Genomic DNA, 142,771 nt, shown 5'->3' with positions numbered 1-142,771 from the left:
AGATAGATAGATAGATAGATAGATAGATAGATAGATAGATAGATAGATAGATAGATAGATAGATAGATAGATAGATAGATAGATAGATAGATAGATAGATAGATAGATAGATTCAAATATATTTTGTAATGACAGTTCTATGGTGTCTTTTACCTTGACAAGGCTAAGGCTTGTTAATGTTTCATTACTACTTTTTTTTATTACAGCTGGTAGTTTCTCTGTGCATTAAAAGGGTTCATTTGACTGGACTCATTGGATTGACCAATACTCAGAACAATGTGGAAAATCCAAAGAACAAAGTGGAAAAAGAAGGATTGTACAACTGTAGATTTAAAGTTAAAACAATTCAAAGTACAAGTTAGTTAGATGAGAGGAAAATGGTTAGGATGTTCAGGAACTATAAATGTTCAAGCCTGTCATGAACTAGAAACTACACAAACGTCAGCATCAATGTCCACAGTGAAGCCTATTTTACCTCACCATGGACTAAGACGGTGCTGACCAAGAAAGACGCCCCTGTTCCAAAATTGACACCTTCAAACTTGACTGAAATTTGCAGCTGCCCACATTTACAAGCCAAATACCTTCTGAAGAAAGGTTGTGTGCTTAGATGAGAGAAAGATTGAGCTGTTTGGCCACTGTGATAAAAGGTATGTTTGGAGGGGTAACAGTGAGGCTTTCAAACATGAGAACATGCTGTCGAGCATGGTGGTGGTAGCATCATGCTCTTGGGCTGTGTTGCTGCCAGAGGTATTGGCACATTGCACAACGTGGATAGAATGATTATGGAGGAATGAATTCTACAAAACTGATATAAACCCGTATTGTTTGCCTTCAGTGCATTTATTTAGTATGGAAGTACTGAGAAGCAATGGACTGTTTCTTGTGTAGTGCTTTCTACTCTACCTAAGGACTCAAAGGGTGACAATACCTATTTCACCTATTCCTATACTCCGTTCTATATAACGTTAACACTCACAAGTAACTTGGGGTTAGTCTCTTGCACAAGTATATTTGGATATTTCTCAAGCAACCAGGGATCGAACCACCAACCTTCCAATTAGTAAATGATCTGCTCTACCACCTAAGCTACAGCCACCCCGAAGTACCAGGGTTATTTCTATATGGGACAGATTTAACAGAGTGGCTGAAACATTCCTCAGAGATTTTGGTCCATGGCAGATTTATCAGATGCACATCCCAAAGATGCTCTATTGGATTAAGGTCTGGTGACTGTAGAGGCCAGAGTACAGTGAACTTATTGTCATGTTCAAGAAACCATATTGAGATGATTTAAGCTTTTTTACACTTTGTTTTATTCTGCAGTCATCAGAAGATGTATACACTGTGGTCATAAAAGGATGGAAATGGTCAGCAACAATACTCCACCATTAGCACCCTGAAGCATTGATCTAATGCAATCCTATAAGGATGGATTCACGTTTTCATGTTCTTTACACCAAATTCTGACCCTTTGATCTGAATGTTGCAGCTCAAAGCAAGACTCATCAGACCAGGTAACATTTGCCCAACCGTCTGTTGTCCAGATTTTGTGAGCCCGTGTGAATTGTAGACTCAGTTTCCTGTTCTTAGCTGACAAGAGTGATATCTGGTGTATATATTTTTCCCTTCATGACGGCTCAAAGCAGTCTGACCATTCTTTTCTGACTTTTGACATTAACAAGGACTTTTCACCCAGAGAACTGCTGCTTTTAGATCATCCTATGTAAACCACAGAGATGGTTGTGTGGGGAAATCCCAACAGATCAGCAGTTTCTGAAATACTCAGACAAGCCCGTCTGGCACCAACAAAAAGGAGGCATTCAAAGTCACTTAAATTGCCTTTCCTCCCAATTTTGCCTGACACGTGATTTCTGTTGAAATGATCTGTGGCTCCAAAGTTATGCACTATCGAGTATATCACTGCCGGTATAATTAGAAAGCCTGTGAAATCTAATATGTTGTGTGACATTTGTGTTTATTGGCCAGAAAGTATGCATGCGTCAAGGCGCTGTCACTTGGTGTTCGCTCGCTCTGTGGTATAGTATCGCTTCCTGTTCCTGCTCAAACACAGTGGTGTTTCTGAGTAGCTTATTTGCTTAGCAGTTTAATTAACAACTTTTAAATACATTCTTTTTTTTCACAGTATAATCTTCACGTGCTTCATCCGAAGCACACTTTCTGTGTACTCACTACCTAATTTATAGCCAAAGTATTCACTCACTGTCTCTGTACTGTTTCGCTAGCTTAGCTCGTAGCCGACCCGTTAGCACCATGGCTACTTCACCTGTCCCTTCTGCACTTTATTGCTCATTGTGTCAGATGTTTAGTTACTCCTCGGCCTCCTTTAGCAGTAATGATATCTGTAACATATGTAGCATATTTGCAGCTCTGGAGGCCAGGATTACTGATCTGGGGACTCGGCTTTGCACCCTTCTCTCACCCTTAGCTAGCCAGGCCCCTGTAGCTGGTGCAGCCGAAGATAGCGTAGGCCCCGCTAGCTGTTCCCCGGCAAATCCCAAGCAGCTGCGGAAAGAAGGCGGCTGGGTAACGGTGAGGAGGAAGCATAGTCCTAAACAGAAGCCCCAGGTACACCACCAACCCGTTCATGTGTCTAACCGTTTTTCCCCACTCGGTGACACACCCGCTGGGGGTCAAACTCTGGTAATTGGTGATTCTGTTCTCAGACATGTGAAGCTAGAGACACCGGCAACCATAGTCAATTGTCTTCCAGGGGCCAGAGCAGGCGACATTGAAGGAAATTTAAAACTGCTGCCTAAGGGTAAACGTAAATTCAGTAAAATCATAATTCACGTCGGCAGTAATGACACCCGGTTACGCCAATCGGAGGTCACTAAAATCAATATTGAATCGGTGTGTAACTTTGCCAAAACAATGTCGGACTCTGTAGTTTTCTCTGGTCCCCTCCCCAATCAGACCAGGAGTGACATGTTTAGCCGCATGTTCTCCTTAAATTGCTGGCTGTCTGAGTGGTGTCCCAGAAATGATGTGGGCTTCATAGATAATTGGCAAACCTTCTGGAGGAAACCTGGTCTTGTTAGGAGAGATGGCATCCATCCCACTTTGGATGGAGCAGCTCTCATTTCTAGAAATATCGACAAATTTATTAAACCCCTCAAAACATGACTATCCAGAGTTGGGACCAGGAAGCAGAGTTGCAGTCTTACACGCCTCTCTGCAGCTTCTCTCCTCCTGCTACCCCCCCAAAAACCCATCTCCATAGAGAGTGTGTCTGCTTCCAAAAAGACAAAAAACAAACTAAAAACCAGCAACAAACAACTTAAACATTTACAAAGAAAGAACAATACAGTATCCACATCTGAACCAAAGAGTAAAACAGTGAAATGTGGATTATTAAATATTAGGTCTCTCTCCTCCAAGTCTCTGTTAGTACATGACTTAATAATTGATCAACAAATTGATTTACTCTGCCTTACAGAAACCTGGTTGCAGCAGGATGATTATGTTAGTTTAAATGAATCAACACCCCCGAGTCATTCTAACTACCAGAAATCTCGAAGCACAGGTCGAGGGGGCGGTTTGGCAGCAATTTTTCACACCAGTCTATTAATTAATGAAAGACCAAGACAGACTTTTAATTCATTTGAAAGCCTGATGCTTAACATTGTCCACCCCAGCTGTGAAACTCAGAAACCAGTTTTACTTGTTATCATCTATCGTCCACCTGGGCCTTACACAGAGTTTCTGTCTGATTTCTCAGACTTTATATCTAATTTAGTTCTGAGCTCAGATAAAATAATTATTGTGGGTGATTTTAACATCCATGTTGATGCTAAAAATGACAGCCTCAACATGGCATTTAATCTGTTGTTAGACTCAATTGGTTTCTCTCAAAATGTAAAAGAACCCACCCACCACTTTAATCACACTCTAGATCTTGTTTTAATATATGGCATAGAAACTGAACATTTAACAGTGTTTCCTGAAAACCCTCTCCTGTCTGATCATTTCTTGATAACATTTACATTTACAATAATTGATTACGCAGCAGTGGAGAGTGGACTTTATCAAAGTAGATGTCTTTCTCAAAGCGCTGTAACTAAGTTTAAGAATATAATCCAGCCACTGTTATCATTGTCAATGCCCTGTACCAACACAGAGCAGAGCAGCTATCTGAACGCTACCCCAACAGAGGTCGATTATCTTGTTAATAATTTCACCTCCTCACTACGTACGACTCTGGATACTGTAGCTCCGGTGAAAACTAAGGTCTCTAATCAGAAGTACCTGACCCCGTGGTATAATTCTCAAACACGTACCCTAAAGCAGATGACTCGTAATCTGGAGAGGAAATGGCGTGTCACAAATTTAGAGGATCATCATTTAGCCTGGAGAAATAGTTTGTTGCTTTATAAGAAAGCCCTCCGCAAAGCCAGAACAGCTTACTACTCATCACTGATCGAAGAAAATAAGAACAACCCCAGGTTTCTCTTCAGCACTGTAGCCAGGCTGACGAAAAGTCAGAGCTCTTTTGAGCCAACCATCCCTTTAACGTTAACTAGTGATGACTTCATGAACTTCTTCACAAATAAAATTTTTATCATTAGAGAAAAAATTACCAATAATCATCCCACAGATGTAATATTATCTACAGCTACTCTTAGTTCCATTGATGTTAAGTTAGACTCTTTTTCTCCAATCGATCTTTCTGAGTTAACTTCAATAATTACTTCCTCCAAACCATCAACGTGTCTTTTAGACCCCATTCCTACAAAACTGCTCAAAGAAGTCCTGCCATTGATTAATTCTTCGATCTTATATATGATCAACCTATCTCTAATAATCGGCTATGTACCACAGGCCTTCAAGGTGGCTGCAGTTAAACCTTTACTCAAAAAGCCATCTCTAGACCCAGCAGTCTTAGCTAATTATAGGCCAATCTCCAACCTTCCTTTCATATCAAAAATCCTTGAAAGAGTAGTTGTCAAACAGCTAACAGATCATCTGCAGAGGAATGGTTTATTTGAAGAGTTTCAGTCAGGTTTCAGAGTTCATCACAGCACAGAAACAGCTTTAGTGAAGGTTACAAATGATCTTCTTATGGCCTCTGACAGTGGACTCATCTCTGTGCTTGTCCTTCTTGACCTTAGTGCAGCATTCGATACTGTTGACCATAATATCCTGTTAGAGCGATTAGAACATGCTGTAGGTATTACAGGTATTGCACTGCAGTGGTTTGTATCATATCTATCTAATAGACTCCAATTTGTGCATGTAAATGGAGAGTCCTCTTCACACACTGAGGTTAATTATGGAGTTCCACAGGGTTCAGTGCTAGGACCAATTCTGTTTACATTATACATGCTTCCCCTAGGCAGCATCATTAGAAGACATAGCATACATTTTCACTGCTATGCAGATGACACCCAGCTCTATCTGTCCATAAAGCCAGATAACACACACCAATTAGTTAAACTGCAGGAATGTCTTAAAGACATAAAGACTTGGATGGCCACTAACTTTCTGCTTCTTAACTCAGATAAAACTGAGGTCATTGTACTCGGCGCTGAAAAGCTTAGAAATATGGTATCTAACCAGATTCTTACTCTGGATGGCATTACCTTGGCCTCCAGTAACACTGTGAGGAACCTTGGAGTCATTTTTGACCAGGATATGTCCTTCAACGCACATATTAAACAAATATGTAAGACTGCGTTCTTCCATTTGCGCAACATCTCTAAAATTAGAAATATCCTGTCTCAGAGTGATGCTGAAAAACTAGTTCATGCATTTATTACTTCCAGGCTGGACTACTGCAATTCATTATTATCAGGATGTCCAAAAAACTCACTGAAAAGCCTTCAGTTAATCCAAAATGCTGCAGCAAGAGTACTGACAGGGACTAGAAAGAGAGAGCATATTTCTCCTGTTTTGGCTTCCCTTCATTGGCTTCCTGTTAAATCCAGAATTGAATTCAAAATCCTGCTCCTCACATACAAGGTCTTAAATAATCAGGCCCCATCTTATCTTAATGACCTTGTAGTACCATATTACCCTATTAGAGCACTTCGCTCCCACTCTGCAGGCCTACTTGTTGTTCCTAGAGTATTTAAAAGTAGAATGGGAGGGAGAGCCTTCAGTTTTCAGGCCCCTCTTCTGTGGAACCAGCTTCCAGTTTGGATTCGGGAGACAGACACTATCTCTACTTTTAAGATTAGGCTTAAAACTTTCCTTTTTGCTAAAGCATATAGTTAGGGCTGGACCAGGTGACCCTGAATCCTCCCTTAGTTATGCTGCAATAGATGTAGGCTGCCGGGGGATTCCCATGATGCATTGAGTTTTTCCTTTCCAGTCACCTTTCTCACTCACTATGTGTTAATAGACCTCTCTGTATTGAATCATATCTGTTATTAATCTCTGTCTCTCTTCCACAGCATGTCTTTTATCCTGTCTTCCTTCTCTCACCCCAACCGGTCGCAGCAGATGGCCGCCCCTCCCTGAGCCTGGTTCTGCCGGAGGTTTCTTCCTGTTAAAAGGGAGTTTTTCCTTCCCACTGTCGCCAAAGTGCTTGCTCATAGGGGGTCATATGATTGTTGGGCTTTTCTCTGTATCTGTGAAGCGCCTTGAGGCGACATTTGTTGTGATTTGGCGCTATATAAATAAAATTGAAATTGAAATTGAAATTATGGATGTATATATGTCTAATATGTCTTTAACTTACCCCAGCCCAGCAGATAATACTAAAAGAAAAGGTTGTTTTTCTGCAAAGAACTACCAGAGTGTGCAGGTAGATGCCCTCACAAAGCATCCAGAAGTAGTTAACTTCACTAAGGTTGTGAGCACAATAACGGGCACAGTCAAGTTAAGGATGAAGTAGCGAAAGACATTTATGTGGAGAGTTATCCCTTGGCAGCTCAGACTCCTGATGGTTATTAGAAGAGAAGACACATTCGATTTTTACTTTTGAATCACAGATTTGTCCTTAAAGTCCCACGAACTGAAACACCAATCCTATCTCCCCAGTCAAAACAGGTCAAGGCACAAAAATGTATATTTATATATACAAGTTCAAAGACTTACCTTTACACAAAAGAATAAACAAAACCTTGTAGTACCATATCACCCTATTAGAGCACTTCGCTCTCACACTGCAGGCTTACTTGTTGTTCCTAGAGTATTTAAAAGTAGAATGGGAGGCAGAGCCTTCAGTTTTCAGGCCCCTCTTCTGTGGAACCAGCTTCCAGTTTGGATTCGGGAGACAGACACTATCTCTACTTTTAAGATTAGGCTTAAAACTTTCCTTTTTGCTAAAGCATATAGTTAGGGCTGGATCAGGTGACCCTGAATCCTCCCTTAGTTATGCTGCAATAGGCAAAGGCTGCTGGAGGATTCCCGTGATGCATTTAGTATTTCTTCTTCAGTCACCTTTCTCACTCACTATGTGTTAATAGATGTCTCTGCACCGAATCATACTTGTTATTAATCTCTGTCTCTCTTCCACAGCATTTTTTTCATCCTGTCTTCCTTCTCTCACCCCAACCAGTCGCAGCAGATGGCCCCGCCCCTCCCTGAGCCTGGTTCTGTCAGAGGTTTCTTCCTGTTAAAATTGAGTTTTTCCTTCCCACTGTTGCCAAGGTGCTTGCTCATAGGGGGTCATATTGTGTCAAGCTGAGGAACCTTAACAACAAAGCACCTACACAGACATTAAGCTTGCTGTTCTACCCCAAAAGGATAGGGAGAGCTCTTTATTGAACACTTCCCTCTACTACACTGTGTTTCAGAGAGTCAATAACTACAAGCCTGAACTCACTCATGGCACTACATTCTTTACATTAACAATAATTGTCTGTGAATTTATACTGCAGCATCAACAAGAACAGTTAAGAGTCACGTAACCATAAACAATAAACATCTTAAACAGCAACACATATTCCCAAGGCATGATGGGAGATAACTAGCCGCTCCCAACTCACCACAATATGATTGTTGGGTTTTTCTCTGTATGTATTATTTTACGCTCTACCTTACAATATAAAGCACCTTGAGGCAATTGTTGTTGTGATTTGGCGCTGTATAAATAATATCAAACTGAATTGAATTGAATATGAATTCTAACTGTTGTCAAATAGGGCTGTCAGCTGTGTACCAACCTGACTGCTGCACAACACAACTGATGGTCCCAATTAAGACGGCAAGAAATTCCACAAATGAGCACTCTACAAGGTACACCTGTGAAGTGAAAGCCATTTCAGGTGACTACATCATGAAGCTCACTGAGAGAAGGCCAAGGGTTTGCAGTGCTGTCAACAAAGCAAAAGGTGGCTACTTTCAGGAATCTAAATTATAAGATAAATTCAGAATTTTTTTTTTTTTTTTCTTTGCTGGATAATTCCATATATCTTGCTTCATATATTAATGTCTTCAGTATGTATCTTCAAAGTAGAAAGTAGTAAAAATAAAGAAAACACATTAAATGAGAAGGTGTGTCCAAAGTTTTGACGAGTAGTGTATATATTTTAAATATATAACTTTCTACAGACTGAGTATCTGAGGATGATGTGAGTAACATCATCATCATCAGCAACAATACAATACAACATGTGTAACAGTAGTGATAGCCAAATGAAGCTTTCTGAAGTATTGAAGCTTGTATTGAGAAACGGTTCATTACTCGAAGCTCTTCAACACAGTCATCTTTGGTGACATCTGGTGGGCAAAAATATGAAGAGCAGCATGAATCTACAACTTAAAATGAACTGCTTTATTTTGCTTTTTTTACTGACCTCACAGCCCATTGTTCCTTCAGTGGGCTGGTTTCAGTCATTATGCAAATGTGCTGTTTATAAGATTGGCGAAACCTGCAGTCAGCTGAGACTGAAGAAGTCACTTTGGATGAGTGACGAAACGTTTCTCCCACAAAACTCTACGTCCAGATGAACAGAATCAACTTTTGGAGAACTGCTTTATTATGATTGCCCAGTCTACAGAGCTGAATTGACAGCTTCTGTTTGATATTGGGCTGATATGGTGCTTTGAACATGTATTTTTTGGGGTGAAAAAATGACGTTATGTCTATGTTTATAATAAATCATTTTGATTAATTAACCTTCCTTGTTTAAACATGTTCCATGATGAATGAAGGTTCTGTTGAATCGTGTCCAATGAAGCTTCGGACGTCATTGATCACGTGACTCTGTTCAGACGAACCAAGCCTCGTTTCGGAAGTGTGTTGAATGCGCCGGAGCTTCAGCTTCAAACGTGCTGTTACTAGTAACAGGGTCAGTTGCAAAAGTCTCTTCTCACAGTTCTCACTGTTTTCTACAGTAATTGGTAAATACTTCTTTACACTAAAACGAACCATCAAATCTTGTAGTGACTATGGTAACGCTTACCCGATGCGTCTGCCACAAATCTCACGAGAACTGGAAGAAAGTTGCGCACGCAGCCGTCGCCATCTTTAAAATTAGAAGGAGGCGTATGCAGGCATTGCTGGTGTGCAGCCAGTCAATTAAACTTGGGCAAATTTCCACAACAAAAGTATTCCAAGCATGGCTAATCGAAATATGCAACAAGTTAACATGCAAAGCAACAATTCTCCTCAACCGGCGAGACGCGGAACCGACTCACCGGCCGCGGAGCAGACACCGGCGAACAAAGACAGCCCGGCCCCGCCGAGGCAGTCCCCCGTTGCTGAACAAATGGAAGGAGCCGTGGAAGGAAGCGGCGAAGGCCCGACAGAAATGACCCTAGACATTACTAGTTTCCGAAAGCCCGGTGAAAAGACGTTCACTCAGCGCTCCCGTCTTTTTGTCGGCAGTCTCCCGCCGGATATTCCAGAGGAGGAGTTCAAAAACATGTTTTCTAAATATGGGAACGTCAACGAGGTGTTCATCAACAGAGAGCGGGGCTTCGGCTTCATTCGTTTGGTATGGAAAATAGTTCTACTTGTTGGTTTTAACGTGAAGCCTCAAATATAATAAACACACACACACACACATATAGCAAGCTTTTATGTAGCATTACTAACTAATATATATTGGAAGCTAGCGTCTTATATTTGAGAGTAAATTATTTATTTTTATTTATTTATTGGCAATTCTACATCCTATACGTTATGTCAGGCACACTTTAACAATATTGCGTGAAAGCAATGTTGAGGGAATGCGTCTTTATCTCTTCAGGAAACCCGAACTCTAGCAGAGATCGCTAAAGCCGAGCTGGATGGGACTATTTTGAATAATCGACCAATCAGAGTCCGCTTTGCCACACACGGTTCTGCGCTCACAGTGCGCAATCTGCTGCCTGTGGTGACAAATGAACTGCTGGAACAGGTAGAGTAGACAAGAGAAGAAAACTATTTAGTAAAATCTGCATGTCTCGTTCCTCTGTATTGCTACGATGATTTATGCATTTATGGTTACCTAACTTCGCTGTATCCTCAGGCGTTTTCCCAGTTTGGACCAGTGGAACGGGCTATTGTTGTGACAGATGACCGAGGTCGTCCCACTGGGAGAGGCATTGTGGAGTTTGCAAGCAAAGTAGCAGCGCGTAAAGCTCTGGAGCGGTGCACCGAGGGAGCACTGTTGCTGACCACGTAAGGAGCAGAGGGATGAGGCTATTTAATGAGCTGAAAACTAGGGCTGGGTATCGTCACTGATTTCTAGAATCGATTCAATTCCGATTCACAAGGTCCCGAATCGATTCGATCCACGATTCAATTTAATTCGATTCGATTCGATTCACTTCGATTTGAATCTGGGAAATTTTGACAGTCAGAAATATTATAATTCAGATCAGTACATTTACATATTTTTGTATCTATAAAAAGGAAGCTGACACACGCAAGACTGCCTTTGTGTCAAAGTAGCTGAGGATAAAACACAGAAAAACATGAAGGCGATTTTCCTGGCCTGGGATTTTATAAAAATATTCTGCAGTACATCAAAAACGAAAGAAAACCATTAATCAACACATGAACATTACCTCTGAAGTTACAGCGGTTTTATTAGAGACACAGCTGAGCGTTTTGCATTTTGCATAATTTTAAAAAAGTTTAAATTTGTTCAGTATTGAACAGCAGAAATTAGGTTTTCTTTTCGGAAGTATATAAAACGGGAAAAAAAACGTCGGCCGACAGCGCTGTGAACAACGGTAGTCTTGTGCGTAACAAGCAACCGAATAATGCAGAAAACAGTACAGAGAGAGAGAGAGCTGTGGTCGAAGCAAAACAGGAAAAGTCAGAGTGAATACATGACGATGTTTATGTGAAGCGTAGTTTGGATCTTCTTTTGCTGCTGGTTCGGTCAATATTGTTTGGAGAGACATCAAACTAACAGCTTCAGAATCAGCGCATAAAGGGCGTGAACACAAAGCGCTGAACCGCCGACAGATCAGAATCAGCGAGCTGTCGGCTTTCAGCCCGACCGTGAGAAAGGCGACATCTAACTGATTCTGATCCGCGGGTCGCGCTGTGTGTTTAAGTCTTTGTGCAGAATCCGTGTTCCTGCTCTCATTTACTGTCTTAGCTGTTTGGTGGTTGTTGAAATTTTGTGAGATTTCACCAGAGATTCTGGCATTTCGGGCAAAATAAATTTATATTAAAAAATCGATTCAGGATTTTAATGAATCGATTTTACGTTATCCAAGCCAGAATCGATTTTAATCGATAAATCGATTATAAAAACCCACCCCTACTGAAAACATTTGAATATGTTCATTCTGGTGTTGAGTTTGTAATTACATTCGGTGCTTTAAAGTAACTTGTTTTTATTTTAAAACTGAGGCAACACCACATTAGGTTCTTGCCATTATAGAAGTGAAAAAGATGGTTTTAGGATTAATTTTGTCACCCTTCATCAGTATCCCCAGTACTTCCTGTGGCAATGTTTCATAGGATTAATACAATAAGTCTGAGTGTACAGATACATGAGTCTGCACAAATTGAACATGCTTTCAGAACTTATTTCCATAATCACTTTGTCACAAATATGTGAGCAATATAATCAAATCATTCTCCGTCGAGAGTTGTCACACGAATGAACTCCTAACTAAATCTCCTGGGACTTCAGCTGGTGACAGTAGCAGTAGCTTAGCATCCCATGAACCAGTTTTCCTGCTGCTGAACATTCTAACAGACCCTACAGCATGGAGGAGCTCTCAAGAAGCTGCAGTCCAAGATAATGGAGCTGGAGTCCATCTGGAGAAGCAGCTGAAGGGTACTGAGAAATGCTCGAATAGCAGCATGGACAGTGAGCCAGCAGTTGTGCAAAAAATGCAGGCCAGGAAGGGCTGGGGATAGCTGGTGAGAAGTGACTGAATTTTTAAAATAAGAGGAGATTGTCCAGTGGAAAATTAACTGTCCTCATGAACAGAAGGGTAAAACAGGTTGCCAAATGCACATATGCGGGTCTCCCAAATTTTATTAACTGCTAATTATCTGCTAATGTTAGTATTAACACAGTTTCTTCACTTTTTTCAGAACACCCTGTCCTGCCATTGTGGAACCTGCAGAACACTTTGATGATGAGGATGGCCTTTCTGAAAAACTGCTGCAAAAGACTCCAAAGTACTATAAGTAAGCAATGAGTCATTTTGCAGTCACATCATAACTCAGTGGTTTCCTTCCTTTGATACTGTTGTAGACAACTGAAGGTCCGTATCAGAGGAATGCTATAATTCAGATTTATTGACAGTACTTGCATTTTCTCCGCAGGGAACGAGAACAGAAGCCACGTTTTGCTCAGCCCGGGACATTTGAGTTTGAGTTCTCATCTCGTTGGAAAGCTCTTGATGAGATGGAGAAACAGCAGAGGGACCAGGTGGACAGGAACATTAAAGAAGCTAAAGAGAAACTGGAGGCCGAGCTGGAGTCAGCCAAGCATGAACATCAGCTCATGTTAATGAGACAAGGTGTGGTCTGTGGCCTTTATTGCTCATTTTTACATCCATCCATCCATTCGCTTCCGCTTATCCTTTTCAGGGTCGCGGGGGGCGCTGGAGCCTATCCCAGCTATCATAGGGCGAGAGGCAGGGTACACCCTGGACAGGTCGCCAGTCTGTCGCAGGGCCAACACACAGGGACAGACAACCATTCGCACTCACATTCACTCACACATTCACACCTAATGGCAATTTGGATTATCCAATTAACCTATCCCCACAAGCTGCATGTCTTTGGACGGTGGGAGGAAGCCGGAGTACCCGGAGAGAACCCACGCAAACACGGGGAGAACATGCAAACTCCACACAGAAAGACCCCGGCCTGATGGTGGAATTGAACTCAGGACCTTCTTGCTGTGCGGCAACAGTGCTAACCACCGTGCCACCGGTATTAAACTCCATTTTTACATATGGAGTTTAATACCAGCCTGCTAATGTGGATAATATCTAGTAATGTTTTGGAGATGCTAATCAGCTTTTCGCATATATTTAGATGGAAGAAAAATATATGGACCTTTCCGAAATGAACTGGTTAATAATACTGTTGGGGTTTTCTCTGATTTAAAAAATTAAAGAAAGAAAAATTGTTATTTCACAGAACTTTGTGAAAATAAATATCATGCAATATAATGTAGCCTTACAATCAGTTGCCTTTCCAGTGAGTCTCTCATTTCTTGGATGAACTTTTTTACGTTTACTGTCATTGATCTAGACCTAATGAGACGTCAGGAGGAGCTGAGGAGACTTGAGGAGCTTCGCAACCAAGAGCTACAGAGACGAAAGCAGATAGAGATGAGGTGTGCTTCTTTATTTAAGCAGTTAAAGTTCATGAGAATGTGATTAGTATTTACTGTAAAGGGCCAAATGATGTTTTGCTTCTCTTGAGGCACAGATCTGTTAGGTTAAAAGTCGTGGTTCATTTTTACCCCACTTGTCCCATTTATTTTGGTTGTTTACATATTAAAAATAAATGAAAATTACTGGACTAGAATCAATCTGACGATAAGATGCTTTCTTTTAAAGCTCATTGAGGTTTGTGTTAATCGATCTGCAATTGTTCACACATTGTTTACTCTTTGCTTTGTAGGCATGAGGAAGAGAGGAGGAGGAGGGAGGAGGAGCTGATGAGGCACAGAGAGCAGGAAGACCTGAGACGCCAACCAGATGGCTTCAAACCAAACTACATGGAAAACGTGAGTACAAATGGAGCTCATACATCCACCCGCCTGGTTACTTTCTATACTGATTTGAGGGTACACAGCCACCTAAAATTAATAGCATCTGCCAGTAATGTAACCTAAAGGCTGGTGTTTTTTTTAATACTTTCTTACTTAATACCTACATATACAACCTGTATATTTATGCACGTCACATCGCACCATACAGTTTTGTTTTGTTTTTTAATTTGTTTTCAGAAGTCTAAATGTAAAAAAGCACAATGTAGGAATATAAAGAGATTGATATATTGACTTTGATGAAACTACCTAAGTAGTGTGATACACCCTGTACAGCCATCAATACAGAGCTGTACCTTTACATCTTACTTCATAACCTTCAGTTGTTGGACTTTGTTACTAGTAGTGTGTCTTATCTGTTGCAATCAGTTTCTTTTATTCCTTTCTTGAGGAAGTAGTTTTAGTATGACGATGTATCCTGTACTTCATACATCAGTTCCAAAATAACCCATAATTTTAACACGCTGGGTTGGTTGAAGTTATAATTTTTGTCTTCTAAGAGCAGAAGTAGTGTGAGTATGTCAGACCACACGCACAAATGTTGGGTTTAGTTTGTGCTTCAGGTCGCTATCCTTATAGAAACATCCCCAGAACTGACATTTCTTTTATAGTCAGACTTGTGTAGAAATCTAGTTTGACAGCAAATTTGATTAGTAGGAAAAGTGCTGCATGCTCTTTTGTCAAACTAGTGAAAGAAATATTATTTTTTGGAAACTGCGAGCTTGGCATGTGGCTGTTACCGAAGTGGTTATTTGGAACAAGAAGTTACACCACTTAAAGGTCAGGTATCACAGGCTAGCTTGCTAACTTTAATAAGTGATATTATTAGGAATGATAGCTGTTTCCCTTTCTCTGGTCACAGCACTTGGTCATACCAACACTATTGTGTGCATTGTAGATATATAAATAGCATTCAAATTCTTCTATTTGCCAAAACTGTAAATTGGAATCTTTCGTTATGTAACTGTAAAATAAGCCAACTTGTGCAAAAATAAGCAGAAAACACAAATTTTCTAACAAATGACGACACTGATGAAATTTCATGATTCAAAACATTTCTGTGACTGGAGTTCACTGGTATATTAACTTTGTACTCAGTTTATACAACTAAAAAGTTAATACAAATAGCTAACATGTAGCAGCCCTCAGTGATAGTGAGGGAACTTCAAGATTAGCTTCACTTCCCTGACCTGGTGGCTGTGTTTATATTTTATATACAGCCTGTGGTCTTTGCTGAGGAGAACATGTTTTTCCTGTTTGGATTTATTTTGCGTCACTTCAACTGACAAGAATCTGACTCACTATATTTTTTTGTAGTTTTTCTACAAGCTTTATTTGACTTCAAGCTTTATTTGACTTCATCTCCTGTTTATGAAAGCTTGTAATGCTTTATTAGTTGCAGTCAGAGCCATTGAATACTCAGAGTTGTCAGTGGGGGTTCAAAATGCATGATTATTGTGATTGATGTAGAATTCACATAGTTCCTGAAATGCTTATTAGGCATTTCAACTGTGTAAATATGTATAGAGAAAACTGTTTGTTCGTAGTTAGTACTCAATAAATGGTGACCTACAATATTTTTTAATACCATATTAATGTATATGTAGTTTATGTATATTTATTCCTAAGTAAAATAATAAAGGATTTACAGTAAGCCTTATTTGTTGTCGTAACATAGTCAGTGATACATGTTCAGCATGTTGGTGTTAATTTGTTTCTTTTTTTTCTCTTTTTCCTCATAAAGCAAAAATTAATTGGTTGTGCCACATTTATGTGTCTGCTAACAGTATGGAATAACATAGCCTAATCTGTCCAATGTAGTCACATACATCATTAAATCTCTAATCACACATTACGCTGTAAACCACTAGCATTGTTTAAGTAAACTGGGTTTAGATGTGCTGTTACAACATATAGTGTTGTTCTTTAAACGTGTTGTCTTTAACAAACCCGTCCCAAATGTATGTGCAGCTATAACTGCTCCACTATTGTGAGGATTGGCAATCGACTCTTGGCGTTTTTTGATTGTTCTTATTTATTTATTTAGTTATTTATTTAAATAAATAAAATTGTAATGAAGCAAGAAAATATGACTGCAAGACTGGTCGTAGTTAATACGCTCATAGAAACTACATCCGTCTCAGACTTTGTGTAGTTCAGATGCTGATAAGATCATGACAATGTTTCAAAACTTTAAGCTGATTTATTTTTATTTTTTAAAAGGGGGTCTTATACAAAATAAAAATTAAGTATTAGCAGTATTTTTTGCAGAAGTGTTGTTTTAGGTAATTAAGCTATTCATGTCTCAGTGCTCAACAGTCTTTTGTGACAATCCACCTTTTTGTAAGGATGTGCCTTAGTTTCGTTTCAGTTAGCAGGATGCACATGCACTAAACAAAATTTGAAGTCAAACAGTGCAGCTCTGTTGCTCTGCCAGTTTCTAAATTAAAGTTGTCATGATCTCAATACAGGTTGTGTGAATAGAGTTTTTGCTACATAGACATTTTTGCTACAATTTAAAAAAAGAAAAATATAAGTTATGTAATAAAACATGTGACATCCACCCCAACCTGTTTTATCTTATTAAAGTGTAACATGTAGGGCTTAACTTTGAAAATATCTTTACAGAGTCTATAAATATCTCGTTTTTAAACATGCTGAGGGCTCTGTATATGATCAGCTGGTAAAAAGCAACATTTAGTGTTAACAGCAGTGACTATTTGTAATGATCTGACTATGCTGTCATGTAGGTGTGTAGCTGTTCGTATGATACTGCATTTTATTGATTTCTGTTATAACTTTTCTCTTCGTGTCCTTTGCTGTGTTTAAAGGTCCTGTTGGCGTCTATTTACTTTCACATAGCAAATGGATGCTGAACAAATGTACCTAGACCTACCAATGTCTGCCATCTGTCTCTTATGAGTTTTAGTCAGAGTAGTAATCAAAAAATACAGTACAAAAAATGGAAGTGTCAATGAACATGAACATTTTTGTAGTAGAATACCCGAGAAAGAACAATTAGAAACCACTTTGTATTAACCAGACAACTAAGAGGGTTTCATGTTTTGTTTGTCAGGACATTTGCCACTTAATGTGGATATAGTAATATCTTGCAATGATGAGTAAAATATTTTTTTAAACTTGCTCATGTCCTTGTAATTTGTAGTACAATGTTGTAGGTTTTATTGTCTCCCAAGAATCTAAATCTTGCATTTGTTGCTCTCTAGAGTTTAAAGTAGCAGTAAAATAATCACTGTTTGATAGATACTTTAGGTCAGTGCAATTTTAGTCAGTTTTCTTAAAACTGCAACATAGTGACCATTTAAAAGGTAAGTACAGTAAATGGTACAGAAGTTTAGAATCACAGTATTTCCAGTAACTTGTTTCCTCTCCCACCTTCTCCAATGATATCTTTGACGTAGGCCACATTCATGATTGTTGTTGAACTGTATTATGAATGTCTGTTGTATAGATTGTGATTTAATTGTGGAAATGTGCATATCGACCTACTCATACAAGTTTTACTTTATATTAAAATAGAACATTATTTTTTTTATGTTTTCTCATACTAGATTTGGTCTGTTTCGAATCTTAATTACTTTTTGTGTCTGCAGGATTATGTGTAAGTGAGTGTGAGAGTGAGTGTGAATATACGTGTGTGTGTGTCTGTGTGTGTAAATGAAATGTCTTAGTAGGGGTGTTGTGTGCGTGTGGAAAAGCGAGCGTGACCATGGGGTCGGACACACCAAAATGACCTAAACGGGTATCACCAAATCCTCGCCTGTCTGCTACCATTAATGTACATGTACATAGATTTTTGACTTTGGGTAAATATGGTGACTGTGTGTGTTTTGTGCTTAGCTTCCAATGCAAACCAAAAATTACAACACTAGTTGTTATATGATATGTTTATTTAAAAAAAACCCAAGAAAAGAACTTCAGAACAACATTTTTGAATTTACAAAAATTACAAACCAGTTATATTGTATTTATATATAATATCTTTAATTATTTAAAGGAGAAATGCACTTGGACATGCTGTACTCAGATATGTCCAAGTGCTTTCATTTTTGTACTGACGCGGGTCTGTATTGCAAAAACTGTTGTTATTGGTAGAGAGAGAGGCAAAATGGACTCTATTTACTTTATTCTCCATCCTTGACATTCTGTAACTTGATAAATTACTACAAATGAAGGCTCCCTTACAGTATTGTTGCAGTCACCATGCTGTCCTTGGATTCACATATGAAGAACGTGCTTTATGAAATTTCTTTGCCAACTTGGTGTGTCAGATTTTAACAGTTTTATTTGATATAGGTTTTTACAAAAGTAATTTGTCCTTGTTTGAATAGAGTCAAAGAAGCACTAAAGCTAACACTGAATTTCAGCTTTACTACAACTGCTATTCATCCAAGTGTGAGATTGCTTGTCTGCCATTGTGTGGAAATGTAATGATTTGTGAGTGTGAGTGTTCTGCAGTTGGCTCTCCGCTGAGCGTTTGTATTTTAGCAGAGTGTTATTCTGAAGGCTTCTCTTCACTTCTTCCAGAGAGAACAGGAAATGAGAGTGGGTGAGCTGGGCCCTCGTGGAGCCATTAATATGGGAGGTATGGGCATCATTGTGTAAGGACTGGTTAATACAAAAACCAGATCAAGTGATTTGTTTTCATGTATCAGGTTTATTCTTCTTGCATTCCTAGTGGCTTATTTCCAACACTGCAATCAACATATATTGGAGTGTTTTTAATGCTTTTTCAGTTGGAAATGGAGTCAGTTGGGATGCAGTACACAGCAGTAAAAATAAACTATGTTCCTCACAATAACATGGACTTGATACTAACAAGAATTTACAGTGTGCTGAATGGGTACTGTCTCTTAGGGTGGTGGGGTTGATAGTTTGAGAACTACTGGGTCTCTGAGCCTTCATCCTCAGCTCTGTGTGGGTCTGACATAATGGATAATAAATGTTAAAAACATATTAATTTATGTGATATTTTAAGTTGTACAAGTCTTGGCCTTTAGCCTTGCAGTACATGCAGACTTAATTCTTTTTCTTTTATGTTGGGAATACAAATCATGTCTTCAACAATATGTGATCTTCTGAGTGCAGGATGAGGGGCTGGGGACTGTGGATTCTGATTATATAGACTCGACACATTAATCTTAATGTTAGCTGTTTAGCATAAAGACTATAACCTAGGATTGCACATCACCTTATAAACCATTCTGCAGTAACTCATTTAAATGTCTCATAGCAAAATGTCTAGCTAACTTCATTTAAAAGGAGTACTGTATCTGGTTCGTAATGTGTGCTTTTCAGTGTAACTATCTACAGTGCTTTAAAAAAATGATTTGCAGGTGTCATACATTTGACATGATTTCTTCTTTTTTTTTCCTCTATTTTTAAAAAGTCAAAGTATTCCTCAGTTTTTAAAGAAGCTTAATATTACAAAGCTTTTGGTACACTGTAGATTTAGGGCAAGCGTCTGGTGGTACTCTAACTCTGCCAATATAGAAGCATCTGAATACAGGAATAATTCTGCAATCTGTGAACAGACTATAATGGAGCTTAACAGAAGCTTAATGGAGCTTGCAGTTTTTCTGCAAAAATAAAAGCCGTTATGTCTGTGCTTGCTCCATAACGGCCTTCTTTAGTGCCTCGAAAAAGCAAGATTAATTAGTGTTGTACTGTATTAGATAAAATGGGTGACCCAAGCAGGGGCTTCAGTTTATATTGGACCTTATAGTTGGCCTTGTATTGGGTAATGTTGGTGAGTGATTTCTGTTACAGAATGAATTTCACTTCTGAAGCTCATCAGCTGCTAAATTCATGTTCTTTGTAAAAGTAATGTCAGGTCATCAGGCATTGTTGGCACCACCAAATTCATGTAGTTTAGCTAAGTTATAGCACCATCAATTCTTGCTAACGTTATTGCTGTGTGAGTGGAAGTGCTAGTTGAGTAGCTTTACAAATTACTTCATCAGCTAATGTGATCCATGATATTAACTTTAATAATAAACAGTATTGATTTTAATTAACAATAAATTATGTAACTGTACATAGTAATGGTTAATTTTTTTTTTTTTTTTTTTTGCTTTAATAACTAAAAATAATCTAAGACACAATTAACGATTTGTCAGCTAGCTAGTTGTAACTTGCCTACCCTACCTTAATCTGTCTTTGGTAACTTTGTGGATTGCTGTAAGAGATCCATGACATCCAGTGCAATGTTATAATGTATCACAGTCTTTTATGTTCCATCAAGGTTTAGCTAATGCTAAAACAGTGTGCAAGCTATCACAGAAAACATTTTAATGCAACAAGATGGAAAAATTGGGGAACTGTTAAGGTAGATGTGTAGCATCTCCAAAATCTCACAATTAAAGTTACTACTATGTCAGTAAGAGGAAATTGAATAGTATCGTTAATCGTGTTTTCATTAGTGTAGAAACCCATGTAATTTTGTATATTTTTGTTAGCTTAGAAGAAATGCTTCTTTTGTACGTGGAAACAACAGATCCACTTTCACTAGGCCTGTCATAGTGTGTCATTTTTCTGCAGTGTCCAATAATACCCAAACACTGAGCTCTATGTTTCTAATATATATGTACAGAGTGAAGTACAAATACTGTAGTTGGTTCCAGTCTGCTACCTGATCTCTACCAAGTCCTGCACACTGCTTCTTTAACACATGTCATTTGGTTTAATATATAAATGGTGTTAGATACACTTTGAACAACTTTCTTTAATTTGTTTTCTTTGATATCACTTTCGCCTGTCCCAGTGACAACTCCATAAAGTTCTTTTTCTGAGTATGCTACTTTAACCAGTGAATGAAATAATATATGAATACACTGAATGTATGGCATTGTTCGTAAAGTTTGGCAGAATTATGATGTTGCTCTGAAACTATTGATTGGGGGGTTTGTAGATGTTTGTGTTAGTTAAACTACCTTCGCTGATCTAGTCATGTTGATTATGCCTGAATGCAAAGTAAAATATGTAGTATACGATTTATTTATTTGTTTATTTATTTGTATTCGGATAATAGTCAGTTTTCAAATGGTGATTAATCATCCTTCAAAATGCTTGAAAACTGGTGTGTACAATGCTTTTTCTATCTCCTATAAATTAGAAATACTATTGATTTTCTTTATTTTTTGCTCACATCTTTTATTATGTAAAAGAAATATTGGCCTAATTCAGTAAATAGGATTATATTGATCATTGATTCTGAATTGAGAGTAATTTTCAAGTCAAATTAATTATTAGCTCCAGAAATGCACAGTCTTTTGAGGTGGGGGTTAAATCATGAATCAGATGTTTGTAGAAGTCTTTTTTTTATTTATTTATTTATTTTTCTTGGGGGGGGGCGTAGTCGACTATTACTATCTAGCTTCTCCAGCTCTGTATTTATTGTGATTATGGTGATGTGCAATCCAAGGGTTATTAGAAATCTATGGACTTTAGGAGTTGGTGTTATTTTTATTTATTTATTTATTTTCTGTCTTTTACTTACCATGAGGCAGCCTTTATAATTCTGTCGGAACATAGTCCTTGTCCACTATTTTAACTTAACGTTGGTTTTTGGTTGTAAAATATATTTATTTATTTGTATCTCAAGTATTATGGTCTTGTCGGTCATTTGGTTGGTTCATTGTTGAATTGCCATGAAATTCTGCAAAAACATTTGGGTGATGTATCCTCATTATTCTGGTGACCTTGGCTTTATCTTGTTTATGTCACTCTGAGGTTGACATCCTGGTTTTAACTGTGATGCTGATGAAGATTTGGATGGATTCCTATGAAATTTCTCAAAATAGTAATTCCCTTTTTGTTGCTCGAGTGCATCTTGTAGACTCCAGGATCTTTTACCTTTTGACCAAAAACCAATGTTAACTTTTAAAATATTAACAATAGCTCTGTTTTTAATCTACCGTTTTACATTAATTACACTAAACTACCAAAAGACCAACCAATGCTCCGTTGTTTTGCGTGTAGATGGCTATAACCAGGCCTCTGCGGGGCCCAGTGGTAACCAAGGTCAAATGATGGGCATGAGTGGAAGGGGAGGACCCACTGGCCCAGAGGGAACAGCAAAAATGGGGACACCATTGATGTCAGAGAATGGAGCCATGGTAATGTATATAGAGAAATAAAGAAATGTTTTTCCAGAAGAAAAGTTTCATTTGGCTTCCAAGAAATTTCTAAAAATGATTTTAAAAAGTAATTGAACATCAGCCAAGCCTTGAAAACATTATACTTGGAAAAAATGAAGATTTTAAGAGCTTTGTTAAAACTGGAAACCTAACTAACAGTTTCATTCCTCTCTCTCCCTTTGTCTACGTGATTTATTTCTCTCCCGTTTACTGTTGGATGATGACACTTGGATCAAACTAAACACTGACTGAACCCATTCTTGAAAATCCTGCTCCTTGCATCATTGCTCTTCTGGCCTCTGTTCATGTCTTTGTGGGGGGGAAAATTCTCTCATACTTGCAACGCAACTTTTATATCAATCCTTCAATGTTCCCACCATTTCTACAACACCAACATCATGATAACACAGCGAAATGATAGATACCCACAAGGCGGACCCATGGGGGGGCGACCCGATGCTGGCTCTCCAAAGCAGCAGCAGCCGCAGCAGCCAGCACCATTGGGCCCGCAGGCTGGACCGGCTCCAGGATTTGGGAGGGGCAGTCCTGTGGGGGGAGTCTTTGAAGGACCAAATAACAAGCGTCGTAGATACTAACCTCTCTTGGTATTCATGGATCTGTGTTAATGAGCCCTAATTATTGTTTTTACAGTTTACAAGCCCGCTACCTTTCCTGGGCATTTATTTTGTAATTGATAAAATTACAGAACATGCTTTTTATTTAAACTTGTCCTCAGTGTTTACTTTTTTGTAGAATATGATTCTTCCCTCTGTGGTCTGAATGAAGCGTTTTGTTTTGTTTTTTTTTTCCATTGTGGATCCATAGTTTCATAGCATTTTAAGGGTCGGCAGGTTTGCAGTCGTAATGACTTCTATTGTGTGAGATAAACTCTTAAGTTGGTTTAAGGGAATTTTAAAATAAGGTTACAAAAACACAAAGTCAAAGTTCTCAAAAAATAGTGGTGGTATTCCTGCAATTTGACAGTCGGCACCAATAAATGTTACATCTCCAAAAAGTTGATTCTGTTCATCTGGATGTAGCATTTTGTGGGAGAAACGTTTCGTCACTCATCCAAGTGACTTCTTCAGTCTCAGCTGACTGCAGGTTTCCCCAATCTTATAAACAGTACATCTGCATAATGACTGAAACCAGCCCACTGAAGGACCTCCCAGCCCATTGTTCCTTCAGTGGGCTGGTTTCAGTCATTATGCAGATGTACTGTTTATAAGATTGGGGAAACCTGCAGTCAGCTGAGACTGAAGAAGTTACTTGGTCACAAAACGCTACGTCCAGATGAACAGAATCAACTTTTTGGAGATTTACTTCCCTGGATGATTGAGAATGCATCAAGACATTTTAAAACAAATGTTACTGTTTTAAATAACAAATATTAAGTGAACAAAAGAATGTATGATAACATGTTGCCGTCCTCAGTGTGTGCTGACTATGAGTAGAAACTGTACAGTATGTACTATAGTATGCTATGGTGATGTTTCACCTACAAAAACAGTTGAATGATGTAGAGATTCAGCAGTGATTATTATTTTTTGTTTGTTTTTTGTTTTTATTCATTACAAGACAGTTATGATGCATCACATTTCTGTTTCTTCACTACACAGTTACCTTACAGCACCAAATCAAGACATTGGCATGGGAAGCCATATATTATTATATTGATATATTGCTGGGTCCCCCACCGCACACTTCCAGTTATGTCAGACACCCGGTAAAAATGTTTGCCTCGAGATGTTAGGAACTGCTTTCAGCTCCTGTTACGTGTTCTGCTATGTTCATTGTAACAAGCTGATGAGCTTTGCCAGCATGGGATTTTAAATATCTCTCCAAGACTGGGTTATCAAGATTAACAAGTGGTAACCTTTTGAAATATTTATAATTTGGCATAGCAAACTGAAACTTAGACTTGTTACTTTAGATTTGAGTCAAATATTGAAGTACAGTATTTAGACAAAAGTACTGGGTAGATTACATCTACAGGAGCTGCTCAGCCATGGGACTACATGCCATGAAACTCCTAGCTTACTGTTTTTGTGCTGATGTTAATGGTAGAGGAGGTCTGGAACTTGGTTGTCAGCAAATGTTCCACATTTTGTATCCATGCAGCCAGTGACCCCGCTCCAAAAAGAAACGGTTGCTAAGTTGCAGTTTTTGCTAAATCAGTGGTCCCCAACCCCCGGGCCACAGACCGGTACCGGGCCGCGAGTGTTGAGGCTCGGGTGTGAAATTTATGGTCTTCGGGGTTTTTATTGGTTTTTAGTGCTATTTTCTTTTTTATTGTTAACTCTGTTTCCCTGGATCTTTTCCCGTGTGTTATGAATAAATCTTTTTTTTTTGGTACCAGTACTGGTTTTATTTTGTTGTATTTTTCCACGACACCTTAAAGGCCGGTCCGTGAAAATATTGTCGGACATAAACCGGTCCGTGGCGCAAAAAAGGTTGGGGACCTGCTAAACGCTTCCTCTTTGCAATAATACCACATACAGTTGATTGTGGTGATATATCAGAGGCAAGATCTTTCACAGGCTGCCTTGTTGCCAGCGTTTAACCCTGTACTTTTGTCCATGCAGTGTATCTCCATGTGACTGTCGGTTGTACTTGCTTTTTCTGACATTTTCCAACCTACAGAACCATTAAAGAACACGTGCTAGCATGTTCTCTGAATTTTCACATTGATCTATATTCAGTATTGGTTTTTGTGGCTACCTGTCAGTGCTATAATGGTAAATATCCTAGCAAAGGTAAATTGCTAGGAAGGTAAATTTTTGTGTCCTTATAATACTTCTTTTTTTTTTTTTCCTTTGTATTTTGATCGTGGTGTTTCCTTTGCACATTCTTACAATTTTTGAGGAGCTATTCAGACTAATGGAGAGTGAATGTTTCAGCAGCTTAAATCATCCTGTATTTGATGGTGAAGAGAAATAAAACATTTGTAGGAACTTGTTTCCTTTTAATCAAAAAGTTTCTGTTTTTTAAGCACTCCTTACACTTACTGTGTAGTTAAGACTCTATCATGAGTAATGTGTACTGCTTTTAATAAAATTACAGTGGACCTACTTATCCATGAGCACAAATTATGTTGAACAGTGCTGTTGCTTCTTTTCCAGATAGTTTTTGCATAGTGAAGGTCATCTTCCTGTTGGAGAAGGGAAGTGTGCCTAATCAAGCAGTATCCACAGGGTGTGGCAATAAAACAGCCAAATCTCTCTTTCCATTAGCAGAGCCCCCTCCAAACCACATTTCTTCCACTATACCTGAAAGAGTGTCAAGCCTCTTGTCCAGCATCTTTTGTTTCGTCATTAATTGTCATCCAATTTTAATGTTTTGGCTCAGAAGTTTTTTATTTCCAATATATGTTAACACCCATCATTGTGGAGTTGCCTGTTCACTGGGAACCGTTTAATGAAGCCACCACTTGAAGACATGTTAAGTGCTGATCAAGCTATAGACTTCAATTCATCCTGCTGTGTCTTTGTATTCTTGTAAAGCCCACTTTATGCAGGTCAAGTTTATAATGCAGCACTTTCCTCTATAAATACAATAGTAAAAAAATGATTTTTCTAAAGTAAAGTGTGTACTGGCTCCAATAGCGGTTTTCTCATAATGCTAATTTGACAGTATATCATTTGCAGTCATTTCCTTTATAACAGCTTTTTAAAATGTTTTTAATTTGTTTCAAGTTCCAAAATGATCTCAGCTCCAGCAACATTGTTTGAAATACACAAAGAAGCAGAAGAGAGCGTAGTAACACCCTGCTATTTAGATGACTGCAGTTCATTTTCACTTGGACAAAAAAAAAAAAGAGAGATTCAGGAATCTGGAGTACTTTGTCAACTGGTATAGCTCAGAAAAACGTAGATTCATAAATGGGCTTTTATTGTAAATTATGGAAAAAATTAAAATTTTCTTAAAAGAAAGATTGCAGTTGGTGATTCGTGTCATTGAATTCAATTCAATTCAATTTTATTTATATAGCGCCAAATCACAACAAATGTCGCCTCAAGGCGCTTCATAGATACAGAGAAAAGCCCAACAATCATATGACCCCCTATGAGCAAGCACTTTGGCGACAGTGGGAAGGAAAAACTCCCTTTTAACAGGAAGAAACCTCCGACAGAACCAGGCTCAGGGAGGGGCGGCCATCTGCTGCGACCGGTTGGGGTGAGAGAAGGAAGACAGGATAAAAGACATGCTGTGGAAGAGAGACGGAGATTAATAACAGATACGATTCAATACAGAGAGGTCTGTTAACACATAGTGAGTGAGAAAGGTGACTGGAAAGGAAAAACTCAATGCATCATGGGAATCCCCCGGCAGCCTACATCTATTGCAGCATAACTAAGGGAGGATTCAGGGTCACCTGGTCCAGCCCTAACTATATGCTTTAGCAAAAAGGAAAGTTTTAAGCCTAATCTTAAAAGTAGAGATAGTGTCTGTCTCCCGAATCCAAACTGGAAGCTGGTTCCACAGAAGACGGGCCTGAAAACTGAAGGCTCTCCCTCCCATTCTACTTTTAAATACTCTAGGAACAACAAGTAGGCCTGCAGAGCGAGAGCGAAGTGCTCTAATAGGGTGATATGGTACTACAAGGTCATTAAGATAAGATGGGGCCTGATTATTTAAGACCTTGTATGTGAGGAGAAGGATTTTGAATTCAATTCTGGATTTAACAGGAAGCCAATGAAGGGAAGCCAAAACAGGAGAAATATGCTCTCTCTTTCTAGTCCCTGTCAGCACTCTTGCTGCAGCATTTTGGATTAACTGAAGGCTTTTCAGTGAGTTTTTTGGACATCCTGATAATAATGAATTGCAGTAGTCCAGCCTGGAAGTAATAAATGCATGAACTAGTTTTTCAGCGTCACTCTGAGACAGGATATTTCTAATTTTAGAGATGTTGCGCAAATGGAAGAACGCAGTCTTACATATTTGTTTAATATGTGCGTTGAAGGACATATCCTGGTCAAAAATGACTCCAAGGTTCCTCACAGTGTTACTGGAGGCCAAGGTAATGCCATCCAGAGTAAGAATCTGGTTAGATACCATATTTCTAAGCTTTTCAGCGCCGAGTACAATGACCTCAGTTTTATCTGAGTTAAGAAGCAGAAAGTTAGTGGCCATCCAAGTCTTTATGTCTTTAAGACATTCCTGCAGTTTAACTAATTGGTGTGTGTTATCTGGCTTCATGGACAGATAGAGCTGGGTGTCATCTGCATAGCAGTGAAAATGTATGCTATGTCTTCTAATGATGCTGCCTAGGGGAAGCATGTATAATGTAAACAGAATTGGTCCTAGCACTGAACCCTGTGGAACTCCATAATTAACCTCAGTGTGTGAAGAGGACTCTCCATTTACATGCACAAATTGGAGTCTATTAGATAGATATGATACAAACCACTGCAGTGCAATACCTGTAATACCCACAGCATGTTCTAATCGCTCTAATAGGATATTATGGTCAACAGTATCGAATGCTGCACTAAGGTCAAGAAGGACAAGCACAGAGATGAGTTTGGCATTGGACCAAAGGAGTTAAGCCTGCTAGGAAAGGACTTTTGTAAATATTAAAGACTATCATTTATTGTTGAAATATTTCTAATTCTACATTTGCAAGAGAAATTTTCTTTCAAAAACAAGGATATTCTAAGTGACTCAGTGTTTGGGTTGTGTTTTATACATTTATACTGCGCCAAACCACAACAACAGCCGCCTCAAGGCGCTTTATATTGTAAGGTAGACCCTACAATAATACATGCAGAGAAAAACCCAACAATCATATGACCCCCTATGAGCAAGCACTTTGGCAACAGTGGGAAGGGAAAACTCCCTTTTAACAGGAAGAAACCTCCGGCTGAACCAGGCTCAGGGAGGGGCGGCCATCTGCTGCGGCTGGTTGGGGTGAGAGAAGGAAGACAGGATAAAAGACATGCTGTGGAAGAGAGACAGATTAATTCAAACATGGAATTAAATACATGACAATGTCAAAGTTCAGCTTTAGTGAAAATTGTTTCAAGTTACTATAAACAATATCAATTAAATTGTAATAATTTAAATTAAAGTTTGAAAAATAGTTAAACAGATTCTTTAACTTTTTTAATTAATTAATTAATTTGAATATTAATATACAGTGAACAATGACGCTCAAATTTTTGTAAATAATGCACAAACAATAATTGGTATGCTGCATTAACATTTTAAGCCCCACTCTGTATGTGTGTGTGTATATAAGAGAGAGAGTGTGTGTGTGTGTGTGTGTGTACTGTTGTCACCTGTTTGCTGTTTTGGTGTGGGTGAGACCCTTCTCTTTAGATTGCTTTTTGTGTGTCTTTGTGTGCATTTGAAAGGGGTGTGTGTTGCAATTCTGTACATAATCACGTGCTTCACTTTGTTAAAAAAACAAAAGATGTTCCTGTTTCTGTGTCAGTGGATCTGGGAAATGTGACCGATGCTAAAGAATAGATTACAGCAGGTAAATAACTTTTTCCTCTCTTCATGTTTGTATTCTAAATCATACATAAATGACTTGTGTGCTTTTCATAGTTTAGTCTCTGTATGTATAAGTGGTTCAGTTTAGTAAATCATCAAGACTGTCATTACTTACTACATAAACATATCTGCCTTGCTCACTGGTGCAGGCTATGTGAATATATTTAACAGTGTGCATATTATTATGAAGTCACTTTGGGGTGTAAAACTGTGGACTTGATCCATTTATGTGTGTGCCCTTACCATTCTCGGTTTGCAATCATAATTGAAAGCATGATTGTCAAGTCTTTTTTTCTTTTCTTTTTTGTGGGAAGCAACAGAATCAATTTGATGATCTCATGTTGGAGATTTGACAACCTTTTAATGTAATAAAGCTAAACCTGAGATCAGTTAGTTAGCATTACCATAACTTCATGCCCACAATGCATTTCTACTGTGTTGACAGATATCCACTGAAGTTAGGGTGGTGTTACATGAGCGTCACACTCATGTAACACCACTTGTGAGCACAAGATGGTGCAAGTCATTAACACTTTATTCTTAAAGGGAAAAAGGAAAGACTCACAAATGGGGTAAGGCTAAAACATAATTAAGCACTTGGATTTTCTAAAGGGCGATTTAAAAAGGACCTTTACGAAAAATAAGTTTAACAAGATCACCACTGAACAGTCTTAATTTTTCTCCACTTTTAATCTGTCTTTTCATAAGAGGCTGTTGTAGATCAACGACGCATCTCAGCTCACCTCCTTTACCTAACCATCTTGGGTGTGATATAAGCCACGAATGAGGTTTCTGTCAGCAAGAAGGATTTAAGTCTCACAGTGATTCTGTCTCACCACACTTCAGGAGCTTTATTGTCATTCGCATCACATGTTAACATGAGGTGGAACAAACGTATGTACACACGGTCACGGAGCGAAAAGAAACAAAATAATTTAAAGTAATAAATAAATAGTTTGGGGGTTTTTTGTTTGGTTTGGGGTTTTTTTGTTTTTTGTCTTTTAACAAACAGAATAACAAGTAATAAAGCAATAAAATAAATTATACGATAAGTAGAGTGCAACCACCAACAGATTACGACATGATCGAAGCTTTATCACTAGAGATGGGTATCGTTTAGGTTTTATCCGATACCGGTGCCAAACCGGTACTTTTGAAACGGTGCCGGTGCTTAAAGAATGGAGAACACAAAATTGGTCCAAAAACCTCTCATGTTCAGCTGGGTTTTTTTGTAAAAAGATAACAATGTTAGCCTTTTCTGCAGCTATAGGGCATATATGGTATCACTCTTGGCTGGAAGCAGTGCTTAAACAATGGAAAAAACACAAACTTTGTCCAAAAACCTCTCATGTTTAACTGTTTTCCACTTTTTCTTTGGTCATTTTAACCTTTTTGGCCAGGGTGAAGGGAGTATCTGCCATCAAACAAGAAGACAGCCGCATGTAGCTATGATGATGTTTGCTAGTTCACCTTACATGCACTAATTTAATAACGTGGTTAGCCTACTAAACGTAAATTACACACGAACAACATTAAGCTACTCACGCAGAGAAGAACGGCTACTGCTGCATCATCATCCGTCATCATTTCTGCTACACTGGCAGGGCTAGGGGCCAGGACTCTCCTCTTCGGGTTTTTGGGGGATGTTGCAAACTCCGGGTCAGATAACAGGCACCACACCCGCAGTAGATGTGCACGGTGTGAGGTCTTGCAGCAAGCTATGAAATACGGCGCATTTCTCGGCTTTTAAAAAAAAAACGCTATGCGTTGCCAGGTGTTTCATCGGATTTGAGGTGTTACCTCCTTTGACAGTATCAGCTTAAAGCACTTGTTGCAGGCTGCTGAGTTTGCATCTTTTGCTGTGAAGTACAGCCAGACTTTTGACCGTTTCGCCTTGGGCATTTTTAATCTGTAGCTCTGCTCTAAAAGAACGTACGTACCTGGGCCCGCCTACTATCCTCGGAAACTGATTGGCTAGAATCTAAAGTGTATCACAGCTCAGGAAAAAAAAGCACCGAAATGTGCGCTGCTTTTCGGTCTGGTTACTACCGTTTATGTCAGAACCGGTGCCCATCCCTATTTATCACTTTCAGCGGCTTGCAAAAGTATTCGGCCCCCTTGAACTTTTCCACATTTTCACATTACTTCCACAAACATGAATCAATTTTATTGGAATTCCTCGTGAAAGACCAATACAAAGTGGTGTACACGTGAGAAGTGGAACGAAAATCATACATGATTCCAAACATTTTTTACAAATGTAAAAATGCAGCTGCCCCATCAGCCTCCCTGGCTGATGGGGCAGCTGCTGCTTCCAATCTGCTCTCAGTACCCACACAGTAACAGGCACGCTCCGGGACAGCATGGACTCCCGTATCGCCACAACATGTCAGCTTCCGGCTGATGTACAGGATCAGGTGGTCGACCCCCTGTCCTGTACATAACCACCGCTCCCCTGTAGCAGAGCCAAAGACCACACCTCCGCCACACAAGGCTGCTCTGTTAGTTGGTTTTGGACCCTATAATGGACCCGTTCAGGGCAGCCCAGTGGACCCTGTGTTGTGGACACCTGCTCAAATGCAGGTCACACGACTGATCCATCAGCATATGTGTTTTTTTGTTTTTATTTTGTATAACTTGTATAGTTGATTGCCCTTACCTAAATTGTATGATTTGAGATGTTTAGGATTTGGTCCAACTGATGTCTCAGAGCATCACGAGTGAGTCTTTGCTCAGTATATCTTATCATAGTAAGATGATGATTTCACAACTTATTTCACATTTTTGTTCTGATATTTGCTACCAGATAAGAGATCTTTCCATAGTCTAGTAATGGTTTATTTTGTATTTTTCTTTTAAAAGACAATGTTCAAGTTGAGAAGACAAATTTTCAGTGCCAGTTGACGTGACAACCAAATTTGCTACTGAGCACTAGCTTTTTGACCCGTTTGGTTCTCTGTATTTCAAACAGTGCTTGTGTGTGAATGAGAACCAATTGTCCTGTAGTAACTGGGCGGCAGCAGCAACTCTGACTTCTTACTTGCTAAAGACCGTTTGCTTTTCTAAGTCAAACCTTTGAGCTGAAATTGACCACACCTCGATTCTTAACAAAGATGAGTTGGACCTTCTTAACAACCAATCCATCCATCCTCTTCATAACTGCTAGTTTAGCACGTGTCCACGTATATTGATGCACACATTCCTGTTTGATTCCAGTGGAAGTTTTGTTGAAAACAAAAATCAGTCAACTTCTCAGTTGGTCCAAAACCATCAGTTTTGAGGTAGCTTTGGCTTTATTTATTTACTTTCTGGCTTCACATCTACATTACTCCAGACTGAGTGAAAATACATCGTTTCTGCCCACTATCGTTTGCATTACACTTCGCACTTATGTTTTACAACTTTAAAGTTTCAGAGTTGTCCTTAGTCATGCTTTCAGTCTTGGAAAACAATTGCTTTATTTCCTGTGTTTGTCATGTCTTACAGATCCTGCACTGATTCCAGTGATCCAGCCAAGCAACAGGTAAACTGTCTGTGTATGCTTAGTTTAAAGATTTCTATTTGATAAATCGACACAGAGCCGTGACATCGTAAATTGATAACACTCCACAAAGATTTGAGTTACATCCACAAAGATCTTGGACGACGACTTCATGATTTATTGGTCAAAAATGACCAAAAACATTATAACTTAGAAACTGTGATTATTGTCAACATATAGAACTGAAGGAAAAAGATTTAAAATATCATGTCACATTTGACCTCTGACCTCTCTTTGAATGTCAATAGATTGATCTGAAGGACAAAGTGATACTAATGTTACATACAGCTTTTTAAAATGATAGTAGGTTTCCAGACTGACAAAAACATGTTGGCCTGGGAGACTTTGAGTATCATTGATAATTACATTATGCCTTTAAGTATATTACAGTTACAGGTTATAACTGTTTTAATACACAAGAATGTGAAAATGTAAAATGTTTTGTTTTAAACATGTTATCACAAATGTTTTTCACTGATATTTATTACTAAACGAATTTTGCTTAAAACAAAAAATAAATATGTATGATGATGGGAAGTATATGTAAATGGGTTTCAACAGAGAAAATAGCAAAAGGCTGCACTTTGTTGTGCAGTCTTCTTATAGTATGTTTAAAAAGAACAAGGAAAACACAGTAATTACAATTATATTCCCTTAAAAGTAAACACTGCCTTAGCTGAGGTTTGTGCTCTGAGTACTTCTTGTTTCTGAACCACTTATTTTTAGTCTTGTTAGTCTTAGTCATATGTCATTAATAATTTTTCCATTGAATTATGATTTAGGTGAAGCCAGCATTGTGTAGTTATAAAAGATTTTAGATATGAAAGGTGGTTCATATCAGTTGGTCAACTTGTTACAGTAAAACAAATGCATTTAAATTTCTACTCCCACAGGTACTAAATGATTTACTGTAAATAAAAAGATTTGTAAAACCACAGTGCTGTTGATGACTCTGATTTCTCACCTTCTGGTTCTACACAGTCATCCTTTAGTACTTTATTTTTTCTGTGTCACAGTAGCAATATGGCCTCGGCTGTATAAAAATTTTTAATAATAGTCTTTTTGTTTTATTCTTGATACAGCATGAAGGATTACCCTGGGGTTTAAAGCCACTTTTTGTCATTAAGTGTCTAACTACAAGGGAGTATTTTATCTGGATGTCTGGGGCCTGGGTCTCGTCCATCCTGTGGCTCCATGTACCTACTATTAAATACTTAAACGCTCCCACACACAGGTGTTCACATTGTCTGGATTGGCTGCTGCCTCTAAACATGTTATGTATCATCAATACTTTATGCTGCTCTTTAACATTTAATATTTATTATTTACTGCTACTTATGCATATATTGGGTGTTGCTATGGTTTCCCTACTGTGTTGTTTTCTTTGCTTTTTTTCAGCTGGTAGTCAAACAGATTTTCAGTGTTTTTTTTCTCTGTCTCTTCTTCTTTTAACTTTCTCCCCAACTTCTCCTTCTTCCCCATCCCCCAGTCCTGTCTGTTAGGATTGTAATAACTCAAAATAAAAATGAAAAAAATCCTAATAAAATTCTAATAAACTACGACTATCAAGTGGACCATTATAGCAAAAGACGCATTGGTCCACTTGTGAAAATAAATCTGTTGGGCTTTTTGTTTGGCCTTCAGACAATTCTCACTGCTACACTGCCAAACAAGACAGGCAAACAAATAAATAAAAGAATAAGAGGTACGTTGACTCACTGCCCAGCCGGAGTTCAATTTTAAGTACTATCTCTTCAACAGAGGACATTTTGGTTACAGAATTGTAATCGCTATTTTTCATATTTTGTTTATACTTTTAGTCAATTTTTTAACTAATTTTTTAAGACAGGAAGGCTTAAAAAGTAACGAATTATTTAGAAAAATTTCTTTTGAACAAGAATACATATATATTTTTTGCAACTAATTAATTACGATGGGCAGGAGTTTAGCAATCTGCAAAAAAAAAAAGAGAAAGAAAGCCCCTACAAATTCAATAGTACTGAGAATAATATTTGTCAGTGTAAAATTGTGAAGATGTTGAATATTTCATCATCTACAGTGTCATTGAAAAATTCAGAGAAATCTAAGTGCACAGCGGAAGGCCAAAAGCTAATGTGGAATGTCTATGATCTGCAGGTCCTCGAGCAGCGCTGCGTTTAAAACGAGTATGATGTTGTCATTGGATATACAGTATGGGCTCAGGAACACTTCTTGAAGAAGAGAGTTTGCTGTATCATCCATAAATGCAGATCAAGCAAAGAAGCCATATTTGAACATGATCCAGAAATTCTGCTGAACTTCTTTGGGCCAAAACTCATTTAAAACGGACTGTGGCAAAGTAAAAAACTGTCCTGTGCTCATATGAATCAAAATTTGGAATTTTGTTATGGAATACATGGTTGCTGCATCTTCTGGACAGGAGAGATACAACGTGGCTTGTCAAAGTTCAAAATCTATCATTTTTACTGGAAGTCGCATATACCACATCTGGAAAGACGCCATCAGTGTTGAAACGTATATACAGGTTTTAGAGCAACAAATGCTTATAATGGTTTTGTTTTTTAGAGGTTTTGATTATGTTAGTAAGATGATGCCAAACCAGATCCTGCACCTATTGCTACAGAATGGATTTGTTGTAGTAGAAACCGGCAGGCAAACCTTCCCACACATTTGCATTCTGGATGCTACACAGTGGTAACTATAACTCTATCCCAACTTTACTGAGATGTGTTGCTGCCACCAAATTCAAAATACATTTTCACCCCTCAACTGCTAAAAGGCTGATGGGAGGTGATGTCATCACCCCACTGGACAGCATGGACACCTCAATTTGTGAATGCGATAACCCAAGAATGATGCGACGTAGGAGCTTCATTGGTAGCTCAATTGATACCATAGGTGCATCTGCTAGAAATCTCGGATGAGTTCGAATGTCAGTCACCTCGGCCTGGAGTTCAGAAGTTATGTTTTCTGAAAACCTCGTGAATGCTATTATTTGAGAACAAAACGGCGTAGGATTTTGAAATTGACACCATATATGCGTGTACTAGGATGATGAGTGGTTGGACTGGTGGTTTATGGTCTATTGTGGATTTAAAAATAAGTTTATGATATTTGCAAGTCATTGCAGTCTGGCTTTATTCACATTTTACACAGTGTCCCAACTTTTTCAAAATGATGTTTGTAGTGGATCAACATGAAAGTTCAAATGTGGTAAAAAAAAAAAAAAAATTAAATAAAACAAAAATGAAAGATGTCCAGACGAGGGATCATTGATTATTGGGTATCATATATGTAATGATTTTGAATATGGAGCTGGCAGGTAGGAGGAAAAGAGTTTGGTGTGTCAGAGGATCCCAGGGACAGGAAATATCTTTAGCTGTCATACAACAGTCCTGGCATGTAATAGTAGCTTGTTTGTTAGTTCAACATGTATTACACAATGCCTATTCAGAACGTATTAGTTATCACATTTGACAAATGGTTCCTAAAATGATACAGTTTATTACTGATCGTCATTTTTCAGTTTACCAAAAGGCTTTTTTCCCCAGTCTTGCTCAGGTCTGGCAGACTTGCAGTAAAATGTGAGTACATCTTTGACACAGTCAGAGCTGGTTGATGCTTTGAGGGTGGAAAAAGTGTGTTTGTAGCGAAAAGGTTGGGAACCGCCAAGGAGGGGCATGTTGCTTTTCTTTGCCATGCCCAAGGCTGTTCATTATCAACATGAAGGAAGGTAATCATTGAAGTGATCCAGTTTTAACGGGGCTGATCGTGGCCAATTTGGGGAATGAATACTCCTAGTCTCTGTTCGTCTTCTTCTGTGGCCTAGTTCTTCTTTAGCCCAGTTTGTGGCCCACTTCTGGTTCTAGAAGGACAACCAATTTTTGGGCTAATAGTAATTTTTCCTTTTGACTACGTGCCACGTTGAATTAACTCCCTGCGCTGTTTCCAACAAGCACTCTGAGATTAAATCAACTTTAGCCACAATAACCTTTATTATGGTCTTATACACTCCATTATGAATGCAAGATTACATGTTTATGTGAAATTCAATTGAAGGCAAATCATAATCTTTAAGCCCTGAATATACTACATTACAACCTTGTGGCCTAGATTACAGTCGGTACTATTTGTGACTGTTTCACTGTTACACGCAGGAATCTAATAATGTCTTCAGCCGAATGGAGAGCCTGAAGGTGAGTGTCACACTCGCACTGTTCTAATAACTCATATGTCTGCTGGATTTAAATAACATCTGTTAATGTGGCAAAAGTTCATTTTATTTGAAACTGGAGTCACATTCAAATACTTTGTGATACACTGCTTTCCAAAGCCTTAACAATTACTGTGAAACATGCAGCACAAATGTTCTGAAGCGGCCCCCGTTGTTCTTGCATGCAAATTTCTTAACATACTTAAATGACCCTGAAGCAATGGTTCCTGACCTGCAGGAAACGGTCCAAAAACAATACGGAGAGGTCGCCAAAGGATTAAAGGGATAAAGAGGGAAAGAAAAACACCTGTTGAGCAGAATTAAGTGTATTGTTTCGTACTCTTATCTAAGTTTGCTTTTGTTTCTTGTGAAATTCTACTTGTTGTATTTTCCACTCTGTACCAAGCCCAACACGTATCCACAATCTGATGAACACTTCTTTCAGTTTAAATGGGATTTAAAATAAATGAAAAGGAAGTGTTGTATGCTATATTTCCTACTATGAAAGACTCAATAACAGGAACATAAATAGACTAATCTGGGGTTTTAAAATAAATTTCTACCTGCTGGCCTGTCACCACTCTCACAGGCAAATTCAATTTCATGTTTTTCTACTTAAATTGTAATATGACATTACTTAAATTCTCATTTTCCCCCAGTGTGGACAAAATTTTAAAAAAAAATTTAACTATTGACAAATTGTAAAATGTGAAAACAAAGTAGTACTTGGATAGAACGTTTAAACCCATTTGCAAAAAAAAAACCCAAAAATTTTAAATAAAAAACAATAGTGTTATTGACTCAGTGTTAACCTCTAATTTTCAGTTTTGAATGGAAGTTAGGATAAAGATATATTTTTAAGACTGTTATTTTAGCCAGCTTTCTTATGTTTGTTAAAGGAGACATTACAAAATTGCCTCTTATCCAGTTGAGAGCAGCTATTACTGTAAGAAATGGAAGCAAATAAGTTAATCTAAAGTCCTAAACACGTTTTAGTTTACTTTCCCCCTTAAATCTTCTATCTGTAGATGTACATTGATATTCAAAAACACTAAAAACTGTTAACTTATGATTTACTTGTATTTAGATTCATGTGGGAGAAGACTGTAGTCTTGTGAAAAACTTAGTACACCCTTAATTAAATCATCATCAAGTGTGTGCACCTCGAAACACGCAGAGGTTTTGGCAGTTTGTAGGTCTGCAGCATTCAGATGCCTCTTAACATCTGAAGGATGAAAAACATCAGAAATGATGAACTGTTTCTGCCCATTAATCTGGGAAGGTTTATGAGGCCATATCCAAACTTTCCGCAGTAAGATTATTCATAAGTGGAAAACATTTAACACAGTTTGTCTGTGAAGGTTCTCAGTCATCCAGGTCATCGTAGTCTAAGGAGCTTGCAAAGAAAAGCGTCTGGACTTCTTTAAGTTACTTGAAGACGTTTCACCTCTCATCCGAGAGGCTTCTTCAGTTCTTAGAACCTTAGAACTTAGAACTGAAGAAGCTTCTCGGATGAGAGGTGAAACGTCTTCAAGTAACTTAAAGAAGTCCAGACGCTTTTCTTTGCAAGCTCCTTTGATTTAACACAGTTGGCAATCTTTCTATGAGTGGATTTCCTGGGTGCTGAGTTTGGTCAGAACAGGCAATACCCACAAAGTGAAAAAAGAAAAAAAACTTTATGGGCTTCATTTGGCATGTTAAAGTTCACTTTTCACAATACAACCAGGAAAAGACTGAACACTTCTGGCTTGTTTGGAAGGGTTCCCAGTAAAGACCATTGGTGAAGACCATACACAGCATATCAGCAAAAATGGCTTATACCAATCAAGCGAGGTGGGGTGAGGATTTGGGGTTGTTTTGCAGCCACAGGTCTTGGGCTCCTTGTGGTCATTGAGTCAATCATGAACTCCTCTGTAAACCACAGTATTTTAAAGTCAAATATGAAATTGGGTCATGAAATAGAAGAAATCTATAACACAATGGCTGAAAAATAAAAGAATCGAGGTGTTAAAATGATGCAAAGTTCTGACCTCAACCCTATTGAAATCCTGCGGCAAGATCTTAAGAGAATTATGAATAAACAAATGTCCACAAACCTCAGTGAACTGAAGCAATGTTGTACACAACAGTGGACCAAAATTAGCTAACTAGCTATAGTCATGTGACCTTTGATGTGACCCCATAATGAAGTGAGAGACTGATAAAGTCATACTGAAAATTATTATTTTAAGTCATTAAAGGGTTCTGTGAAAACTTTCTTTTCCATATGACTGACAAAAAGTGGGATCAATGGTCAACATGGAAAAACTCCCAAATGTGCCTGAGTAGCCTCCTGTTTTCATGTTTTTATATCAGTTTAGTTGTCAGGACATTGCAACAAAAGAAATTTATCTCATATTCATAACAACAAATGAGGTGATGACTGATAACCAATGTTTTTAACAACTAGCATTATAAAAATGGCATCTCAAGATTGACATTTTGGCCTTACAAAGGTGTCACTGAATGGGTTTTGGATGTTTTTGAAAAGATGCACGTTAGGTCTTCAGTCTGTTACACTCTGATTTAACTTCAGATTAGATAATGAGGTAATTGTGTCACTTGATTTAACAAGAGACCAATCTAACACATAAACTCATTTATAGAGATCTCATTCAGCACACAGTAACGAGCTGACAGTAGTTAAAATAACGGGACTTTTTTCTAATGTTGTTTGCTTGAGTAATGAAACTTCATTGGCCCACTTGCTAAATTCCTGTAGAATTCTCGATAAAAGCTGATCCCCTAAGCAAACAGCTTATCTTACCTTTAGCATTGTTTGTTTTAGGGTAAATCTGATTGTTCTCTGAGTGAATGGAACAGTTTGGTTAAAAATAGGTGGACCTATTTTTTGCAGCGTTATGGCGCCGCCTCCGTTCTATGCGCAAAGACGCCTTAAGAAGTGGCAAAGCAACTGATAATCTAGACAGGAGACGCGTGAGCACGGCTATTCGTTGATGGCAAAGAGAGAGACGAAACCTGAGCTTATTTTCCTCCCGACGTTTTTTCCTTCTTTATTTCTTTTTTTTTAATATTAAATTTCCTTCGTGTAGTTTTTCCTTCACGCGATCTAATCCCAAACAAGTTTTTAGCATGTGGTGAAATGGTTCGTATCTCCCGGAGTCGGAGTTTATTAATGGGATTTCTTTCACCCCTGCATCACCCGAGGACAGCTGGACAGTGAGCCGGAGGGCGTCTGGAGGCTGGATGGACAACATGTCTCCACAGCAGCAACAGGACAGCCTCAGCCGAGGCGGCGCGCAGCAGGAACACAAACGGGTACGTTTGCGCGCAAGAGTCTATGTTTTCACTCACCTTAGCAGACAGTTCTGCTCTTTTCAAAGTAAAGACAGGCTTCCTTCTAATTCATTTCTGTCTAATTACATCGCGTGGAGAGGGACAGCGTGCTCACATTATGAATGAGTTTGTCGGTTGGGAGGTTAGATCAGAGTAACAGGTGTTCAAACAGCCGATGCAGCTTTTGGGAAATTTTGTCAGTGATAGTTTTGCAGTTCTACAGGAGGTCAACCTATAAGATTAAAAAATAAATCAAGGTTGTAAACTAATGAGTGTCTTCAAGCTCCAGTAAAACACTGATCTAAACAAAGTGTGTCATCAGACTGTTTTAGTAACCTACTGATTATTAACGTTGGTAGCCTGTGATGTCATTATTACATCATCTCAAGATATTCTGCCCCTTTTCTGATTTTAATTTTCTTTTTAACTCATGGGTCATAAGAAGAGTAAAATAACTTTTTAAGTTACGTTTTTTAAGTTATTCCTGTATTTGTTTAGATAATTGTGGCATTTAAACAGTACGTGTGAGTTAAAGAGGTGTTCAAATGTGGTGTCTTGTATACACTTCACATTTACTCTTTCTGCAGGCTAACTACTTCATACATTTGTTCAAACGCTAATCAGATTTAAAGGGTTTTCTTGTTATCGATTATTATCCCCAGGCTGTTTAGTCAAAGCATGCGTTTCAGTTTTACTGGTATTAACTATTCTCTGTGTACCGAACAGTGTTGGTCAAGTTACTTGAAAAAAGTAATCAGTAATTAATTACTGATTACTTCCCCAAAAAAGTAATCCCGTTACTTTACTGATTACTTATTTTCAAAAGTAATTAATTACTTAGTTACTTAGTTACTTAGTTACTTTTAAAAAACATGATTTACAACCTGAATAGGCGATAAAGCGATAGATCTTTCAGCCCAATTCTACTTTTTCTACATAATCCATCATACAAAATGTAATCAAATGGAAAAGTCTCTTTTTAAAACTTGTTTTGTTAGTTTTAATCTTTTAACTTTATGCATGAAGCAAAATTTTAATTATATGCACCATTCTCTGACTGGAAGAAATTAGTTTAACATTTAAACCTATTTTCTGCACATTCCAGCACATAATATATATATATATATATATATATATATATATATATATATATATATATATATATATTGTTTACCTTCACTCTTTCAGATGCAAGTAAAACACAGCAGAAAATAAATAAAGTCAAAGACTAGCGGTCCTTTTGCTCTATTTTCACCTGTAAAGCAGGAGTAGGGTAGGCGGAGGGTTATCCTGGTGCAGGTGTGCCACAGCGGTCAGTGGAAGGATACCGCAGTTTCTCTGTGAGTTTCCCATTACGTCGTAGCGCACTCGGTGCTTGCTTGGAAGTTTAGGGGTTTTTTTTCGCTGTAAAAAGAAGTTTTCTTCCCACGCACAACGGACACTAATGTTTTTGTCACTTTTTATGGAATCAAACTCAAAGTAAGGTCAGTACTTCCACGCTTTAAACGCTGCACGCTCATACTCTCTCCAGCACTCGATATATGATCCATTGTTGATCTGCACACAGCTGTTGTCACACACGTCGCACTCGCTTACGTCACTGTCATGAGACATTCTCGCAAGAAAATCACGGTTTTAGTAACGCAGTAACGCAGCGTTCCTACGGGAAAGTAACGGTAATCTAATTACCGTTTTTGCAATAGTAATCCCTTACTTTACTCGTTACTTGAAAAAAGTAATCGGATTACAGTAACGCGTTACAAGTAACGCGTTACTGCCCATCTCTGGTACCGAAACCATTTCTATGATAAATGCAGTGTCTTCTGTATTGGAAACAGTAGCTGTCAGTCCACAGCTAATCAACTGTTTGTTTGTTTCAGTTTTTAAAGATAGAAGCTGTGAAGAATTGTAGATTTATACGGTGCAGACAGAATTTGACTGTTTGTTATGCCAGTGTCGCAAATCAGTTGTTTTTGTGTTTGTTTGTATTTCATGATGGTCTAAAACTATCCCGCTGACAATTAGACTCAGAAGTGTCACTACTTTGTGACTCTTTGTGGTGGTAATTATCCGATAAATGAGTGGAGGTTTACTTGCAGAAAATAAGACAAAACGCAGATGGCGAGATTAACACATTTTTAAAAGTTAATAATGATGATATTATACACACACCAAATATAGTGTTCTGCTTTTTTCAGAGCTATTTCCTTAGGCACACTGTCCTGTAATACATCAAACATCACTTCATTTATTTAAAGCTTTTTTAATCCTTTACTGAAGTGAGGAGGAGACAGAAAAGTGGAAATAATTAAACTGTTACCCATCAAATATCAGACTGTTGTGTTCAATGAACCAAGACCTCTGCATACCCAGAGTATTACTGCCACCACTAAAAATAACCTATCAATTAATTAGATCAGTAATAAAAATAGCTTTTAATTATTATAGGTATACATATTGTTCCATTCATTGAAAGTAATGTTTCCCAGTGATTCTTCTCTGCAGTTGCTGTAAAAAGTCGTGGTACAAATTCTTCCTTCACTGCACAGCCAGCGCTCTGTCCTTGGTTTAGTGATAACTGTTACACATCAGCTTCAGCTTGATGAATGTGCTGAGTCAAAAATGCAGAAACACGGTGTCAGTATAAGGAAAACGGTTTGTGTAAATACTATAAACCCTGGTGGAAAGGCCAGAAAGTTGCATGAGCAATTGTCCTGTTACATTAGTGAGTTCTTCATCACTACAGTTATTTTTTAAACTGTTTTTATAATCGCCTTTCCTCTTTAGGCTACTTCTTGTTTTCATACAGTCAATAATATTAGACAAATTGGGGGTTTTATAGTCGCTGTTTCCCATAGTAAACCCACTTCTTCATGGAAGCTAACATTGGTGTATTTTTAGGACTGAAAGGTAACATTGTAATATTGTAACTGGAGTACAAGGAATGTTTCAGCAGCCTGTGACCTAGCTAAATCAATGTTATTACATTGTGAAAAATGTGTGGACGTGCATGGTGGATGTAGGATGAAGACGGACTGAGGTTTTCCCACATTTAGAATTCTAAGGTTAGTGTTCGGACAGAGTGACATCACGAATTAACACGAAATGTTACAAGCCTTCGTGGTCCCCAGAGGATGAATCCTGTCAAGCTTCGCAAAGGATTGCTACAACCCTGCCAGGAAAGGTCACATGACCAAGCTGGCACTATAGCTAGTATGGTAATCTGCTTGATTGTCAGGGAAACAAACCATTATAAATTAACTGCTAAACTAATAATTACACTTTCTTCAAACATCCAGAAACACATTAATGCATCACAACAGAAGAACTTGCCACTGCTACTGATAGATGTCTTTTTATTTGAAATAAGCCAATGGCTCAAAAAGCCAATATCATTGATATTAGTCTAATTTAGCGGCGTTATCCCCAAAAGTTATTGCAGTTAACACAGTTGCACCATTCTTTAAAAATTTTCACAGTCACCAAAATGCAACCTGACTGCACTTTTAGCTAAATACGCTGCTCACATTCGTTCCTGAGACATATGTGAAACTGTTTATATGAAACATGATAAATACCACTAATGACAAGCTAATTATGGTCAGTGGAACCACTGTAACCTCTTTTAGCCTGCTGACATTAGCAGTAGACTTACGAAATGACAGAATGATGGAGCTGCTAGCACGATTAAGAGCTTGTTATCTTTAAAATGTGTTTTCGCACTTTTCACACATCTATGACTTACATGTAATAACTACACAAAACAAAAGACTACCTTAACCCACTTAACCTGTCCAAAAACCACTGATCAATGTATGAGCTGATTGTGTTAGTCAGTGTGGTATTCTGACATCCAGTGAAAGAACTGTAGTTATGTAATGTTTGTTTGCAGCCCTGCTTCGTGCTGACAAATCCTTCTACAATTAGATTCAATGAAACTTTAATTATCCTTATGTGGGAAACCTGGGTAATCAGATCCTGTAAAGAAAAACAGGATATCAACATGGTCCCAAGCAAGTCAAAGTAGGAAGGTAGCATGAAAAATGTTGTTCTTCCACACACTGGATTTTTACTAACATGTGAGAAAGGTCAGAACTGTCATGGCAAAAACAAACAGAGGCTGCTGAGTACTGACATTAGTACAGCCTGTGAAATGCTCTGGCATTCCTTTGTGTTTTAAGCTCAGTTCTGCTGTCCCTGTCCTTTTGGAGGCCATAGTCAGCCCTGATGCTGTGATGAATGTGTTGAACATTAGGACACTTGCATAACAAATGAGGAGAGTGTAAACATCACACAAGCATCGAGTCCAACTCTCAGTAAGCACTCACTAAGCAGTGTGGTCAGATATTGTGTGAGTTGCAGTACTAAACCAAAACTTTAAATGACATTATTTAGGTAGATTATCGAGGCTGACAAGCATGTCTCTTTTTTGCGGCAGACAACGTCGCAATTGTTCTTATGATACTTTTTCCACAATTGCTATTTTTTTTAACCATTCTCATTTCTTGTGAGGTCTTAATCTCTTACCAGCCAATCAGAAACACCAAAGCTCCATATACCATACACAATTGTAATTTTAATTGCAAAATAGTTTCTTTGATGGATGCCATGTGGTATGAATGTCACAGTAAAAATGTGAAAAAATATTGCGTATCGAGCTTTGTAGCTTTGCATTAATAATGCAATTTTAATATTAGAAATGTTTTCCTCCCCCTTCATCAGCCATCTTTCTCTTTTGCTTCTTTAGCGCACAAAGTCTCAGAGTTACCGGCGTCAGTCCGCCCCATCTCTGGTCATCACCAAGGCTCTGACCAGGTCCAAGACTCTCTCCAGGTACTGTAAAAGACATGGTCAGGCTGACTCTGGCATCTATGTTTCATTTACTTTTCATTATAAAGCTAGTTAGTGGAGCCACCAAATGATCTTAATATGCGGCACCTGTATGTCACACTGTTTGTGATTTAAAGCAACAACCATCTGCATTGATAGTTAACAGCTTTAATTGTAAATTAAATATAAGTCTAAAATTATACTAATACAATTTTATTGTTAGCCTTGTTTTTTAAACCTTTGTAGACACCTTTTGACAAAGAACAGTAAAGACACTGGTCATCAGAAACACTTGAGGTTGAAAGTCTTTGAGCAGAGATAGATTTAGTGTCTCCAAAGTAGGGTGAATGAGTCACATACAACCCTCTCAGAAACCTTCTTGCAGCCCAGGCCACTGATGAAACCCTGAAGCCACACTCTCACACACGTGCACACACACACGCCCTCAGTGAGGTGTTGGATCTGTTAGGATAGATAATCCTCCTGTTGCCATACTTATCAGAGGATCAGGTGTCTATTAATAGCCTCTGTCTTTGAACATATGCACTGGGAAAGTGAAGAAGAAAACCTTGTTAAAAAGCTCCCGCAGAGGGAGGGGTTCAGCCGTGAATAACCACCCACCCACTCCTTAGACTGTGGACTTGGTTTATTCCTTAGTTTTGAGCGGTTTGTATTATATGTCATGTAAAGTCAATCAAATCTGAATCACACTGATGTGACTCACTTTTTAAATTCCTTCAGTTTAAAGTGGTCTCAAGTTCAACAGTGGTGACCCATTAAAACCTAATAGTAGCTGGTTCACACCTTCTTAGCATGTTTCCCAGCTTCACTGTGATTTTGTCCAACAAATTCACCACCTGTGGACGGTTTACATACACTCATCAAAGGCATAAATGTCATGGTAATTTTGGGCTTTTAATGTTTTTGAACTGTTTTTTGTCCAAAATTATTTTGGTTTTTCTCTAATCCACAAATATACTGCACAAAAAAATAAAAGAACACATCAGATGTCTGTGGGGGGAAAAATCACGCTGGACATGTGGACTGAGTAATGTGTTAGGAACGAAAGGATGGCAGATCGTTTGATGGCAATTCAAAGAAAACTCTGATAATCAAAATGAAAAAAGAAGTGGCAGGCTGTCACTGCTCATTGCAGCAACTCAAAATGATACTCAGTAGTTTGTGTGTCTCATGTGCTTGTGTGCACGCCTGACATCTGAGTTAATGAGACGACAGATGTTCCTGGGGGATCTCCTCCCAGATTGGGACCAGGACATCACTGAACTCCTGGACAGTCTGAGCTGCAATCTAGTAGCTCCATGTGGACCAAAACATCATGTCCCAGAGTTGTTCTATTGAATTTAGCCCAAACACGGCAGCCAGTCAATGGTATCAATTCCTTCATCCTGCAGGAACTCCCTGCATACTCTTATTATATGAGGCCAGGCATTGTCATACACTAGGAGGAACCCAGCATCACTGGCCCAAGGATTTCATTCTAATACCTAATGGTAGTGAGGGTGTCGTTACCAGTGTTGGGTAAGTTACTTTAAATTAGTAACTTAGTTACATTACTAGTTACTTCTATCAAAAGTAACTCAGTTACTTCAAGTTACTCGTTACTTTCAGAGTAACTAGTTACTAGGGAAAGTAACTTTGGTTTTACTCAGAATTCTCTTGTTAATGTGTTGCTTCCAATTTCATTGTACTACTGTACTATGTATGACTGTGCAATGACAATAAAGAGTTATCTTATCTTATCTATCTTATCTGCTTCCGTAACTGGATACCCAGCAGGTTTGCCAGTCTTCTAGCTTGCTTACTTGCCACAAGTGCACTGTGCCACCTACCAATAGAAAGGAAAAAAATAATGTGCACATTTCCACGAGAGAAATCCCACGCCTGGACCGTTGTTGACCGCCGCATGATTCTAGACTGCTTTTTACATCCAACACAAAAACTGCAGTCGTGGTGCTTTGATTGTACTCAGAACTCGGAAATTCTGCCTTCTGAATAGGAAGATGTAGGTAACACCAGACTGCAGATGAGCTGCTTATAGGGCTGGACTGGGACAAAAAAAAAATCGTCCCGGGGAATTTGACTAGAGACCGGCCCACCATTATAGGAAAAATCATAAAGCCTTTGAATGAAAACAAATGCTGTTGTGACAGTGATGTACACTGTTTTGATGGTATATGTGTATCAATCTATCAATTGTTTGTTGTAAGACTCAGATAATTATATTTTTAAAAGCTAGACATTTTAAATGAGAATAATAAAGAAAAGTATTTCCTTGTGCCCCCCTTTCCCCCTTAATGCCCTACATGGACTCCTGGCAACACTTTGCTAGATCCGCCCCTGCACAGTTACCAGCTGTCAGCTAGGTAGAAAAGGATCCTGGTGTTATCTGTCTTTCAGAAACAGTTCATAACTTCCCTTCAACTCATTCATGTCACCTAAAAGGTAAACCTGTTTCTCCATCACCTGTTCAGCTCTGGTGATTCAGTAAGGACATCTCCTGGTTTCATCTTCATGTTTCCCTCTCACCAGATAACCAAACCGACATCATGACCAGCAACTTTACAGCTGTGGCTCCAGCAAACATCAGCTGTACTAGAAATTAATATTAAATAAATTCTAACAACAGCTGATCAAGCTTAAACGTGCTGCTGTTGTTTAACGCAACATCCGCTGGTTTCCTGTTTCTGGCGCAAAGTGGGCGATAAACAAAAAAGAGAGAAAAACCGATCAGCTGATCACTGATCAGTTTTATGATTGAAGTAGAAACAGGAGAGAGAGAATGAGAGAAGAAGAGGCAGCTGTGCAGCAAACACAGAATAAATACAGCTTTGTGTGTTTTTCATTGTAGCTGAATTACGGGACAAAATGTTCCCTTTCACCTCATTATGAAACGCGTAATGTTTTCTCTGAATACCAGACATTCTGTTTTTTACAGGACGGTTGGAAACTCTAATAATTAACCTTATGAACAAAATAAAGTTCAACATCAGTAACATAGCACCCACCCAGCTGTATAGAAACTCCATTATGCTAGCTAGCACGCAGTACGAAAAAGTCAGCATAACGAAAATAAACTCCACCTAAACTTGGTTTATATCTGACTCAGATACACTGCAGGTCATAACTTCTTACCTGAAGTTCAGTTCACCTGACACTCGGACCGGCGGCCGCTTCGGGTCTCTCCTCTTGCCTCCCTTTTCCTTCATCCACCTGCTGGCCTCCACCACTTGCTAATGTTATTGAATCTGTGGAAGCTCCGCGATAGCCACCACACGAAGTAACGAATAACGAGCCTATTTAAATCCCAGTAACGAGTAACGCGTTCCTGGTGTTGGCATAATAACTAGTTACCGTGCTCGTTACCACAATAGTAACGTAGTTACTGTAACACGTTACTTAATAACGAGTTAGTCCCAACACTGGTCGTTACCCAGCCTGCAGAATAGTGATGGGTCGTTCGCGAACGAAATGGCTCTTAGAGCCGACTCTTTGACGTGAACGACGCGACCCGGCTCCTTATCGCGAGCCGTCACGTGGGTTTTTTTTTTTTTTCTTTCTCTCAGCCTCTCTCGCGCACTTTTTTTCTGCTTCACTCAGCACGCGAGCCTTGTGCTTTACGCTGGGCAGATGGGGGAGGGGCGGTAGTTATTCATACAGTTTTTTATACACTTTATCCACCTCACATCAATATGCAATTTAGATTCACCAGCTGCAGAGTAGGTGGGTCAATTCAGATATCAACGTATGAGCTCATATTGTATGTTGTGTGATAATAAGATAGATAAAAAGATAAAAAGAGAAGATGATGGGGTTATTTATTTGATGTTCAACAAAGAATTTTATAAAAACTAGTCGGCAAGTTACGATGAAGACACCACCTGACTGCACTCAGAGTCAGGGTAGTCAGAGTAGCTGTGATACTACTCTGCTAAATGTGCTGCAGATAGTGCTGAACGTGTAAATCATGTACACAGTAGCTGTGGAGCTGCTCTGCTGGTGATGACGCCATTTCTAAGTTACTCGTAGGGTTGCTTGGCATGAAATAAAGACTGGAAAAGGGTAAAGCGCTTGCCTGGTCCTGTCCAAAGGTAACCAAATAGGCTCAAAGCAGTCCTGAAATCCACTAATTAACACATTATTTTTTGCTTGTTTGGTCCTTACAAAAACTCAAGAATTTAAGGTTTATCAGGACTTAAGGTACAGGACTGATTTTTGGCGGGGTGCCTTTACTACCTAGACTCTTGTTCCCATTGGAACAATAGGATTAATTAGTGGACTTCTGAGATGCTGGCACAGGTGTATGAAGAGAGATAGCAGCACCACTCGGCCTTTTTTCCAAATTGTTTGAATAACAATTTGCGGTAGGAAAGTTAGAGAAAATAAAATCGTTCTTGTCTTTAAATTGCAGAGCTTTAACGTGCATTTGTGGTGTAACAACATACCCAGTTACAGAACTTCAAGTGTAGATTAAATGATTTGCACATAATTGCAGTCAGTGTGGGTATATAAAACCTTTCCAAGGTCAGGAAAAAATTATTTAGTTTTAAGAAGCGAATGGAAGTGCATACTAGAAACACTGTACATGTGCAGTGGGCCACACAGTTGTAAAGCAGTTTAATGGGCTCTTTAAATCTGGTATCCACTTCCTTTATACGGCAGCATCTTAAGTACATGACTGTTTATGACTTGTCTCATCATGTAATTCTGTTTTTACTCAAATACATTTTAGGAATATTAAATACTTTTCAAGTGTGTTACAAGTGTGGTGGTTAGCAGGAATCCCATTTTCACTCATTAGGGTTCATGTTCCTAACTTATATTACCTACCTACTTTTGTCTCCATCCTATTTCTTTTTTACTTAATATGAACTGAGTAATGCTTCATATAAAATGTGAAACAATTAACAGTATAAGTTAGATGACTGAGAATTAATTAGTAGTTAATACGAATTGGAATTTATATTGTAAAAATAGCAGAAGAACAAGGGCTAGACCAGTGAGGGAAAAACAAAAATTTCATCAATAAAACTTTTAAAAAGTTCTTCTCTGGCTTCCAGAGTACTTCACTCACCAGTGACTCCCATGAACTTTACATAAGGGAGAGTGCTTTGATGTACTTGCAGGCTATCTTGTGTTGGGTGATTACGGATGCCAGAAAGAGACAGAGATCTGAAGTGAATAATCTAATAACAGAGACACTAACCTCTCGGCCTAAGAGGCAGAGGCTGACTCTTTTTTTATTACCTACAGGGACGTCCAAAGATGCTTTGAGATAAACTAATGTTGTAAACCTCCAAATATCTTCTTGCAAGACAGAAAAGTTTCGACCAATGAGTTAGCTGCTGCTTAGCATTATAAGTGAGTCACGCTGCTTCAAAAACAAGTTATTCTATTAAATAAGAAGTGGTAGCACAGGTCATATCAAAGTAATTATTGTAGTAGAACATTCCTGGGGCATGAAGCTTTCAGGTGAAGGCTGTTTCCTCTTTTGTCTCAGGTACAATATTTATATTCAATTCAATTTTATTTATACAGCGCCAAATCACAACAGCAGTCGCCTCAAGGCGCTTTTTATTGTAAGGTAAACCCTACAATAATACATACAGAGGACAAACCTAACAGTCATATGACCTCCTCCAGCGACTCCAGCAACAGTGGGAAGGAAAAACTCCATTTTAATAGGAAGAAACCTCCAGCAGAGCCAGGCTCAGGGAGGTGCGGCCATCTGCTGCAACCGGTTGGGGTGAGATAATGAGGACAGGATAAAAGACACGCTTTGGAAGAGAGCCAGAGGTTAATAACAAGTACAACTCATGGTTTCTACTCCCTTTTCCCATCAGATGACATACAGTTTATCTTAAAAATTAACATTTAATTTCAAAAGGGAAAAAAAGCAAACATTAATTACTTTTTGGATACCCCCTGTATGGGGTCGCAGTGACAGACTGTATATAAAAGAAGGATGTAGCGTCCTACAGTGTGACACTATTGTGAGAGTGCCTCGAAAGATTAACAGGTGACTTAGATCATCATGTAAATTAATGCTGTGTTTTTCATCTGATAGTATAACTCACTGATATGCTGAGATCATTTCAACTTTCACAAATGTTATAAACCTACATATGAACTCTGAATGTTATCGTTTAAAAGTATTACAGTACAGTGCTACATAAGTTTGTTAGCATTTTGTGAAAGTGCTTAAATATGCTCTGTTTGTAAAGATCTTTAGTCATATTAAATTACTAAATGTGAGAAGAAATGAGTGGAGAGAATTTCACTGTTGTAACTGGTGTTCTTTATTTTTCTTTGAAATTCCACCCTTGATAAATGGATTGATACTTATACAATGCTTTTCTACTTCAGCTAAGCACTTCTGTTTTGCCTATCGAACCTTCACGCATGCTCACACTGTGATGCATTCAAGGCAGCTTGAGGTTTAGTATCTTCCCCAAGGACGATATCATCTATAAACTCAGCACTGTCTTGATGAGTTTATTAGTTCAATTGCTAATTTCAACTCTTATCGAGTAAAACTTTTAGAGTAAAGTGATTTGGGGAGGGCCTGCCATGTAATTGAGCAGCTTCTCCTTGAAGGACATCACTTGCTTGTCATCTTTTATGTACTGCTGATTAGGGGTGGGTTTTAATAATCGATTCATCGATTAAAATCGATTCTGGCCTGGATAACGTGATATCGATTCATTAAAATACTGAATCTATTTTTTTATATAAATGTATTTTGCCCAAAATTCCAGAATCTCAGGTGAAACGTCACAAAATTTTGACAACCACCAAACATTTAAAACAGTAAATGAGAGCAGGTACACGGCTTCTGCACAAAGACGTAAACACAAAGCACTACCCGCGGATCAGAATCAGTGAGATGTCGCCTTTCTCACCCGACGACACGACACGGTCGGTGCTGAAAGCCGACAGCTCGCTGATTCTGATCTGTCGGCGGGTCCACGCTTTGTGTTTACGCCCTTTTTGCGCTGATTCTAAAGCTGTTAGTTTTATCTCTCTCCAAACAATATTGACTGAACCAGCAGCAAAAGAAGATCCAAACTACGCTTCACATAAACATCGTCATGAATTCCCTCTTACTTTTGCTGTTTTGCTTCCACCACAATAAAATCACACTTCATGCACAGCTCTCTCTCTCTCTCTCTCTCTCTTTCTCAGTGTACTTCAACAACAGTTCCCCGTCTATCCCCGAAATCTGTTTTCTGCATTATTCGCTTGCTTGTTACGCACAAGACTACCGTTATTTACAGCGCTGTCGGCCGATGTTTTTTTTTCCTTTTACTTACTTCCGAAAAGAAAACCTAATTTCTGCTTCTGAACAAATGTAAACTTTTTAAAATTATACAAAATGCAAAACGCTTAGCCGTGTCTCTAATAAAACTGCTGTAACTTCAGAGGTAATGTTCATGTGTTGATTAATGGTTTTCTTTTGTTTTTGATGTACTGCAGAATATTTTTATAAAATCCAGGCCAGGAAAATCAACTTCATGTTTTTCGGTGTTTTATCTTCAGCTACTTTGACACAAAGGCCTCTGCTGTGACGCTCACACCTTTGATAAAGTCTTGAAAGTGTCAGCTTCCTTTTTATAGATACAAAAATATGTAAATGTACTGATCTGAATTATAATATTTCTGACTGTCTGAGGCAAAATTTCCCAGATTTAAATCGAATTGAATCAAATCCAACTGAATTGAATCGTGGATCGAATCAATTCAGGACCTTGTGAATCGGAATCGAATCGATTCTAGAAATCAGTGACGATACCCAGCCCTACTGCTGATGGTCCTCGACCTTGCTGTAATTACCCAAACTGCACGCTTTTGAACCACAGCAGACAATTAACACATAATATTTAATATTATTGGCTGGAATAGCAGCAGAGCAGGAAGAAGCTGCTGTTCTTCTAGTTTAAACAGAGCCAAAGCTTTTAATGTGAAGGGCTGCTGGAAAAACCACCAAACTCATAGAGAACCCCACTGATTAAGTGAAAGAGATGTATCATAAATTGTCGCAGTGTATTGAGGTTAATCTGTTCCATTTATTCATGTTCCAGAGAAAGCTTCCTGGTTCCCATTTGTCCAGAGACTTGTCCGCTGATCCAGTCCTTCCTGACTAGTTCTGATAGGTCGTTTCTTCTCCAAGGACATGCTCAGTTAAAGACGGGGATGCAGACTCAGGACAGACACCTCTTCCTCTTTACTGACATTCTGGTGGTTGCCAAAGCTAAGTAAGCACAAGTGTGTGTGTTTGCGTGTGTGTTTGTGTGTGAGCATGTATTCATATCTTTGTGGGGACCAGAAATCAGAAGTTCACTATACTTGTGGATCAACGGCCCTTACGGGGACCAAAATCCCGGTCCCCACAAGTTTGAAGGCATTTTTGAGACTCAAAGTGTTAGGTTTAGGGTAAGGGGCTAGGGAAAGCATTATGCTAATTAGATGTCCCACAAGATATGAATACCCGACGTGTGTGTGTGTGTGTGTATTCTCTTTCTGTGAAGCAGATTAGGAACATTTTGGCTGCTCTTCCTGTCCTTCACACGGTAATTAGGTTAATGCCTGGGTGTAAGGTTTAAGTGTAAGGTGTGTGTGTGTTCTGTTCCTAGGTCAGCCAACCACTTCAAGCAGAAAGCCCAGGTGCGTGTGTGTGAGATGTGGACGGCAGGCTGCATGGACGAGGTGTGTGAGGGCAGCACAAACCCAGAGAGGAGCTTTGTAATGGGCTGGCCCACCTGCAACTGTGTCGCTACCTTTAGGTATCACACACAAAGATGCACAGCAGTACTACACACATGCTGCACTCATACGGACACAAATATTCACACACACACACACACGGTGGTGAATTGTACTTATTTTTAAGACTTTTTTTTACCAAGGTGTTTAGAAGTCCTTAACATGGGCTCATTCTGATGTCGTTGACCCAGAAACGACATTTGTACAAACTTTGTTCACGCTGACGCTGCCTCACGTCAGCAGCTGTGAAGGTGTTTATGTTTCCACAGAAAATATGCTGCTGATGCTGTAAACTTGACCTTAAATGCCAAAGGAACAGAAAACAGACAGGATGAGGCAGAAGAGCTCAGTGACATCCTACCGTGCAACCATTAACACATCAGGCCTTGTTCTTATCCATTATTTTCAAAAGGAAGTTCTGATTCCTGCTTTTATGATGAGGAGTAAAATTATTTCATTGTGAATTGAGGTTCACAATATATTTATAAAATGTCAATTTAAACATTTGAATAGTGGAAGAAGAGACTTTTTTTGCCTTTAGCATTCTGTTTGTTTTGAGCTTCCACGTGTCATGGAAGAGAGAGACATGCTGATCTTTGCCACAGTTGCCAGGTGATGTTATCTATATGTCCAGGGAGCTGATGAAGTTTGAGCAGCAGAGTAAGAATATAGGCCAAGAGGCTCTGATTGAGCTACAAAGCAGGATTTGATGCACCCTGAATCATGTCAGCTTGGTTAGGACAGAACCAAAGGGCAAGTAAATTTTCTGTTAGATATGTGACACTTTTTCTTTGTTCTTCTGTTTGTTAGTAGGGTTAGTCAAAATGTCTTGGACTTATTTGAATCTGTAGAATTTGGGGTGTGGGGTTTAAATGAGTATGTTTTGGAGTGTTGCTTTGCTCCAGGAAATCTTGGAAGAACCCATTAGCACAGAGAAACAGGGTAACACCTTTATGTTTTGCATCAAATCTTCACTAAAGAAAAAGAAAATTGGGAGACATCAACTTGATGTTGTCAAGAGAAGTAACACCACATTTCCTGAAGTCATTGCAGGAATCCTGAAGGAAGACTAAGGCTGTTTTTTATGCTCACCGCTGACCCGTTGTCACCTGGAGCTGTGCGACAAATTTGACGTCACAACTGCTGGGACACGCCGCAGTTTAGCTCTTATTTCTGCACTCTGCAATGTCTTGGCTTTCAGTTTGGATTTCCTCTTTTCCTATATCAGCGGTTATGTGTTGGTATTGTCTGTGTGGTGACACCTATCGTTCAGGAGAATACTGCAGCAGCTACCTGAGCCTTAACAGCAGGCATAGAAGTGGTTGTTGAGAACGTTAGAAACAGACTGTGAAGCAGCGGGTGTACTGTGGCTGTAAAAGTTTTATGGTCATGGATTAAGCAGTAACACGGAACAGATACATAGATCAGATGCTCTGGGGTGAAAGTGGGTTGCAAAGTGGTTTGCAGATCTGCGGCAACTGTGTGCAGACTAAAGCAACTAAATATCACATCCTACCTGCGTGAAGTGGATGTGCAAAAGGGCTGGGACTGAGATCAGCTGATCTGGTAGGCTGAGATTCTAGCTAAGCTTGACTTTGTGACCTGCAACCTGAAATTCTGCAGAATGCTGCAACTTAAAAAAACAAAAAACAGTTAGTATTATGACCCACTCACTGACGCACATGAACACACACAGTCTGTAGTGATACATGATGCTCTTTTGATGTTTGTGCTTCCCTTCAGCTCAGCAGAACAGAAGGAGAAATGGCTCGCCCTCCTTAAGAGGTACACTTCCTTCATGTGTCAACAAAGTATCGTATTTACTGTGTGTGTTAGAGAAAGAGTTATTCTTACAGGCACTATTTCCTTTCCAGTCGTATAAAAGAAGAAAAAGAGATAGAAGAACCGAAAACCATCCCTGTGAGGGTGTACGGGAAAGGAATCAATACATTTGCTCTTGTAAGTTTTAAACTGTAGGGCCCACAGCTGATTTATTTGTGTATACTAGTACAACTGTAGGCTGTTGTTACAACTCGCAGTGCAGTGTGATGCTCTGTTCGTCCACCTCATCAGCATCTCCTGTGTTTCTGTGCTGCTTTTCCTGTAATTAGACCAAAACGATCCCAGTCAGCAACTCAGATTCAACCAACGAGGTGATCCGCCTGGCCCTGCAGCAGTTTGGCATCATCGTGAGTAATAATCCAAAAACACTTTATTCATAAAGTCAATCCAGCGTTTAGCCATGTGCTTGTTTGTAGTTGAGTATGAGCGGTGTGTTTTTACCTTAATAAACAGCACCGCACCTCTGATTATTATTAAGTTGTCATGTTTCAATTCAAATGTCCAGTGTGTGGCTCTTTACTTATTTTATCATACTCACTTTGGCCATCTGATGAAAGAAACAGTGCCCGACCTTGCAAAAAGCCAGTGAAGCTCAGTACAGTGTTTTCTTACTTACCCCACGGTTGTGTGAACACAAACAGCATGTGAAAAGTCAAAAAGAATACACATCTCTGCTCTGCCTGCTGTGGTTTTCTCTCAAGACTCCTTTTGTTTTCCTGACTCCTTGACTCTTCATCTTTCTTTTTCTTTTCTATTTTTAGGGAAATGTCAAAGACTTCCAGCTTTGGGTCCTCTCCAAAAGGGACAACGCCCCTTATCCTCTAATTGGTAGGTGAGCTTGGGGCACACTAGTTGAACAGACTGTCAGTTGTTTTTCTGTATTTAGTTTGTTTCCTGAACCAGCTGTGTGATTCTTCATGTGCATGACACAGGGGTGAGATGGGGGTTTTTAGGCACACTACTACCTTTCATCCCTGGAGACGAGTGTGATGTAGCTCCAGAGAGAGTGTGTGCTCACTCATAATGTGATCTTGTTTTATAGCAACAACACAGAGCCTTCAGGGAGCACTATTGTCTCTTCTTCTCTCTCTCTTAGGTCATGAGTTCCCCTTCAGCATCCACATGAGTCATGTGAGATACTCTCAGGGAGGAGGCAGGGATGCTGCTGCTCCACCTGCAGACAGACTGAAGGCGGAGCAGCTGCAGGTGTACAAGCAGTTTCAGTTCATCCTCAAGCCTCGACCTGTTGAGCCGCCACAACAGCACGCAGGTAAAATCATCCATTCTGTGTCAAAGAAATTCAAAATAAAAATTAGAGAATTACAATTTCATGCTTTCTGGCCTGCTGTCATCTCTTCAGATTTCTCTGGGAAGCCATTTAAAAGGAGGCGCTCGCTCATCGCTTGGGCCTTCTGGCGAGGTTCCTCCTCGAACCTGAATGAGCTGTCCCTCAGCACTGCGCGAGGCTGTTTGTTCGGCCAGCCACTCAGCTCCGTTTGTGCAGGGGACACTCTGCCAAAGCCAGTCATGGTGAGCGTGTGCACTGAGTGACAGAAAGCACACATTTCATTTGGTTCATGGACGTTTTTATTAACATCTTACAGATCAGCATGAATGTAAATATAAACCTGAAATCTTGTTGTCCTGCTGCAAGATGAAGCTTTTCCCCAGTCTAAGGTCCAGAGTGCTCTGATTTTCTGAAGCAGGTTATCATCAAGAATGTCTCTGTGCATTGCTGTATTCATCTTTTCCTCGACCCTGCTGCTATAAACATTCCCACAGCATGTTACTGAAACCACCGTGCTTCACTTTAGAGATGGTATTGGCCTGGTGATGGGCAGTGCCTGGTTTCCTCCAGACATGACACTTGGCATTCAGGTTAAAGAGTTCATCAGACCAGAAAACTTTGTTTCTCATAGTTTGAGAGTCCTTCAGGTGCCTTTTGGCAAACTCCATGTCGGCTGTCACGTGCTTCCATCTCGCCAATCTACCCTGATGGATGCAAAGGTGGTTGTTCTCCTGGACGGGTCTCCTCTCTCCACAGAGCTGGAGCTTTGTCATAGTTAACATCGAGTTCTTGGTCACCTGCCTGACTAAGGCTTTTCTACCCTTATCTCTCAGAGTGGCCAGATCTAAGAAGAGTCTTCCTGGTTCTAAACTTCTTCCATTTATGGAGGATGGAGGCCTCTGTGCTTATTGGGAACTTCCCCAGATCTGTGGCTTGATTCTGTCTCAGAGGTCTAAAGACAATTGGACTTGGTTGGTGCAATAAAGTTTGTTTTTTTTCCTTAGACAGAGCTTACCTTTAAGCATTGGCTGCATATTTTCACTGGCTTTGAGTTTGGGCCTTTTCCTCATCTTGGCAAAGTAGCTATACAGCTCAATAACTCAATAACCTCAAATTTAAATTTTAAAAAAAAAAAGTGTCCTAAAAAATTATGGTTTTGCTCAGATAAATAGTTTGATTCTCACATCCTGTGAGTTTATTTGCTTTGTGTCAAAGAAATGAGCTTCACTAGCTCATCAACTCGTATTGAACTCCTTTTACGAAGTTCTGCACGTTCCTTCAGAGTGAATAGAAATGAACACCAGCATATTGATAGCTGGGGCAAACAATGACTTATACCCTACACTCAGTACAGAACCAGGGCCTGACTTGTTTGTCCCACAACAACCAGGCTGGCTGGATTATGCACTTGAATTCGGAAGGGAGAAATAACAGCTGACTGCAATCTGCAGTTTACTGACATCTAGTGGTGAGATTTTACACACTGTACCTTTAAAGAAATAAACAAGGATGCCCTCTCTAATTTTTTTCTCTTCTCTCTCACAGGACATGTTAACATTTCTGTACCATGAGGGTTCGTGGACGCGTGGGATTTTCCGTCGGCCGGCAGGCGCCCGAGCTGTCAGGGAGCTGCGGGATGCTCTGGATGCTGGAGAATCTCAGCTTCCTCTGACGCGAGACCACATCTTCATCATAGCTGGAGTCTTTAAGGTGGGAGATTGGTTTACAGCACCATGGTGTGCTCTTTGTGTACGTGAATCTCTGACGCTTACTGACCCACATCTGTTAAGACAGCATTAATCAGCTTCTTCTGCATCTCTGTAGTGTACGCAGCTGCAGGACAGCCTGTTCATAGCAGAGGAGCATAGTACGCTTGTTAACATAATCTGGACTATAATCTTGTTTAATCTGGAGGGATAACAGAGCCTCTGTGCATGAGTGCTTAAACTCGACAACATCTTCACACAGCAGCGCATTCAGTGTTAATTCGAAATAATTCTGTGTTATTCAGTGTTAATTGTTATTTCCAATTAACACTGAATAATTTCTTGCCAGGTTATTGTCACTTTATGTAAGAGGACTTTTTTAGTCCCACTCAAACAGACCAACCAGAACCTACTGGATTCAGGAACAAAAGTTCTTCATACATGCACTCCCATCAATTAATCTGAATGTGTTTTTCACTGTTGTGCTGTTGCACAATTTCAGACTTGGGAATATTTATCTGTTGCAACAACAACATAGCACAGGACTGAATACATTGTCACATGAGCCAACGGGCACACACAAGATTACAATGTGGATTTGTTTCCTAAGGCGCTCAACTCACTAAAGGATGATTAATTTGCAGGATGCCCTAAACCACCTATAGGTTCTTATCTACATCTATACAATCGGTGCTCGTGTAGCCTGCGTCATCTCCACAGCACCTACAAGCTAACAGGCTAGCTTACACAGCTTGACAACAAAGCAGTCGATAGTGATGGTTTCAGTTCAAGTACATTTAGCACAAAAGAAAAACTCTCAACTACAGCACAGTAGCTACGTTTCTATTACCCCATCACATCTTCATCTCAACTGATAGAGACAAGTTTAATTTGAATGTGCAGTTAGATTCATCACAGGGCCGGTGTCCTGAAACTTTTCCATGTGTCCCTGTTGCTACACACCTGAATAAAATTAGTAGGTCATTAGAAAGACTATAGAACTGGACTGCATGCTGAAGTGGTAACCCCTAACCCTACTCGAGTAAATGTAAGTTAATATAAGTGTTTGGAAAAAATGTACTTCTAAAAGTACTTTTACTGCACCATGTTCATTCACTCATGAGCTGCCACCTCAGCGTGCAGCCAGGTTGTATAGAGTCTGCTAATGACCTACTAATTGTATTCAGGTGTTTTTGCAACAGGGACACATGAGCTGTGTCCCAATTCAGGGTCTGCACGCTTGAAGTACGCGCACTACGAGTACTACGTACGGTGCGTACTATTAGTACGAGAAGTGCGGAAGTGAGAGGCTTGTGAAATGGGACGGTCTAGCCTTCGTCGCGCTGTTCAGGTTGCCTAGCAACCACGATACTAACCGCGAGAAACGTTACATACAGCTTTGTGTGACAGAAATGAAGGAGAAAAAAATGTTTTGTTGGTCATTCATTTTTGTCATGACATCACTTTGATTAGTTGAGTATCTGAGGCTGAGACCACAGGACTGTAAAACATGATTGTTGGGCTTCATTTCTGTACTGAACAGTCATTTCAAGATTAGTTAGTAAATAACAATCAGCTCGTGTTGTTCATGAGACTAAAATCATCTCACTGTGGTAATGTAAATATAAAATGGCCAATATTTTTTATATATATATATATATATATGGCTTTACAACTAAGTTAACGCTGTAAGTACAAGCATCACTAATGTCACATAACTTTGCCGACATGTGGCCAACAGCAATGTTTTAATGTTCTTCGTTATTAAACATTCGCACATAATTAAGTGACGTCATGTTCAGTACTTACTTTTGACAGTTCACTCTTCGGCCGCTCCCTTCTGCCGTATTTTGCGGCAAAATTATCCACACCCACCGCCTCGCTATGAATTGTGGGATATATGGGACCACGAAGCGTGCACCGGACCACGCTTGATATTCAGGGAAACCGACGGCGCATTTGGAGTATGCATTTGAAGTACACTTTGAATTGGGACAGCCATCGTCGCGTGGCGGTGACGTAATCACACTTAAAATGCGTACTTCAAGCGTGCAGACCCTGAATTGGGACACAGCTATGGAAAAGTTGCAGGACACCAGCCCTCGAGGATTTAGGGTGATACAGGTAGATATGTATCCACAAGATCAGATTTTTGATCAGATATTGCAATTTTCTTAAATTGCCCCTTTTTTTATTGATTTTTTTTTTTATTATTATTTTTTAAAGGGTTTTGAAACTGGTTGCTGTGAGTTTGTTGTGTGGTAAGCTCCTTCTAAGTATATTCAGAGTGCATGGTTTTGGCCCTTGGAGATCCAAGTTTGACACTTCAGATCAGTCCTCTTTTTGATCTAAAATGACCCAATTATTCGGTTGAGAAACAGGTTGTCGTGGATTGAATGTATGAACTGTATGAACTCTTCAGAACTGTAATCAGAATGTATGATTATGTAATGTTATAAAGGCTTGAGCTTGTTAGTGCCAAATCACAACAGTCAATTCAAAAGGCTTTATGTTATAAAGACCCCACAATAATAAAGAGAAAACCCCAACAATCACAGGACCCATATGAGCAAGCAGTTGGCGACAGTGAGAAGGAAGAACTCCATCTTAACAGGAAGAAACTCCGGCACAACCAGGCTCAGAGAGGAGCAAAACATAATGAACCAACAATGTTGTATATTCCTTTCTGAAAAGGGTTTCTTATGTGGAACAAAAAATTGTTCCTTTCACGATTGATATATTCTTTCTTCTTTTACTGTTGCTGCATGCTTGTCTTCAGGATTTCCTGCGCAGCATCCCGGGCAGCTTGTTGAGCTGTGAGCTCCATGAAGACTGGATGGAGGTGCTGGAAGAAGAGGAGGAGGAGGAGGAGCAGGTGCAAGATGTACAGAGGTAACATACAACACTCTCTGTACTGCTTGAACATTAATCGCAGGAGCTAAAACACATTTTACACAATCGCTGTTTTGTCTCCCTGAAGGATGATTTGCCGGCTGCCCAAAGAGAACGCACTCCTGCTACGCTACCTGCTGGCTGTTCTTCACGGTATCCAAGGCAACGCCCAGGAGAACCAAATGACTACTTTTAATCTGTCAGTGTGCATTGCTCCCAGCATGCTCTGGCCACCTGGAGTGCCGTGTAGCCCTGAGGTGGAGGGAGAAGGAACCAAGAAGGTGAGTGTGGAAGATCAACAGCATCACATCAGAATTTTTGTTAGCAGAGTTTTGTTAAATGAATGCAATTGTGCCATACTGAGTCCCTCTTCAAGGGCCTGTTCAAAAAATATTTCTCTAAGGTGAAATATCAATTTAACAGCTTTGCAAATTGACCCAAACCTCAGACAGAGTTTGTCACTCCTGTGATGACTTTGACTCGTAGGATCAGTGCAACATAATTAAATACATCAGTCTGAGCAGCTTCACAGTTCACTCACAAGGAAAACATTATTTTTACCTGCAGACAACAAAAACAGTGACAAAGAGCAGAGAAGTTGCCACTTCAGGCTGAGATCTGCTGGTCTGGGGGAAAAAATCTTCCTAATGGATAAATGAACCCACGTTCAAGTCTATAGTATGTTAGTTACAGAACGTATTAAGCTGATTAAACAGTCAACTGAAAGTTGTTTTTGTGTTAGTCAGAGCAGCATAACACTAAACACCTTCAAGGTTTTCTTACTGGAATGTCTGCTTCATAGAGGCTGAAAGCTCTCATTTCCAACCAGTTTGACTTCTTGTTTGTGGGACGGGAACAGAGCAAAGTCTGAGAAATGTTCCACATAGTATGAAGTTTTGTAACATCAAGTAGCTGCTCAGATAATTGGCTTACTGTAAATGCTTAAAGTGCTTTCACGCAGCCTTGAAAACTGGCATTCCGACCTATGTTACTACACTGGCTTAGTATCCACTTTTCTCTGCCTGTAGGTTTGTGAGTTGGTGAAGTTCATGATTGAACACTGTCAGGAGATTCTCAGAGAGGATCCCTCCTCCCTGTTCAGAGGGCCTCCACAGAGACTCAACAGTGAGGAGATGGGAACAGGTACCCAAACAAATGAGACAAATGTTTGCTCAAGGCTAAACTCTCACAAGTTGGAGAGCCTTTAATGAACCTTCTGTTATCTTTATGTCTAATTCATCTCCCTGAATAATTGTGTTGCCACTGAATGCTTGAATGCTTGTTTAAAAGGTCTACAGTCTTAATTGGTAAGAGTGCTATTATTTGACGGATAAAGTGTGTCTAATAGCATTTGAATTGATACATTTATGCATTGTATACTCGTACAAGTTCTTCATGACATAGACATGGTATAAATATTTAAAGAAGGAGTGCCGAGCCCATTTAAGGGAGTGTAAACCAGGTTATTTTGATGTAGCTACAATTTACAGATGTCCACTAAATGAATCAGCTACAGACAATTATCAAGTTACTGCTAAGAGGGGTGTGCTATGTTCAAAAGATTATAACCAATTGTGGCCACAAGATGACAGTATTTCAAAGGATAGATGCAAACATCCTGAGAACAGAGCAGAGTTCTGTTTGAGAAGAAAGGAGATAAACTGCTTTCACTTAGTACTTTTTAATTGAGGTCTATTTTTAGATTTCACTGGACAAGCACTGATTACCTAGCTTGCCCAAAATAAATGCTACTAGATCAGGTAGACAAAAATATTTATTCAAAGAAGAGTTACTTCATTACAAATGAGTTTGCTAATATAAACCTGAAATCTGTGTTTAAGAGCACACCTGTCAGCACACAGTGCTCTTGTGTTGGTTTTCCTGCATGCCATGTGAGTCTACAGGTATTAAAGTCAAAGAAAAGAAACTGACTCTCAGATTCTGAAAAACCCTAAACAATGTATTGTAGCATTATCCAGATTCCATTAACAGCTGTATTTTAAAAGCTGTTTCGGTGTGTAATGTTATTTATTTTATGATCAAATACTAAAGATTTTTGTACAAAGTACATGGAAGTGCTTTGTGATGTTGCTAACCTCTGTGTGCACACTGTTGAATAACAACATGAAGATGCTTTTGTGAGAGGCTCACAAAGGTTTTAAGTTGGGCTAGTAACGTTGTATCTTTGTCTTATATTCAGCAAATATTACTCTCCTCCCTCTGTGGCTCTCACGAACTTCTGTTCTGTTTTGAGAAGTTTATTCCAGTTTCACTGAGGAGTGCAAGTACAGATTTGGTAAATTAGGGTGAATTAAGATAAAGGTGAACAAATGTCTTCACAGACAGTCAAAGAGCAAGAACAAAGGACTTTGTGGTTTCTATAAAGGTCTCAGAAAACAAAAACATCACTGCATAGAGTATTTAACAATATTGTTTATGCTTCTTGTTTTCCACCCACCTACATACATCTCTTATAGTGTGTCCTCCTTCTCTTTTCTTCTTCTTATCCAATTATCCATAATTTTCCTGCGGATTATCAGAATCCTGGATTTACCCTCTGACCGATTCATCCTATGACAGTCTCGAGAATGAGTTAGACAACAGCAGTGGTGGCTCACCAGGCCTTTGCAACAGAAGGTGCCTCCAGCCTAAACCCCTACAAGGCAGCTTGGACTCCATCCTCACATTCAGTGATTACGACCAGGATACTGCACCAGAACCAGGTCTCAATCCACTGGGAAGACACAGAAGACAGGAACTAGACCTCTCCAGCCCCAGGCAGGATGCACCAACTGTGGACACCTCTTCCACCCTGGAGTCGCTGTCCCTAGAGGGTCGGAACATGCCGCGGCGGCGTTCAGAGCCAGCTATAGCATATGTGGCCAAGTTTCGGCCATGCGCATCAGCCAGCACAGATGGTGTCACTGGTGAGGATGAAGACGGTGAGGAAGAGCTTTCCAAGGAGCCTAGCAACCACACAGTCACCAGAATGCACTCCAGAGTTCAAAATAGGAGGTATGGAGGTGAGTCTGTGTTGGAAGCCAGCTCCTCCAGCCTCTCATCCACCCCCACCTCCCCTGCACCAACCCGCTCCTCCCCTGATTCTCTAGACTCCCTAAGTGGTGACCAGACCTGGGCAATCAGAAGGGGCCTTTACCCAAAAAAGACGTATCTGCCATCCAACTCCTCCTCTGGATCTCTTTCCACCTCTGTCACTTCTACACCCCTCACCATCAGCTCTGTACTGGCCTCCAGTGAACATGCAGAGCAGGAGATTTGCCCCAAAAATTCCCCACCCAAAGAACCCGTCAGCTGGGGGACATTAATGGGCTGTAGGGGTCTCCACCCAAATTCATGGCTGAAGAAAGACCGGAGACTTTCACTCACCCAACAAGACAACTTGGAGAAGCAAGAAGAGGACAAGACTGCAGTAAGTGAAACAGTGGTATGTGATGTTTTTATGTAAAACAGCAGTTTGGGGGTAAAATCATTCAAATCCACATTTTCATCCCATATTATATTCAAAACACAACATTTAAATGCAGTCCCATTTAAATGTTGTGTTCAATCATATGCCTTTGGTTTGAATTGCTTTTGGTCAGTGACATTTGACCTTTTCCAGTGGATTACAGTTCCTTATCCTCTTCACAAAGGTTCCCTGGTCAACTACTGGACCAAGTCACACACCCTTCCTTTCCTACCAGAATTTCAAAATTAATTTATGCAATCAAAAAATGTGAAGAATCAACCCGTGTGATTTAATGTCCTAAAAATCTTTCTGGACATTAAACATAGTTTAACATAAGTTTTTAGTTTTTTTTTTAACATAGTTTGTTGAAGAGGTAGTGAATGAAGTTCCGGCTGTACTTTGTCCCTTTAAATGTATCCAGGCAAATCATTAAGATCTCGCTCTCTCATTTGAAATGTGGCCTCTAATTAGGAATGTTTCTTGAGGAAAAAAGATCTAAAAACATCTACGCCCACTGTTTAACTGCAACCCCAGAAGGTATTGTGTAATGCACTGCAGCAACACACCACCAGAGGGCAGTATCAACTAGCCAAGCATTCAGATGCTGTTAGTGAGCTGTGAAACATGGCAATAGCAAGTATTTTGACTTTAGTTCTGCTGTGTGGACTGCTTGCCTGTACAAAGTTGTGATTAAAGAAGGTAACACTTTAAAAAAAAAAAGGATCCTCATTTCAAGTTTCATGTCTTTATCCTGTCTTCCTTCTCTCACCCCAACCGGTCGCAGCAGATGGCCCCGCCCCTCCCTGAGCCTGGTTCTGCTGGAGGTTTCTTCCTGTTAAAAGGGAGTTTTTCCTTCCCACTGTCGCCAAAGTGCTTGCTCATAGGGCGTCATATGATTGTTGGGTTTTTCTCTGTTGCATTATTATAGGGTTTACCTTACAATACAAAGCACCTTGAGCCAACTGTTGTTGTGATTTGGCGCTGTATAAATAAAATATAATTGAATGGAATTGAAATTTCGATCCAGAGAACCAAAGCCAAGTATATGCTTACCATTAGCAGCACTAGCACTAGCAGTTTAGTTATTTGTTCTGACAACCCTACAGTAGGATTGTCAAACAATTAGGCACTTTTCCATTGAGGAGGACAAAAGGTTTGAAACTTGTCCAGGCCTTAAACCTCACGTGTGTTCTCCCTAATAAATGCATAAAAATAAGGCTTTTATAAAAACACTGAATACAAAATTGCTTTCTTGACAATGTAGAGTTCCGTACTGAATGTTATATAAAATAAACTATATGCAAAGTGTCTTTGAATGGCAGAGATGCAGAAATGTCTGCATGTAGCACAGAGCCATGGCACAGCACAAGCAAGCACAAGCAGAAATTTTGGACTTATAATTTATGAACATTCATACTACACAAAGTAATTAAGCAATAAACAATTAAATGACAGAAAAGTTTTTCACCTTCTACTATAGAAACGTCTGTCTTGTTTTCTTATGACTACAGTTAAAAAAATAACAAGACAAAAAAAACTGGACAGTCTGGGCGATCAGCTAAGATAACCTTTTCTGTAATTTTACACATTTAATTCTTACAATTTAAGTCCAAATAGTTATGCTGACAGGTCGTCCTTTCTGACAGCAGCTTTCTCTTTATGATGCAGAAAAACAGTTAAATATGTGACTTCTTTACACTGACAGAAAGCAGCGTTTCAGTTGTCCGGCCCACTTAAGATCAAAGCGGGCTGTATGTGGCCCACCATGTAAACGTCTCACACCCCTGACCTACAGGCAACCATTCGCTTTATCCAAAACCTTTTTGGGGGAGCTGTTTTGTGCGACAGGTGGCAGCTTAATACAAAAATGAAGTGCTGTGTTACACTGGTGACATGAATGAGACAAACTAGTGTTTCTGGTGCCAGATAGCTGGAACATTTATTTGGATAACACCTCACCTAGACTTTATCCTCTGAACTTTATCCGAACACCACTGACAGCCCTGATGTGTGGACCACTTTTGAATTGTGGTTAAAGGCTATAAAACTCCACACAGCTTGATGTTCCTGTGACTAAAGTTTAACGTGCACCCTTCAAACCTGAGACCGCTGAAGCGGTTTGCTCATGAGGATTGGGCCAAAATACCTGTAGAGAGGTGCAGAAGCCTCATTGAGAAATCACTTGACTGAAGTTATTTTTATTTTTATGAAGCTTTTTTTTTTTTTTTTTTTACTAATTCATTAGTTAATTTTCAGTAAACCAATATGAATTATTACTCTGGATGAATAGATACTGCTTATGTCCTTTTCAAGTTATTGCAGTGACTGTTGTGGGTTTTTCTTTCTATAATGGAAAAGTACCAACAGTTTTGTCCACGTCAAGGTTTGCCATAATAGTTGTATTGCATTATTACGAGTATTGATAATAATATTAGAAACTTTTTGGACTGTTTGACTCGGACCTAAAGCTGACCAAGTAACAGATGGAAGTAATATTCCCTCAGAAACTTGCCTGAGCCAGCTCCCCTTACTGTATAAAGACTGTAAGATGGAGTTAGAAGAGCCTGAATGATGAATAGATGAACCTTAGAGGTTAGATTCTCTGGACTACATTAGTTCTCAAAGCTCAAGAACTAAAACTTCCCGACAGTTGTTTATGTGATCTGCCTTTGTCTCCACCCAGGGAGGGCCTTCTGATAAGTCGCTCACACCTGGGAAACCAGAAAAAGGAAAAGCAGGTGAGAAAGGAGCTGCAAACCTGATCTCAGGCAGCCAAACCAAACTCAGAACATCCTGTAGACCTCCCAAAGATGCAGGTGGAGCAGGAGGGAGCCATGTGAAGGGAAAAGCAGGGCTCCTCAAGCAGGACTCCTCCAGTCCCCCTTCACACTATCAGTCTACAGGAAACCTCCAGTTCCCTAAATCTGCCTGGCTCCATTCCCCAGAGGCCCCGATAACTTTAAGGCAGAAAAATCCCAGGAGTGATACCAGCGCCCAGAAGTGTGCTGTGCAAAGTGATGTGACTGAACTGAAGCAGCCATCGCCGTCTGTGTTTTACAAGCATGGGGGGCCATCACTGTCCCTATTCAAGCGACCCAAGTCTCAATCCACAGAGCAGGACCACAACGCCCGGCTATATCAGCGCCGCGGGTCCGAACCGGGACGTCAAGTTGTGGACCGAGCCACCACCTTCACCCGGGCAAGGTTGCCCAGTGACCCGGGGTTGAAAGTGTCCGGGGTGGATTCACAAGGAGGCACATCAGAGGCCCGTTACTGCCTCTCCCCCTGTGCCACCAAAGCAGTGCGGGACTACTTCTCCTCTCACCCCCAAAGCAATCCCCAGAACAGCCACCAGGTGGCGCTCGCCCTGGTGGAGGGCCACAGGGAGTGGGTGAAGAGATGCAGCGATCCCACAGCAGAGCCAGACTTTGACCAGCTCCTGTTTGCTGAGGAATCCTACGTTTGAAGAGTTGGTGAAAACAAACTGAAGTACAGCATCGCTCCAACAAGTGGAACAAACAGAGCATCTCAGTTTCAGCACGGTGGTCGTATTCATAACCTTAAAATGAACTCCGTCATCAGACACTAAGGCTTTGGTGTCACTGGGAGCATTTTGCTATCTGGAGCACCACGTGAAATATAATCTGTTGGCTAAGGTGGACATGGAGCAGAAAGTAAAAGTGTGTTTGAGTTTTTGCTTAGTGCTTAATGCCATTAAAGTAAAGTGAATCTCCCCCTAACCCTTTGCTTAAATGTCCTAAAGGCTGGATTTACACATGCAAAAAGTGTTCTAATGTATGACCAATAAGCTCAAATAACATTCATTCTGATCAAAGCAGATCGACTATTTTGGTGTAAAATTTCTTGATTTTTTTTTTTTTTTTTTTTTTTCCCCCAATGCACATCAGGCCAAAGTTAAAACCTGCCAATCTAAACACACCTGGCATTGCCTTCTTCATAATGAACAAAGACTCACTCAGAGAAATGCCTTCTGGTTAACTGCAGCTCAGAAAAACTGTTGTTTTAGTTCAAGTCCCACCCAAGCAGCCTAAACAGATTATGGGCAACATGCAGTATTTGGTATCACACGTTACTTCAACCACAGTTTTGCAGAAAGCAGGTGGTACAATCATAATTTATTGAAATTAATAGTCACATTATAAATAGTGTAAATGCAGCCTGGGTACACACTGTGACTTTGCCTCTACGTTTTAATAGTCTGGTTCTGAACTACAGCTCAGTCTGTGTGTTGATCGGTAGTTTGGCTTCAGCTCAGTTGTTTACAATACTCAGAAGTATCGTAAATGTGTAGGTAGACTAGTTTGTGACATGTTGTTGGAAAGGTATAAAAGCATGACATCATTCAGTATATTTAAACAAACCGTACGTGTATATCCTGTATATGTGAAGAATGCTCCCCAAAAATCAAGCGTTGCTCGGGATCATGTCGACTGTTAGCAGCTTAACTATTTTCCAGCGTTAATGCTTTTTAGTGAACAGATTTAGTGTTTGGATAAATATTAACATGGAGACGTTTGTGATTACAGTCAGCTGAGCAGTTCCTGTCAAATGCTTCTTGGCATTAACACTCACATCAGCCTGCTGTGATACTGACGACTGCAGCAGCAACATTTATAGCTTCTTGTTTTGTTTTTGTTGCCAACAATGCTGTTCACATAAGCCTGTACTGATTGAAATTATGTTTTATGAGCTTTGCATCTTATGCAGCTTAAAACACCGAAATAGGCCACAGGACTGTTGCTTCCTAATATTGTCTACTGCCTCCTTGTTATATATGTACATGTATTTATACGCTGTCACTATACTTTTGCATATGCAAATAAAATGAGCTGAAATTAAATGTGTGCTTACTGCTTTAATTTGGGGAGATTTCATGGGAAGGGATCCCTTTGTCCTCTTTTCTTTGTACAAACAGCATATTTAACGTGACATTAAAGAACCAACAGATCAGCACGCTGCTAGAAAGAGGAAGTTTTATTTTTCTTTCATTCTTTAACGCAGATGGTTGTGTGTACACAAACAAGATGAAATTAAGGTTACATGAAGGATCTGATCAAAAATAAACATTTTTCAGGGGACAGCAGAAGAAATCTGTAAGGTGTTGAACTTCTTGTTGTTCAATACGTGAACATTTCAGTCAGGCGTACCACCTTTTCCTTTAGCCTTGTTGAGTCGACATGGAAGTCCAAAAATACCAAAATCAAAAAAAAAAAAAGAATTCCAGTAAATGGAACAAAACTATTAAAATGTGTTTAGAAAAACTGACAAAATAATGTTTAACTTTCTTCAGCATTAATATTTGCTTTCATATATATATCTTTTTTTAAATACCTGACACTTTGAACTGAAATCAGTCAAAGTGCGATATATGGGAGGTTTATGATTCTACATGACTTTACATACCAAGTCACATTTTCTTTTGGCAGTTTGGGTCCTCCGCAGACATGACTAACTGTTCATGTGAGAGGAAGTGTGTACATTTCCAGAAGGTCCAGCTCTGTGCTGAGATATAAACGTGAGCTCACATTGTAAATTTAGTCACAATTAGGAAATTAGGCAGGAAGAAAAGGTACAAGTATTTTTTTTCCCCCCCCAGGCAGTGATTAAAATAAACAGAACAGACAGCAGTTTATATCTCATAAATATTTTGATTCCACACTAAGGCCTGCAGGTTTCTCCTGTAAGCCGAGCATTACAGCCTTGTTAGTCTAAAAATCTTGCGTACTGCAGGTTTACATTCTATAAAAAAATTAATTTGAAAGTCAAAATTGCATATTTGAACTTCCTGGTTTTTGAGAGCTCACTTTAGTAAGCTATGACTTTATTATTAAAAGAAAGTGGGAAAAGAGTTCTATGGCAGCCCACAGCAGTACTGACAGATTCCACCTACCATCGTCTCTGTGTGCATGTGTTGTACCCTCACTTTCTACACTCATGTTCTCAGCCACATGTTTCCTGTTAAGATAATCCATCTTTGGTCTGTCGGATGTCGGCTACACTCTCTGGAACCCTGGCTACCATTCCCTCCAGAGACTTCGTCAAGCAGATCTGGCAACCCAGACGAGATCTGCAAAGGGGAGATGAGAAGCATGTTAAATTCAAGTCTGATGAAGGATGCTTCTCATTTTTAGCCAGCCATGAATGTGCCATTTGCTTTGAATCTAAAAGCTGCTTTAACAACAGTGTCCAGCATTGTTTGCAAATAAAGCTGATATCCTAAGTGAAAGAAGGCTCTCATGTTTAGTCCTTTGTCTCTCAATGATTAACTGATCAGCCCTGACAAATCTTATTATGCCACCAGAACTAATTCTTCTGCATCAGCCAGGCTGTAGGACTACTGTGATAAAAGCTTCAGCCTCTAATCGTTTATCCATGTGTTAATTATCCTTCAATTAACACAAAAAGACAAAGAATGAATCACACAAAAGCTGACATAGCCAAGATCCACGTTCTCCAAACACTATTTAAAACATGGCCTTGCAGTTATATAAGCAGAGTGTCGATAAACTATCACATCAATTAAAATCAGTGTAATGACAATTTAGCACAGTGGCCTTGTGAGTGTTCACGTGTGCTTCCTTACGTGTCAGTCAGGCCGTAGGCTAAGTCTAGCATGTCCATTTCCTCGTCTGTGATGGGCCCCAGCTTCTTATACATCTCCTCATCAAAGATCAGATGGCATGTGGAGCACGCCAGTGTTCCCTCGCACGCTCCTACAACACACACACACCTTTAGAACTCCACACGATGGATGAGAAGTAGCTCAGGCACATACATGCAGCTCTCTGATAGGTCCAGGCCTGTGAAACTCGCTCTGTGCGTACCAAAACCATCAAAGTCGAGGTCTTCGTTGATGACAACGTCTAGCAGAGAATCTCCAGGCGATCCTTTCACTGTGATCTTCTCCCCATCTCGGTTGATGAAGTTGACAGTCACCTTGTTGTCCGATCTGAGACACACAAAAAACATGACCTTAGTTTGATTGACAGGAACACTGGAACCCAACTGTTGGACTGATAAACTTACAGGTTTTATGTATGACATAATTACTAAGTTTGGACCCTTATGTTATCCAGTTTTCCCTATATAGCACTGCACAGACGTCACTGCCCTCTGGTGGCCACTACTGATAGTTACATTCATGTCAAAAGATTCCTTGGTGCCCTAAAGAGAACATCTACTGTTCCTTATTTTCTGTTCACACTGTTACTGTGGTGGAGACTCATATTATGACCAACAGCTGCAGATAATGAGATCCCTAAAATTTCATCATACAAGCTCCGCCCACCTGCATCCTAAAGAATAAGAGTAAAGAAACACACACACACGCACACAAAGAGATCATGAACTTGTTTAACCATCCATCCTTTTCTGCTTGCTTATCATTTTCAGGGTTGCGGGGGCTATCCCATGATATCCAATATTTAACTACATTTACAGCATAAGGCCACAATGAAGGAACAGCAGGGACCTAAAAATAACACGTACAAATGAATTTTCCTGTCTATCACTAAGAGAAAACTACAGCACAAACTTTGCCAAGTGCCAAGTTTTAGTCTAAAAACTGATACCGATGCCAACACAGAGTTATAATTTCATATAATGAGTAAGTACTCCTCATTTACATTATACTGGTCCATAGTGAAGCTCATTAAGTCATCCTGAAATAAGCTTGTCTAGCTCTCTTTAACCACCTTTCTTCTGCGTGGTGGGTGTAAATGACCTTTAAATTTGGTAAATATTTTTTACGTTTGTTTGAAAGGTACTTCGGTTTTATTTTGAAATCCATGCTTTTATTTTGAAACAGGAAACTTGCGCAAAACCGTTAAAGGGCTGTTAGTAACGTTTCTTTTAGGATATGGTAAATAGTGTGTGCCTTAAAGTGAAAAATATGTACGTTTCCTTTGCCAATTAGTACCTGGCTGACAGTGGCACAAGGTTTGTTAATGTTTCCTTTAACAGAATAAGTTACGTGCAATCAAAATGTCGTTTAATAGAGTTTATGTTGTTAACCTTGACCTTTATGTGTAGTTGTAAGTTAGTGAGGTGATATAATGAATTGAGTGATGTAAATTTGATGTATATGCTATATGTGAGCAGGAGAAATTTGTTTCCTTTGATGTTATTAATATTAATGTATTAATATTGCTGGTTTTGTTTTGCTCCTAGCTCTTACGGTGTCTTCACTGAATGTTTCAATAAAAACATTTCCAATAAAACCTCTGTGAAGCATCAGTATAAGAGACCATCATTCAGCCAGGGATGCTACAGTGGGGGGTATATGTGTGCTGTGCACTGAAGACATGTGTGCATGAAATCAGCACTTTTATTCTCTGCTATTTACAATCAATTAAATTTTATTTATATATCACCAAAACACAGCAAGGTTAGATAGTAAAGACCCTAAAATAATACAGAAAACCCCATCAATCAGACAACCCCCTATGAGCAAGCAGTTGGTGACAGTAGGAAGGAAGAACTCCCTTTTAACAGGAAGAAACCTGCAGAACCAGGCTGAGGGAGGGCGGCCATCTGCTGCGACCAATCTAATTACAGTTCTGTGTAAAAGTCTTAAGCCACCCTCCACGTTTATTTTATTTTGCTTCCAAGGAGCCAGACTCATTTTCACAGCAGTCTTGAGCAGCAGTTCTTCAGATTTTCTGAAGGTCTTTCAAAGTTTGCTTTGGCTGCTCTCTCACTCATTTTCAGTCCAGACCTTGTAGCTGACACAGGACCTGATAGATGGACCTTCATCCATCTACTGTCCAATGAAGCCTCATCACAAATGCTCTCAGTGTAAATGTGGCTGTCACAAAGAAGCCATTCTTAAGGAAGAGACAGGGAGAAAAGACTGGGGTATTTCAAGTTACACAAGAACCTGAGTGAAAAATCAATAATGAACAGGCTTCAATAAATCAGTGCACCCATTTCTCATATTCCTACTTTTTTTTTAAATGACAGATAGCTTAATGCTTTTATTTTGTTGCAATTAAATTCCTAACATCATACCAATTTCTTCATTGGTTTTGCCACTTCAGCTTTTACCACAAAATCTTTTAGTTGTTTGTTTTGCAGAGTTTCTCCCTTCGTGCTTCTCTTCGGGAGGTGAAGTGTGGGTTAATTTAGGTTAAGATCTGGTTAAAGTCCTCTCTTAACAAAGGACTTCTCCAGATGAGCTCTCTGTAAACTGGCAAACAATATCTTTTTGTAGACTTCTGCTCATTCTGCAAATTCCATTCAGGCTTTCAGATTTTTACAGCTAATGAGTGCAAATTGCATTATGACCTCTACATCGCTGTTCTTCAAGCCTTATTGTTGCCTTCCTTGGACAAGCCAATCCATTTAATACATGTAGCTCGGGGCAAGAGGTTTCATTCCTTTTCAGGATGTTCTGTACTGACATAGTGGCTGTGCCCAGTGTGTCTGAAAATCCTCTGATGGACTTTCCTGCTTTGTCCCACAGATGGCGTACCCTTCTCAATTACAAATACAGTCTTCAGAAGTGAAAGACAAAGCCAAAGAGAGTAGATATCCAGGGCTTCTTCCTGATTAAACACTCAATATCTGATGAAAAATTAAATGGCCCTGCTGTTTCGATACTTTTGACGATGGATGGATATGGCACAAATATATAAAATGTAATCGATCGCTTTAATTTCTAAAATTTCCCATTTATAAGTCGTTTATGGTCTGAGATTTCAAGGAAAGTGCATGTCAGGTTACGATGTAGTTTCAGAGGGGTTTGGGGTAATGACGTACCTACAACATAGATTTAACGCACAAGTCCCCTATAATTCACTTTAAAAACAAAACCTTGTTCATGCTCTTTCCTGAAAGGCCTGCACTGCACGACCTCTCAGGACAAACACACTCGCACTTGGCAACAATAACGTTAAACTGGTTAGTTAAGGGAGGGCGACGTGAGGACACGAGGACAGTGTCAGTCAGTTTAAGGCAAGCCTGGAGAAAAAAAAACCTTCAACCTGAGCACAAGGTCAACAGTCATGCTGCCCTCCAACAGCGTGGCTGGCACTGAGAAGCCCAGCTGTGGTCAGAGCCTTGTACCTGAGTGGGAAGATGGCTCACTTTCACCTTGTGGACACGTGAGGCTTCAGCCTGCTCCCAAGGACATCAGCCGCACACGTGTGGTGTTCTTAATCACTTTGACTTCAAGCACCACTTTTTCTAGGAACTAAATTAAGACTCATCAACCCAATTACACACTCACATATATTTTACTACACATTTCGCCCCTCAGTGTTTCAACACATATTGGAATATTGGCACATTTAAGTTGCAAATTAGTTCTCCTGAGACCTAAAAGCACGTAGACTTTCCTCTCCTTTGCTTTCTCTCCGCTAGTCCATTTAAACTGACTTAAAGTAAATGACCCACCGCTAGGCTGGAATTTAAGTGTTTCTGCTTTGTCGTTTTGAAAAACAACATGAGCCTAGTTTCAAATGTTTTGAAACAGCACGACACAAAACACCCTGCTCTGTGAAAGGGACATTCTTTTCTACATGATTTTGAATGCCAGGAATGCGCTGGAAAGAAGAGCCCCAATAAATTGCACATTTTTTGACTGGAGTTTGGCGTGCGGCTCAATCCATCACCAGGTTAGGCAGTCCTGTTAATAGTAGGTGTTTTAGTAAAATAACCTACCTGAGAGGCTGTGTGCCGACGGAAAAACTCCTTTGTTTCGTCGGCCAGGTTACTGCCGACGCCTTCCGGGAATATTCACGTAGACTATTCTGAACCAGCCGTCTTAACGTAGTTACCAAAGCCATTTGAAGCACAAAAATGAAGCTGAAAAACTAACGGAGAGGATTTACGAGCTGCGAATGGCAGACACCTGTCGAGCGCGTAACTTCTCAGCAGAGACCTAAAGATGTTTGACTGAACCGATCGAGAAGGCTAGCGGGGCTAGCTTGTTTTAGCTGCAAAAAGTCACTCTGTCACTGTCATTGCATAACGTGAAACATATGGCAACTGCTTGTTGTCTAAGACCCCAAATCAATCACCTGATAACGCAGTGGAGCACCAATGATACTCCACAACAAAACACAAAGTTGACAGATAACTATCAACACCGCCCAGGGTTATGCAGTCAAATCGCAAACATGACCGCTCTCTGTGTAGTTCCTGACAAACAAAGATCAATCAGGCGCAATACAACTTCCTGCCATGTCGTCAAAATAAAAGTTTTAGCTACTAACATATTGTGTCCATCTATGGATTATAATTTGATACCCGCAGTTTAAAATAAAATAAGACCGTTATCCTAGTGGGTGTTAATAAAAAACAAACGTCTTGGCTTCCCTTCATGATTAGAAATGCATTATTTTGCTTTTATTTTGAAAGTTATCGGCGCTAACTTGATTCCGGTAAGAACAAACGTCCCCGTGCCCGCTTACGTGAGTGTGTAAACTAGCCAATCAAACTGTACTAACGCTCGTTTTAAATTACCGCGTCAGCCGGTAGTACGGAGTTAGCACGTCTCCGAGTGGAGGGCTGCTTGCGGAGTCACCGCCCCGCCGTGTGTGTGAGTATAGACATCTAGAAAGTTCAGTGTGTTTCCTAATAAAGGTCAAATCCTTCACGCGTTACTCTGACCAGCGAAGAAGAGCAGTAATGTCAAAATGACCTTGAACTTTTGAACTGTTTTTTTAAATCATCTTTTAAGCACCACGAGTTCACGAGAGATATTAAATCTGAGGCATTTCAGAAGAATCAAGTTAGAAGTTACTCACTTTTTAATCATTGCTAATAAAAAGTGACCATGAATATTAACCACCATCTACACCCCATGTCCTGATGGCTACAGGGTTACAAAGTTGAACAAGTGCTCTACACCAGCGGTACCCAACCTTTTTTGCGCCACGGACCGGTTTATGCCCGACAATATTTTCACGGGCCAGCCTTTAAGGTGTCGCGGATAAATACAACAAAATAAAACTAGTACCGGTACCGAAAAAAAGAAGATTTATTCATAACACACGTGAAAAGACCCAGGAAAACCGAGTTAACGATAAAAACGATAACAAAAATAACGCTGAAAACCTATAAAACCCCTCAAAACCATACATTTCACACCTGAGCCTCAACTCTAAGCAAGTACCAAACGACTCACGGACCGGTACCGGTCCGAGGCCCGGGGGTTGGGGACCGCTGCTCTACACCAACATCAAAGGTCTGTGAAATACCTCAGTGGCCTCCAGCGTCACGTTTACCATCTGTTGTAACGTCCCTCTCTGTCCACATTCACAAATATTGATTGAGCTCCCTTGATTAAACCAAGTGCTATTCACCCTTCACATGCTTGCATGCCCCAGAAAACAGAATGCATACAGTATCATAGGATGTCAAGGAAAACTAGGTGTTTGATACCTTTGGGTCAGAGGCCAGTGGCTGACAGTGACAGCAAACATTTAGTGCTGAGTTCAAAGTTCAGTTTAGAGTGAAGGCAAAGGTCATCAAATATCAGTCAATAAAGAGCTACAGGAGATTTAGATTAGATTAATCAGTAATCTCTTTAAAAAGGTTTATGACCAAGAAAGACATATTAATAGGTGGCCTTTTCTTTCTGAACTGCTGCAGCATTCCTCATTACAGCCTCAGGTAAGCAGGATACAAACGAGCTTAAAAACAACTCCGTTAAGGAGAGCCTGGATACATTTGTAGGTTGTATAGGCTTATGAAGAAGAAGTAAAACATTTTCTTCCAATTTCCTTACAGGATGTTCAAGTTAGTGCTACTGCTCCTGGCACTGTCAGGTAAGATCTCACTGCCTTCACCTTTCACTGGTGCAGTAAAACTTGCCTGTTCATTTGTGGCTAGATATTTGTTTCATATCATTACTGCTCACCTAATTTTCAGATGATGTGTTTCTGAGGCAACTGTTGTTGCCAAATCGCAACAACAGTTGCCTCGGGTGCTTTATATTGTAATGTTAAGACCCTGCAATAATAGAGAGTAACCCCCAACAATTAAACAACCCAATTTGAGTAAGCACTTCGTTATGGTGGGAAGGAAAAGCTCCCTTTTAACAGGGAGAAACCCCCTGCAGAACGAGGCTCATGTCGCGGCAGCAATTTTACGCAACCGCTTGGGGGTAATGGGAGAAAGACAGGACAAAATATGCACTGTGGAAGAGAGGCCGAGATTAATAATGACTAATGTTAAAATGCAGAACGCTTTCTTAAGCCTAATCTTCAACATAAAGAAGGTTACAGTCTCCCGAATCCTAGGAGCTAGCTCCACGGAAGAGGGGCCTATTTCTCTACATATCAGTTTATGATGAGTTTATGAAATAAGTGCAAAATACAGAACAGATTTTATCTTAGAATCATGCAATTCCGACACAGCAGATCTAGATATAAAAACATTTTGATATCCAAACTTCCATCCCTATATTTCAATTATCTTTAAAAACTAATACAATTATGTGAAACATCAGTAGGATTCAGTCTATATATTAACTTTCCTGGCTGATCAGTGTCAAATGTTTTATTTATTTTGAGGTGTCCTTGGCATAATTAATGTTGGCTCTGTTGTTTCTTGCCTTGGCAGCAAAACAAATGACAGTAAACATTCTGTAGTTCCCTAATGGAAGTACAGAACGTAGACTTTGACCGTTATCATTGATTTATCACACTGTTAAAGAAAGGTCGTGGCCTATATATCAGCGTTGCACAATAGTTAATAATTGACCTAAAAGGCCACACATTTATGTATCCATCAACTGGCAAGCTTAGTGCTATAATGTTAAACAAGTCGAACACCAGTGTCAAAGGCAGGGTGTGCAAATGAAGCTTCATGTATATTATAGTTATATAGTGTAACTGTAATCCTTTGCAGGCCTCCAAGCTGTCCCAATCAAAACCCCTAGAGGTTTGCAGAAGTCATCAAGTGATGTCCATCAATCTGTTCCTGATGGCTCTAGACAAGGTACAGAGCCTACTTTTACCTCCTACCTACATGATCCTACTGACACAGGCCAATTTGGCCAAGACTGAAATATCTCAACAACTTTTGGTTGGATTCAAATGACATTTTTTCACATTTATTCACGTTCCCCAGTGAATGAATCCAAATGGTTAATGGTTAATGGTCATCCTCTATTAGGGCAGCCAGTAGCTGACATCTCAAGAACTAACAAATTATCCTCTCAAATTTGGTAGAGCTATTGAGCCCCCTCAGGATGAATTTTATATTGTAATGACTCTGCCTTTCTATTCAGTCCCAGGACATTATTGAGGTTTAATTAAAAATAAATTGTTAGGTATCTTTTCATCATGAACATAGAAATGAACATGATAACCTGTTTAACATGATTTTGATCACATTTAGCTAAGGGAATGTACCCTCTAAGTCACCTCTTGAGTATCGTTATGATTTTAGAAGCTTGTTTACTTCCAATGTCTTTTGTCTTCCAGCCGATGCTGATGTTCCGGTCCAAAGGAGTGGTGGTAGTTGGGTCCGTGTGGAAAATCCTTCTCATCTCCCAGATGGTTTCAGGCAGGGAACCGAACCCTCTATGAAAGTCAGAGATGGCTTCAGGCAGGGAACCGAACCCTTTATGAAACTCAGAGATGGCTTCAGGCAGGGAACCGAACCCTTTATGAAACTCCAAGATGGCTTCAGGCAGGGAACCGAACCCTTTATGAAACTCCAAGATGGCTTCAGGCAGGGAACCGAACCCTTTATGAAACTCCGAGATGGCTTCAGGCAGGGAACCGAACCCTTTATGAAACTCAGAGATGGCTTCAGGCAGGGAACCGAACCCTTTATGAAACTCCAAGATGGCTTCAGGCAGGGAACCGAACCCTTTATGAAACTCAGAGATGGCTTCAGGCAGGGAACCGAACCCTTTATGAAACTCCGAGATGGCTTCAGGCAGGGAACCGAACCCTTTATGAAACTCCGAGATGGCTTCAGGCAGGGAACCGAACCCTTTATGAAACTCCGAGATGGCTTCAGGCAGGGAACCGAACCCTTTATGAAACTCCGAGATGGCTTCAGGCAGGGAACCGAACCCTTTATGAAACTCCAAGATGGTTTCAGACAGGGAACCGAACCATTTCTGCCTCTCCAAAGAGGCTTCAGACAGGGAACCGAGCCCTTTTACAGCTTCATCCAAAGACCAAAAGTGGCATGTCAGGGGGAGATTATCAACAACAAGTGCTATGAGTTCAACCCTACACCGCTGTCCTTCAAGGATGCTCAGGTTAGACTATGTACCATTCCAAAAACATATAAAAACCTAATCCCCTGTTCATTTAAAGGATGTAAATTTAATGTTTCTCACTCTACAGGCCAAATGCAGAACTCTTGCCCCACATGCCGAGCTTGCTTCTGTAACCAGTGGTGATCTGCATTCCCATTTGATTTCCCTGGTGACCAAGGGTGGTAAGAAGAGCCCTGTGCTAACCTGGCTGGGAGCCACAGTCACGGCAAGTTTATCATGTTAATTGGCGACGTATATAGGTATATAAGGTTTTCTCAAAACATGTGGTGCTAAAACAACAGTGTGTTTTTCAGGGAGTTCTCTACTTAAGAACACCCTGAAAAAGTTGATTTACCAAGATATCAAAACAGTTGTTTATAAACTTATACCACACTTTTACTCCAGTTCTTAGTGGCTGTAATGCCAGCAGTCTGGTCATGAGCTGTGTCAACGAATGGAGGCCAAGGAGAGTGTCATCAGATATCTTATCAGCAGGACTGATAGTGTTATTCTTACCTTGATGAGACATTGACCTTCAAACTTTTATCTTAAAGTATTGCAATTGTTGTGTCCTGTGACTAAGTGATGTTTTAAAACAAGTGAAGTGGTAATATGGTCATATTAGCCATACTTTTCATCATAGAAAGGGTCTCATATCCTAACTTTTTATTTTTATTGACAGTTTACAAACAATTGGGTTATTTAAGACTACATTTTTTTAACCTTTCATATGTATTCTGCACTCCACAGAACCAAGAGGCCTCATGGGTGGACGGGTCTGAGTGGGGTTTTAGCGACTGGATGCCAGGCCACCCCAACATTCACACTGACAAACCTGTCTGTGTGGAGATGTTTGAGCTAGGTAAGAACCACGTCACTCTCACACTAATTACTAATTTATTCCAGCATTTTCCAGAGAGTAACTTTGAAACACCTCTGCTTTAAATTCAATTCAGTTTTATTTTTATAGCGCCAGATTGCAGCAACAGTTGCCTTGAAGGCTCTTTATGTTGTAAGATAAAGACCCCACCATAATACAGCACTTTTGTGTTGTAGCTACAGCCTCACTTAATTTGGTGTGAGTTGTTAGGTAATGTTATTGAACTTTAGACCTCGATATTGCCGTTTTATGCTTTAATAGCCTGCTTGCAAAAGTACAGTACTGTTTTATACACTGCTCAAAAAAATTAAAGCAACACTTTGGTGACACATCAGATAAGATTCAATATATACTGATATGGATTGGTTAATGTGTTAGGAATGAAGGGATGCACGTCGTTTCATGGAATTGAAACCTACAGGGGGCTAAATTCAAAGCCACACCAAAATATCAAAGTAATTAATTGCAGTATCTCAGAATGGCAATCTGTAGTTTGTATTGGCTTGTAAGCATACCTGACAATGCTAGGGAAATGCTCTTAATGAGATGACATTTGGGGGCTGGGTATGACTGAGCTCCTGGACAGCCTTAGGTACAACCTGGCAGCATCTAATGGATGAAAACATAAAGTCCCCACGGCGTTCTGTTGGATTTAGGTCAGGCAAGTGAGAGTATGCAGGCAGTTCCTGCATACTCTCACATACATCACAGGCCAGTTAATGTCATGCACCAGGAGGAATCCAGGACCCAATGCACCAGTGTAGGTCTGACAGTGGATTCAAGTATTTCATCCTAACCTGTAATTCAATTCAATTCAATTTCAATTCAATTCAATTTTATTTATATAGCGCCAAATCACAACAAAAGTCGCCTCAAGGCGCTTCATAGATACAGAGAAAAACCCAACAATCATATGACCCCCTATGAGCAAGCATTGGTAATGGCAGTCAGGGTGCCTTTGCCAAGTCTGTAGAGGTCTGTGTGCCTCTCTCGACCCACCACCAAACTTGTCATTCAGAATGATGTTACAGCAACGTTCTCCAGGCGCTTTCACATCTGTCACATGTGCCCAGGGTTTCATCTGTGAAAAACACAGGGCACCAGTGGCGGATCTGCCAATTCTGGCATTTTGTTGCAAATATCAATCAGGCTCCATGGTGCTGAGCAGTGACCGGGGTCCACTAAAGGACGTCAGGCCATTAGACCACCCTCATGAAGTCCGTTTAGGATTGTTTGGAAAGAGACATTTACACCAGTGACCTGCTGGAGGTCATTTTGTAGCTCTAACAGTGCTCATGCCATTTCTCCTTCACAAAAGAGCAGATATCAGTCTTTCTTAAGGGGTAATGGCCTTCTCTTGCCCTGTCCAGCCCTCCTAGAGTAACTGTCTGTCTCCTGAAATCTCGTCCATGCTCGAGACTGTGCTGAGAGACACACCAAACCTTCCGGCAATGGCGTGATTGATGGGCCATCCTGGAGGAATTGGACTGCCTGTTCAACCTCTGTAGGGTCCAAGTCTCACCTAATTCTAGCTGTAGTGACACTGAGCCTAGCTAAATGCAAAACTAGTGAAAAACAGTCAAAAAAAAAAGATGAGAGGAAAAAAAACATCAGTGGTCTCCAGCTGGGAAAACATTCCTTTTTTAGCGGTTGTTTCATTGTTGCCCCTGTTGTTAAACACCAAGCAGTTGAAGCTGACTAACAACCCCCTCTGCTACCGAACTGACCAGACCAAAAGTTTAGCTGACTTGATTAAGGAGTGTTCATTTCATTTTTTTGAGCAGCGTTTGAATTATGGATTCATTCTACCACTGAAAGGCAGTGGTTCAATATTATAACTTTTCCCCCTCAAATTGTAAGAGACTTAAAATTAATAATAGTTTGCCAACTAAAATGCCTGATCTTCTTATTCATCTCAGTCATGAGTGCTATATTAGACAAGGGTTCCTTTTGTGAGGCATGTGTCATAAAAGCACCTTTTAAACAAAGCTTTACAGAGTACTGTCTGTGTCACATAAAATTGATAAGACACCTAATAAAAAACTGGGATTATCTTTATCCTGCTGGACTAATCTACTATGATCCTTTTCCTATCCACACTGCAGACAACAGCCGGTGGACTACTGCCAACTGTGATCTGAAGAGAGCGTCCATCTGTACGTACATGATTCCTACGTAAGAAAAATCGCAAAGAAGCAACGTGAGACGGGCTCGCGGGTATCATTTCCTACGATACCTTTGTGTTACCTGCCACAAGCTGATTGCGCATTCTTGAATAAAAACACAGCATATTACTCATCTGTGTGTTTCTTCTTCCTATAAGTTTATTCCCTAAGAAATGAGTAAAAAGTCCTTTGAATTTAGACAAGACTTTAATGATTATTTTCCACTTGTGTATACAAAGCAGTTTTTACAGATTAGGGAGCAAAGTTAAAACAATCTGTTACAATTTAGTACCTGGAAAGTGCAAAAGTACATTTTAACGACGCCAAAATAAAAATCATGCTGTACATTATATACTGTATTCATAAATAATCACAGATATACACACATCCATTTTGGTGACAGTTACAGAGAATGTAGCTAAGACACAAAATAGTACTTTGATTTTTCTTGGAAGTCCCATATTCTTGGTTCCCGGTGCAACTGCGACGGACTAATGTGTGGAATGCTGCTTTCACTTGATTCACAACAAAGTTTGGGACGAAGGAGAAGGAGAAATCTAGCTCTATGTGGACACCACGCTGGGATAAAAGGCACTCTGTTGCAGTCGTGGAATAACTCAAACAGTGGTCTTTGAATGAAAAATGTGAATAAACAAAAGAAAAATAAACTGCATTAATAGAACATTTTGTGCACCTTTCACAGAAATCTCTTAAAGGAGGACACAGATTGGTCTTTGCAATCCACCAAACTGACATTTAAATAAAACAAAATACAAAAATCAGAGAAAAAAAAAAAACAAGAGAGATAACCGTTAGAGCGACTCTGTGCCCAGTGCCAAACCCACAGGGCTGCAAAAGTTCACAGAATCAGACAGGAATAAAAAACATTTGGCAACAGAAAATAAACTCTCACTCGCACACTCACTCGCTCAGGTATGGTGCAAAATTATGAATCACACAGCAGTTTCATATAGCGGTATATTACAGAGTAATGCAATCACATTCACGTGCATGTTTGTCCCAGTTGACCCAAACATTTTTGAGGCCCCACACAAGGAAAACTCTGAAATCAGTCACTTTAAAATAAACAGGAAAACGAGCGAGAAGCACAAATAATAAAAGAGGGATGGGGTTTGAGGCAATGATGAGAGCTAAAGGCATTCAGAAGGAGAAGAGAGGGAGTCCATTTACAGTCCCAGTTTAGCCATAGGAAGACTGGAAAATAGAGGATCTGACTGAGCGAGGCATGCTGGACAGAAATAGAGGAAAGGAAGCACCGACAGGCATGCGATGAAGGAGCTGTATTGCTGATAACACTGACATCTCGTAAAGCCCTTGAGGTTTTCTACTTTCTCCTTCATTTCTAAACAGTTAGAATAGTTTTTAAATATGTCACTCATGAGACAATGTGTGAAAAAAACTGTTACTTTTACTTATGAATAGAAACAGATTCAAGTAACTTAAAAACATTCAATGAAGCACAGAGAAACGTGACGTTATAGTTGTTTTTCGTTGCACTGCTGTGATAAATCTTCATGTCAAAGCTTGTTGTGATTGAGAATGTAGTGTGTTTTTTTATTTACAAAACTAGATCTTAAATGATATGCTAATGACAAAACATTAGAAGTACTTTTTGTAAAATCCCGTGCTTAAAACAATCAACAAAAATTAACTGAAGCATCCAACAGAATGTGAATGGATTTGTTTACACAAGATATCAAACAATTTTCCCCACGAGGTGATGAAGCGAGTCATTATTTTATTGTTTAACCAGGCAATGCCTCTTGAGGAAATGGTGCATCATTTTAATATGAATGTTAAAATTATAATGTTTGGTAAAAACACTGCCACCTAGTGGTGACACTGTTAGTTACACTTTGGAAAGGGGAGGGGGGGACTACAAAAAGTACCTTTAAACACCTTTTCTGATGTTTCTCAACAAAAAACGTCAGCTACACCCCAAATGTAAAAACAAAAACGAAAAAACAAACAAACAAAAAACTGAGTGACTTCTGCATCACTATTTCTTGTCTAATCTCAAAACCAAAATGCCATGCATATGAACAGATGCCAAGCTGCTGGGCACGCACACAGACATACACACACATAAACCAAACTCCCAATAAAACATCACTAAAAGATCACACACACACACGGGTATATAAAAACGATAGAAAAATGCAGACAGTTTGGTCTAGTGAGTGGTGGAGCCATCTTACTGCATAAGGCTGCGTGGTGGCAGCTTTGAGGCAACCATGAATCGTCCTGGCCTGCAGATCACAGGCCGAGTGTCTGCACCTAAGGCTAACTGAGGGGGTGGGGGAGCAAAAAGGCCACTTGAAACAATATTTTCAAATAGCACACAGCAAAACTGTGTGCAAACACACATCCATCCATCCCTGCATACATACAAGAGAACAGTTAGTTAACCGTTAAATGAGGCTGACTGTAGTAAAGATTCTGATGACGAGGGCAGCTGTGGCGTGTGCGAGAAGTGGGCAGTGGTGTGGTTTTGCTGAGGCTGGCGCTACTTCTGTATTGGAACCACGGCGCCAGCGCCATGTGATCACAATCCAAAGCAAGAGCACTCAAATGCACATGTGGGCATGCAGGCTTTGTGGTGCTCCTGCACCCCAAAACCTACCCCCTGATAAAACCGTGGGAGGTGATGGCAGAAAGAATCTGCTCGAATATGAAATGACAATGTGCGACGTGCTTGAAAGGGATGGTTTAAAGGCTCGGGGGACAGGCGGGGAACGGGTCAGTTGTGGTCTTGCTGGGTGTTGTACACCGTCTCCCCCGAGGAGATCTGAGTCAGTCTCTTGCTGGAACCCCACAGCTTCCGTGTGATCTGGCCCGAACGCATCTGGGAAGAGTGGAGGAGGAGGTGGAAGAAGTGAGGCGGAGGAAGGGGGGGGAGTGGGGAAAGAAAAGCGTGAAGTCAAAGGAAACAGGGGAAGGGGGGTGAGGGGGTAACATGATTCATGAGTGATCGATTAGTTCATTGGAGCTTAAATGACAAGTGAGGCAAACAAAGAAAAACAAATTAAAGCTTTGGTGCGAGTCAATTTGAATGGAAAAGATAAAAAACAGGAAGGCGCAGTGATTCCAAGGGGGACTGTCTGGATCAACCTCCTACATGTGTGCTAACACGCTATTTACATGAACATAGCATATTAAGCCAGTGTGGCACAGGATTAGTGATTATTCGATTGTAGCTACACTGTAAATATGGCTTGAGTTTGCAGAATCGTTAATTAGTCTGTTTCACAGCATTTTTTGTTATAGTCCATAGAGCACACTCAAAACACAGAATGTAATGACACTTCAGGTAGACAGCATCGGATGGAGTTTTGCACAGATGTCGAGTATTAGAAAAATCAAAACAGAAACAAAAACACAGAATGAGGTGCACACAAAAAGTCGCTTCGATTTCACAGTTGTGGTTTTAGTGGCTGAAGGAATGTGGCTCAGATGTGTTTGTGTGCCTGTGTAGTTGTTTTGTGAGGAAGCCATATGACTGTGTGAGACAGCCATCCCTGAGAAGAACAGGTGACTGTGGATTAAAAGGTCAACGTGGGGTATATGTGCAGCAGGTCTCGTGTGTGTGTGTTAAATCTACAGCAATAAAAGTGTTATAGGGGATGCACAGCACTAGAGCTTGCTAAGGTTTGTGGGAGGTGGAGGTGGGGCTGAACACCAGTTGGTCACGCTGGTGGAGCAGGCGTGTTGGTGAACGAGCGCGGAGCGGGGCCAGCAGGGGGGACGCCATGAGCGGCGATCCCTCAAGGCTCTGAGCGATGTAGTTCCGCAGCGAGTTCTTTACCTCCGCCGGCTTGCCCACGGCCACGATGATCAGCTTGCCGTCCTGCAGTCCCACCAGCACATGGCTCTGCTCCTTGGTGGCTGACACGCAGCACACTGGCACCCTCATGGCCATGGGCTCTGCGCACAGAGACAGGCTGCGGAGGAGAAACAAGCTCGAGGTTAATATCTGTAACCTTTCCATGCATGTAGGACGCGCAGCTGCCAGCGAGCAATTTTTATTTGAGACGGTGTCGCTCGTTATGCTCCGAAACAGCTAAAACGCTAAAGCACAAAGGCCTCTACTCTTCAAAGCTTTCGATGAAAGGCTTTATAAAACAGAACAACTGGTGGAAGAGCCAAATACCAACAGCTAATGTTGATTCAAAATCACCAATATTGTTTCTATAAGTTTACCTGTAGAGGTCACGGATGGACAGGTATCCCTGCTCGCTGCCGATGACTACATACTCCCCAGAAACACACATATCTGTCACCTGCTCCATCAGAGGCTCGCTGCAGAGGTGCTTCCCATTTACAGAGTACAGGTGGAGGGCGTTTTTATCCTGGCAAGAGGGGGGAACAGAAGAACATTTAAAACTTTAACTGCAGTCAAAGGAGTTTATATATCTGAATTCAGATTTAATCTAAAAGACGTCTGACTATAAACCAACATATAAGCACATATGCCCTTGAAACGCTGCATTTCTCACGCTCCCCTCTTCTCACCTGTGCACATACTTACTAGTCTAAGCCCAGTTATCAATGTGATCTTTAAGTGTCTGCTGGTCAGATTAGGTCTGTTCCATGGTGGCTTGTTCTGCGTTTCACGTGCACTGTATTGTAATTATTAGTTTATATTTATTTAAATGTAGAGGTCTGAGTCAGCTTATAGCTTTTTGGCCTCCTCTGACTGTCAGAGACAAGGATCTGGTCACCGTGGATAACACAAAAAAACAAAAAAAACAGACACGTAGAGATGTGCAGAGAGTCCTACCCACCTTTTAGATTGTGTGTTAGCCTAAAAACTTAAAACGTGCACACACCTTGAGTGTTGCTTTGCCCTCCAGACAGGTATGAACCAGCATGTGACCCTCCCAGGACACAGCCAGGTGGAGGATAGAGAGCGGCAGCGAGCTGTCGCACGGTGGACGCAAGCAGCGCATGTACTGACCCCGGCGCACAGTGTGGATGATCACTGTCCCGTCCTGTTGAACGGAGCACAAAGTTCAAAGTAATGCACGTGTTTAGTTTAAGGGGGGGGGGGGGGCTTCAAACCTTTCAGGACTGCCCGTCTTCAAAGACTCACAATTCCAGCACTAAACCCTTTTCCAGCTCATTGAGTCAGCATGTGATTAGAATAGCTTTTCACACATTCTCACGGTGGTATTATAATTTAAATGACCAGACAGGATGAGATGAAAAGCAGCTGCAGGCCCTCAGCAGCAGTCAGGCGTGTAGACTTACCCGCGCTCCAGATACAGCCATGTCCAGCTCTGTGCTGATGCTGACGCTCACCACCTCGTCCGTGTGTCCGTACAGCACCTGAATAGGTTTGGGATGGAGACCAACAGGAGCTCCACCCTGGCATAAAGACAAGTCCACAATCAAACCGAAAGAGGTGATGCAAGTCCTCTAAGTCTCTATTTAGCTGTTAAAATATGTGCATACACGTCAATAAAGCTCTTATTCATAAATCTACAATAACTCGCTGACCCAGAAATGACTGACGCCTACTTACTTTGTTAATATTGCAACTAAAGGAACTTTTTCGAGTGAATGGGGAAAAATGGAGGAATTTAATTTTTAATCAGCATTTTCTGTTAAAAAGTGAAATCATGGAATTGTTTTCATTCTTAGGTTCAAACTGGAATTAAAACTAAATCCAACTTTGACAAGAAGTCACAAACAGTTTCTAGTTAATAGCTCCTTATTAGGATTTATTTTTGCACTTTTACTTTCTTATTTCTGCACATACTGTGTACATTTTATTCTGTACATATGGTATTTATTTACTGTGCTTGACTTGCTTTTTCCACCGATGTGGGAAAGTACTCGAATTCTGTTGTAGGATTATAACACGTATGACTGTGCAATGACAATTCAGAGTAATAACGTGTTGTAAGTGTGTTTCTGTGCGAACCTGCTGCAGAACCTGCCACACCATGCAGGTTGTGTCTCTGGAGCCAGAGATCAGATGGATGCCACAGTGGTCTGTCGACAAGCAGGTCACGATGTCTGAAGGAGATGAAAAAAAAAGCACAGGTTAAAACAAAAATTAAAAAAAAAAAAATCACATACAGCAATGACCAGTGGTTGTTTCTTTTTGGGTTAATAATCACTTTTTCAGGTTTTTTACCATCTTGCTATCTAGAACAACTTAGAAGCTCTCAATTTAGAAGCTATCCAATCACATGCCTGCTCCTCGACCTTACAAACCTAACCTAGTGAGGGCAGGACTGAGTTTGTTATCATAGTTTTCAATGTGGTGCGAGTAAAGACTTTTCCTTCTTTACCCATGTGCCGGATGTGCTGTCCTACAGTCTTTCCCTTAACCAGTGAAGTGACCCGCAGGCTGTTGTCCCAGTGCCCACCACTGAAGAGCAACTTTCCATCATGGGAGACCACAAACAATCCAGCGGTTACCTCCACGCCGGGGGCGAAGGGTCCTGAAAGGAAGCGCTGGGTTCTGTGAGGAGATGATGACAAGAAGACAGATCACGCTACAGGCAGAATATCCATCCATCTAGATATAGGGCATTACTTGATTTGCTCACTGCCTGCTGTTACACGGTGTTTCACCAATTACAGGTAAAGAAAAATGCAGATGTTACATTCTATTAAAATATGTATTTCATGTTATATTACCAACATTTAGTTGTTTGTTATTATACTTAAGAGTCCTGTACAAGCTGATGAAACTGGGCTAAAGTATTAGATTATAAAATATATATACAATAATTTATATTACATAAAATACATTTGCTTGTGTCTTTTATAGTTGGGTTATGGGTCGTACCATTACACACGAACCTGTCCTCCTAGTTTGTTCTTTTATTCATTGTTTCTGGGAAGTATTTTGAAATGCTGGTTTTGAAAAGTATACACAAATAAACTCCATTATTATTATTATTATCATTATTATTATTACTGTTATACACCCTGCTGATCCATGGATAACTGCACAGTGACCACCATGCCCACTGCCTTGCAGAACATGCAAATCCATTCTACATGAATTGAGCACCAGAGTCAAACCCAGTAAAAGTGCTTTATAGTATAAACAGACATGCTGACTTTTGATGATATGATATGCATATGATGATGGTGCAGTGTCCTTACTTGGTGTTAGAAACTGTGGGGTCCTTAATGAAGGTGAAGTAGTTGGAGATGTTCTTGTTATAAGGCAGCCACCCATGGGTCCCCACCAAGCAGTTCTGACTCACCGTTACCTGCAGACAGCATGAACACCACAAAGGCATCACTGCCACTGATCAGTCATTCCTCTTCACCTTTCCTTGATTAAATAAATAAATAATATTTATAATAATAATAATAAATAATCAGGCCCCATCTTATCTTAATGACCTTGTAGTACCATATCACCCTATTAGAGCACTTCGCTCCCGCTCTGCAGGCCTACTTGTTGTTCCTAGAGTATTTAAAAGTAGAATGGGAGGCAGAGCCTTCAGTTTTCAGGCCCCTCTTCTGTGGAACCAGCTTCCAGTTTGGATTCGGGAGACAGACACTATCTCTACTTTTAAGATTAGGCTTAAAACTTTCCTTTTTGCTCAAGCATATAGTTAGGGCTGGACCAGGTGACCCTGAATCCTCCCTTAGTTATGCTGCAATAGATGTAGGCTGCCGGGGGATTCCCATGATGCATTGAGTTTTTCCTTTCCAGTCACCTTTCTCACTCACTATGTATTAACAGACCTCTCTGTATTGAATCATATCTGTTATTAATCTCTGTCTCTCTTCCACAGCATGTCTTTATCCTGTCTTCCTTCTCTCACCCCAACCGGTTGCAGCAGATGGCCCCGCCCCTCCCTGAGCCTGGTTCTGCCGGAGGTTTCTTCCTGTTAAAAGGGAGTTTTTCCTTCCCACTGTCGCCAAAGTGCTTGCTCATAGGAGTCATTTGATTGTTGGGTTTTTCTCTGTATCTATGAAGCGCCTTGAGGCGACTTTTGTTGTGATTTGGCGCTATATAAATAAAATTGATTTGATTCTTTTCTAAAACCAGAAAAGCCAAGTACAAAATCAAAACTCACCATGGTGTCTGGGCTCCCCTGGGTGATGAAGGAATGTGACTGATTCTTTGGGACCACAACCTTAACCAGCGGCACACTGTCACTGATGCCCTTCATAAAAACACGGTAATACGTTTGGTCAAATTTTAGCTCACAGCATCTGACATGTTAGGAAAGAAACTGCACTATTTTATTTTATTTGAGCTAATACCTCAACAAAGAAGGACTTGAGGTCACTGAGGTGCTCAAACATGCTGAGAGGACACGAGTCCAACTGAGCTTTCCTTTTCTCCACTTCCTCCTGAGACAGGCGCACTGGATGGGGCTCCTAAACACACACAAACTCAAATATCAGACTGAGAACAGCAGATATTCACTAACAGATGCCAGAGTGAGTCTGCACCTTGAGTAACTGGCAGGGTGTCTGACCAAAGTTGCTGATCATGCCTTCCAGAGCCTTACGCTCCTTTTCATCAGTGATGGCGTCCAAGTCCACCGCCCCTGCAAACCCAGACCATCCTCTTAATACTAATAAATCACTGCACTTATAAACGCAACAGTCACGATGAGATGTGACAGCCTGACGGCTGCTGTGGATTCGTTACCCTCATATGTGCAGTAGTAGAAGACGTTGAGGGCTTCCACCGCTGCAGGGCCCCTCTGTTTGTAACCAAAGATCAGATCAATCCACTCATGGAGGTGGGCTGACACATACTCTGATTCCTGTAACAGAAAAAATGTGATTACAACCCAAACACTCCAAAGCAGATAGCGTCCATCTGCAGTAACAGGTTTTAGTCACAGGTAATCGAGTACTGCATCATTTCTTTCTTATACAAGAAACATATGTTTGATTTTTACCTGGAACTTTTTGACTATTACTGTCTTCCTTCTGCATGCTTTCAAATGACTGATAGTTGTGTTAGATTAAAAATGTTGTGCTTCTAGGTGCATTATCACCATCTGTTTAATCTATATGATCTATTTAAAGCAGCTTTAAGAAGCATCCCGATATGTCAGCTAACTCAACTATTGTCTGGAAACAGTCAGTCTGTGATGCATCCAGACTTGCACTGTGAGAGTCTCTGCTGTGGGAATGATCCCTACAGCGTGACATCACACAGCAGTGGCAGTAAAACTGCATCTCACCAGAGCTTTGTGGTGCTTGTAGATGAAGTCTTCAGGGGACTTGGCCCATTTGGGCAGAACAACATCATTTACTCTTTCCTTGGAGATCTGCAGGCGACCCAGATCAAATCCTGCAAGGACAACGAGAACAAAGCACGAGGATCTAATCGTATTTGTGCATGACAGCCACACAGAGCACAAAAAGGACTACATTTAAACTGGTGGTAGCTGTAATATCTGAAAAGATTTATGCATACATACACCAAAAAGTGAAATCTCACCATTTTGGTTTTCTAAGAACTCTGGGAAGTAGAAGAACTCAGGGATGAGCTCCTTCACGTCGTTGGGGTTGTCCATGAGGGTCTGCCATGTGGCTGGGATGGAGTGGAACTGACGGTCGGCACAGTCGAACCTGGTACAGTCAGGGTGGTACAGATTAAGCTCTGCAGGCTTTCATGCTATGATTAGAGTCTACATGCATACAGATAAATGCACATAAACAGGAAAGAGGATGGGAAAATAAATCGTGTATAATGAGACATTTACCGTCCACTCTGTAGCTGGATGTGCAGCGACGTGAAGGGCTCCACCCTGATCATGTAGTGCATGACGCCGGCAGCGTTAGAGTAGTGGGTGCCATAATGGAACCTGTCTATGGTTCCTGTCGGGTCTTCAAAACTTTCATACCTGACGGACACATTTAATGTGTTAGTTAATGCTCTCAATGATCAAGATGCTCGTCAGAACATTTGGATGTTAATTCAGTACGAGAGTGAAACGTACTTTTCTCTAACCGCCTTTGCGTTGCGTTCATTAAGCACAGCGACTGGTTTTGACAGGTCCCTGAATACCCGAGGATCAGAAAGGTCCAGCTCCTCTGAGGTGTAGTCCGCTAGAATCCAGGGAAACTGAACAAACGGCCACAAATGATTCAGTCAGAATGGAAATGAAATGAACCAAGAAAGCAGGCTTATGGGTTTCACAGCTGTACAGTATTGTACTGAGTGATGAACGTACTACTGGGTACTGAGCCAGGTTATTGTACGTCCTGCCGGCAATCGTGTTGAGCTGCATCAAGTAGTCAAAGTTGGAAATCTCTCGGTTCACCCATTTCTGTGACAAAACCAAGACACAAATCCTGTGAGCTCATTCTACTCAATGTTACCTAAGAACCCTTTGTTCTCTGCAGACAGAGCTTGATGTTCTCTCATGTGAGAACATTCATATTTTTAAATGAAATAATATTTCAATGATTTTTTCCTCAGTGGTAAAAGACACTGTTGGGCTTTGGTCTTTTAGAAGCTGCAGAGTTTGTGTAAGAAGGCTGATACTGTTACTGAGTCCTGACCTGTGTGAGTCCGGAGGCTTTGAGGAGCTCCTGAGGAGAGCGGGTTTCATATAGGTTGAGGGATCGCAGCAGTAACATGCGGCTGTAGACTTTGTTTCTGGCCTGTAATAAAAACACAGTGTTAGTATCCTACTTTTTCCTTTCACTAATTTACTTGCTGCTCATAGAAAATAACACTTGTGTGCCAGCACCTCTTTTTTAAAGTTGAGGAAATAGTTGGTTTGGTCAATTAGGAAGATTTCCAGAGCTGAGCGCCGCAGGTTATAACGTCTAAGGTGGACCTCTCGGATTTGCGACAGAGGCCATTTGAAGTCATGACCCACTCCTTTGGGGGGGGGAAAATGACACATCAAGCATTAAGTCTGTTCTGTCTTTCTCTCTGTTTGGCCTCCACCTCTCTCTCTCTCTCTCTCTCTCTGTGCTCACCTTCCTCCTTCTCCTGGCTGCTATCATAGAAGTAGATGTGCTGTGTGGTGAGTTCCAGGCGGCCGGGAACCACGTCCACTATCGTCACCAGCTCACAATCCTCCCACAACACCAGCTTCTCCTTCTGGCCCGCCTCATCTGCTTCAACCCTGCAGGAACCAGAGTGGGATGTTGCTTAGAAAGCCTTTCAATAACTCAGCACATCTACACGTGAATGTGTTCTGTTGATCGACAGTCATTATTTGGTGACTGACTGGTTGTTGGCAGCAACAGGATCGTCCTCTGGCAGCTCCAGGATGTCATCTTCCAGGTCGCTAACTTTGACTTGCTTCACAGCCTCCAGCAGCAGAGACTCTGGGTTTAAACGCTGCTGATGGACACCTGAGTAAAGCAAGTGAGACGGGTGGAAATTAAAAACTGAGGCGGAAAATTAATATTACGCAGGCCATCAAATGACAAAACTATACTGGGTTAGCTCAGCTCTACAGATTTATGTATGCAATTTGTTTTTGGGGTTCCCATATAACCGTTCATATACTTTGTCTGGGCAAAAATGCAAATTGGAAGGATTTATTATAAGATTAAGCCCTAGAATAACAACATCAGTGTTTTTTACTCTTAGTTCCACAAATCTGTCAAAACACGTGGTGCTTAAACTAATCCATCATCTCTGAAGAGGAACTACTCAAAGGCAGACAAAGACCAAGATGATATCTGACATTATTCAGAGACGCTGTTTAAGAAGACAACATGGGCCCAGGGGAGGCTGAATAGGAATCTGCTGCCCTGCTCGTGTCCCCAAAAACAGCTGAGAAGTAAACCTCTGATGCTGCAGTGATGTATGTGCACAGCAAAGCTGCAGCTGTGTTGTTCTGGTGGGACTGAGCTGTTAATCCTATGCAAGCATGTATGTATGCACTACACTGGGACAAAGCTAAGGCTCAAAATAGCTTTAAAACACATGGATTTAAAAGATGGCTGCATAAGAGACCTGCTTCTAGAAGGACTCTGACTTGTTTCTCGTATCTGTTTCTGTTAATCTGTTTATCGCAAGTAGGTTGGATGAGTGTGCTCATGATATACTGTACACACACACATTTCCCCTATCGTTACATCCACCCACTGATGCCTCTGTTGAAGCAGCACCTGCTGCCAAACAGAGACTCTAAAGTCAAAAATATTCAAGCCTACATTTCTCTACAGAGACGACTCAAGTTGCAGGAGCTCGTCTAAACAGAGAGAGATATTTCAGAGAGAAAAAGAAATGCTATCTCACCCAGGTTGTCTCTCAGAGCACTGGCTTCTCTGTGAGCATCAAAGTTGTAGTTACGGACCAGCTTCAGCCTCATACGGGAGTAGTTTTCAGCACTCGATACCCTCCAGTGCATCTCATCCTGGTGCCTGTTAAAAATGTTACATAGGAGACTTTAAATACCTCCAAATCACACTTAAGCTTAAACCAATCTAATTCTATTCCATTTATGCACTTATATTTTTCCCCCCTCATACCAGTGTCATTCTTTCCATTTCGTCTTTCTAACTAAACTGAGCCTGAAGCTCATACTGAGAGCATTTGTTTTACAGCAACAGGAATCATACTATGGAAGAACAAGAGTTGAAATCAGTACCTGTCAGCCCAGGGCCCTCTCTCACACACGAGACCCCGCCGCGCTGCCTTCCACTGCCTCAGGGTGGCGTTATTCTGGCTGTGCTGCTGCTTCAACATGCTGTTGTAGCGGAGGTTTTCCTGGCGGCCACGGCGTGAGAAAGGCTCCACAAATTGCTCCTGAGAGACAGCAGAATTTAGATTTTTTTTTTTTTTTTTTACACAAAGAGGAACTCTCTGAAGTCATCACCAATTCACGAACATGCCAGCTAACCTGGAAGCGGATCTTGCTCTCTCCTCTCTCCCGCTCTCTCTTATGCAGGCTGACCATGAAGGCCTCGTAGCACTCTTTCCAGTACAGAGCCATGGTCTCGTGGCCCTGACTGAACATCTCGATTTCATACTGCTTCATGTACGGAATAATCTGAAGACGGACAAAAGACGAGCAAAATGAGTAACTCTTTCATTTTTGTCCTGAAGCAACAGCAGACCTATATTCTAATCTCCTACATATTTATCGAGGTAGACACGCCATTCGGGTGAGTTGCAGTAAAGCTTGAAGTCGTCGAAGAAGGAGGGGCTCCCGTTGGTGTCGGGCAGCTGAGGCAGGTGCAGCTCCATGTAGAGGAGGCGGTGGACTTTGGAGAGCAGCGTTCGCAGCAGTGGAACCAGGAAAGAGTACATCTCCTCGGTCTGCTCCTGGATGGAGCGCCGCAGAATTCCCTCCACCTTCCCTAGCAGGTAGCATGCCTCGTCCTGGCTGGAAATCTCCTTGGTCTGCAGGATGCCGTTAAGCTTGGCGGTGGCCATGGCACACACCTGGGACAAAGGTTATTTATTACTGTGTGTGCATGCGATGCGATGCAGTATGACGATGGAGCACTGAACAAAAAAGGTTCACCTCTGGGTCTTCCTGAGCCATGAAGCCCAGGAGCAGTCTCAGTCCAACCTGGGAGAGCTGGAACCACTGGGAGCCAGAGGAGTACCACACCATGAGGCTGTCCATCAACGTCACCGCCTCTTCCAGCACCTTCTCTGTCCACAGTGCTGGGTTGATGAGACCCTCTGCCTGCAGGAAGTCTTGCACCATGTGAAGCAGGCGAACTGCATTCTCGGTGTGCTGCGGTAGCGTAGCAGCTGAAGCCTCTCGGTTGTCGCTCACCGCCCACTCCAACATGCGCTCCATCAGACTAGAGGAGAAAGAGAGCGCACGGAGATCATTCAAGACTTCTTAAGCTTCGACGTTTGCCCAGCACTGTTAAAACTCAAATAGAAGGCTGACCTGAGCTTGATTTGGTCAACAGGAAGAAGCAGCTCATTGGCAGTTCCCAGTTTGGTGAGAGCAGAGAAGACCTGACCACGCTCCAGCCACGCTGAATCATCGGAGCCCTCGACGCCTCGCCACATCACACACAGGATGATCTCCAGCAACATGCTGCACAGCTCCTCTTCTGCACGCTAGGGGGCGACATTAGACCAAAGAAAGAGAGAGCTGTCATTAGATCAGGAGGGTCAAACTCAGGTTTACTAAAGGCCACAGCGGAAATGACAATCACAACATGAGCCAGAGATATATGTGTAGTTTACTGACACACTAAATGTCTTTAAAGATGAATATCCCCACATGAGCTTCCAGAATTTGCTTTCAGCAAAATGTATTAAGAACACAAAAATACAGTAGATTAGATTATTAAATAAAGTGCCTTTTATTCATCTAATGGAGAGTGTAACAGAACGTAATGTGAACAGGAATTAAGCAGCCTTAACGTTGTGCTCTGTACGTAAAAGAGTACTTTTTATTTTACCATTTAATGTTTTCAAGCTTTTCTCCAACCTTCCGACAGCTTCACTATGACCCTCCTTTGATGGCAGATTAATTAGATAGTTTCCAAATTTTATGCTGTTCAGAATAGACTGGACTTCACATAGATATATAAAGTATTTCAGCCATTAATTATATGTAAGGACTACTGGGCAATGAATTCTGGGTAAACTGAGTAGCGGTTTGTGAAACAGGCTTAAGATTAAGCAGCGACTCTTTTTCCATAAACCACTTTGAAAATGTCAAATTAGAGGTTCTAACTGACAGCATCCTGCCGTGGGAAGAGACAGGTTGTCTCTCTCTGCTCTTCCCTGCAGTGAGACACTGAAGTGATGGAAAAAAAGCTTATTAGATAAAAGTCAGCGGTGGGCACCCTGAGGTGACAGTGACATTTCCCTCAGTGAGTCAGAAGCTCACGCTGTTTACTAGCATTAACATCAGAATACTGACTACCATATACCATCGGACTGCAGGTTGAGATCAGTTGTTTTGAAAACTTGCAAGTAATAATTGGATTCAATCGAATAATCAGATCCATGACTGATGGAAGGTTTTCATTTACGGTTTGCACTCAGATTCCACCGACTGACATCACTACTGCATGTTTACCTTAGAGACCATCTGTTGGCATTTACGTCATTACTATTCCTCTGCAGGAACAGACGCTTCCTGCACCGTGACTCCAGTTCTTTAATTCTGTTTTAGAGAATTTTAGGAGGAGATTCAAGCAGCCAAACTTTGTGCTGTCACTCTGTACAAAGATGTAGATTTAAAAGGGGATACAGGGGACATGTCCCCCCAAAAATGTGCGCATTTGTGATTTTTGTGTTTTCTTCACCAGAATGAAGAAAATGCAACAAACAAAATGTACTGGACCAGACTGTGTGGCAAGACCCCCGGTTTAACATCTTCTCTTCCTGTACCTCAATATTTGAATGAATCCTAAAGCCAAGCCAACACTTTTAAAAAAAGACAGAATAGACATAACAACAAATTAAATCTGGGCATATTAAAACTGTTACTCAGGCTGACCATTTGCTCCTTTATTACAATGAATACACACACACTGTGCGGTTAACAGTCACTAAAGCCGCTGAACACTAGCCCCTAAAAAGGGAACCATTTTCTCCTGATTGAGTAATGTTTGCTTAAGATTTTGGAGCCTTAAAATGAAAACACAACATCTCTGAGCCTGTTTAAAAGTCTCTTATGTCTTTGATAGAGGCCAATAGGCTTGATGCTGAATGCAGAGACTGTAGGAATATCAATAAATAGTGAAAAATGGACTAATTGAGGACTTCTTGAAAATAACTATTTTTTTTATTCCTGATTTAGCAGCTTTGCAGGATCTCCAGTTTAATATTACTTATTAATTTTTTTCTGGGGCTTGTTTTTTTTTTTTATTTGAAAAATAAGCAAAAGCATAACATGTTCAATTTAAATTAAGTGCAAAGCTGTGTAGAAGATTCGAAGGATCACCTCAACATTGTTGAAAGACTCCCCCAGCGAGATGTTGTCACTAAACAGGAAGCTGTCTTCAGTAAGGGAGGAAGTTGCGTCTCGATCCCCGGAGATCCCTGGGAAAGGCTTCGAGGTTTCCAGTGGTGAGGGTGTGCTGGGCATGCTCCCAGGTGTCTGGCTGCCGCTCTCTCCACCCTCATATGCCTGCAGATGGGACAAATCCAGCATCAAGCCCCCTGATTTTCCCACCACCCAGGGCTTGACGTGGGGCTGCGGCTCAGTGGAGGCAGAGGAAGACGGCGTATCCAACAGCGAGATGACGTCGCCATTCTCCAGGCTGTCCACAGAGCGGGTATCACTTATGCTGATCCGGTCATCCTCCACCCGGTCCAAGCGCCCGGCGCTGCCTGCCCGTGCCCTCCTCTCCAACGGCAGCTCCAGACGGTTGCTACCGCCGCTGGTCCGGCTCAGCTCCAGGCTGCAGGTGCTGACAGTATCTGAGCTACGCAGCGCCAAGGACCCGTCGCCCCTTAGATACAGCCGCATGAGGGTGTCCTGCCAACACTGCTGCTTTGAGATCTGAGCAGCAGCATCCTGTTGGGACTGAAGCAGCTGGTACACCTAAAGAGGAGGTAGTAGATTCAACTTTGAAGATGACAAAAAACAAAACAAAAATCTTCAAAGGCAAACTGTAAGTTACAGATAGAAAGAACTTGAATTAAGGCTTTTAAACATCACCTCACTGGTATTACCTCACTAAACACTTACCTGACTGCAACTTTATGATAACAATCAGAGTCCAGAGCTATTGAGGAATTCTGTTCCTTTGTGAATTATGACCCCATCACAGTTAAAAAAGGAGGATAACGCAGCAAGCGAGCAAGCGCTTGGGGACAGGGGGAAGGAAGTCTCGGGGTCAAGCCAGAATTAACTCCCCTAAGTGACAAGGGTGTCTGGATTTTGGCCCATCTAGACGGTTACGCTCCTGCTTGGTGCTCCAGAGAACCCAGGTTCTCTAGGGAACATTCAAAAAGCTTTCCTCTGACTGGAAACACACTCACTTTCCAGTTTGAACAACTGTAAAGTTTTTGGCCATGCCATGGTATCTATGATTAATGCAGTACCACTCTGACTGTTAAGGCTAAGAGCATTATGTCTATAACTTCCTTCTGTTCCCTGAAAGAGAGGAATGAGATACAACACCAGGTTCCCCTGCAGCACACTTGGGCTCGGTGAATGGTTCCGGGTAACCATGATGACAGGCTGTGCAGGCAGGCCCATGCATATGTCAGCACAGGTCACACAGACCGTGATATTGCATACAATATATATTGTATGTCGTTCCTTTCCTTCAGGGAACAGAACATATAGACATAACAGTGTTTTTATTAATGTTTTGTCAGTTAAGAAGGTGAGTTGTCTCAAAGCGCTTAAATTTTCAGGTAAAGACCCTACAGTATAACAGAGCGCCCCAACGATCAGATGATTCCCAGAATACAAGCACTTGGTGGCAGTGGGGAGGAAGAACTCCCTTTTAACAGGAAGAAACCTCCAGCAGAACCAGGCTCAGGGAGGGGCGTAGCCATCTTCTGCAACTGGTCAGAGGGTTAAGGGAAAGAGAGAAAAGAGAAGCAAAGAGAGAGCACGAACCGAAAACAAACGAGACAAAACACAAAACTACAAGAGAGAGTAGACAAAAGTTAATAGTGGCATATAAATGCACACTGAAGGCTTTTCAGGGAACTTAAGACAACCTGATAATAAAATGTTTCAATAGTCCAGGCTGGAAGTCACAAATGCATGCACTTAGATTTTGCAGATGAAAGAAGGCAACGCTCGAGATTTGTTTAATGTGTGTACTTGCTATACAGAGATCATATACCATGTTTTATCACTGCCTGTAACAGCAGGGCAACTAAAGAAGTTATAACTGTTTACTCTCAGCTGTTCATATGTTATTGATCTACTAATGTTCAATAATTATTTTAGACTAAATCATTCATCACTGTATTCTCTCTGCTGCTGCTGTTTTCACATGGATGTGAGTATAATGCACTGATTTAAATGTGTGGAGGAGGCGAAAATAGTGGCAGTGAGTGCTGGAATTTTCCAGGCTTAAACTGAGGACACGCATTATTATTATCACTTCAATAAATAAAAAGGAAATAACCTATGAAGAGAAACAGAAAAAGGAAACAGAAAATATTGTGCAAAGGATTAGATACTGTGCATTGATTGCAGGAGTCATTTCCTGTGTGCTAATTTGCTAATAAATATGATGAATGGTGTGAGTGCAGCAGGTTTAAGTGCAGGTGTTCCCTCACCCTCTTGCAGACGATGAGTCGCACGCTGGGTCCGGCCCGGTGAGTGAGCTGGACCAAAGCCATCAGGTCCTTGTAGTTTACCACTTGATCTGCAGATTGTAGACACATATGCTTTTACATTGATCCAAGTATATTCAGTATTGGTTGGTTCATTGAAGTGCTAATGTGTTATTTCCCCTCAGTGACCGAAATGTATAGCCTGTACCCCACCAATCTGTCCAAAGTAATCTTTACCTGTCTCCATATAAATGCTTTTTGCCTTTAGCACCAGTGTGTTATCAGCGTAAAAGTATAATCCACAGTGCTTTTGTTTTTAAAGAATAACCAAGTTATGCATTATGCCAATCCTTTATGTTCCTGTATGTGTACTTGTTTTCTTACTAAAGAAAAAAAAAGCACAAATTTTTAAAATGCACTGAAGCAAGCTCTGACCTGTATGGAGGACTTGGTTAAGGAGACAGCGGATCAGGGTGGGAGTGATGTGAAGTTCAGAGAAGAGCAGCGACAGACCAGAGTAACCCGCCTCCCTCAGCCGCAGCCGCTGCTTATTTTTCTCATAGACCCGGTCGCAGCGCAACATTCGCTCAAACAACTGCAAGAAGCGGAAGAGAATCACACAAATCAATGATTCTGAACATTTTTAAAGTAACTGTGCTGTAACGGATGTAGGATATTCCTCTTTGGTAGTACTGGTGAATTCTCAGAATGTCACATTAACAAGCATGGCAGCTACATGCACAAACAGCATGTACACGCAAAAATGTGCATGAGTGTTTTCCAAGACAAAACAGAGCACAGGATCAGATCAGGAAGGCCAAGGCTAAAGTAAACCTCACAAACCTGGCAGATCACTGATGTCAGTGCTAGCGTGCATCAGCTGATGTCTGACACTGATATTAGTTTATCTTTATATATGATCCATTTCTCACCTTATTATTTAATATAAAACAGCAAATTTCAAAGTTTACCTTTCTTATCACCATGATGCATTATTTCTAACTATATTAAGTTACAATCAACACTGATGACTGTGAATCTATGCTAAGACACTGAGATGGCTTTAATGAGGCTTCTGTCACCTACCTTAAAGACAAGTTCTCGGAGTCGATCTGAGTGTTTGTTATTGAGGAGGAGAGCATAGCAGGAGTCGGCCGCCGCGGGCTCAAAGAGGAGCAGGAAGAGCTGGTCTCTGGCTGGGCTGCTCTGCAGAAGGCTCAGCAACAACTCCAGCAGAGCACACAGCTGCAAAACAAACGACCACAGTTCACCCATCACATCTTCCAGTAAAGACTTTGTACTATACTTTCAATTTTCATATCATCTGCTGGTTTAGATACTTTCATTTCTGCTTTAAATGAACCTTTGCCGTTTCACATTGGTAGCAAAGCTATCTGCTATAAACTATACTACAAACCGTACATACCCAACAACACTTTTTAAGCCTGCTTTTAGCTGGGTTTTGATTTCACTGAGGACTATCTTTAGATATACTCTTTAAAAAAATCTAAATGTTCACAGAAAAAATTAATTAAGTGCGACATAAATAAGAAAGTGAGGGAGCAGATGCCTGGATCATCTGATTATGTTGACCATATGCTCACAGGAGGTGATGTAACCTTCCACATACAGCTTTTTAAGTTTTCTTAAATGAAGTGGGACTCAAAAATTGGGGGAGAGGAGGAGGTTTGACGAGAACGGTAAATGGAAATCACCAAACTGTTGACAGTAAACAAGTCCAGTGAAAGGGTTATCTGCCGAGAGTCATAAAGGAAAACGGTCAATGTCAGGGTCAGCTAACAGCTGCTGATGGGTAATGCTGACTGAGAGGAAAATGTTTAAAAATAATGCAGAGAGAAAGAGAGAGGCCGGCAGAACAGCTGCCAGGTGGGAAACGAGCGTAGAGCTTCCTGTGCAGGCATCCCTGCACTTTGGTCTCATTGGGAAACACCAAATCCTGCAGTGGAAGCTCCTCTCATTTCACACTGAAATCCTCTAAATGGCACATTGTTGGGATTATCCAGTTTCACAATTTATAGGTCACCTGGCAAGCAGACGCTAATAATAACATGACCTACTCCAAATTTCTTAAGATGCTGACCTGATATATTTCAGTCTTTATGATCCAACAAAACTGCTGACTGGCTCACTGTAAGGCTGAGAAAGGATTAACCTTCTGTTCTTGGTGGATGCAGTACTCCCACAGTGAGGTTTCCATATTTTTGGGGGTGGGGTGGGGTATTGGTTTTTCCTGAGGACAATCCTATTAAGCTGAATGATTTAGTACAGCAAAACAACCAGGCAGAGAAAAAGAAGCAATTTCCTTAAAAAAATAAAAAATAAAAAATATATATATTTTGAGATTTCAGGGAAGCAGTTCCTCTCTGCTTCCTCTGATGTTTCTCAGGTTTATGCTAAAACTGGACCTCAACTATAAAATCCTAAATCTAACCTGATCTTCGTCTCCAATGGCAGCGATGTATCCCAGAATGCTCTGCATCTCCTCCTGCGACATGCCCTTACTAATATAGTACTTGATGAGGCTGCACAGAGATGCGCGGATGGTCCGAACGTCATCCTCGCTCAAGTCACTGTCTTTGTTAGTGTTCTTCCTAAAATATGGAAGAAATGACAATCAGTTCAAAGCCTGGCAAACAGATCCCCACCCACCCCCCACTGGAGTCTTACCCATAATAGAGGCGTATGGTGTCCACCAGAAACTGAACTCCATATTTCTTCCGGAACTGCTTTCTGTTGTCTTTGATGACAGTGGACATGTACTGGATATGACCTGCATTACAAATAAAGAGCACAAGATCTGTCTCATTAAGGAGCATAAACTCTGAAGACCCATTGTTTTACATCTTTAATGCATTTTCATCAGTGTTTAACTTTCACATAAGATCTTATTTCACTGGACACTGCTGATATCATCTGTTGCTATGAGTATCAAATCTCAAACATTTTATGAGACTCAAAATATGAGTTCTGCAGAAGACAAAAAACAACCAAACAAAAATAAACAAACATACACTTTACAATTTCAACTCTAATCCGAAAGGAATATGACTGACAATTCTGTCAGAGCTTCTTTAGTCAAAACAGCCAGACCAATGAAGGCTAAACCACTGAAGATAAAGTGTGAAGCTTGTGTTCCCGATGCAAATATTGAAAGCCAAAAGGCAGACAGCAGCAGTAAGGCTACCTGACAATAATGAAGCAAAGAAAAATAGATATATTTGTGTCTGCCAATACAAGTAAAGTCTGTGCATGGAAAAATGTATTGATTACGCCAGAAATGGTATGAAATGGAAAGTCTAGGGTTGAGGTGTGTTGCAAAGTAGCTTGCAGAGGCAGCAGCAACTGCATGCAAGTTAAAGTTAAAGTTCCTTAAATAGGAAGAATATGACATGCAATAGCTGAACAATCAGCTAATGTGCCTGGATTGTTAGCTGAGCTTGGCTCTGCTTCCTTGGTCTGGCTCAGAGTTACAGGACATGAACAGCGCATGAATCAAATGTGGAGTAGCTGCGTTTGTGACCCTGGTATTAAATACCTTGTTGTGTAGATGAGAAACTGTAAAATCATGTGTATTGAAACAATTATCAAAGGCACACAAATACAAACGTATAGATCTAACCTATGCGTAGCGGGAAGTCCCCTTTGTTCCAGATGTTGAAATTGAACAGCAGATGAGTGTGAAGCTGCTGCAGCAGAGCTTGATTCTTCTCATATGTCACTTGTTCTATCAGGAGCTGCACAGCAACCAGCACGCTGACGCCAACATGCCCAGCTGGCAGCTAAACACACACAAACGTAACTATTAACTCAAACACAAACATGTTCAGACACCCATGAAAAATGATGACACGCAGAGGAAACACAGTACAGTTGACTACACGTATGATATGAAAATGCACCTTTTAAGAAACAAAGAGAAGCTTGTTATCAGGTCACTATAAAGCCATGTGACACCCATAACTCAGTACCCATAAACAGATAAGGGAAGAAGTAAGCATATTAGTGGATTATTTGGATACCATTTAAAGGGTGTGGTTACATCGCCTAGAGCAACTGTTACCACATCTACGACACTTTCATTTTATCTCGGTCTCTGTGGAGGCTTTTATTTTCCATTGGTGTAAATGCTGACTCAGTCTCCTTGCTAAGTAAATAAATAGAGAGGGACTTACACATGACAAAAGACTGAGGAGGAAAAGGAGGGTTTGGATTGGAAAGCTGAAGATTAAAGAACCAGCACACGAAGGGGCAAACAAAAGGACAAAAACACAGACAAGGAACAAACACAGACGAAGCAACAGACAGGGACAAAAAGGATCTGAGGTGAAATAATTATAAAGAATACGTGGTCCTTTGTATCAGAAATCAAATGATGTCAGCCAGACAGTCTGAATTCCTCAGCTGTAAGCTCTTAGAGTCAAACTAATCCATACTGAATAGGATGAAAAACAAAAGAGGCTCATGGTCACTGGGCACAGCCTAGTTTAATTAATGTACTGCCTGAAATAAAATCTAATGGATGCTTTGCACCAAAAATACTATTAAAACATCCCTCTATACTAAAGGGAATGCTGACAGGATATGCTCAAACCTAACATAAGATGAAATGCATTTACTTTCACCAAAATCAGAAAATTTGACATTCTTTAAAGGGAGGCTATTCTGCTCATTTCAAGCTCCATATGTTTGTTTGTTTGTTTTTATCTTTGGATGTTTTCTTGGACAAGAGATTCTAAATATTCCTTATTTATCTGGACCTTGGTCTAGCCCACCTGATTGGCTGCCCCTCATAAACAGGCTTAAACGCTTAAACTGCAGGTGAGTGGAGCTTCTGTGCTCACTGACAGACATGCGTGCCTGAGATGACCATATTAGGCATATCCTCTCTCTGACATCACACAGAGCCAAGTGTAGAAAAAACAAAACAAAACTGTAAATACAGAAAGTCACAATTTGCAGAATGAACTTGGTTTTATATTTAATTGTAAATATGTATCCACCCAAATTAGCCATATGCAAAATCATGCTTAAACCAAGACCTTCTGTAGCAGGGCTCCCAGTGTCCCGATGCCATGTAAGTACAGCAGATTCTCCTGGTTGATTGGGTGTCTCTGCAGAAAATGCTTCAGCACCAACAGGAATGTGGCTACCAGATTCTTCTCCAGGCGGGCCTCTGAGGTAGAAAATGTATCTCAGTTTTCCTTATTCTGCCCATTAACACAATTGTTTGTTTCATGACAAGGATTTGACAGTTGTATCAGAACAGACCTGAAGACCTGTTAGATGGGAGAATGACCCAATCGCCATCGGCTGGTGTGGTCACATCTGGGGTGATGAAATCAGATCCAGCTGTGGGATCATTCATCTGCTGATCAGGAGTCACGAAAGCCAACTGCTCCAGGATTGGGAAGAGAATTGGCAGGCCACCCACACAGTTGATCATGTCCTGCCAAAGATCAATATTATAGAGCTTAGTAGGGGGACGTGTGGTGCTCAGAATTGAAAAAGAAAGCTGAAAATTCAGCACCACTAAAGATGGTGGTTGTCCAACCCCTGCCTTCCCCCTAGTGGTCAATATAAAAACTACAGATTTAAGGCACTTTACTTTTCATACCTAAAAGCTTTTTTTGTTCTCTAAAACAGCGGTCCCCAACCCCCGGGCCTCGGACCGGTACCAGTCCGTGAGTCGTTTGGTACTGGGCCACGAGAGTTGAGGCTCAGGTGTGAAATGTATAGTTTTCAGGGGTTTTTTTTGGTTTTCAGCGTTATTTTGTTATTGTTTTTATCGTTAACTCGGTTTTCCTGGGTCTTTTCACGTGTGTTATGAATAAATCTTCTTTTTTTCGGTACCGGTACTAGTTTTATTTTGTTGTATTTATCCGCGACACCTTAAAGGCCGGTCCGTGAAAATATTGTTGGGCATAAACCGGTCCGTGGTGCAAAAAAGGTTGGAGACCACTGCTCTAGAACACAGATTTGGATGAATAAATTTATTCAAGTGCTCTGTTGGGATATGTCAGAGACTGATGTCAGCATTGTGGACTGAGCCAAAGGCATAATATCCTCAGGAAAGTCTGTGGACAAAAGCTTTTAAAACATTATTTTGGGACAAACTTACCAAACATTCTATATGATTTGACCAGTTTTCACACACAAACTCCAGAACGTGTAAGGAGAATCATTTCAGGCACTGTCCAAAGTTACCCTCCCACAGGCAGCACATCAAACACAGTGGCATTTAGGTAGAACTCTTCTAGTTTCACCAACCAATCACAGCACTTTAAAGACCAAGCCACATTTTACATTGATTTTTTTAAAATAAACTTTAAGCATCAATGGCCTTGATTTCATTCTAAAAATAGCTGCTGAGAGGGAAGATGTGCTTCTAGAAGGACCTTCAGTTCATATTAAAATAGTGTGTACATTACATCCATGCAAATACTCCACTGGCCATAAAACGTTTCCATGACAGCACGAGTTGCAGTTTCCGCCCACCTTGATATCCCAGTTAACGACTTTGTTCCCTGTCAGGCGTCCGTGGAGCATGTTTGGAGACAGGTCCAGGCAGATGGGGTTTCTGCAGGCCTGTTAACAAAAGGACTTTGTTTAGTTAGCAGGTAAAGTTTCAGCTAAACACAAACAAAAGGAGGTGATGTAACCCTGGAGAATCCCATCTGCTGCTACACACAGCTAGCTGATTCTAAGAGGGCGTGGCTGAGACAGTAATCACAGTAAGCACCTTGGGTGAGTAGTGCAGCAACAATTTGGCTGAAAGGTCCCCAAGCTCTGATTCTTGGGCTTTAAATGGAGAGATGCAGTTTGGACCTGTGCAGAAAAAACCTTAAGTTATAAAACTGATTCAAACCACATTCTTGTTCAATTCTTTTTTCTTTACATTTATTTTTAATTTTGCACCTCTTCCATAATTTCGCATCACTTACCAGCACTACAGATGGCTTTTATGTGGTTCTGCTGCAGTGGTTCATGAAACACCATGACACTTCCTAGCTGGCCCTGCAGGGACGTGGGGCTTCCCCACTCGCTATCCTGAGTGCCCGCTGAGATTAGCTTAGTCACAGACTCAGGCTTCCCTCCCAGGAGGCCTCCCCAGGTGTGAGGGGACAGGATGCCGCCCAGTGACGAGCGAGTGGTAGGGGTGGTGGCCGAAGAGAAGGGAGGGTCTGGGATCTGCGAGGGTGGAGGAGTGGTGGTGCGCTGGCCTGCTGAGCCGATGCAACAGGAGGTGAACGGCTGCAGGAAGAGTAAAGCAGAAGAATGTGGGAAACAAAGAAAGAATATAAGACAGCAAAAATATTTTAGAAACTGTAAAATTTAGGTGTTATGACAGATAAGCTGATTGGTTCAGGTCTCACCTCTGTCATGGTCGGGTACTTGAGGGGGGCAGAAAGTTTCTGTTGTCCGTCCACATAAATGTAGACTAGACTCTGTCCAAATGGCCTCTTTCCAGGCACATGCACCACACCGATGCTGTGCTGTGGACAGAAATTCAAACACCTCCGTTAGGCGTCAACTTCCTAAACTACAACTCCACAAGAGGTCCAAATGAAGTATTCATCTAAATAAATACTCTACACATATCATCTTTGTGTAGCTGGATTTATTAACTCAAGGAACAGTCAAGGGTGTTACACATCTTTCTGATTCATCTCTGATAAATACTGATGTATTCATGTGCTCTGGAGACGCATTTTTCAGTGGTACTACCCTTTAAGCAAAGAAATGACATCATTAAATCTGACTCACCCAGAGAGAGTCACAGAAGCAGTAATCAGGCAGCATGACTGTGACATACTCCTTCTTTGTGCAAACGGCCACAACCAGCACACCTGCTGAGCTAATAAAGGCCTCAAAACCCGTTCCTCCTGGAGTAAAAAAGCTGTAGAGAATCAAAGAAAAATATTTGAAACATTTTGAGTGTTTAACATGCATAGCTTTTTACTGAAATTGTTGCTATAGGTTACACTGAGGGGCCAAATAAATCCAACCACGGACTACTTCAGGTATGAAGGGACTGAATTCCCTTTTTTCCTGGTAAAAACAGCATTTCCCTATTTAATGCAGAATAATCCAATATGCTTTGAAAGATTGAGTGCTAATTATAGAATTACAGATTACAGATAAGTTTTTACCAGATTACTGCCTACCATTGTCAAAAGCCTTTGATTTACAAAGGTTAACATTATATGTAAAATTTAAGATTATAAACATCCTTCAAGACTGATTTAAATATAGAATGTGTTCCCAGTTATTCCTGCCTATATTTATGTCTTTTCTTCTCACCTGTACAGCTGTTTTCTCTTGTCTTTGCTGGATGGGCCCAGCTGGTCCTGATCCAGCGACAACCAGGCGAGGAAGCTAAAGGCAGACCCTGGCCAGCGGTGCACTGTTGGAACTACGATGCCAGCCATGCTGGGCGACAGGTCAAAGTACTGCATGGCACTTTCCAAACCTTGCTTGCGCACCATGGCGAGGAGGGCTTTCAGGGCAGGACCTACGTATGGATGTGCTTGGCTGGACTCTGGAAGCCGAAGGAGACGCAAGAACTCCAACAGTTCCCTGGCACTCAAAGACTGGCACCCAAGTGAGCCCACTAGCCCCAAAAGGCTTTCAGCACAAGCTCTGTGTAGTCGCTCGTGGCGCTCCAGGGCAGCTAGTGCGCGCATGACCATGGCGGCGTTGACACAGGTAGCACGGGTCTGGCGGTTGAGGCAACTAAGGCGGCGGAGCCAATCGGCTGTGAAGAGCTGCAGTTCTGAGGAGTCCAGCTCTGGGAGCCACTGGACCAGCAGCAGCAATGGCTCCACATTACTGATGCCCAGGAGGCCCACTGAGGTGTGCTCACCCTCCACTGCCTGGATACACACACACAGACAGAACTCTAGTCACCAACCATTAACGATTTAGGAAATACAGCCATTAAACACTTTGGATTATTCAGACAACTATAGAAATTTGAAAGTCAGACAACAAAAGTCTTCATTCTTTGTCTCACCATATTCATCAGCTCTTTGAGGAGGTGTCGAGATGGCTGCCCGAGGGAGATAAGTACTTCGTACAAGTGATTGTACCCAATCCTCTCCTTAAAAACCTCCTGTACAAATCAAGAGAGCCACAAGGAATTTTGTAACAATTTGACTCCAACTAAACGTCTTTGTAATGTTTCAGAAACGTTTCAGGACGTTACAAGTTTTATTCACTTGGCATTAAATGAAAGTCTCTTTAATGAAACAATATCAATTGTTCTATCATTTGTGTGGCATAGAACAAGCACACCGACAAAGATATAAGTGTCTCCAGTCACTCAGTCTTCAAACCCTGCTGACTCCGCTGATAGCCAAATGGTTGTGTAGCAGGCTGTCATATACAAGGTGTGCTATTTAAGCTCTTTTAGCCCACAGTCGCTAGCAATCTCTAAAAATATAAAATTGCAAAATTAAAAGTAACAGACTACCAATAGTTTTACCTTTGCAGCTGGCGATTTGTGCATCACTGTTGTTAGGGCTTTGATGGTTGCTACGGCAAGGGAGTCCAACCGCCCTTGAAACACCTGAAAGAAAAAAAACTAGTCTGTCCCCTGTTGCTAAAAAGTTGTTCTAGGAAAAGTTGGTACTGACAGATGATTGCAACACTGAAGACCAACTTCTTTCAGGGCCTAAAAACAACATGCATCACTATAAAAAAAAAGATAAGAAGTAAACTTTAGTCGATGCCTTGGAGTCTGATTCATTTTGTTTGTGTGAAAAGTGAGTAAAAATCACTGATGATGGTTAGAACCCTGCAGTAGGAGCTGGCATCAAGGCTTGTACTGCAGATGTTATAGTGAAGGTAAGACTTGTTCTTCTGCTCCAGGTAAAAACAATCCTTTTAATAGCATCGGGACATCAAGGTTTAGTTTAAAACAAAAAGAAACACCCACTTCCACACAGACAGTCAACCACAAAGAAGTACCTCACTGTTTTTTCTTTCCACAGTGGCACACACATTTAAAACAAAGCATGCAACCCATAAAACACAAGCCAAACCATGACACATTTAACACAGATCCATCTCCATCCAGCTTTGTCCTGCTCATGCCCGACACATTCTGGGTCACTAAACTCATTATTTGATTGACATGAGAATGCTCTGCAGAGTCTCAGACCAGCTGGAGAGGGACTGTGGCAAAAACAAAACACTCAGATCATCGTCACAGAGTCCAGATTACCTCAAACCACTGAACTCTGTGAGAACACACACCAGGCCATTGTGATAGCATTCCAGTGGAGCCCTTAGTATACCAAAGAAAACCAGGACAATGCATGAGAAGGTGGGAATAGGACTGAAGAGGTGCTCAGGGGAGGGAGGAAAGTGCTTTAACACACGAGGCATCGAAGTCACTCCACAGCAAGGCCACAAAAATCACATTGTTGAGTGGTTGTTTATCACCTTAGCTCAGTTGCAGTTGAAGGACCAGGAAATATTAAAACTTAGTGAACTTAGTAAAGTTTTACTTTTCACTGTTCAGCTGGTATTTGTTGACTCACTAAAGCAGACCAAATCTTTCATCTCTGTAGGTGAGATAGGTTAACTTACCTGCTGCTACATGTTATTTTCTGTTCATGCTGGAAGCTTTATTGTTTGGCGAGACATCTTTTTGGTGCATTATCAGCACTTCACAAATTACAGATCCTGATCTAGCCTAACATTTATGAACCTTCCAAATTAATTATGGGAATGATCAATGGGAATGTACCTTTACATCTGTGTAAAAAAGATTCTGTAGGCAAGAGAAAAGATTTTAGGTACCAGAAGCATTTTGGTTTGGGATTGTAGTCTGCTTGTGGTTTTAGTTCTATTGACCAATCACATTTGAGCAGGATCTGGTTTGCTGGTGAACAGTCCCTGTGCAGAGCAAAGGTAGGAATACATTTTCTGAATCTATGAGCTATCGCCTGATGATGCATTAGCTGCATTTGCAGTCACAAAGAATGATCAGCACCCTGACAGCAAGAGGATTCTCTGTTAATCATCTTTTGGTTGCTCCCTTTAGGGTTTGCCACAGTGAATCATCTGCCTCCATCTCACACTGTCCCCAGCATCCTCTCATCATACTCTGGCACCAAATAATATCTTTTCTCTAGATCCACAAATACACAGTGGACCTCTTTTTGACGTCCTGTATCAACCCTCTAAAACATTGTATATGTAGTGCTCTCCCGGCATGAAGCCACACTGCTGCTTGCTGATCGTCACTTCTGCTCTTAACCTAATTTCAACAACTGTTTCCCATTGTTTGACTTATCAGCTTTATCCCTCTGTGGTTACTACATCACCCGTCATCACCCTTGTTCTTAAAAACTGCTGCCGGTACACGTTTTCTCCATTCCTCAAACCTTGTCTGACTGAAAGTGTTAAAAAGTCTCCTGGACATCTCTATACCTTCACAGGTATGTCATCTGGACCAGCTTCATCCTTGTCACAGCTGTCCTCACTTCCTCCTTGCCAATCCTCTGTACCTTCTGATTCACTAACTCACCTCCATCAGTCCTCCTCATTCTCATTTTTTTTATTCATCTGCCTGTTAAAGTACTCCTTCCATCTTCTCAACATACTCTCCATCTCTATCTTAAATCACCCTAACCTGCTGCACATCCTTTCTAGTTCAATCTCTCCGCCCAGCCAATTGATACAAGTCTTTTTCTCCTTCCTAAGTGTCCCGCCTCAGCACTACTTACTTCATCTCCCTTACTATCCCACTTTTTCTGTGCTAACATCTACCTTTCTTAAACTTTGCACCACAAAGTCTCCTTGTCCTCTTTCGTCTATCATGTTGGCTTCAGCCAACAACAGCAAAGTTTCCAATGGCACTTTATTGGCAACCAGACCATGACCAGTCTGGTATGGAAATCTCATTCCTGATGATCTGCATGTTTGATTTGGCAAAGACTTTATGGCAGATGTCATTCATGACACCCCCCCCTTTTTTATTCGGGCTTGGGACTAGCAGTAGGAAAACATCGGCGTGTTTTCTATTGTGCTATTAATTCACAATCCAAGTAAAATGGTAATAATAGTAGTAGTAATATAATAATAGTAGTAGTAATATAATAATAATAATAATAATAATAATAATAATAATAATAATAATAATAAAGAAAGGTAAGGCAGTATGAGGGTCTTGCTGTGGAGCGGCCTCATGACTCTGGTGAGATGAAAGTGGAGGGATTTGGCAGCAGTAGCAGATGAGAATAAGGGCAGATGAATGATGTGGAGGGGGTGAGATAATGTGGGGCTTTTCTCGGCGGTACCTGAGTGTCCCTTTCGCCTGTCAGTAACCTGTTGTTGGTTATATCTTTCTGGTCCTTGTCTGCCGCCGTGCACCTAGCATTAACCAGCTGATAGACACAACAGGCAACATGTCAACATAGCATGTGGGGAGGCTGATAGAAAGAGACAAGGGAGAGACAGAGGACAGTGCAGGGGAGGAGGAAAGATGTTATAAGTGGAGGAGAGGGTGCTAGGTTAATAGCAATGTCACCGTGTGGACGCGTTGTTTGGTGATCCAGCTGCGCTGTGCAGAGGTAAACATGCAAGGAGGGCAAAATGCTCTTTCTCACACTGAAAGTGAAATACTAAACATGACAAACAGGATTGATGAGACCTGGACAAAACCGTATTCAACTTCAAATGTGTCACCTGCAGCAGACTGACCAGAGATGTGATAATAAAACCGATTTCTAAGATGTGAACTTCAACTACATATTAAAAAAAATACAATTTTTTCCATCAACTCATATGCTACTCAAGTGAATCAATAATCTGAAAAATAATTACACATTAAAGTGATTCCATGATGATACCATACTAGTGCAACTGTGGGGCCCAGGTATGGGTGTAGTATTCAGAGGAAAAAGTCACATATTTACAAGTAAAATCCTGAATGATATCTGAGATGCAGGACAGTTTGCTGATGCTCGTCATGTATCTGAATTGTACAACTTAATCAAATAACTTTGGAACAAATTTAGCAATAAGGAAACACCCAACTTCAGCCTGGAAACCCCAAATTATCAGAAACCTCCAGACTTTAAAGAGACATGGCTGTGATGAGCCCATTTAGAGGGCAACAACATTCTTATTTGGTGGAGGTGATAGCTGCTCGGCATCACGTACTACAGCAAATGCAAGCATATTGGTGTTTACATCATATATACTGTGTTTAAATATTCATCCATCTTCTTCTGCTTATCCAATTCAGGTTCGGGGGTTAACATTATTAATCTAATCCCATGCACATCTATGGACTGTGGGAGGAAGGCGGAGGACCTGGAGAGAACATGCAAACTCTGCATAAAAAGGCTCCATCCGAGGCCTCATGCATATTCATGCACACCTTGCATGAATATGCATGAGCTTGCACGTCCCTGTTTAGCAACAGTATCTGGGGTATGATGAGGTAGATTCAGTCTTAGAAGCTGAAGATTTAATTCCTTAACATAAAAAAAAAAAAATCTACTAGTATTTTTTTGACTTGCAAATTTGCAAATGATTGTTTTTCTCTGAATATCACCCCACTTCTCACAGCTCCATGTGTTTGGCTTCCTGCTCATTTTTCTTCATTTTCTCTCTTTAAATAACAAATACAATGAAAAACGACAAGATACAATACAAGCATTGCATCACAGTACAGCCTCCTTATCAGTGTGTAAACACAAACAGCCTTAGGAGGCTGGGGTATCAGATACAAGATACTAACAAGTACAACAAAGATCCTGCACAGTTCTCGATGCCAGCTGAATCTACGGGTTATAAATAGACAAAAAAAAAGAAACAGAAAAAAAAAGAGCTGTGCTTTTACCTTGCTGTTCTGGAGCAGTCGTGTGAGATGCTCAAAACAGTTACTGTTGAGGAAGATGGCTTGTAGTACTGGCCTGTCTGAACACAGGAACATGTCCCTGATAGTGTCTGAAAGGCAGCAGGAGAAATCAATACAGAGGGGCAAAGACGAAGAGAAGCACAGTGAGACAAATAAAAAAGGAGTAGAGAGATGAATGATGACAGAATGTAAACACTGTTAGATTAGCTCGGCTTCCATCTTTGAAAATTATCCTTAAACAAAATGCAGCAGCTGATAACTAATTTAAAATGTCTTCAAAATGACGAAAGACACACTTTTGTGGATTAAGATCATACCTAGCATGTTTACTTGCAGGGCCACAAATCTGCTCTCCCAGTGTCGACCCAGTGTTGGCACTCGGCCCTTGGCTTGCTGCTGCTGCTGCTGGGCAGCCACGACAGCTGCTGGGTCCGAGTTGAGCAGCTTAAAGTAGTTTTCCAGCACTGAGGCGATTTCCACCTGCCGCTGGTCTGAGCTGGAGGCCAGGAGCCGCTGGACCACCTCCCGCAGGCAGCCCAACGTCAGCAGTGCTTTACGGTCCGGGGCCTCACTATCCCAGTCCTCGCCTTCCTCTGAGGAGCAGCTACCCATGGAGCAGTCAGCCAGGACCCGCATCAACACTTCCATGGTGGCTGGAGAAATTGCAAGGAGAGCGTTCCTCTGCCGGGGTTGCAGTGGGAAGGGAGGGAAACGATGTGAGTTAGTCAAAGCAAGTCAGTCGAGATCAGAGAGAATTGAAAGTGCCGTCCTAGAGTGCGGGAAAGCGGCAAGATAAACAACAATACCACTGAAAAATAAAGAATACAATAGCAACTCATGCACTGCATTCAAGATGAAGAGTGCTCATTTAAACATCAATGCTGTATTCCTTTGCTGGTGATGAACCAATCAGATAAAGCAGAGAAATAAAAGAAACCATAAACCAAAAGTCACTCCTTCATATCCACAACATAGTCTGAGACAGTTAACAAGAAGCAGTTCTACTTAGTACTACTACTACTAATAATAATGATGAATGGCATCTCAAAGCACTCTATCACTACATCTATGGCCAGCAAGCCCAGCTCATTTAAGCTGAAGCTTACCTGATCTCCAGCAACTACTGCTCCAAACAGGTGTAGCAGGCAACATTTCAGACTCTCCTTTAGATGCTCGCTCTCCTGGAAGCACTCTGTAAGGAGGGCAAACATGTAAATACACAAGTGTGGCTTTCCTCAACTTCCACCTCACAAGTAAACACTGCATGAATTCATATGCAGAAACAGCAAATTCTCATATTTTTTATGAAAGGAGGGTTAACGAAATCGGCAAAGCAAATAAGACAGGACCTTAACTATCACACACGCCACACACACACACACACACACACACACACACGGTAGTAATTTTAGTTTTACTGCGGTCCCAGTCACCCATTAACTCATCTGTCAACACATCCAGCTGGGAAAAGAAATCTGACATTTGGGCTCCGTGATGTCTACCTCCTTCATCCCATACATTTCAAAACAATTCAATTTAGTTCCTTGAATAACACTAATTACAATCCTACAAATTTAGACATAATATACAAACATGCTTAATGAAAGGAACAGTACTCTCACAGACTTGCTGCTTGCCCACAACCCAAAGAACACAAGCAGGAAAAGAAGTGGACACACATGGTTTGTCTGGTTGAGCCTTGGCTGTTATCTTTTGTGATAAACCACAGCAGCCACACATTTAACACAGGACAGAAAGGAGTATTTGTTTAAAAGGGCCCCCAGCAGCGCTGAAGTGGCTTGACAGATACTATTCACTATCTGCTCATCTCCACGAATGGTAAACAGAAAAAAATGCACAAAGAACGGATTCACCAGGACCCAGAGAGGAAAGAGGGGGAGGCGGTGGGAGAGAGTGATGGCGTGGGAGCTCTTAGAAGAGATGATAGGGGAGGACAGAGGAGAGCAGAGCTTATGGTCTGTAATCAGAACAATAGTGGGATGTACTGAGAACTGCTTCTACATCCTTACTTGAAGAGGACTCTGAAGAAGGACCGTATACACATTTAAAAATAAGCGCACACAGTGTCACACTGTAAAGTTCAGAGCAGCTGAAAGTTCTGCACAATTGATTCGTATACCTCTAAAAAAACACTCTGGTACATTGAAGGGAGTGGGAGTGAGGGCTCGAGTGAAAAGCAAGACACTTACGGTAAAAGAAAGGAACAAATTCAACAGTGAGGGGAGCTGCTTTGTACTTCTGCCTGCTCCGCTCTACCGTACCCATCTGCTGCTCCCTGGAAGGAACAAAAACAGCACACTGAGGAACAGTTCCTGTTCATTTTCAGTACAACTCAATTTTATTTATATAGTGCCAAAAATCACAACAGCAGCCTCTTCAGGGTGCTTTACATTGTAGGGTAAAGACTAGGGGTGGGTTTTGATTATCGATTTATTGATTAAAATCGATTCTGGCTTAGATAACGTGATATCGATTCATTAAATTCCTGAATCGATTTTTAAATATAAATTTATTTTGCCCGAAACACCAGAATTTCTACAACCACAAAACAGTAAATCAGAGCAGGTACACAGATTCTGCACAAAAACGCATCCGAATCAGTGAGATGTCGCCTTTCTCACCCGACGGCACGTACGTGGACACGGACACGCTGTCGGGGCTGAAAGCCGACAGCTCACTGATTTTGAAGCGTCGGCGGGCGCTTTGTGTTTACGTGTTTACTTACGTGTTTACATTTTGTGCTAGATTCTGAAGCTGCAGGTTTTATCTCTCTCCAAACAATATTGACTGAACCAGCAGCCAAAAACGATCCAAACTTCGCTTCACATAAACATCGTCACGAATTTCCTCTGACTTTTGCTGTTTTGCTTCCACCATGATTAAAAAAAAAATCACACCTCATGTAGAGCTCTCTCTCTGGCTACGTCCACACGTACCCGGGTATTTTTGAAAACGCAGATTTTTCTATGCGTTTCCACCTTTCGTCCACACGTAAACGGCGTTTTTGGTCACTGAAAACGGAGATTTTTAAAAACTCCGGCCAGGGTGGATATTTTTGAAAACTCCGTTTTTGCATTTACGTGTGGATGAGAAAAACGGAGAAAACGCAGCGTCAAAGGTGTGCGCCTTTTTTGACGTCACACTGTGCGCCACGTTATTGTTTCGGTGAAATGAATTTCTACAATACTGTTACTGTTAATTGTTCTCTCTGCAGTGTTTAAATGCTTACACATACACACACAGTTACTGTCCCTCCACACATACGACTCGGTTCTGCTTCTATGCCCCAGCTTTGTTTACTTTTTCCCACCGAGGCTTCTAGACTTCTGATTGGCCAACATTTCTGCACGGTTAGGAATATATCGCCACCTGTTGCTTTGGCATGTTCCTAGCAGCGTTTTCCTTCATTTCTGCCTTTACATGTGGACGGGATTATTTTTTAAAACGAAAATGGAAAATCTCCGTTTTCAAAAATACCCGTGTACGTGTGGACGTAGCCTCTCCCTCTCTCTCTAAATCGATAGTCAAAACCCACCCCTACTTATTACCCACCAGTCTACGGTGTCGGCCTCTGGGTTTTTTTTGTTACTTCCGACAAGAAAGCCTCATGCTGTTCAATACTGAACAAATTTAAACTTTTTAAAATTATGCAAAATTGCAAAATGCTTAGCTGTGTCTCTAATCAAACCTCTGTAACTTTGCTCTGCTTCACTTCGTTTTTGATCTACTGCACAACATTTTTAAGGTCATCTGCTATAAAAACCCAGACCAGGAAAACCGCCTTCATGTTTTTCTGTGTTTTATCCTTATTTACTTTGACACAAAGGTATCTGCTGTGATGCTTACACCTTTGATAAAGTCTCACAAGTGTCAGCTTTCTTTTTATAGATATAAAAATATAGATATGTACTGATAAGTGATCAGAATTATAATATTTCTGACTGTCTGAGGCAAAATTCCCCGATTTAAATCGAATTGTGGATCGAATCAATTCGGGACCTTGTGAATCGGAATCGAATCGATTCTAGAAATCAGTGACGATATCCAGCCCTAGTAAAGACCCGACTATAACACAGAGAAAACCCCAACAATCAAACCACCTGCTTTGAGCAAGCATTCAGCAAAAGTGGGAAGAAAAAACTCCCTTTTGACAGAAAAAACCTCCAGCAAAACCAGGCTCAGCGGCGGGGCAGCCATCTGTCATGGCTGGTTGGGGGATGATGGACCCGAACTGAGCAGATTACCTAATCAAGGCAAAGTTAACCTTCCTTGCTGCGTTACCATGGCAACTACAGAGCCCACAGTTTTATATAAATTATTATCTGAATGACACACCTAGGAGGAAACAGACCAATGAGCAGTAAACTTCTTCTTAAGCTATCCAGAGAGCACCTTCAGTAGGTTTGTATGTATTATCAGATATTAAAAGGTACCTTTTAAAATAAAATCCCATCATTGCATATTTTGTAAATAACGCCTTCAGGAAATGACTTCTTTGCCATTTCTGCTGTTGGTGTTGCAGGATGGGGACAAACTAACCCTCATCCCCTTTGCAGTTCTAGGAGTGAAAACTGCAGTCTGACTTTTGAAAATAAGAAAAATAATCTAAAGCAGTTTTATGTAAAGCAAAATAGTTTGTTTCAACATAAAGTTTAGTCTTTAGCTTTAAAAAGGTTCCAGTCCTAGCTTTGCAAACCCAGATATGTGCTTATACAAAAAAAATTATATTTATGGTTCTAGCAATGTCCACTTGTGCAAGGAACACAAATCTGATGAAAAAAATTAAATAAAAGACAAACAATGTGTGTTAGGATGTTTTACCAACAGTCTGATGACTGATAATGAAAAAAATGACTACCAGTAATAAGATATGAGGTGTTATCAGCCACAAGAATGGGGAAAGAGACTGGGAGACTAGGCACACCTACATGTGCAGTGAGCATTTGCCACCAAGTCAAAAATCCAAAGTGCAGCAGCTTGCTAGCACATAGCTGCTAAACACGGGGTGTTAAATTTCACTGTCAAGAATTATTTTAACTCCTTTTAGCCAAATAAAAACAGTCTGTTGTGAGGTCAGGTGTGATTGTCAGTAAAGCTAGATGTCGTTACCCGCACGTTCGATGCCTCCAGTTGTGGTATGGATCGTAGAGGCTCTCGCAGAATGCCAGTGCATGACGGACAAACTCCTCCGCCTGACTCTGGTCCGCCATCTCCTTCTCTTTGGTCTTACTCTTCAGCTGGAATAGAAAGAGCCACATTACATGCTGCACATACTATTCAGTCTCAGTGAGACTTTCTCTGTTTAATCAATACAGTCAGCTGTGTGTAATAGTTAACCCAAATTTCTGTTACTGGGAGTAGGAAGCCAAGTAAAAGCTATTAGTCATTTCTGCTCAGTTATTTCTGTTTTAAGAATTTTTTTTTCATCTTTTACAAATTCAAACAGGGAAAAAGAAGGGAAAATGCTTTTTTAAAGTAACAAGGGGAGAATCTCAGTGCATGGTTGGAGGATTGTGACCCACTCTTGCAGAATGTTTGTGTGTGTGTGTTTTTTTTGTTTGGGTTTTTTTGGTAAAGGTTTTTGAGGATGTTCAGTTTGCATAAATGGGAAGACCAAAAGGTCAGGCTTCTTTTTGAACAGTGAATCACGCACAGCTGCTCTTTTTAGTCCAAGAATGAAAGTACAGAGGTGGATATTACAGCAGTTGGTCACCTTTAACTGAATCCATTCTTTCGTCCAATACTGAAATCTTTTCCACCTACCCCAACAGCATAAACCAAAACCATGATCCATCCTCCTCTGTGCTCAAGCATTTGAGAGTTGTTCTTTTCATTGAAATAAAGGTCTCCTCCCCCACCCCCCAATATACCACAGCAGATTTTTTCCATCAGTCTAAAAGATTTGCTGGTGAGATGCATCAGGCTATGTTGACGGTGATTTTTTTTTTTTTTTTTTTTTTTGGGGGGGGGGTAAGAATTAGAGATGGACCGATCCGATATTACGTTTCGGTCTGTGGTTCAGGGGGTTGGGCAGCTCATCTTGTAACCGGAAAGTTGCCGGTTCGATCCCCAGCTCTGTCTGTCTTGGTTGTTGTGGCCTTGGGCAAGACACTTCACCTCCCGCCTACTGGTGATGGCCAGAGGTGTGATATGGCAGCCTTACTTCTGTCAGTCTTCCCCAGAGCAGCTGTGGCTACAACTGTAGCTTGCCTCCACCAGTGTGTGAATGTGAGGGTCTCGAAAAGCTCGAGCAATCCATTATTATTATTATTACTGACCTAAATTACTGGATCGGATCGGAGAGAAATAAAAAATGTAATCCGATCCATTAAATATCACAAAAGCACCTCAGAAAACTTGCGACATGGTGTAACTCAGCTCATAACCTTAGCACATTGGAGCAGTGTGCATCACGTGATAGAGCGGCTGTGGCATGTGGGACCTGTCGGCGATCTGGTTGAGCATTTGGAGCCTCGCTACCAACCCGGCATTTCATCTCCGAGAAAGTTATCGCAGAGAGGAGTAAGGCAAGTGTGTAAGTTCATCTCTGAATGTTTGTCCCATGTTAAGCTTAAACCCGATATATGGAGCGACTGCCTCTTCTCTCTCACCCTCTCCTGTCGCTACTTCAATCGTGAAACTGATCAATGATCAGCTGATCGGCTTTTCTGTCGCGACTCCCGTCTCTCTTGTTCGTTTATCGCCCACTTTGCACCAGAAAGAGGAAACCAACGGCTGAACAACAGCAGCACATTTAAGCTTGATAAGCTGTTGTTAGAATTTCTTTAATATTACTTTCTACACCAGGATCCTTTTCTACGCACGGCTGGTAACTGTGCAGCAAAGTTTAGCCAGGGGGGCTGATAGGGCATTAACAGGGAAAAGGGGGGGTACAAAGAAACACTTTTCTTTCTTATTCTCATTTAAAATGTCTAGCTTTTAATAAATAATTATCTGAATCTTAAATCCAAAGTTTTAATCTGATGTAAAATGTATAGAAGTCCATTATTGTATAGAGGAACTATTAAGTCTAATATACCCTAGTAAGCTATAGTACTTTTGGGAAGATACAATCAGTGCAGTCTGCAATTCTGTTAAAGAAAGATTCTGAATCTATTTATAATAATAGATAATAATCTAGAAGATTGTGCACTGTCTTTCTCTAGAACTACTAGAACAATGACTGCAAAGACAAAAAAAATAAAGCAAATTTAAAAAAAAAATTCCACCATTTGAAAAAAATAGAATTGGTGCATTTTTTATGGAATTGTCTGTCAAACAGTATCAGTGGGTGACATTACAATGGCTACATTCATGTTTTACATATGCTGTATGTTTATAACTGACATTCTCTGGACTTTTAAACCCATCACATCAGCTCACCAATGTCTCAAACGTTGGTCAAACAAAACAGAGCTCACATTTTTTGCATTGTCCTTCCTTTCCTTTCCTTTTTCAGTATAAAACAGTTTAAAGCTAAATAAATGCAATAATCTTAAATTGTGTTAAGGAATGTTTCATCTTTAAGTCTATGACATTTTGGAGATGGGTTCATATTCTGCTAAATTAATATCAAAAAGCATGCATATTAGATTTGAACTTCTAAACATTGAGCTTATTTTTCACTCTAAAATAATACATTCTTCAAGACCACAGGACACAGAAATATGTGCAAAAGAAAAAGGGAGGAGTCAGACCTGCTGAATATAAAGTGTTGTCATGGTGATGATGTGATTGATGTAGGAGCAAGTACCAATCTCCTCCACATTGGATAGGTTCCTTTCGTAAACATCGAATCATGGACACACAAACACACAAGACAAGTCAACTGTTAACTTCTCCATCACTTACTTTGGAACACCTACTTCATTAGAGTGAAATTTCATCTCAGCAACTTTACAGCATGTGTATGTTTAACATCCTGACCTGCAGATGATGATGAGGAACTTGAGCAGCAGCAGTGCTAGGTTTTGCTGCTCGGGCTCCAGGCCGTCAGAGGCTTTTTGGACACACTGCAGTAACTGGTGGCGCAAAACCTGCAGGATGTTGTCTGGGAGGAGCGTCAACACCGGGGGAACCTCTTCTGGTCTGCAGACACAGAAGCATCGCAAGCACATAGCTGGATGAAAAGGAATGTCGACTCCATGTTTGTGTACCAGGATCAGCAGATTATCAAAGCACCATCTGCTCTCACCGCGTCGTACACATGCCTGGTGCATTCAGTCATTCATTACTAGAGAAAAAATTGCATGACTGCTGCACTCTGTTCATATATGAGAGAGAGAATCCCATGGTAGGGAAGCAGATGTGACAGCTGCAGAGGAAGGGAATGAGATGAAAGGAGGATGGGGGAGAAGACAAATGGAGGGAAGAGAGGACAAAGACGCAAGGAGGAAGAAGAACATGACATCATTCAAAGGACGAAAAAAGAAAATAACAGGCTGGCAGAAAAAAACCTTAGCCAATTAGACTGAAACACCCATATTCGGCCATCCTACTCCACCCAATCCTGTGGCTCTGCTTTGCTCATAAAATGTGACTGACTTCATAAGGCTTCATCTGAGGTTCATGCGATCACAAGTGGCAGAACAGCACAGCCACAGTGTTAACTAAGCTGCTCTAAAATCCTAGATACACGCTCTCCAATGATGAGTGGGTGTCTCTCACTTAACTGATTTGTGTCGGCATGGTGCTTTTGATGCAGAGCATCACCTGCAACAAAATTAAACCACTCTGCACAAAAGCATCTGTTGTGGCCATGCTATTTCAGGCTGCACTGTGGAAAGCTCCACGGTGTGTGGTCATGATGTGGATGACATACAAGAGGAGGTAGCTCTGAACCCGCTCCTTACAACTGAGTAGATTGCACTGGTGTATTATTAAGTAAGTGTAATTAGGGTGAAATGTTAAAGACAGAGATGGTGGAAGGTTACTGTGCAAGGCTGAACAGCAGCAGAGCAACAAATCTGTTCCAGTTGAGCAAGGAAGAGAAACTAGTTTGAAAGGAATCTGAGAAACTGAACAGCTGACTGTCTTAGCAAAAAGAAACATTAACAGAAAAAAACCCAAACCACCTTCCAAATTTAAAAAACAAAACAAAAATACTGTGCAAAAGTCTAGAGCCACCCTTCTATGTATTTTCTAAGGGGCCAGACTTTCTTCTACTTTTAAAAATTATCTTCTGTAGGTCACTTAACATCAAGTATCTACATGAATAATTCAAACCTAAAAAACAGACACCTAACTCAAGGGATGCACCGGTGTTATGTCTACACATAACAGCAAAGAACTGATTTTAATTTTAATTTATTATTTATTTATTTTAATCATTAGAAGTTAGAAGAAGGTAGTTTGGCAGATATAAAATAATACTTTTCCACCAACGAGGTGAGTTTTTGGCTAATAGCTATTAGCCATAAAATTGGCAAATCTCAGCATGTCTGAATGTCCAGTCCTTAAGAAATAGGAACGAGGAGTTATTGTCAAGGCTAAAAAACAAGAAAGCAGAGTGCAAAGAAACTGCAGCTCCTGGTCTCTTGAGGTTCACTCCAAAAGCGAGTCAAACCTGAGAGAGCAAGAAAAATTATTCCAACCCTTTAAACTATTTAAACTTTAAACAAACCACCACCAGCCCAAACTGCTCTCACATTACTGTGAATAGTTGTGACAGACTTGTGACCAGCCAGCTTTTACTGGCATGGTTTACATCAGACCTTGTTTTTTGACAGCTATCTCTGTGATAGTAGCACATTCTCCTTCTATTTCTGTGGTTATGGATGGCTACCAAACCTTCAAGCAGAAGAAGCACTTTAAAACCTAACAGGCAAACTAAAAAAATAAGGAAAATCTTATTTTATAAGAGAAAAATATTCACATCAACTATTTCCACTTTGTATAGCTACACAACTATTCAAATATTAAGCTTGTGCAACACCCACTTAGTTTAGTGTTTACTCATTTACTCGCTAAGTAGGCTAGGTAGCATTGCCTAAACAGTTAGCATATTAGCATCTCGTTTGAATACGATTTAAATAAAACCCAAACCAAAACATAGCAGCAACCAAAATACCAAACTTGAGGCTTCGGTAGTAGTGCACGTACCAAAAGGGAACAACACAAATTGTGTTGGCAATCTACTTTGAAATAATTTGCTGATAAATTAAAACACTGTTAGCTAATAATGGTGCACATGCTAGAAATAAGAGCGTAAATTACCATCCTATTAAAATATTCCTCATCAAGAAGACAAGTCATTGTCAGTGTTTTCTCCTGCCAAACCAGTGGGGTTTGGTTAAAGAATAAGAATGGGTTATTCAGTGTAAATGCTAATTCCGGTTTTACGACCATTATATATGTTATACTGAAAGAAAGCTTCAGGCACTCAGCATTGCAATTTGCCACAGTTTACCTTGAAGGTGTCTTTTCAAAGTCTACATCGAGACATCGCTCGTAGGAGCTGATGAAAATCTCCAGCCATAGCTTCAAGTAGTCTGGATCCCTCTGAGAAAAGAACAGAAGGGTACAGAGAGGAAACAGTATTTTTAGTTACCTTTGTAGACAAATGTGTCATACTTAGAATAAATAAATGGCTGACAGTGGACAGACTGTAATTTGATTGAATTTATTGTTGTGTGGTGTATGTGTGAGACATTAATGACTTTTCTGTGTGGAACTTCAGGAAGCAGTTGCTGGGAAATGTGAGGTCGACATCGGATTTCTGACTTTTGGAATACCTTTGAATCCTGGCCCCTCATGCATCGCTTCGTAGTCCTTTCAATGTTCCCCAACAGACATGTACGCATTTTGTCCTTTCCATACATACATGATTGCTTACCCACACACAACACATGATGCTTACGCTGAACTGCCCCCTGACCTCCTAACTGTACCTCAAAATTGTTTCGCGGTTCCACTCTTCCTCACTGTCCAGTGAATGGTCCTCACAGGGATAGGAAACACGCAAACATGTGTATGCTTATATTGGGGGGTCACCATTCTAGTCTGACATTTCATTCTATACTCAGCTGATGTACAAATCTAAACGATTGTGGAATTCCTATAAAATATTTGTATATGAAATTTAGATATTTAATTTTACTTCTGCAAAGTTACATCAAGATTGGTCTTCTCATGTAGGAGGAACTAGACAGATACATAAAATCTTTATAATATGACAATTGCCCTTAGAAAAATAGTCCAAAGACATAATGTTGCATGATGATATTTCAATTGAAACATGGATAAAAAAGGATATTAATCTCACGCAGATTTGGTTGTTGAACTAGAGCACTGATGCTGGGGAGGACTAGCTGTTAGCCTCTATGTTTACCTATGCTGTTAGACAAGCAGAAGGAGAATGATCTCAAGAATAAAACTAAGCTGATTTCAGTTTAAGCACATTACCACACTTCCTCTATGCTTATGTGCACATCAGATTTAGCTAATCACCCCACATCATTTAGGATTGAGTAAATATTTCCCAGTGCCTTTTCTATATTTGGCTCTGGTTATATTAGAAGCAAGAAAAACACATACATACACTACTGGTCAAAAAGTTTTAGAACACACCAGTTTTTCCATATTTTACATGAAAATCATCCAGTTTAAAATCTCATTGCACTCTGAAATGAAAGCATTGTACAAATAAGCAATTGGAGTTAAAAATAAATAAATCAAGCAATCAATTTATAGACCAAAATGTATTCTAAACTTTTGACTAATCAAAGTAGCGACCTTTGGCAGATATAATAGCTGAACACACCAGTGGCATTCACTCTACAACAGAGATCAAATATTCTTCTGAAAGTTCTTCCCATATCTGTTGCAGAGGTTCCCATAAATGTGTGGCACTTGTAGGTTGCTTTGCTTCGACTCTTCTGTCCAGTTCATCCCAAACCAGCTCGATGGGGTCACTCCATGTTTTCAAGCTTACCATCGTGTCCTTTTTTCCTGAGGTAGTACTGGCATAGCTTGACATATGCATGCATACCAGAGGGTATTGCATGGCACTGCAGAATGCTTGTGATAGCCCTTTTGGTTCAGAATGTATTTGAATATAATGTTTCCTGTTTTATATCCATGTGGGCAACATTTGATGTATTTAACTTAATGTGGTTCATCTATTCTTTTTTATGGGTGCTGAAAATGTGTGTCATGTTGCTGTCAAAAAGGACAGTAGTGTGGTCATTTTTGTTATTTGTGTGTTGTAATCTTTATTTAAAAAAAGTTTGGTATGTGGCCGGTCGCTGTGGACACCCAAGTTTGTGAATGCAATAACTCAAGAAAGAGGAAACGTAGAATTTTCAAATCAATACCTAAGTTGCATTTACTAAAAATCTCAGATAAGTTTAAATCTTGGATACCAATCCTGGAATTGGTATCCTGTCTCACACTGAAATTGTTCTCCCGTCTTAAATATCCAGCGCTGTTTACGGTAGTCATCTTTTCTGAAATCATATTCTGTGGCCATGCAACAGTCTAGAATAGAATCTGTTGGCTGGCCCTGAGTGTCTATGAATTTCAAAACATCAAATCCATACTCCCAGGGTAGAGTGGCACCCCTATAGCAACCTCCACAGCTACCAGCCACAGAGACCACATATCAATTACTTCATTATATGGAATATGAAGAACAACTTTGGGTGCTCTATACCAAATTGTCTGCAAACAGGTACCAGGAATTCCTGCAGACATGGGACGTGCTAGGCCAAAGTCAATAACTTTGACGGGAGACTCATGGCGGTCCATAACCATTGTGTTTCCAGGTTTTGAGGTCAGTATGCGCTATACCCATAAAATTCAGGTAGAGCAGAGCATTTGATAGTTGATGTAAAATTGGCCTCAGTTCTTTTTATGCTGCTTTTTGATCAAGCACTTCAAAGTTTAAGCAGATACGCTCCCTGTCAAGGAAAAAGTCGTTCCATTTAACAATGTTGCAACTATCTGCATCCAAGCGTCGCAGAGTTTTCAGGATGAAAATTTCCATTTTTGCCTGTTGCAAAATTTCAGGTTTGTTCTTATTGATTTTAATAGCCACGGCTTGGCTGGTTTTTTGTATTTCGACATTTGGTTATGAGACCAAAGGTGCCTTCTCAAAGGAAAGCCTCTACCTTGTAGTGCTTTCCCAAAATGCTCCCTTCAAATATTGCACATGACAAAGTGAAAATTGTTGGTTTGCTCTTAAACTGGTGAGAAAAGTTTTAAAATTGTTTTTGGTTGCTGTTGTAAAATTCTCTCAAAACTGTGTCTGTGTTTTATTTTTCTATTACTGTTCACACTGAATTTGACCCCTTTCTATTTTTTATAAGTAAATCAAAGAAAATGTTAGTTTTGGAGAATTTTTAAATTATGAAACTGACAATTATGAAACTTTTTGCTTGTTTATTTATTTGGTTTTTCTTTTGCATACTGTGTCAAGCTTTCCTGTATATAATCATGTCCTAGATTTTGGAGAAAACAAGAAATAGATTAAAATGCTTTATTTTATTTTTAAAAAAAAATCAACAGATTCATATATTTATACAAGCAGTGTGTTTATGTGTGTGTGTGTGAGAAAATTATGTGGTTCACACAACAAGCTGCAATGTTTGACCCGACTTTTGTGACCCTCTTTTCACAGCATTGATTCATATTCAGAAGCAACAGAATTTGAATTTAAGGTTTAGTGTATACAAGCAAAATAAGAATGAGAGGCCGTGGTTCCTGTAACTGATGGTGACACACGTGCGTTTTTTCTTAGGGCGTGAAAGCTAAAACTTGCACCTGACTGGATGGAAAACAGGCCCGGCAGTTTTCCTAACAGTCACATTTCTAGCAGCCGGCTGACCGGCATTTCCTAAATTCCATGGAACAATGCCCAGAGAAAGATGGGATACCAGCATCAGCTGCAGAGGAGGACTGGCCAGACAGGAACAAACAAGACAACGCACACAAGTGACAGTGCTACAATAAATTACTCCGGAAATTTTTTTATTACCGTGACACGCAGCATTACATGTAATATGTTGCATTAATAAATGCAACATATTTAGAACAATGCATTTTTTTGTCACTGCTACATCCTTTGCGCTATAACATTACATTTTCCTTACCTAATGCCTGACTTTGTTTGTTTCGCTTTATATAAAGAAAGACCTATGTCTCATAATCAGAATGTAATAATCCGGAATTCAGGAAATAAAGTCTGATGTTTGAAATTTCTGGCGGAGGACATCCAGACCCTTCACTGTGTCCCTCCCCATTGCTCACACAAAATCCACACCAACTGGTCTGACCTGAGGACACTCAAAATGAATGGCTGCAAGCAACGCGTACAGAAACATCTTTTTCGCATTGTTCATATAATCTCCGAACATTGAGCATAATTGATGGGTGTGGCAGTAACAGCATTTGCAAGTAGTATTGTTACAGCAGACACTGCAACAGGACTTCAACTAAGGATGATTTACTGTCTCCAATTAATCTACTGCTCATGTTTGGTTAAGTGCTTTGTTTAGAAAATTCAAGTTAGTGTTTGCTTAAAAACCAGAGCTGTAACAACTAAATACTTGCCAATGTCTCTTAAGAAAATTACTAAAATGAAAAAAACAAACAAAAAAACCCAAACAACAACATAAAACCCCCACACAAATCTGATCGTTTCAGCTCTGTATCACGGACTTAACTCTGAAAGCATCATCAAATAATCATACACAAGTTATCTCTTGTTCAAGCACTCTTAACAGATGCTGTCATAAGGACTTTGGGGCATCTGGAGGGTGTGAGTGAGCAATCTAGGTCAAGGAGAACTGAAGAGTTAAACATGGCAGATTATAGTAACACTTGGTTTATTGAGCATTTGGTAGAGTAGTCTGAACCCCACTCGTTCAGAGGTCTTTAAATAATCAGATTGTGATTTGGTGGTAACCCCTCTGACCTCTATAAAGGATAGAGTTAACTAAAAAGCCCGGAGCTTTTTAAAGGCCTTAGCAGTCACTCTCTGGGGAACTGCCTACTGATATTATGACAATCAATCCAGTGAAAACTGTGTGAGAGCTAAAAGTCTGAGCCCGTTCAAGCCATGAGGAAGTACAAGAATTTTGAAGCGATGTAATGCTACTCCTCTTCTCGTTCTGTTGCAGCTGCTCAAGCTTCTGCATAACAAAATTTGTACAAAGGGAGCTATAACAAGAACTCACATCATACAATGCCCGTATGCAATATATGTAAAATAAAACTGATTTTGATTGGATGTTAAGTAACTCTGTATTTGGCACTCATTGCATTGTTGCTGTGACTTCACTTATATGGGAGCTCAGAAAACATCCCATCATTCCAAAGGCTGACAAACAGGAAGACCGACTTGACAAATAAATGATGGAATAATCCACTCCAGTGACTTTTATCCACAGACTGTATATTAAAGACTGATGCTGTTACCATGACGCCACCCATTGGTTTTGGACTCTACATTCTGAAGCCTCAAATTAGCATTTCGGCTGCCACCCTTTTAGCTTTTTGGAGCCAGAAGTTGTCATTGCCAGCTGTAGTCCAAGCTACCACAAGACCTAGAGAAGCAGTTGAATATTATGATTTGTAACCTAGCCAAACCAGCTGCAGCTGGAAAGTAAAACTTGACACATAAATCGTGAGGCTGGTTATGAGTGACAGAAAGATGGGACATTAAAATTATATTATACTGAGGATGGGGTTAAAATAAGTCACAAAATATACTCATACAGGCAGCCAGCCCATATAAAACCTATGTTCGGGAAATGGTGAAGGGGAAGGCAATTCATAAACCAATTTACGAAACTCCTTATTAAATCACTGCATAAACAAAAAGAGTTTGCAGACTACAAATTCAGAACTAAGGAAAAAAATATCAGCTGGAAAAAGTAGAATCAGTGTTTCTTAGCCAGCTCAGCCCCTGGCTACAGAGCGGGAGACTGCCTCTGTCTGCGTGTCAGAGTGGGAATCAGCCAGCGCTGTGCTATTCCAAGTGAAGTCATCAGAATAATCCTGTGACGCTGACCTCCGTCTGCGCGTGTGTGTGTGTGTGTGTGTGTGTGTGAGGAAGAGACAAAAAAAGAAGAAAAGAGGGAGAGAGATGTCGGACTGGAACTCAGCAGGAACCACGTGTGTAATATGTTCTGCTAGGAGGCCACGGTCTGTCTTCTGTGTGTGCTTCTTTCCCCGTGTTACCCCGTCACTTACACCAATGACAGAGAAAAACATTTATTATTGGATGGTGCCCACGCTGCTCTTTAACCAGAGCAATAAACAGTCTATTGTCTTAATGTGCATATGAATGCTGCTGCCAGGAAATTAGAAGATGATGATTTAAGCCAGCAGTTTCCCTCTCAAGTGAGTTTGTGACTGAATGACTGTGTGCATGTCTCTTAAAGAATGTCCTCTTTTAGGCAGCAGCTTGGGAGCACAGATGCCCATTGAGGGTTTGTACTGTGGCAGGCGGGGGACACACCCTGCTCTACATTGCCCTGTTTATCCTCAGCCTTCATCACAGCCCCCCCAAACACACACACACACCTTGTCCAGCCAGATTCCCAATATTCTTGTGTCTCAATGTGTATACAGACAGTTCCCATGAGAGAATCACATGCCTCTATGATTTAGTTCATTATCATATTAAATTCTATGCCCAGCTACATCACAATCCCAAATATCTGTTTAAACTGACCTCTGTAAACCTTCCAAGGTCAACAGCAACACAGACCAATGCACGTCCTTCTTAACAGAGAAATCCCCACTGACCCCAGACTGGATTTATCAATAGCTCTCAGTCATTTCGAATGTCTGAGACATGCATGAACCAAAAGAAAAAGCTGAAGGGCTGAAGAGAGACCTATGCTGGATTTTCTAATTGTTACTCATTTAAAAAAAACAACAACAACAACAACAAGACGATTCCTTCTGGAGTCTATTCTCATTCTTGACCATCCATTTATTTTCTACCACTTATCTGGGTCCAGGTACAGTCTAAGCAGCCATGCTCAGACGCCACTGAACCAATCACCACCTCCAGCTCCACTGTGGGGAATCCAAGGCGTTCCCAGGGAAGCTATTTCATTCCTAGGGCATTAAATACTGCTTTTCTGTCAATGCTCTATAACTCTAAAACTGTATGTCGTCATTTTGCCAGGATCTTTAGTTGCATCGTTTTGACTTGATCCGTTATGAGATGCTAGACAGGCGTGGTCAGCCAGCCGGTCGGGTGGCAGTTCAGGGCAACCTGGTTAGGTGGAAGTGGCATAGAGTCGCTGAAACCACAATGTTTAAAGGCCTCCTCCCTTTAGATTTAATAGACGGCTGTGGTTTTTTCTGTTTCTGCTGCCATACAGGCTTACAGCACTACCCGTCACTCTGTGACAACTCCTCTGGCCATGACATAAGTGCCAGAGGTGGGTGTGTGTGTGCGTGCGTGTGCGCATGTGCGTGTGCATGTGCATGTGCATAGGGGTCCACACTGCACGAGGCACGTCTGATACACCCTGTTAGTGACATCAGTGTTATGCCAGAGATATTCATAGCATGGAGGGAAAATGAGAAGCAAGAACTGCACCAGGGAAGAAAGTTAGCCTGAGGGAACAAACTTCACGGAGCAGCTCATTCAGTAAACCGAAGCCTGAGTGCATGAGCTTGTCAGACTGCGTGAGGTATGGCGTATGCACATGTTTGTGTGTGTGTGTGTGTGTGTGTGTGTGTGTGTGTGTGTGTGTGTGTGTGTGTGTGTGTGTGTGTGAGAGAGAGAGACAGCAGAAATTAGACTGGGTAATCTACTTGAGCAAATATGTGAAAATCTGAAACCTTGCACCATTTCCAGCTTGACTCTTTTGCTTCCTATTTCCACCAATGCTTTCACTGCATGCTGATTCCCATAAGAGCAAGGGTTTATGCAAATTACTGGCATTTGCTCCAATCCAGTGAAAAAGCAGGGTGGTGTGGGGTGACATCACACAGGATGATGGTTCTGTGAATCCCCTGTGTTGTGGACAGTTGAAAAAGAGAGTGAGGACTGTTCCTCTTAAGTTACCAGAGTCAACTTTAAAGCCACAGGAGGGTAAAATGTTCCCTGTGGTTGGTTAAATCAAAAAGGCTTTTCTGCAGCACACAATGGCCTTAAGAGCGGAACTGGCACGATTCAGGAATCTGCTAAACCCTCCACTGTCTGACAAGCCCTTCTGGATAAAACACTGGCGAGAGAGCAGAGCTACTGCGCCACTGTATGCCGGCAGCCACCAGCCGCTGCTGCGGGACAACACTATGGCACGAACCAATGACAGTCAGCGAAGAGGATCGCTCGTTACATAAGAATCTTGGCTGTTGTCTGCGACCTCTCTGCTTCACTATAACTCAGAGAAGCAAACTGGAGTTAGTCTGCAGATTCTCATTGAAATGCATACAACATAATAACTGACATCTACCAATACATTAATTTAGAAGCTTTAGAAGCTTTAAATAATGAATACAAACAGTACTTTTCAAACAATGTAAATGTATTCATACAGACTAAGCTTTTACTGTTTCCAAACTATTCCCTACTAGCAATATATATCGAAAGGTCAAAGATACAGTAAGCATTCCTTTGACCTTCTGACTTTAAGGTAAATATTATTTTACATAATAGTGTTCAAAACTTTAGAGTGCACAGCCTGAAACTACACTGGAGGACAAAATACTACATTCTGCCCACCTATACTTCCCTAAATACTCAAAACAGCACCAAATGTGCATCAATCTGTGGTAGGAAATAGTCCTAACAATTGTTATAAACTACAGTCGACAACCATTTCAAGAAATGAATGAAACAAAACAAAAACACTATAAACACACATTTGTCATTCAACAAGGGAAAACAAAGGCCAGTATACCAGCAACATATGGTTCTGAGTGTAATCTGAAGGCACCTAATTTATTGTTTGTTTTTTCATAAATGACCCTACCCAAATAATAGACATGATGTATAAATAGATAAAGCTGTGATGTTGTGCCTGTGTTCAGATATGGCTAATATGACCTGGTGCATACACAAACACCAACTCCTGCACACTTCTCCACACTGGAACTGATGCTACAGCTGTTCAACCAACAATTTCTGACTTCATCAGTATGCCAAAAGGCCAGCTGCCACTTCTGGCTTAAAGTGTATTCAAAAGTAGTTTTATAATGCCATAAGTCAAACTTCTAGGAGAGACACATGTCTGTCTAAACACAAAATTGCCTCTTCCTCTTTCAGTACCAGGAACCAAGTGGTCAGGTGAATGATAATGATTCAGAGAGAGATCATCAGAAAGCAGACATCTGACTGACAGAACAGGACGAGCTGGTTCTCCCAATGGAGCCGAGGGCTGGTTGTGTTGTAAAAGCTTCTACTGTCAACACCACTCACCTAAATGACTCTTCCTTAGACAATAGTGCCAGTATTAACCTCTGACACTAAAGGCTGCCATGACTCTACTGTTGTCAGTGATTAACCAGGCAAGGCACATGAAAGAGGTGTGTATCAGGATGAGTACACAAATATGACAGATGCCTCCAAAGTCATCTAACTGAGTCACATAGTCAAGTTTCAGGAGTTAATACAGCATTCAGGATAATCATTAAGTCTTAAAAGTGTTATAATATTGCAAATTACTAACTCTATGATAAATTGCATTATCATTGAAAGTTGAATTAGAGGTTATTATAAAGTTTAAACTATAGCTTAAATGCAGTACTGTGTGTTTTACTAGCATTTCATTGCAAATTAGGCAGTTGTTTCATGTATTAATTGCTTTTTACTGCTAATGTTTAAAAGGACTCCAACCTAATTCGAACAGTAGATTTTCCCTGACGCTCTTTGTTGCCTCTAACAGCATGCAGTCTGATTTCAATATCAAGGACTTGAGTCAAATTTTCCATGAAAATCCAAAGAATGTGACGTTTATGCTTATTCATATTGCCTTACTCTGGCTCCCAGCACAAAGACTCAACACAAGCTCCACATACAGACAACAAAACAAAGACAAAGGCTGTGGCATCAGGTAGAACTTAGCTAGTGACACTGTTAGTGAAAAAGCAAACTAGGTTTAGCCAACTAGCTGCTAGTTAGGCATTATGTAATTTGTGTGAATTTGCAGATAAGTTAATGTTAGGTGAAATTGGCTATAAAATAGCTATATCTATGTAATGAAGCCCATCCTGGAATTTGGCCATCAGGGGAAAGCTGGTTAGCGTCAGCAGAGTGTTCGAGTCAAACTGTTTGGTTTTCTGGACCAAAACCTGATGCCGAGTCATCTTTCTGGCTAACGGACAGACAGTATAAAATATAGTTGTAGCTTATGGGTGAGAAAAAGAAAGTTAAAGTGGAAGAGATTTAAAAAAATAAATAAATAAATAAAACTGAAATAAATAAATGAAAAATTTATCCTGAAGACCGCCAAATGACGTAAGCTGTTGTTGGACAAAACTATTTAGAGTTAGAGACCTATAGTTCTCTGTAGTGACCTCACTCCTGAGTTTTTAATCATTTTGTAAATCTTGCTTAAACTGTTTTTCAGAATGGATCTGTGGTACGTTCTTTGGGTAATCACTTGTCAATTATAAGATGTTAGCCAAAAGAGCAGCGCTTTCACAGTCAGAGCTGCACTTCTTCATCCTGTTTTTGTTGTTGTTGTTGTTTTGTAAATAAACATGGCGTCAGTGGAAACACTCATATCAAGGCTTCATAACTGGACATTGGGTGACATCATAGTAGCTACGTTTTTGAATCTTTTATACTGTCTCTGGGCTAATATGTAGCGCGTTCTCGTACCTCAGCTGGTCATCTTCAACTAGCTGTTGCCATGCTATCACTGTGACTAGCAAAGTCATATATGAGTTGAAATGGCAGTTGGGGATGTAAATGATGTAAAGTCATAAAGTTAAATAGTATCGACTTTTCACATTGAAAGCCAACATGGGGGCAGTCAGCCAGCCAGCTAGATGTAACTTAGCTACATAACAAGTGCCTACCTGGTTGCTTCATCCAAGTCAACCTTGTTCTTTTACTGACACTTAATATACACACAGCTGGTCTCCTAGTTTTTGGAAAAATACATGAATAATAATCAAAGGCAGTCTTGAGTGTGTCCACCGTTTTGGCCAATAAAGGTTTGAACGAACTGCCCGCAAAGACCACTTCACTTAGCAGCCATGGGTGTTATTAATAAATCAATAAGAGCTCCTTTAAGATCAGGCTTCCTACACCATTTCATAAAGGAGCCCAAAGCTTTTGCAGAGCTCACTGAATAAAAACAAGGACAGAGCACCATCTGCCCTTCAAACCGTTTAAGATTTTCTAATGACCTGCAGAAGCCCTGAAAACAAGGAAACTGTTTCGCTACTTTGCAATAAGAAAGAGTTGGGAAGAAAAAGTTGTGATAAGAGGCCGGTCGTAGTTAACCACTTGGTGGGACACAGTGTGGCTGGTCTCAGAGCTCAGACAAGAGTCAAGCCTCAGAAAGAGACATTCCTTGACCAATTTAGACCATGTGACTAAAGGCTAGAAAACCCACACACCCACACACAAACCATATCATTAAAATGGTCTGCCCCATACTGTGTAGATCTCCCTAGTGCTGATTTAACAGGCTCTGGGCTTCAGAGGTGTCCTTGTCAAATAGCATTAGTATGAATGCAAAGCTCCAGTGTATCCCAGCATTGTAACAAGATCAACTATGATTCAATTCACCTGTACGTGCACATGTATATCATATATATTAGAATGCATCTCTCGCCACATCTCTTTTGCTTCATGCAGACATAAAGATTAGCTCAGTGGACTCTGGCTGAAAGCCAGGCTCGAATGAAATGATCCTTCCCTGCAATATAATGCTCAGTCAATGCAAAGAAGAAGTCCTGCTAGAGCAAATGTAATGTATATGCTCACTTTTTCACAGGTGACTGCAACAATCTCAGAGACCCCAGGCACCCAGCTCGCTGGTATTAAACACTCCATGTGTGTCAGCATTCAAATGCTTTACTTCTCAGGATGAGGATTATTGGATGTCGTAATCTAAAAATAAGTGTAACAGCTTCACAGCCCTCCACACTTCTCAGAGGGCTATGCACGGTGCGTTATTGTGAGGGATTACTGTGGGAGGTAGGTAGTGTGACTGCAGCCAGGCTCACGTGAGGAGCGGCTCAGGCAACCCGTTTTGATTGGACGGCAGGATGCGCGCATGCTTTATCACAGGGTGAATTAAATCTTGCCAAGAGCTGACTCAAAGGGTGCTGTCTCTACTCTGGCGTGCCTTCATTCATCTCTACTGGTAAAGTAAGGGAGCATTAACAACATATCACGACCATGATACATTTAAGAATGCATCCTCGCTGGGGTTGAATTTAACATTCATTAGAAACCACATCCACCTGACGTTATGAGAAAATTTGTCCTCAGTGAATTAATTATTCATTTATAAACACAATGTGTCTCGCTGCAATAATTCCTTCAGGATCTACAAGCAATTTCATTAGTCTGCCTTTTACCGCAATGCACTAATTGTCTTTGCCTTCAACCTGTCTGTCAGCACAGGCTGTACTTTCTCATAACCACAGCCTGTCAGAGCAAATGGGCTTAATCTGTTGCTAGACTTCAAAAAACATAAACAGCATGAGTGAATAACCTTCCCTGGCAATTGCCAGGGAGGAAATGCCCTCGCTCGGTCCATTACTTCACACCAACGACATTTCCACAGGGGAAGTGTGTGTGTGTGGAAAAGGAGAAACCTTACCTTGGTGCAGTAGAGCATCCAGACTTCATACAGTCTCTCGTTGGATGCCATGGTGCCAGTGAGGGGCACCCTCGGGCTGCGGTGTCCACAGAGGTCACTTCCCTGGCTGCTTCATGGTTCCCCGTCATGAGCTAAACGGCTTCATTGCTTCAGTGCTCATGACTTACCAACTCTGACAAAGGTGTGATAGTCCTTTTAAAAAGAGTGGGGAAAGCTGTGCAACGTGTTGAGGCAACAGCCTGATAGAGGGAGACTTTTAAAAAATATATTCCATGGCAAAGGAGAAATGTGAAGCCCCCGGAGTGCAATAGCTGGAATTGTTGGAGCAGCTGGGCCTCGACTCCCACTTTTTTCCCCCTCCCGGTTCTTCTTCTTGGAGGTATTCCCAGCAGCGTTTGCGCTATGAAGGATAACAACACAGACAATTACATATGATGGAGGCGGATGTTTGGTCACTGTAAGACAAATGGCAAGGCTATCAACCGCGAGCAACAAAATACTTTCAGTAACGTTACTCCCTGTGTACTTTGAGCAACCCAGCTGGCTCCGAGCTCAGATGTACTGTGGCGGTCAACTACGCGACAAAACACATACATATAGACATGCCCATTTTCTACTGTGTGCTCTTCTGATAAGCTGAATAACTAGCGTAATCCGTACAGTCTCTTCGGCCACCCTGGGCAAACACTGCTGTGTAGTTAACCTTACCTGACCAAGCTCGCTATAAGCTAGCTGTCTGTCAAAAAAAAGAGCCTTTTTCTATTTTTTAAGCCACCATTTCTCCTCCTCCTCATGTGACACAAACGCTTCGTCCGCCAATGCCTGCCCGGCTACACAGGGCTCACATGAAAGTAATAAACCGATAAAAACACCAGAAATAAAAATAGACCTATCGATAACTTGCAGACCGCTCACCTGTGCAAAGAAAAGACCAACTGTCACTGACACCGTTTCCAGAGTAGTTGGTTTTACGTCCAGCGTCCGACAACAAGGACGCACAGCGACTTCCTGTGGACTAACGCTTTGACTTATTTCAAAATAAGAGTCGACTGATTTCTATAAAATAAACATATTTTATTTAGCTCCAAAATTTGGAAAACACCGGTGTTACAGCTGCCAAAACTGTAAACACTTTCATAATCAAAATGTCATAAATAAAGTAGAATAGTTTAATGAAATTAAAATAATTACACGTAAAAAGCTAAATATAACACCATAAGGAGCTTATTAAGTTTATATGATGTTTATTTCAAAGGAGCCGCAATTTTACTCTCCCTAAATGGAAACTATGGGTTGTGGTCTATCTTGCTGTCATAGTGGGCATATAGTACCATTTAGGAAAGTGTAATGGCTCGAAATAACATGTTCTGGTCCTATAGTTATAAGAACTAAAGACATGCCTAATATATAGTCCAAAGCAAAAGCAAGTGTAAAAAGGAATATTGTAATATTGTACTTTTACTAGACTTTACTTCTCAGTACGTAATATACTGTGTACAGTATAACAAGCGTAAAGGGGGATTTTAATTTGGTGGGGGAACCGGATAAACAAGAGACTGCAGCGTCTAGCACGAAAATACAAAAACGAGCCACTCGAAGGCGTTCATGAAGGCAAGGGTGTTTTTTTTAAAATAACTTACTTATCGTTTAAAAATGAAGCTGTTGAACAGTGAGAAAATATGCTTCTGATGTATATGACAATAGTCAGAGTATTTGCGACAGTTTTCACTCACTTACGTTGTCGATGTGGACCTACGTGGTTGCTAGGGGTTGGGTTACGGTCTGTTTGTTTTGATCTTCTATTGCCGCCCAGTGGAGCAGAGAAAAACTACAATTTTCAGACCTCTAGAAATGGTCATATGCAGAAAGAATTAATATTGCCTCTACTACTACTACTACTACTACTACTAATAATAATAATAATAGTAATAGTAGTAATAGCAATAATAATTGATGTTCCTTCTGTCACTTAAATGCGTCGTGGGGGGTTAATGTGCATATGTCACGAGTTCACATCAGTGATACATTTATTCATTGAGAAATGAAGAGTCTTTATAATAACGTCTTTTCAATTTTTATGGTAGTTTGATTTTAATGGCTCGAGTCAGAATACCAACCAAAAATCCAGAAAAATCACATGACATTAACTTTATGAACTGATTTGCATGTCATGAGTGAAATAAGAATAATAGAATAGAATAGAATAGAATAGAATAATCCTTTAATTGTCCCACAAGGGGAAATTTGGTTGTAACAGCAGCCAAAAAGACACATACAAACAAACAGTACACAGGACACAGAACAGAAACATACACAATTTTTCTTACATATTTACATTAAGGACAATTGTTACTATATACAGAGAGTACTGTACAGTTATTAAATTAAATAAAATTAACTACAGATAAGAGGCAAACCAGGTATTGGCAAGTATTGGCAACCCAAGCAAAAAATGAGTTATTATTGGAGGAGAAATTCTTGTTAGCCGGCACAGCTCTAAGACGTTTCTTGTAGTTGGTCGCCATGTTTGGACACATCTCATGAGGGATTTTGGCCCACTCCTCTTTCCAGAAACTCTCTAAATCCTTTAGGTTTCCTGGCTGTCATAAACTTAAAGCTTTGGCTCTCTCCACAGAAAATTCTACATGACTGAGGTCAGGCCTGAGGCCACTCCATGACCCTAATGTGCTTCTTTAGCCACTCCTTTGTGGCCTTGGAGGAATGTTTTGGGTCATTGTCATGCTGGCTGAGGGAAGGAGGTATTCATCCAAGATTAAAGAGTACATGGCTCCGTCCATTTTTCCCTCAATGGATTGAAGCTATACTGTACCCTTAGAAGAAAAACAGCCACAAAGCATAATATTTCCATCTCCGTGCTTGACTGTGGGAATGGGGTTTCTTGAATCATAGTCACCATTTTGCTTCCTCCAAGCATTTTGGTTTTGTCTGACCACTGATCACCTTCTCACCAAGCTTCTTGCTGATGGTCTTGTAGCCCATTCCAGCCTTGTGGAGAACTACAATCTCGGCCTTGACATCCTTTGACAGCCCTTTGTGCTTGCCCGTGGTGGTAGAGAGGTTGGAATGGAAAAATGGATCCTGTGGACAGATTTGCTTAATACAGTGGTTCCCAAACTTTTTTTGCTGGGCCCCCCTTTGTTTTACAATAAAAATGTTCGCGCCCGCGCGCGCACAAACACATCCTCCAACCACACACACCCATATTTTGCTCCATTGCGGTTTATTTTACACGTCAAACATTTAGTAAACGATTAAGCAAATACAAGTAACCTGCAATAAATTACAGGTAGTAAGAAAGTAAACTACTACTAACTACTAACTCCACACCTACACGGGTATTTTTGAAAACGCAGCTGTTTAGTCCACACGTAAACGGCGTTTCGAATCACCGAAAACAGAGAATTTTAAAACTCCTTTTTTGCCTTTCCGTGTGGATGAGGAATACAGAGTTCGTCACACAACGTCAAAGGTATGTGCCTTTTTTCACGTCACGCTGTGCGCCACATTATTGTTTACATGAGGTGAATTGCAGAATGGCAGATAGAGACAAAATACTGTTACTGTTAATCTGACTATCTTCAGGTTTTACACGCTTACATACACACACAGTTACTGTCCCTCCATTTAGAAAGGCAGAGGCGTCAAGGTGTAATTATTTTACATGTAGTTGTTTTTTTCCTGTGTAATAATATTCAACATTGCTATCAATACATTTTTCAAAAAATGCCTCTCTATGCAAAATGGGTTTAAAAACATAAACAACTGTGGGATACTGTTTGTCCGTGATTTGAAGCAGGGAACAAATCGTGGCAGGATCAGCCTGATATTATTTTTATCCCACTGTAAATTTACTGTATACAGAGCTAACATCTCCAAAATGTCTGGAGTAGTTAGTGTTACGGATTCAAATATTGGGGATGGATACAAGAGGAAAACCAAAAATAACAACACTGGTCCGGCCGGGTCAAGTCAAACGATGATTTAATGAACACATGCGTGGGAGATGGACACCATACAGCAGACAGCATCAGATCTCAAAATGGTGGAGCCTTGATCAAACTCTTATAGCCTCTAGTGGCCCCCACCTCATCATAAAAGCCTAAACATTCACATTCTTTCTCTCACACAGCGCCTAAGCTACGACCTTGGCTCCCTGTTTATCTGCTCCTGCTGAGATGGGGCAGAAAACCTCTCCAGTATGCTCTGTTCTCTTCTAACCAGACAAATAAGGCGATGACTTTCTGTGAACAGTATTTCTTATAACTCAGCAGTATAATGCATCATAGAACAATATCATTCATTCACAATAAATCAGCAGTCTAATGTAATGCAAATCAGTTTAACAAATGTAATAGTTATCACCTTCTTCTAATTCAGGAGCATAATGCAAACTAAAACTACATAATAATTCACAATCTTTAATTAGGGGTTTAACATGGCATAAAATAATATTATAATCCGACATTAGTCATTACAACAAGTGTTTGTGAACTAAAAAGAATGTGGGATACTGTTTGTCCGTGATTTGAACAGCCCAGCACTGCTCCCGACGAAGGGAAAACCAATTATGCAAGGGAGACCTACCTCAGCACTTGTGCAGGTGAAGCCAAAAGGAAGATATGCTTCACCATATTTTCTAGTCTTTGGCTTAGAATGAACTTGGTTTGGAAACATATTCAGCTATGCTTCATCTCCTGCTTTGCGTTTGTGTGGGCGCCCCGTGCTAGCAGTGTCCAAGCGTTTTGTTTTTTTTCCCCTTTTTATACCGCGCACCCCCTGCAATGGCGGGCCCCACACTTTGGGAAGCTCTGGCTTAATATACATAATAAGTTGAGATCAGGAGTATCTGTAATTGATTGAAATTCCTAAAGTCCTAAAACAAAGACACAGTGAAAAAGTCCTATCTACAGAA

General features: G+C 40.6%; 5 protein-coding genes across 11 annotated transcripts; 3 read left to right on the top strand and 2 right to left on the bottom strand.

Moving 5' to 3' along the window:
• Positions 1 to 9,211: 9,211 nt before the first annotated feature.
• On the top strand, positions 9,212 to 23,401 carry pspc1 (paraspeckle component 1). Its single transcript, XM_006795715.3, has 10 exons — positions 9,212 to 9,908; positions 10,164 to 10,313; positions 10,425 to 10,576; positions 12,461 to 12,556; positions 12,695 to 12,891; positions 13,634 to 13,718; positions 14,009 to 14,114; positions 18,705 to 18,762; positions 22,158 to 22,294; positions 22,726 to 23,401. The coding sequence occupies exons 1-10, from the start codon at positions 9,531 to 9,533 to the stop codon at positions 22,909 to 22,911; spliced, it is 1,545 nt and encodes a 514-aa protein (XP_006795778.1). The 5' UTR covers positions 9,212 to 9,530; the 3' UTR covers positions 22,912 to 23,401.
• A 16,275-nt stretch (positions 23,402 to 39,676) lies between these two features.
• LOC102794812 (rho GTPase-activating protein 20-like) lies at positions 39,677 to 69,572 on the top strand. Of its 2 annotated transcripts, none has more exons than XM_087835911.1 (16): positions 39,677 to 39,885; positions 44,651 to 44,736; positions 52,833 to 53,006; positions 53,385 to 53,534; positions 55,258 to 55,299; positions 55,389 to 55,473; positions 55,626 to 55,703; positions 56,118 to 56,184; positions 56,453 to 56,626; positions 56,717 to 56,886; positions 58,190 to 58,354; positions 61,130 to 61,242; positions 61,331 to 61,523; positions 62,271 to 62,385; positions 63,783 to 64,672; positions 67,395 to 69,572. In XM_087835911.1, the coding sequence occupies exons 1-16, from the start codon at positions 39,814 to 39,816 to the stop codon at positions 68,175 to 68,177; spliced, it is 3,357 nt and encodes a 1,118-aa protein (XP_087692037.1). In that variant the 5' UTR covers positions 39,677 to 39,813; the 3' UTR covers positions 68,178 to 69,572. The 2 variants fall into 2 exon arrangements, with proteins under 2 accessions (XP_087692037.1, XP_087692036.1); XM_087835910.1 differs by having other exon boundaries at positions 63,783 to 64,687.
• Positions 69,573 to 69,688: 116 nt separating this feature from the next.
• LOC102789999 (adrenodoxin-like) lies at positions 69,689 to 75,886 on the bottom strand. Its single transcript, XM_006795716.2, has 4 exons — positions 75,395 to 75,886; positions 71,557 to 71,681; positions 71,316 to 71,445; positions 69,689 to 70,799 (listed from the first exon to the last, which is right to left on the bottom strand). Exons 1-4 carry the CDS (start codon positions 75,517 to 75,519, stop codon positions 70,691 to 70,693), a joined length of 489 nt encoding a protein of 162 aa, XP_006795779.1. The 5' UTR covers positions 75,520 to 75,886; the 3' UTR covers positions 69,689 to 70,690.
• A 289-nt stretch (positions 75,887 to 76,175) lies between these two features.
• On the top strand, positions 76,176 to 83,132 carry LOC102790289 (uncharacterized). 2 transcript variants are annotated; one of them, XM_087836529.1, is made up of 7 exons: positions 76,176 to 76,274; positions 77,468 to 77,505; positions 78,590 to 78,679; positions 79,168 to 79,958; positions 80,047 to 80,184; positions 80,709 to 80,820; positions 82,944 to 83,132. In XM_087836529.1, the coding sequence occupies exons 2-7, from the start codon at positions 77,469 to 77,471 to the stop codon at positions 83,015 to 83,017; spliced, it is 1,242 nt and encodes a 413-aa protein (XP_087692655.1). In that variant the 5' UTR covers positions 76,176 to 76,274; position 77,468; the 3' UTR covers positions 83,018 to 83,132. The 2 variants fall into 2 exon arrangements, with proteins under 2 accessions (XP_087692655.1, XP_087692654.1); XM_087836528.1 differs by lacking the exon at positions 76,176 to 76,274 and adding an exon at positions 77,241 to 77,350.
• An 80-nt stretch (positions 83,133 to 83,212) lies between these two features.
• Positions 83,213 to 138,827, bottom strand: nbeal1 (neurobeachin-like 1). 5 transcript variants are annotated; one of them, XM_087836525.1, is made up of 55 exons: positions 138,754 to 138,827; positions 137,839 to 138,238; positions 125,496 to 125,587; positions 123,014 to 123,175; positions 122,785 to 122,866; positions 120,197 to 120,324; positions 117,277 to 117,362; positions 116,173 to 116,258; positions 115,384 to 115,747; positions 115,049 to 115,155; positions 113,499 to 113,585; positions 110,675 to 110,758; positions 110,204 to 110,302; positions 109,492 to 110,063; positions 108,955 to 109,087; positions 108,564 to 108,683; positions 108,132 to 108,441; positions 107,930 to 108,015; positions 107,686 to 107,775; positions 106,459 to 106,636; positions 106,230 to 106,363; positions 104,810 to 104,969; positions 103,858 to 103,960; positions 103,622 to 103,781; positions 102,256 to 102,414; positions 101,605 to 101,764; positions 101,173 to 101,261; positions 98,867 to 99,469; positions 96,848 to 97,023; positions 96,467 to 96,755; positions 96,076 to 96,384; positions 95,840 to 95,989; positions 95,588 to 95,745; positions 95,236 to 95,360; positions 94,214 to 94,340; positions 93,960 to 94,108; positions 93,725 to 93,858; positions 93,534 to 93,635; positions 93,203 to 93,298; positions 92,969 to 93,093; positions 92,732 to 92,872; positions 92,467 to 92,597; positions 92,207 to 92,316; positions 91,663 to 91,780; positions 91,461 to 91,558; positions 91,269 to 91,385; positions 91,079 to 91,168; positions 90,150 to 90,259; positions 89,324 to 89,496; positions 88,951 to 89,045; positions 88,275 to 88,391; positions 87,854 to 88,015; positions 87,225 to 87,373; positions 86,830 to 86,965; positions 83,213 to 85,869 (listed from the first exon to the last, which is right to left on the bottom strand). In XM_087836525.1, exons 2-55 carry the CDS (start codon positions 137,887 to 137,889, stop codon positions 85,765 to 85,767), a joined length of 8,277 nt encoding a protein of 2,758 aa, XP_087692651.1. In that variant the 5' UTR covers positions 137,890 to 138,238; positions 138,754 to 138,827; the 3' UTR covers positions 83,213 to 85,764. The 5 variants fall into 5 exon arrangements, with proteins under 5 accessions (XP_087692651.1, XP_087692653.1, XP_087692649.1 ...); XM_087836527.1 differs by lacking the exon at positions 113,499 to 113,585; XM_087836523.1 differs by having other exon boundaries at positions 85,776 to 86,965.
• Positions 138,828 to 142,771: the final 3,944 nt, after the last annotated feature.

The sequence above is a fragment of the Neolamprologus brichardi genome, chromosome 23 (genome assembly GCF_056152115.1).
Source record: "Neolamprologus brichardi isolate AB-2024 chromosome 23, ASM5615211v1, whole genome shotgun sequence".
NCBI classification, from domain to species: Eukaryota; Metazoa; Chordata; class Actinopteri; order Cichliformes; family Cichlidae; genus Neolamprologus; species Neolamprologus brichardi.
This window is presented reverse-complemented; position numbering and strand designations above follow the sequence as displayed.

Coding starts and splice junctions, on each gene's coding strand:
- LOC102794812 (XM_087835910.1), top strand. CDS start 39,814: ATGGACAACATGTCTCCACAGCAGCAACAGGACAGCCTCAGCCGAGGC. Junction 53,007..53,384: donor CTGGTGGTTGCCAAAGCTAA/GTAAGCACAAGT, acceptor TTCTGTTCCTAG/GTCAGCCAACCACTTCAAGC. Junction 56,185..56,452: donor CGCCCCTTATCCTCTAATTG/GTAGGTGAGCTT, acceptor TCTCTCTCTTAG/GTCATGAGTTCCCCTTCAGC.
- nbeal1 (XM_087836523.1), bottom strand. CDS start 137,889: ATGGCATCCAACGAGAGACTGTATGAAGTCTGGATGCTCTACTGCACC. Junction 117,363..120,196: donor TGGAGGCATCGAACGTGCGG/GTAACGACATCT, acceptor TGTTCCTTCCAG/GGAGCAGCAGATGGGTACGG. Junction 94,109..94,213: donor CCTGTTGCTGCCAACAACCA/GTCAGTCACCAA, acceptor TGGTTCCTGCAG/GGTTGAAGCAGATGAGGCGG.
- LOC102789999 (XM_006795716.2), bottom strand. CDS start 75,519: ATGGCTTTGGTAACTACGTTAAGACGGCTGGTTCAGAATAGTCTACGT. Junction 71,446..71,556: donor CCTCGACTTTGATGGTTTTG/GTACGCACAGAG, acceptor TGTGTGTTGTAG/GAGCGTGCGAGGGAACACTG. Junction 70,800..71,315: donor GCCTACGGCCTGACTGACAC/GTAAGGAAGCAC, acceptor TCCCCTTTGCAG/ATCTCGTCTGGGTTGCCAGA.
- LOC102790289 (XM_087836528.1), top strand. CDS start 77,277: ATGACCAAGAAAGACATATTAATAGGTGGCCTTTTCTTTCTGAACTGC. Junction 77,506..78,589: donor ACTGCTCCTGGCACTGTCAG/GTAAGATCTCAC, acceptor AATCCTTTGCAG/GCCTCCAAGCTGTCCCAATC. Junction 78,680..79,167: donor TCCTGATGGCTCTAGACAAG/GTACAGAGCCTA, acceptor TTTGTCTTCCAG/CCGATGCTGATGTTCCGGTC.
- pspc1 (XM_006795715.3), top strand. CDS start 9,531: ATGGCTAATCGAAATATGCAACAAGTTAACATGCAAAGCAACAATTCT. Junction 12,557..12,694: donor AAGACTCCAAAGTACTATAA/GTAAGCAATGAG, acceptor TTTTCTCCGCAG/GGAACGAGAACAGAAGCCAC. Junction 18,763..22,157: donor TGGAGCCATTAATATGGGAG/GTATGGGCATCA, acceptor TTTTGCGTGTAG/ATGGCTATAACCAGGCCTCT.